At 37.2% G+C, this 144,179-nt stretch overlaps 2 protein-coding genes across 2 annotated transcripts; both read left to right on the top strand.

Annotated features, from left to right (window-relative positions):
* Positions 1-126,897: 126,897 nt before the first annotated feature.
* On the top strand, positions 126,898-130,399 carry LOC108458690 (uncharacterized). Its single transcript, XM_017758095.1, has 7 exons — positions 126,898-127,271; positions 127,442-127,596; positions 127,708-127,996; positions 128,126-128,318; positions 128,839-128,952; positions 129,040-129,141; positions 130,286-130,399. Exons 1-7 carry the CDS (start codon positions 126,898-126,900, stop codon positions 130,397-130,399), a joined length of 1,341 nt encoding a protein of 446 aa, XP_017613584.1.
* A 27-nt stretch (positions 130,400-130,426) lies between these two features.
* On the top strand, positions 130,427-131,217 carry LOC108458691 (uncharacterized). Its single transcript, XM_017758096.1, has 3 exons — positions 130,427-130,540; positions 130,663-130,994; positions 131,145-131,217. Exons 1-3 carry the CDS (start codon positions 130,427-130,429, stop codon positions 131,215-131,217), a joined length of 519 nt encoding a protein of 172 aa, XP_017613585.1.
* Positions 131,218-144,179: the final 12,962 nt, after the last annotated feature.

The following is a 144,179-nucleotide window of genomic DNA, read 5'->3' as shown; positions in this document are numbered from 1 at the left end:
CAAACCGAGTTTCGAAAAAAGTATATCAGTCAGAGATTCATTGATCAAAAACAGAAGGAATTTCTTGAACTTAAACAAGGTTCCATGTCGGTTACTGATTATGAACAAAAGCTTGTAAGGCTTAGCCGGTACGCGCGAGAATGCATTTCTTCAGAAGCTGTGATGCGTAAACGTTTCGAGGATGGACTGAACGATGATATAAAGCTGTATGTTAGCATTTTAGAAATCTGAGAATTTGTGGTACTTGTCGAACGAGCTTGCAAAGTCAAGAGCTCGATGAAGGAGAAAAGAAAAGTCGATATGGGAGCAAACGAGTTTCGTAAGAGATCTTCGGGAAAGCCCTTTCAACAGTCATCGAAGAAATTTAGAGATGACTTAGGTCGGTCTAGAGACACTTCGGGTTTTTCTAGATGAGATCACGATCGACCCCCTGTAAGTACAAGAGTCACGTCGGTCGCCAGTGTTGAAAATGATCGTCGAGACAGAACAGAGTGCCAGTATTATGGTAAATGGCATTCGGGAAGTTGTAGATTCCATGACCGCTCCTGTTATAAGTGTGGATCAGCTGACTACTTTATCAAGGATTGCTCGAGACTATCTGAACAGAATGTAAATCAGAGTGGGAAACCGGGTGCTACTACAGCTCGAGGTAGACCATCTAAGAATGCGGGAAATCCTAGTGGCGGTCAGAGAGGATCTAGAGATGCTACAACTAGATCTGAGGCTTGTGCTCTTGCCAGAGCTTATGCTATATGCGCACGCAAGGATGCTTCTTCGCCAGATGTTATTACCGGTACTTTTACTCTCTTTGATACTAATGTGATTGCTTTGATTGACCCTGGTTCTACTCATTCTTATATATGTGAAACCTTAGCATCCAGTAAGACTTTACTTGTTGAGTCTACTGAGTTCGTAATTCGAGTGTCGAATCCCTTGGGTCGTTATGTACTTGTTGACAATGTGTGTAAGAAATGTCCCCTAATAATTCGAGGTTCCTATTTTCCGGCCGATTTGATGCTTTTACCGTTTGATGAATTTGATGTTATCCTCGGTATGGATTGGTTGACCGTACATGATGCAATTGTAAATTGCAAAAGAAAAACCATTGATTTGAGGTGTGTAAACAACTAGATAATCCGAGTTGAGTCTACTGACTTGAATGGGTTGCCAGCTGTAATATCATCGATGTTGGCTCAGAAATATATAAGAAAGGGGTGTGAAGCATACCTTGTGTATGTACTTGATGACAAAGAGTTAGAAAAGAGGCCTGAATCTGTGCCGGTGGTTTGTGAATATCTGGATGTTTTTCCTGAAGAATTACCGGGTTTACTACCTATTCGGGAGGTAGAGTTTGGTATTGAGCTTGTACCTGGGACTACACCGATTTCGATAGCTCCGTATCGTATGGCACCAACGGAATTGAAGGAATTGAAAGCTCAGTTGCAAGAGTTGATGGATAGAGGTTTCGCCGACCAAGTTTCTCACCTTGGGGTGCACCAAGATTGTTTGTGAAAAGAAGGACGGAACCATGAGGTTGTGGATCGACTATCGTCAGCTGAATAAGGTGACAATAAAGAATAAATATCCGATACCGCGTATTGACGATTTGTTTGATCAACTAAAGGGAGCCTCAGTGTTTTCAAAGATAGATTTGAGATCGGGTTATTATCGATTCATGAATTCGGGATTCGGATATACCCAAAACTGCTTTCAGAACGAGATACGGTCACTACGAGTTCTTAGTGATGCCGTTTGGGCTCACTAATGCCGCTGCGGTATTTATGGATTTGATGAATCGGATCTTCAGTCCGTATTTGGATCGGTTTGTAGTTGTGTTTATCGATGATATTTTGGTCTATTCGAGAAATGAAACCGATCATGCTGAACACCTGGGATTAGTGTTGCAAATTTTACGGGATAAGCAGTTATATGCTAAGTTCAGTAAGTGTGAGTTCTGGTTAAGAGAGGTGAGCTTCTTGGGTCATGTGGTATCTCATCGGTATTCGAGTTGATCCGAGTAAAATTTCAGCCATACTTAACCGGAAGCCTCAGAAATATTATTGAGGTTCGAGCTTTTGGGACTAGCCGGCTACTACAGACGGTTTGTAAAGTGTTTCTCGATGATAGCCACACCAATGACGGCTACTTCAAAAGATGTTAAGTTCGAATGGACGAAAAATGTCGAAAAGTTTCGATCAACTGAAAACTTATTTGACCGAAGCTCCAATTCTAATGCAGCCCGAGTCAGGCAAAGAGTTTGTCATTTATAGTGATGCATCCCTACTTGGGTTGGGTTGCGTATTGATGCAAGAAGGTCGAGTTGTGGCCTATGCGTCGAGACAATTGAAGCCACATGAGAAAAATTATCCGACCCACGATCTCGAGCTAGCTGCCATCGTATTAGCTTTGAAAATATGGCGACATTACTTATTTGGTGAGAAGTGCCATGTATATTCGGATCACAAAAGTCTCAAATATTTGATGACTCAAAGAGACTTGAATCTGCGACAACGGCGTTGGCTTGAGTTGTTGAAAGATTATGAGCTTGTCATTGACTATCACCCGGGAAAGGCTAATGTGGTTGCAGATGCTTTAAGTCGTAAATCACTATTTGCTTTACGAGCTATGAATGTACACTTGTCTGTTCTATCCGACAATGTGTTAGTAGCAGAATTAAAGGCCAAACCATTGTTGATTCATCAAATTCGTGAAGCTCAGAAAGTCGATGATGAATTAGTTGCAAAACGGACTGAATGTGTTTCGAATATGGAATCAGAGTTTCAAATTGATGATGACGATTGTTTGAGGTTCAGAAGTCGTTTGTGTGTTCCAAGAAATTCAGAACTTATTTCGATGATTCTGAACGAAGCTCATTATAGCCGAATGTCAATTCACCCGGGGAGTACGAAAATGTACAACGATCTGAGATGTCAGTTTTGGTGGCATGGTATGAAACGAGACATTTCGATTTTTTTCAAGTGTTTAATATGTCGCAAGTGAAGGCGTAACATCAAGTGCCTACGGGTTTACTTGACCGATCACGATACCGAATGGAAATGGGATCGAGTCACGATGGATTTTGTATCCGGGTTGCCGATGTCGGCAAGTAAGAAAGATGCGATTTGGGTTGTTGTTGATAGACTGACTAAGTTGGCTCACTTTATCCCCGTACGTACGGATTTTTCATTGGATAAACTAGCTGAATTGTATGTTTCTCAGATTGTGAGATTACACGGGGTACCTATTTCTATTGTGTCGGACAGAGATCCGAGATTCACCTCGCGATTTTGGAAGAAATTGCAAGAAGCTTTGGGTACCAAGCTGCATTTTAGCACTGCTTTTCATCCCCAAACCGATGGTCAATCCGAGCGGATAATTCAGATACTCGAGGATATGTTGAGATGTTGCATCCTTGAGTTTAGTGGTTCATGGGAACGGTATTTACCTTTGATTGAATTTGCTTACAACAATAGTTTTCAATCAAGTATTAAGATGGCACCTTACGATGCTTTGTACGGTCGTAAATGCCGTACACCATTGTTTTGGACCGAGCTCTGTGAAAGTAAAATTTTCGGAGTTGATTTGATTAAAGATGCTGAACAGAAAGTAAAAGTAATCCGTGAAAGTCTGAAGGCAGCCACAGATCGTCAGAAGTCGTACACGGATTTGAAACGAAAAGACATTGAGTATCAGGTGGGAGACAAAGTGTTTCTCAAAGTTTCACCTTGGAAAAAGATACTCAGATTTGGGCGTAAGGGCAAATTGAGTCTGAGGTTCATCGGGCCATATGAAATATCCGAACGAGTTGGTACAGTTGCGTATAGATTGATTTTTACCCCCTGAACTTGAAAAGATTCACGACGTCTTTCATGTTTCGATGCTTCGACATTATAGATTTGATCCATCGCACATAATTAATCCATCAGAGGTTGAAATTCAATCCGATATGAGTTATGAAGAAGAACCAATTCATATCCTAGCTCGTGAAGTGAAAGAGTTACGAAACAAAAAGGTTTCGTTAGTAAAGGTATTATGGCTCAAATACGGGATCGAAGAAGCTACTTGGGAAACCGAGAACTCTATGAAAGAACGTTACCCAAACCTATTTACCGGCAAGATTTTCGGGGACGAAAATTTCATAAAGTGGGGGAGAGTTGTGACAGCCCTAATGTGACCCTAGTCGGGAAGTGGTTTCGGGACCACAAAACCGAGTCATAAAAATAATTAACCATCATATTTGATGCTTATTATATGTATATATGCATGTGAGAAAATTTAGAAATGTGCTAGGCAAATGTAAAGTGGCCTATTAATGCATGTTATAAAAATGATGGGTTTGCATGTCAAATTACCCAAAATTTGAGCTAGTGGCCGGCCATGCTATGGGTCATAACATATATTATAAACATGTTGTGTTAATGTTTTATGTTAGAAATAATAAAATAAAAGGGTTAGTAATAAAATAAGGAGATGAAGGGTGATGAAAACAAAGAAAAGAAAAAAAAGTGTTCATCCTTTAACATCTTTGGCCGAAAATTCCAAGGAGAAAGGAAGAAGAAAGAAGTTCTCTTGCTTCATGTTCGGCTTGGATGAGGATTAGGAAGAGGTAAGTATCTTGAAATTCTTGGAAAATTTTGTATAAAGAAGGTGGTTAGTTCAAGTTCTATTCATTCCATGGATTAAATTTTGATTGATTGGAGGTTTGATATTCGGCCAAGTAGTTTGAAGCTCTTAGTACATATATTTTTCTTCCTTCTTGAAGGTTGAAATTGGGTTGTTCCTAAGGGGTGCCGAATGTGGTCATTGAAGGGCCTTGAGGAACAATATGTGTGGCTTGAGTTATAACATTCGGCCATGGTAGTAAATAGAAGTGATAAATGGTAGTTAGGTGAAGTAGAGTCTAGCAAATGAGCACATATGTGCATTAGTTACTAAATGGAGAAAAATCGGCTAACAAGTGTGTCCTAAGGCCGAATATGATTTTGGATATTATTGGGCAATGTATGTGTTTTAAATTAATGGAATGGAGAGGATGCTTTAATTGTGTTATGAACAATTATATGTTAAATTAAGGTTTGCTAAGCTAGCTATTAAGGTGAAGTGCAAATGTTAGTATTTGATTGCTAGTGTATACATGTGTACTAGCCGAGTTTTGAATTTGAATAATGGTTTGAGCACCATGTGTTGTATTGAGATTGTTTGAGTGAATTCATAGATATTTATATGATGAATTCGGTTGTAGATATACATGCTTAAATAAGATGCACACATGAATGAATAGATAGATTGGTGTTGCATGTATTCGGTTATAGGCAAGCATAATGATGATTCTATCTTGACTTAGATAATCGGCTCAAGGAGAATATTAGCCAATATGTTGAATTTGGTTCATGATTTCATAAATATGACTCTAATGTCTAATATATATATATATGGACTAAGTACCTTGAATTTCTCTTGATGTTCAAGATGATTAAATCAATTTATTTGTTAAATTAAGCTCAAGAGCAAAGGGGAACTAAATCCGATAAAGGGAAGGAAAAAGTAATTGAATAGCCGTTGAAGACGTTCGACAACATCCGAGGTAAGTTTTCGAGTAATGGAACTTAGATTATGATTCGATTAGATCATGTTATAAGCAAATCAAAATCATGCTCTTTGTATGTAGCTATTGAGCCGAAAATGATAATGCTTGATAAGTGACTTGTGTTTGAATTCTAGTTATGAAAATGAAATATAGATGTGTCATGATTTATTGATATGTGCATGAATATTCGGATGATAACCGGCTAAGTCCCAAGGCATTTTTATGAAGTTACTATATCCTGCTAAGTCCCTAAGGCATTTGTGCGAAGTTACTATAACCGGCTAAGTCCCAAGGCATTTGAGCGAGTAGCTATATCCGCTAAATCCAAGGTACTTGGTTTGGGAATGAGCAATCTTGCTATAATAATTTCAATTAATACGCCAGAAACCCCAACGATGAGGTATGTTTTGTATATGCATTGGAATAATTGATTCCTTTTAAATAGTATTTGCTCAATCGATTAACAAGCTTCCGGCCTTTAGTCAAGTTGATTCCTTACGTATGAATATAAGGGTTGGAAATGTGAAGTAGGTATGATTGTGAGAATATGTGTATATGAAATTATTCGTTTAGTCATATGAATGCTATACTTCAGTTGTGTATGATTTCATTACTCAAAACTTACTAAGCATTAAATGCTTATTCCGTATCTTTGATTCTTTGTTTTATAGATTTTGGTTCGTCAGCTATCGGATTCGAGAGTGTAAAAGTCGAAGTCATCCACACTATCAAAGCCCTTTTGGTACTCTTTTAGTTGAACTCTGAAAATGGCATGTATAGGACTACCCTTTTGTTGTTGATCATGTACCTTTCGGTAATGTATATATTTGGATAGCCATGCGAAAATGGCTTATATATATATTTTGAGCATAGAGTTATAATCATTTTGTATGTTGTTCATGGAGTGTTATGGAAACGTTGGTAACGATTAGCCATTGGAATGGTTAATCACGATCATTTTGGTGCTATGTATGACAAAATTTTAGTTGATCCATGGAAAACCATGAAATAGGTAAAGTTTACCTTAAAAATAGATGCTGACAGCAGCAGTGATTTGGATTTGAAAAATCGCTAAAAATAGTAGGAATGGAATTAAATAGTAAATAAATTATGTAATCGAACCTTTATGAATCAATTTTCATATGAAAGTAACGAAATGATCACATGAGCCTTATTTTATGAGATGTTTAAGTTTTCGTGAAATAGGGCCAGAGCGATTTTTGGATCCCCTGTTCCGACTTTGGAAATACACTATAAATTAACTAGAGATAATTAGAAGTCATGCCCTATATGTACAGATTCCTTTTCGAGTCTAGTTTCTTTAGAAACAAACGGCATAAGTATTGAAGCCCTGTATAGGGAGATATCTAAGTCGTAATGCATGAAGGTCAGAGTAGTCAAACCCTGAAACAGGGGAGACTTTAACTAATAAACTGTACTAATTGGCTTGACCAAAAATTCTAGAAACAAATTTGTTGATGGACATATGAGTCTAGTTTCAGAAAAAATTTACGGAACTGGTTTTCAAGTTTTGGAACGTTAGATATGATTTTGAAGGTGACAGTGACGCAGTTAGCCAGCTTGTCTGGAAATTTTTAAAATGGACTGTGCAAATAAATGAATTAAGTCTGTTAGCACCTCGTGTTCGACTTCGGCAACGGTCTCGGGTACGGGGTGTTACACCAGGGGACACACGGCTATGCAACTTAGCTGTGTGTCACACACGACTGAGATGCATGCCCGTGTCCCTGCTTATGTGGACAAAAATAAGCCATTTGAATAGCCAACTTTCCACCCCCAAATGGGTCAAACCTATAAGTACCAAACCAAGCATATTTACACAACAATTTCAGTCAATTTCTATACCAAACCTTACAACATTCATGACATAACATTATCAACCATATACATGCTTATAAACTCAACTCAATTGTGCCAAAACATAAGACCAAATCATATCAAAACTTATGGTCTCATAATCTCTAAGCTCGTGACCAAATCTCATACCAAAACTTACCAAACTTACCATTTCTCTTAGCCATTCATGAACACATCAAATAGATCGTTTTACATCACATTTCATATACCAAAGTCAAAACATAAACACAACCATATCAAACCATATCACATGGCTAAATATAAACATTACAAAACCTATCCAAAGTACTTCTAGCCTATACATCCCATTCTTTACTAGATCCATTTTCAAAAGGTACCAAAATGAGATTCCATAGTGTGATGACGATCCTCGATGATCCCCGAGCTCACAGTAGCTTCGATATCTATAAGAACAATGCAAACATACATAGAGTAAGCTTTCAAAAGATTAGTAAGCTCGTACCAAAAATCATCAACAGTTTATAAAATGTAAAACATCAACACCGAGGTACTTATTAATTCTCAATTCATCTATCAATTCTATACCAACACCATTCATATATTTATACCAATTCAATGAACTTCATATACATAACATCATCTATCACATAGGTATCATACATACCTGAACCTTCCCGTATTTATTCATTTTCATTCTCATCTCTCGTTCAGATATTTTAAGACTTTCCAGAGATTATTCATGCTTTAACATCCGCACACTTAGTGCTTTAAGGGTTAGCCGAAGCTAGAACGATTCCGCACACTTAGTGTCATTTCAATTAACCGAAGCTATCTCGATATCGCACACTTAGTGCCTCAAATAACCGAAGCTATTTTGAATCATACACTTAGTACCAAATACCATTGATTTATCATCGTATTCAACCATAATCAATTATATATATAATCTATGTACAATCCAAGCATTAGAAATATATTTGTAGCATCATGTTTTACGTACAAACTTACCTCGTACTCAGAATTGTCGACTCGGATTGATTACTCACTAAATTAATCCTTTTATTCACTAAATAATTTAGACCAATCCTTATTCACACAATTAGGGTATTTTGTAAACTAACCATCACATTTTTACATTTTGACACTTTAGTCCCTAAATCACAAAATCACAAAATACACATAATTTGCTTGTACACAAGCTTACCCGAATTCTCCTAGTACTCATACTAGTCCACACATTTCATTTATTTTACATTTTAGTCCCTCAATTTCTCATTTTCACAATTTAGTTCATTTTACTCAAAATCATCAAAAATCCAAAGACAAAACGTGTAAACTCAACATCAAACTTTCATTTATCAACAACTAACTTTATAAAGCTCATAATTTCATCAATGGCACATTTCAAAATCATCATCAAAATTAGAAATTGAGGCATGGATTTGATAGTATGCAAAGAAACGATTACAAAAACGTAGAAATTATCAAAAACCGATCAAAACACATACCTTAATCAATGAAAATCAAGGCTGAACCCTAGCTTGTATTTATTTCTTTTTCTTTTGATGATTTCGACAATATAAGCATGAAATGAGCTTATTTTAAGCTTTTGTTTTATTTTAATTAACATATAATCTAAATGACAATTTTTCCCTTTTAGTAAACCATTATAAATTCACATATATTAAGGCTATAATTGTCCATTATACATGTAAATGGCATAATAACCACATAAGGACCTCTCAATTATAAAGCCAAGTCAAATAGGCACTTTTAACATCTAGCACACAGCTTTTACATTTTATGCGATTAGGTCATTTTTATTAAATTAAGCACACAAACATTCAAATATTCATATTAGGCTTTCACACATGCTAATTCACACATCATAAACACAGGAAATTTTAAACATTTCTCTGATGTGGATTTGTGGTCCCAAAACCACTATTCTGATTGGGGTTTAAACTGGACTGTTACATATTTCGGCCAAGTTGAAGTTGATACATGAATGTATATTTTGTATATGGATTTGCAAGTTTGAGACTAAATGTGATTATGATAGCATGAATGGGTTTGGTTAAATTGATTTGATTATGTCATTGAGTTGTTTATTTGTTTATGACTTACTAAGATGTGATAGCTTACTCTGTGTGTATGTTTGCTTCTGTTTTATAGATTTTGGAGACTAGTTACGGGCTTGGGGATTGTCAGCGAAGTCTATCACACTATAGTCTGTTTATCAGTATTTTTAAATGCTAAATTTTGAACCTATGGCATGTATAGGCTATACTACTTTTCGGATATGTTTGAAGTGTTGTTGTAACATCCCGAAATAGGGCCTAAACGGAACAGTGGTTGCGAAACCAAAAATATGAGGTACAAAAAATTATTTTATTATCATTTTAAGGTCTATGGCATGATTTCATGATTGTGTGAAAATTTCGTTTAGAAATTTTATCGATAGAGGGTCCAATTTGATATTTAGGACTAAATTGTAAAAGTTGTAAAATGTGTGTTCTAGTTCACAAAGGTACTAAGTACTTGTGAGTAATGGGTTTTTAAAGTGTAGGTCCTTGGATAGTAATTAGACCATTATACTAGTTTGGACAAAAATACCTAAAGGAAGATAAAACACCATAGTTTTTAATTAAGGGCATTTTGGTCATTTAGTTATTAAAATGAATTAAAAACAAAATTTAAAGCCAATTTTTGTCCATCTTCAACCCCTTGGCCGAATTTCACGTGAGGTAGACATGGCTAGGGTTTTTCAAGCTTCCAAGCTCTATTGTAAGTCCATTTTAGCCCTGTTTTTAATGTTCTTTACGTTTTTAGAGTCCCGGTAACTTGATTAAGCTTATTCTAGCAATAATTTAACCTAGGGTTTATATTTGGAAAAATACCCATAGGTGAAATGTGTTTAATTTGATGTTTATGGTAGAATATGAAGCTTGAAATTGTGTTAAACAACTTTTGCTAAGCGATTTTACGTGAAAACGAGTAAAACAACATAATCGGTAAAAATACCTAATGTTCATAAGTACATGTTAGAGTGAGAATTTGATGTTGCCATAGAAGGTAAAAATGATCAGCATGTCATAAAACATAAGAAAATAGGATGAAGTTTAGTTTCCGAGCCTTGGGGAAAAAGTGCAAATATGTAAAAGGTTAGGGGCAAAATGTAATTTTGCCAAAGTTTGAGTCAAAGGCTGTTTTAATAAATGTGAGTATTAAATAAGCTAAATTTTTTTATTATAGATCAAGAAGAGTTAGACAGGGGAAAGAAAAAGATAGTTTACTAAATCGATATAGTTGATCGTATTTGTTTCGCGGTAAGTTTGCGGTAAATAAATGCAATATTCTATTATTTTATGTTAATGTTATTAATTTTCATCATGTGTATATTTATTTTATGAAATTATCCAAAGAAGACTCAAGCATGAATTGATAGAGAAGTAATTTCAGAAAGTCCCGGTTGAAACTTAGGAATGTGTAGGATACAAATGTCATGACATTAGGGTTTAAGGATACCATGTAAGACCATGCCAAGGCATGGCAATTGGTAAGGTTTCTAAGGCAATGAAATCATGTAAGACCATGTCAAGACATGGCATTGATAAGTTACTATAAGGCAAAGGTCCCAGGTAAGACCATGCCAAGGCATGGCATTGGTGAGTTCATAAGGCAAGGATACCATGTAAGACCATGTCAAGACATGGCAATGGTAAGTTTCAAAAGGATACCACGTAAGACCATGACAAGTCATGGAAATGGTAAGGTATCTGTGTATCCTTAGTATTCCAAGTGGTTCAAAGGGAAAATTTAAAGAGAATGTCAAGGTAAGGTAAGATAAGACGAGTTATGCTAAAAAGGTAAGACAAGTTCATGCTAGAAGAGCAAAGGTAAGTACATAATGTTCATGTATGCTTGATAAGGAAAAAGGTAAGTAAAATGTATTAATAAATTTGATTAAGTAAGTGAGTAAGTGAAGAAGTTTAAAATATGTCTATGACAATTAATGAAGTTGCATTAAGTAGTATCATGCCAAGTAGTAAGATAATTCTTATGAATGTTGTTATTTATTTGCATGCAAACTTACTAAGCTTAATGCTTACCCCCTTTATTTTCCTTCTTCTTATAGTTTTTTCAAGCCAACTCAAGAATCATAAAGTATGTCGGAGGTCCGGGCACACTATCACAAGGATTATTTTGGTATAGCTAGACGTTTCATTTTGAGTATGGCATGTATAGCATCGTAGCCATTTTGTGTGTATGATCTTCTGACATGGCTGATGAATGGTATGTAAGTGCTTGATAATGATTAGCTGTTGGAATGGCTAATCAAGGACATGTTTGGTGTTATGTATGCCTAAATGCTAGTTATTCCATGGAAATCATGAAAAAGGTGAAATTAGCTTTAAAACAAGATTCGGCAAAGAAGAATGATGTGAATTTGGAAAATAACTAAAAATTGTAGAAATGGGTTTAGATAGTGAATAAGATATTTAATTAAATCTTATTGAGTCTATTTTCATATGAAAGAAACAGAGCAAATAAAGGAGTTTTATTTTACAAAATATTTAAATTTTGGTGAGACAGGGTCAGAGTGATTTTTGAATTCCCTATTCTGACTTTAAAAATTCACTAAAAATTTTAAAAAAATAATTAGGAGTTATAATTTATATTTATAGATTACTTATTGAGTATAATTTTAAATAAAATAAACGGCATGGTTATTTGAATTCTTTACAGGGATAAAATTAATTCGTAGTGAATAGAGGTCAGAGCATCCAAACACTAAAACAGGGGAAACTTTAACTAACAAAATGTAATAATTGGCTAGACCAAAAATTCTAAAAAAAATTTAGAAAGAAGATACATGAGTCTAGTTTCAGATAAAGTTTACGGATTTTGATTTTGAGTTTCGTAACTCGAGTTATGATTTATTTAGTAACTATGATGCAGATGGATAGTTTATTTATGAAAGATTAAATAAATTGTTTTGATTTGTTTAAGTGATCGAAAAATTTTTATTGATTCCGGTTTGTTCTAGAACCATTTCAATTTCATGTATTAGGGTCTCGAGGACCCTTTTTAAGGACATATTGAATTAATGAAACTAAATTAATTTTAAAAGTAAACTTTTATGCCCGAATTAGTAAGCTAAGTCAGGTAACGCCTCGTGCTCGACTCTAGCGATGGTCTCGGGTAAGGGGTGTTACAGTTGTGTTGTATATAATATGCCATGCAAAAATGGCTAATTTGATATATAAGTATTTTTTATCTTGATCATGGTTTCTTGTGTGTGCTAAGTTTGGTTTATATGCTATGCTCAAATGATGATTTTATTTTGTTTGGTTGAATCGGCTATGGTATATATATAAGTATGAATTTCACTTGATATGTTTCCTATTGTTTTAATGATTTGGCTAGGTATTGTATTTGATAGTAATGATTTAATTTGGTTGATGAATGTATTCGGTTAAATGTTGAATTTAGGTAATAGATTTATATTTGATTGATGGTTCAGCCATGCTTTGTATTTATACGTGAAACATGTTTTATTTAGATTTGCTATGTATTATGGTAACTAGGTAATTCGGTTATGGCTTGTGATAAATGTGAGTTCAATATGCTTGCGTTAAGTGAAGAAATTGTTATGAATCATGTTAGTAAGTTAATCATGATTTGGCATTTTTATATATATAAGTATATGATGTATTGGTTTGATATTTTTATATATATAAGATGAGATATATTTGTAATATGTTTAACTTGATGTGCAATTTATGGTTGATATATATGTATATTGATTTATTTCTATGAAAGGTTATATGCATATAAAGTGATAGATTAAAAATGATGAAAATTTAAACATTGAGCAAAGAATATGTATTAAGCATGATTACATTCGGCTAACGCACTGAAAAATGACCAAATGAATAGTGATTTGTGCATTGGTAAAACAAGAAGATTATATGAGTCTTATGTGATGCATATATGTCCAACTTGGATAAAATTTGATGTTTGAGTAGTGTTTAGGTTAGTCATTAAATGATAAGCATACGTTGATTGATTTATAAGTTTATTATTCGATCAAATAAGAATAACATTGAAGTTGTTTATATGTGAAATTCGATTTTCCTTATGGAAATGATTTGTGAACTTTTGTATGTATTTTGATGGATAGACTATTTGGTGTTCTTTTAAAATATATCTAAATTGATACAGGACCTATTAGTCTTGCGTAAAACTAAAAACATGAATTTATAAGTAGATTTGTTCATGTTTTAGTCATTTTAAATCATATGTAGTAATGTACATAAGCCATGAATGATTTGGTTAAATTTGATATATTCTTATTGTGCCGAATGGAGTTTTGCTAAAATGATATATACTTTAATATGTTTGCTTTATATGATTTATGTATGATAATAATAGATTGAATTATCTCGATTATCATTGATATGTTCATATGCTATGTGGTAAATGATATATTCGACACTATTTGCTTATGAATTATGTAACTCGTTATGTGTTTGAAAAAAATAATAAATAAAAATGTTATGATATGATTCATAAAGAATTTAAATTAGTTATATATGTTAATATTTGATTGGTTTAAGAGTTTGAGCAAGTGTATGCATACGATTGTCCAGAATTTGTGTCTCATTCGGTAATACCTTATAACCCCATTCCGGCAACGGATATGGGTTAGAGGTGTTACATTATCATTGTGAACCACTGTTATGCTACTTTTTTTAGGGCGCATTGCACTGGATTCACCCACTTGCAATAAAAAATTGGGTAAATAATTCTTGCATCAGTCCATTTTATGATTTCTTTCTTAACCACTTCCTTCATCTTCTCATTTAACCTTCTTTTCGGTTCAATTGACTATTGGCCTTCATTTTCTAACTTGATTTTGTGCATGAAAAAAGGACTAATACCTTGAATATCTGCAATACTCCAGGAAATAGCTCGTTTGTACTACTTGAGAATGTGAGTCAATTTCTTTTCTTGTGTTTCATCTAGTGCTGCGAAGACAATAACTGGAAGAGTTTTGTGATCACCCAAGAAGATGTATTTAAGATAAGGAGGTAGTGATTTCAATTCCAAAATGGGAGTTTCTTCAATTGATGGTTTGAAAATTGGAATGGGTTTATTGGTTAGGTCTAAGGATTCAATTTTCCATCTAGGCTTGACTTCAACAGTACTAGCTTCAATCGTGCTATCACAATTGTAAAGATCGCACTACAATCTTCTGTGAGTGCAATAGTGTCAACATCAGTGAGTTTTTTCTTCTTGGACAAGAGGTCTTTCATAAATTTGCCATAACTCAGAATTTGTACCAGAGCGTCTACTAAAGGAATGTTGATCTACAGTTATTTCAGTCTATCCAGAAACTGCTGATACAATTTACCATTTTCATTCCTCTTAAATCTTTGTGAAAAAGCTACAGGTGGAAGTACATCCGGTTGCGGCGATACTTTTGGTTGCGTCCACAATTTTGAGGATCGAATATAAGGCATGTGAGCGAAAGTTGGCAATACTTCTTTGTCTGGTACATCAACAAGTTCTTCAAAATCAACCTTCCCATCAGGGCTTATGCACCAATACTTGGGGATGCTATAATAGAACCGATAACCGACTCATTAGTTTGTTTACCACTCCTAAGAGTGATAGCTTTACAGTGCTATTTCCCCCTCGGGCTGGGGTTTTCAGTGTCACTAGGTAAGGAGCCTTGTGGTCGAGTATTCAAATTTGAAGTAAGTTGTCCTAATTGTGCCTCCAATGCTCGAACGGAAGATGAATTTCCTTGAAGAATAGCTTCTATACGAGTAATATGCTCCCGCATTAACACATCAAGAGCAGTTAATGAGTCAGAAGTAGGAGCTTGTGTATACTGCTGTTGTCACTGTCCTTGATCATTTGGATTCATCTGGCTGTATTTGCATTTGATGTGACTGTATCTAACCTTGTTGTGGATACAACCGAGGATACTGATTGTAGTGTTGTTATTGATTGTAATTCCCTTGTCGCAGATTATAATTTCCCTAAGTAGAAGCATTCCCATATCTGAATATCGCAGCATTTTGTCCAACATTCTGAGTTCCCTAAAACTATTGGTTGCGTGCAGAGTTATTCTAAGAGTTGCCATAAGAATTTTTGTGAATATTACTGACGTAACAGACATTTTCTGCATGTTGCGGACAATCTTTATAACTATGGTTGTCACCACAAATTTCATAGAAAAAGGTAGGAGTATCCAATTTTTGAGCAACCTGTATTGGTACAACGTTGCTCGTCCCTTGCATATTTTTAATTATGTTTGTGAGTGAAGAGACTTGGGCACTTAGCGTGAATATTGCATCCAATTCAATAACTCCTACAGTAGTGTTTACTTTTACAGCTTTGGAGATGGGATATTAATAATCATTTTAAGCAATTCTCTCAAGAATTCTCACAACATTATTGAAAGTGCAATCCAGTAGCGGTGCATTGGCTGATGCGTCGACAAGATTCCTTTTATGTGAATTCAGACCATTATAAAAAATCTCAATTTGTGTTTCTGGTTGAATGTCGTGTATGGGACGATGTCGAAGGAAAGATTTATAACATTCTCATGTGGTGTGAAGATATTCATCATCCACTTGATGGTAAGCAGTAATATCATTTTGAAGACGAGCATTCATTGTTGGTGGGTTAAATCACAAAACAAACTGCGTGGCGAGAGCATTCCAAGAAGTAATTGATCCAATAGGTAGCCCAAGAGACCAAGTGAGAGCTCTTCCTTGTTAGGAATAGGGAAATAATTGCATCCTTAAGGCATCATCAGGAACGCCTTATTGACTAAAGGAAGTAGAGGTTAATAAAAAGGATTTAAGATCGCATCTTCATGTGGCAGACCAGCATTTTGACCATTGGAGTTCAGCATTCGAAACATCACTGGCTTGAGTTCAAAGTTCCAAGCTTGAATTGCTAGTCTAACAACTCCTAGTTGTAAATCATCTAGAGCAGGGACTACACAATTTTGTATGGTTCTATTGTGGATGTAAGTATTTTGTGGCAATAGTGGGTTATGAATGTTTTGCTATTGTATAGGGGGTATGGCTGCATTGTCCCCTGGTAAATCTATATTTCTTTGCACTCAAAGTCTTCTCGGAACAGTTCTTTCAATTTCTGGATCAAAGTCGGTAAGAAAATCCAAATTACTTCAGGACATAAAACACTTCAAATTAAATTGAAAAATAACAACAAAGATATAAAAAAAAAGTTAGTGGATACTAAATATTATATAAGGAAAAGAAAGTACAAAGACACATAAGAATAAAAATAAACATCAAACAAACACCATCCTTGGCAATGGCGCCAAAAACTTGATCGACTGTAAACGTCACAACAAAAATGTGCAAGCATACACTATCGATGTAGGTATAATAGACAGATGTGAGTCGCTCACCCAATGGAGGCTTAAGCTTCCATGGTCGCAAGCTTCAAACTAGGGTAAGAGAATGGTGGTCCAGCGAAAAATCTTCTCTTCATTCTACTCATGTTATCCCTTTATGTCTTCCTCAACAATACAGGTGTCCTTTCTTTAGGATTCTTTTTTCCTTGGTCTTACAGGATAGTTACACCAGACTGTACAGCTCACGCATGGTTGGCTCTTATCAGACAACTGTCAATTGTGGTGACAATTTTGGACGCAATTTGGAATTAAATCTTATAGCAACATTGCGAACATTTGTCGACTGGGACGACAATTCCAGAAGCAATCTAGAATTAACTCATGCAGCGACATTAATTCAATAAGATAGAAAAATTAATGATAAAATAGGCTAGGATTCACTGAGTTATAAAATACAATTTACTGAACTGAACATGCTAAAATATATTCTAAAGGTAACTAAATTGGAACAATTAAACCAGTAAGTAGGGGGAAAAGCCTATGTTTGTTTTAGTGCTATCAGGTCTCCAACCGATACTCGGCCACTGTAGGGGTTGTTCCAGCAATACCCTTGAATAACTCTGCCCCGTTTAAATGAAGCCTCTCAGTAATTGAACTAGACTACCTTTACCATATTGGGCCTCAACTACTCTTTGTAGTACTCTTAACATGTCTTGGGTTATTGTGTTATCCCCAAAATTCTCAGTATTATGATTCCACTCTCCGCAGTGTGCACAAGAATAGTATCATTTATTTCTAAATCAAGCGTATGCTTCAGAGTAGCAGATGAATCAACTTGAGCCACCCGTCGTCACCCTCCGTGACCTCTCATACCACGAGCCAGCATGCAGTATACCATAATGTGTCCCTATTTTTTCAGTACTATTTATATGGCAATCGACATCGAAGTTTCAGACTTGTTTTTCTTTGTAAAAATATAATTTTTTTTTCAAAAATTCTTGTGGCCTATTTTTTTCTAAAGTACCACTTGTTGTAAATGAATGCATGTAGACCCATTTAAAAATCTCAGGCCGAGTTCATGAACCTGCCTCTGATACCACAAAATATAACCTTCCTAACACAGCCTAGACGTTATAACTGGATTGAAAAGGCTAAATTAGGCACTAGAATGGCTAAGAAGAGCAACTAATCTCTTTTTCTTTTCTTTTTTTAGAAAAAAATAACCCGTCTGATTTTAAAAAAACCGTGGTTGTTACTTTGTGTCAAGTTAAAACCTTCATTTATTAGGTCGCTATACTTTAGGATTCACTTTTTTGTTTATAGTGATGTTTTACTAAAACCATTCTGTACTCGATTTGTTTTGTAAAACCCAGGGTAATATATTGTAGTAGAAAATCAACAATTATGTTAGATTTTAATTAAACTGAATAACATGCAATTATCAATTATTAAATTCAAACTATTCAAATCAATAATGGATGCATAATTCCCAAACCAAAAACTACTAAGCCATAGTCCAAAAATAAAAATTACAATCCCAACCAGTGAAATACTTTAATGGAAATTACTTTAAAAATAAAGCAGTCTGAAGTCCGAAAGGTCGTATGCATGCAAGGTCCATTCCTTGTCTCGATCATTACCTAAGAAGTTTAAGACTAGAGGGGTGAGCTTAAGGAATCTTAGTATGAGTAAAAATTTAGAGAACATCATATAATCATTCATATCAAATATAACAGTTAACATTACCAATCAATATTGTTTCTTTGCAATAGTCAATCAGTTTATGAGCATGTTATGTTGCACAATGCAATACAAAAGGTTCCTACCCAACCATCCACTACACACCACGAGTTCCCCAAAACCTGTCTATTGAACTCCAAATTGTGTGAGCCGAAACTCGATGTGGATAAACCACCAGTAACACTAATGCAACTAGTAAAAATGCAGTCAAGCTGCCAGCAATGTGGACTAGCCACCAGAATTGCAAACAAGCTGCTAGTAATGCGATTAAATCGCCCAATCTCCTCGGTACTCTAGTCAACGCACTAACAAAAATATTGCAAACTTTAAATGTCGTCGGTACTCTATGAAACTCCTCCGTGAACCTCAAATACCCACCCCATGAAGATGCAATATGTTACACAATCAATAACAGTTTCGGTACAATGACACGATTAACATGCATATCTATAAACAATATCGGTGTATGCCTTACTTACCTTTATTTAACGATACAAAGGCATGTGTACGTGTCTTCCATACAATCCATACCACATATGGTATGTAATCTAAATACATACAAGGTCAATGTCAATCATAGCATATTACATGCATATCAATCACTGTTTTAAAAATTCAACATGCTATACACGCATTCAACATAAACTTTTCACTATAGATTTAGCAATCTGAGATATAACATACCAAACATGTGGTCAACCAAATTATAGCATAAAATCATACATTACATACAACTCATACACAATTCAATCAGTCCCAACAGGGCCTTTTACAAATGGGCTTCCTATTTAAATACGTACCTTGCTCAGCACTCCATTTATTAGCACTTAGGGCATTCAGACATGACCAGACAAGCAAGCACAACTATCATTTTAAAAAATAGTTTAAGATTTTTAGACTAATTTAGTAAAGGGAATGACCTACACCTAAATTTGCAATCCGCAGTACTAACCCAAAAAATCTGCAACTCCAAAACTTAGATCTAGACTACCCTAGATCGTATACTACACTTAATTATCATTAAACTTGGATAAAAACAACCATTGGGCATCCCTAAAGGATTTTACCAAAAAGGAATTAACAAATGACACAACAGATCCACTATTGGTAAGCAATACTTACATTGTTTGCTATAATTCAAGGGTGCAAACAATATCTAAAGTCATCGCTGATCCAAGGTGTTTAGATAAGTTCCTATGAAAAAAAAAGGTATAAAAAAACCAACAAGAAAATAATCAGCCATGGCCTTAGAGCAATCGACCAAAGCAACAAAAATTAACGAAATAAAATGATGTTAGATCTTGCACAAAAGTAACACTTACGCACTTCGTTTACGTGATCCAAGATGTAATCATAACCAAGCTTGAATTCCCACTAACCAAATGAGTTAGAGGTTGTTTTTAACAATAGAAAACTAAAAGAAAGAGGTTCATAAAAAGGCGGCAAGGAAAGAAAAATCAGCAACCCAACAATGATGTTTAAAGGGGCAGTAATGAGGAACAAAAAATGTAAATAATGAGGGTTGAAAATAGCAACAAAGGCCTAAAAACTTACAACAAAGTTCAACTATAGAAGCCTAAAATTGGAAGCAAATAAAAGGAGAAAAACATCAGGAGCAATGGAGCTAAGGGGTGGCACAACAATGGTAAAAAACCACTAGGTTTGGGATGACACAAGGACGAAGAAGGAAGAAAATTTTTGAGAAAAAAAGGAGTGGGAGAAGGCTTTGACGACCGTAGCAAAAATAAATGAGAAAAGTCTGATCAACATGTGAAAAATTCGTATTTAAACCTAGGTTAAGCTAGGTTGGACAACATTAGTAAGGAGTGGGAGAAAAAATAACAAAAACCTATTAATTTATAAAGGAAGAGATTTGAATTCGAGTCACAAGGTTTATTTCACTAACTCCTTGCTATCTCTTAACCTTAAAGCCAGTAACTCATCCTTGAAATAATTTTATAAACTTTAAACTAAAAATTTGGAATGTTACACTCAGTTTCGTGACTTTCTCAACAATTGGCTCCAGGTTATTTCTTATTGAAATTTTGTACCCTCGGTGTTATTTCTCGTTGAAATTTTGTACCCTAGGCACAAAGGGACTCAGTGTCGTGACTTCCATAGCATCAATGTTGCGACACTCACATTGAATGTTGTTTCCCTCAAGGTCAGGCCAATTTCATCTCCCTACACCAACTCAAACACCTTGTTAGGTCCCTCATGGTACAATTTTGCCATTTTGGGTCTTAAAAGGAACAAAAATAATTTTTTTATTAATATAGAAAATACACCTAAATTTCTTGAGAATAAGCTCATTGAGTGTTTCGGAGAAGCTAATTTGACATATCAAATTAAGACAGATCAAACTCTGCCACATATATGTTTTTGCTTGTCCTCAAGCAAACAGTTAAAAGACATGCAAAATAGATGACTCTTGATGTGACACCCCAAACTCGACTGGGATAGACCAGCTTGAATCTGAAGTGACACAATAGCTACCAGAGTGACTCTCCAGCTCAAGACCACCCAAAACACACCACAACCTTATAACACATCAATTCTAATTAATTAACTATCTAACTTTAATGTGGAAGCATTTTTGTGAACCATTTTAAAACTATTTCTAATTATTTACCCCTAAGGGTATTTTGGTCATTTTACCATATAAAGTTAAACAGTCCTGTTTTTTGTTCTAAATGATTACCAACCTTCTTTTAGTCAATTTATGCAAGCTCTAAAAATTTCAATTTCAATCTAGTTTATTTACAAAGTCTAATTCTTATTTTATTAATAAGAACTAAAACGTAAATTTTATAAACTTTTAATACATTACCCAAAATATTATTTAAGAATATTTATACTAAATTTTAACACTCACGAGTCTAATTCTAAAATATTATCGAGTTTCCCTATCGTTAAATGCTTCAACTAATCTAATCAAGTTTTAGGACTAAATTGTAATCATACTTAGCAACCATCAATTATATCACACAAGGTACATACTTTAGCCACAAGCATTCCACTCCTTAGCAAGCTACAATTAAAATATGTTAGTATAAAATACATGCTTCAAACACCATGTTCTGAATCACCATATGAACTCTCATCAACAAACCATAAACCACATAATAATTAAGCATAAAAAATCAAGCATTAAAGTAATTATAACATCAAAATAAATGTCCAAAAAAATGTCAAATGTCCATTACAATTGAATTAAATCTAGTCCCAATAAGTGCCAAAATGCCCCTTATTGTTTCTAAAGAAGAATCCTTAAGCTATTACCAAGCCTTGATCTTAGATTTGCCTTACGCTTGCTCTTCAACTCCTTAAGTTGGAAAAGTCTCTGCACAAAAGTGTAAGGGCGTAAGCTTAAAAAGCTTAGTGAATGATCATAAAAACAATAAGTAAATTGCACCCAATTCATGCATGAATCTAGGAAAATTAAGCATTAAAATTTTAGTCAGAATAACACATATTATAATCACAATAACATATGCTATTCCATGAATAAAATTTCAATTTAATATGGCATATGAAATCATAATTTAACTTATAAACATACACTTATATTGGCCAAATACATCCATGATAATATTTAAACATGTGATCATACATTGGATAAATGGATCTTCAAACTCCTACATATCAAAAACAACCCCGAGTTGAGTCGGCTGAAGCCACACGCTCCTTTATATCGCCTCACAGCCCCGTTGAGTGGAGACACAAGCTCAACACTCCCTTATTTACTCCAAAAATTAGAACTTCCTGATCCATATGCTCACAAATAACACATATAATGGTGAGTACTCACAAATCCTATAGCACCCCAACTATATCCAATGGATCCACCATGCAATGTTTCCAATATAATCATACATACAAGGCATAAAATCTGATGTCTAAGCACTTAATTTAAGATGTAAAAATAGTATTAAAAGCATGTAGCTTAACAATTTCAACATCAAAATAATTAAGAATAACAAATGCCTGTGTCCATGTAACACCCCTAACCTGTATCCGTCACCAGAAAGGAGTTACGAGGCATTACCAAACAAAGCACAATGTCTGAACAATTATGTATATACACATGTTCAAGTCTCTTAAACCAATCAAAATTTAAAACATATAGCTGAAAAAATCACTTACAAATCATTTCATATCATATAACTAATATATAAGTAGTCACTTAATTCAGAAAGACAAAGATAAGATATATCATTATATCACATAAGCATGTGCACTTAACCAAGCTAATAAAACTATTTCATTCCATTATTCTGTACATGAATCATATAAATCAAATAAATAAAAAACACATATCTCATTTTATCATATAATCATGTGCGCATATCAAGCATGTTCAACATATAGTCAAGTTGATTTATGGACCTAAATGAATAACCAATCTATCATAAAGAATGTGCTTATATTACCTTTTGTAAAAACATCTATTCAACTAACAAAATTAAATCAAGAAATTTAAATCCAATTCAAATAATGACAACCCAAATTTACCTATTTGGCATATAACCATTATGTTTCTTATTGCTTGAATTACTATTCATATGGTCAAATGCAAAGGCATAAGCGAAATTATATATACTAAGTTCATAAACTTTATACAGTGTCTACTTTCATTTTATTCAATCACATCATTATACACATCATTAATAAGAAATATTTTTAGTCAAATAACCAAATGCATGTAACATTTGCCATTTCCAAAACGTTTCACCTATATTTCATTTCAAACGATTACTAAATACTAATAATCAAAGCTCAACTCAATTCATGTTACAACATATATATATAATAAGACATTAATTATTCATAACTTAAATACTTCCTTCAATGACATAAATCAAACTCATCAAATGAATATTCATAAGTTTAACATAACAATATTTCAAGCATAAATATTTTCCAACACATCTCACGCATATAACATCCATTTCACTCAACAATTATATATAAAACCATAGTTTGCATTTCATATCAAGCACATCACCTATTTATATTCATATTTCTTAACCCAAAACAACTAAGCTTAAAACATCAGTTTTAGCAATTTCATTATACACATATCAAACACTCAACATACATATACTATACATATTACTTATCTATCACATGATATAACCAAATTCAACTAACATCCAAAATTACCTTATTTCAAAACACATCAAAAATCCTTATCAAACCATATAAAGCACCATTCACCCATATTTATATGCCATGACCAATTCATCAAAACCACATAAATCCATCATTGACCAAAAGTAATAAAACCAAATTTTACATAATTAAACAAGCCATTTTCGCATGGCTTATATATACATATCCGAAAATCAAATATATTAACTAGCTTGTATGTAACGCAAACTCAGCATGGACGTTATTGCCGAATCTAGCGATGTCACATTGGGTGTTTTTTGTAAAGTGTTATATCGATGAAAACTCTTACTATATATTTAACCTCTTTGTGTGTTTCTGAGTTATGTCATTCATTTCAAAACTTGCATCACTAACCAAAAAGTATTTACTTTAAAATTGTTATTCATTTCCAAGAATATCATTTTATAGCGGAAGCTTTTTAAAACAGTTGTGTACTTGCGTTTACTTTGTAAAAACATTGTTTCTTTTGAAAACTTGAGTTTTCCTATCTTTAGCAATTTTAAGCCAAAGCAAATAAAACCCCAAATTTAAGTTAAAATACATAGAGGCCTTATTACATAAAAAGATGCCCAAATTAAATTACTTGTAACTTAAAATTTAATAAGGAGGTCCAAGCAGTTGTGTGGCCACCTTTGAGTCCCTCGCAACACCGACCCGCCTAAAAATGGGGATTACCTGCGAAGATAAACAGAAGGGTGAGTTTACGAAAACTCAGTGTGTAATCCCATATAAGCAAACAGTCAGAAAATAAGCATAGTCTGGGCCTAAGCCTTTTTCAGTAATAGTAAAAATATCAGTTTGGGCTTTAGCCCATCTCAACACAAAAACAATCATGTGTTTGGGCCTTAGCCCATTACAGTAACAGTAAACAATGCAGTAACAGTAATCAGTGCAGTAACAGTTTAAACAGTGTACAAATCCTACCCATCCAACCTCTACACTCCATCTCCGTCCAACCCTACACTCCATGTGGGGATATATGCAACCCACCCATCCCTACACTCCAGAATTAGTACCGGTTGCGGCACTATACAGTAATATATAGCTGGGCTGCCAGTAATTTAGGCTCGAAGCCTTTCAATACACTTTCTCCGATCAGTATAAATACATCCCCATGTAATGCATCATACATGCATGTCATGTCATATCATAGGATCATACATGTATCCACTATAGTTTAAATAACATGCTAAATTACGGTCATACATGCATATATATATACATCACATAGGGGCAAAATAGTCACCTTACATATAAGGGAAAAATAGTCATTTTATCATATATAGGGGGTCTAAGTAAACTTACCGACCTAACAGTAGGTCCAAAGTAATCTCGGGCGACCTGTACAACCTTAGCAGTCAAACAAAGAAAATGGGCCCAGTACCAATATTATGGGCCCATATGGGCCCACAGGCCCGTGTGGCCCACATAGCCCAGAAATGACCCTGGCCTTGTAGATTTCATAGCCTGGCTCGATATACTCCACTCACCCTGTAGTTTACCCATGTAGGGCCCACATGTTCGTGGGACCTATGTGGGGCCCACAGTTTTTCCCAAAATGGCCCAAAATAGCCTTGGCCCATGAAATTGCTCATGATGGCTTTGTTGACCATCCACCCATGTTTAGTTACACGGGCCACTACATGGGTAGCCGCACCCCCGTGTGGTGTCGACTAATCATACTTTTCGACTTTTTGTTGATTTATGATTTCAAGGTTGTGCTTACACACCTTGTTGCGAAAAGGCGCAAAAAGCCCACGAGCAACAACCTATATTCAATCAAGACATTCTATCAGTAGTTTAATCAATAGGGTTAAACAACCCATTTTTAACACTTAACCAATAATAATTGTTACTTGCCTTGATTGAATGAATGTGGCTTAGCCCACTTAAACTGCTACCAAAGATTGATTACAAGTCCCTTGACGAATATATGCATTACAAGAGAATTCCATTAACCCTGATTGCTTATACACATGGCTTGAATCAAACATATACTAACTTACAGAAAATACAAAACCCAAAAGTAGGGCAATGAAGCATTCGACCTACACCCAAGAATGCAAGCCAAAACACCCAAGATGAATATGATAACTAAGGACAGAGTTACCTTCGATCGAGTGACGAAAGAAAGGTTTTGATTGCTTCAACATCAAAGAAAAATCCTTCACTCCTTGCGAAGTTCCAGAAACTGAAAGGAACACAATAAAAAAAGAAAGGGGGGAAGAGAGTCAGCATTGAAGGAGAGGAAGAACACGAATTTGGTAAAAGAGAGAAAAGGTAAACAGAGCGGTAATCGGCAAGAAGAGAAAAAGTAATGAGATAGTGCTCAGTAAAGTGAAAAGCCGAAAGGGGGAAAGGAGTTAGGCAGAGCTTACCTACCAATATTCAACCAACGAAAAATCAATTGGGATTGAGGGATGAAGTAATTAGCCAAGGTAACAAGGTGAAGAGAGGAAAGAATCAAGAGGGAAAGAAAAAGGAGTAGAGAAGGGAATCAGCCAAAACAAAAGATGAAAAAGAGGGGAGTTGCTAGACCTAAAAGAAATGAGAGAGGAGAAAGGAGGGCATTCGGCCAAGGAGAAAAGGGGAAGAGTGCAAAATGCAAACTTGAAACATGATACAGCCAAAATTTCCCCAGCACAATTCGGCCTCCAAAGAAAAGAAAAGAACCCAAAATGCTCACAGTAGCCGAAATAGAGAGTAACAAATGCCTAGTCGAATTCTTGAGAAGCAGGAGTTCACAATCGGCTAACTCTCCCACTCCTATCCAAATCCCAAATTTTTCCTCCCCAAATCACTCACACTATCCACTAATCCCTTGATCCGCTCCTCAAATCTCTCCTCCAGTCTCTCAACCATCCAATTTGAACCCCCTCCCTTCAAACTCTTCAGTAGTTCAAGTTGACTAGAACTCCCACATGGCCTTAGCAGCAAAATAAAATTCTCCCACTGCTCAAAGCATGACTCGAACCTCAGACCTCATGGCACAACAACACACCACCTATCCTCTAGACGAGCAGGCCCTATCTGTCATAAAATACCTGCATTAATTTAAAAGCCTACTGACTAGAGACAGAGGTTTATCCAAATTAAAACAAAATTTTGCACAAGCCAAGGCTTGAACCAAGACTTCTTAGACACTCCCCAGAACACTTAACCACTGAAGCAAACACTCTTTTTTCACTTCCTTGCACAACTAAACATTTATGTGCAGCCTCCTAACTGTTCCCCTGCTCAATACCTAATACTTCTAGGCCCAAAATTTAGGGTGTTACACTGTACATGCCATAGGTTTAAATTCAAACTTATAAAAGTACCAAAAACAGTCGATAGTGTGATAGACTTTGCTGACGATCCCCGAAACTGTAACTAGCTTCCAAAATCTATAATACAGAGAACAAACATACACATACAATAAGCTATCATAGCTTAGTAAGTCATAAGCAAATAAAAGAACCAATGACATTATTAACTCAATTTAACCAAACCAATTCATGCTATCATAATCACATTTAATCTTAAACTTGCAAATTCATATACAACATATACATTCATGTATCAACTTTAACTTGGCAGAAATACATATATATCCATTATCAAAGTTATCATTTACTTCCAAGGTTATCATATCATCATATAGACGAATATATATACACATTCATATATGTATACACATGTTTCACACTTTAATATCACATACTTATATCATTTTGCCAAATATAGATTTGCATTCAATATACATATAACCAACTTTATAACATGATTCATATTATGACTTCAAATACCAAAACTTACCTTAATTTTAATACATTAGCTAACACATACCTGAACCTTTTCATTTGATTTTGCATTCGGTCTTTACTTAACATTACCCGTTGAATCTTTCGGAGTTAGATAGGATACTCGGATAGTCTCACATATCGTACAATGGCAACGTCCCAGACGTGGTCTTACATGTAATTACATATCGATGCCACCATCCCAGACAGGGTCTTACTCGTAAACACATATCGGAATCACATATTGATGCCAACGTATTAAACGTGGTCTTACTCGCACACACATATCGGAATCACATGTCGATGCCAACGTATTAAACGTGGTCTTACTCACACACACATATCGGAATCATATATCGGTGCTAACGTATTAAACGTGGTCTTACTCGCACACACATATCGAAATCACATATCGATGCCAATGTATTAAATGTATTCTTACTCGCACACACATATCGGAATCACATATTGATGCCAACTCAAGAATGTACCATTAGAAAACCGAATTATAAGATCATATAACTCACCAATCATACCACAATCACATTTTTCATTACTCAATGTTGATTCATAACTTACTAATAATCATTACAATTATTTATAGATCACATATATTGAAATTTAACAACATCTATTTGCTTATAAACTTACCTCGGACAATGATAATCTGAACAGAATGATTATTCGACAACTTTGGTTTTCCCTCGATCCAAATCCGATTTCTTTGGTTCTTGATCTAAACATATTCAAATTAAACCCATTCAAGCACAATTTCATTCAATTTAGTCCAAAAACACATAAATGGGTAAATTACCATTTTGCCCTAACATTTCACACTTTTTACAAATCAGTCCCTATTGCACAAAACATAAAATATGCAAAATTTGAATATATCATGCTTAGGCCGAATGTTCCTTATGTTCATACAAGTCCATACATTTCATTTATTTCAGATTTTAGTCCCTCAAATTACTATTTTTATAATTTAGCCTTAATTACTCAAATTCATCAAAAATTTCAATACAAATCATATTAATCCAAGACATATCTTTCATAATTCATCAACTAACATCACAAAACTCAATTATTAATCAATGGCATAACTCAAAATATTCATCAAAATAAAAAAATTAAAGCATGGGCTTTGTACATTTCACTGCAACGATCTCAAAAACGTAAAAATTTTCAAAAACCGAACAAAAACTAACCTTGAATCAAATTTAGAAGTGGCTGAATGTAACTAGCTTTATTTTCTTTCTTTTTCCTTTAAAGAATCGGCAAAGATGAAAAAAATGCATGGCTTTTTACAGTATGTTTTATTATATTAACATTGTTTAATATATTACAAAATTAACCTTTGTTATAAAATATGAAACCATTATATATTATGACTAAAACCGTCCATCACTAATTCTTATGGTCTAATTACATCATAAAGACCCCATATTAAAAGAAAAAAGCAATTTGGTACTTTAATAATTAGTTAGAAACTTTTATAACTTACGTGATTAAGCCCTTTTATTAAATTGGGCATCCAAACAGTAAATTTTTCAAATGAGATTTTCACACACATAATAAACACAGAAAATAATATTTAAATATTTTTCTGACTAGGATTCGTGGTCTTAAAACCACTGCTCCGAATAGGATCTAAATCGGGCTATTATAGTCCATGAGTCTTAAATCAATCATAACACCAACATCAAGAGCTCAAAAATTCAGTAACTCATGCCCCAATTAACAATCCAAATTAATCATGCCAAAAGATTAACACACAATTTTGCAGAAGCCAATTGCAATAATGCTCTTGTAAAATAAAATTAATTTTTGCAAATCCAACCAAATAATATGCGATTAAATAATTAAAAGCACTATTTAAAACTTCAATTTAACACAAAACTAGGCAAATTTACCAATAACCTTTAAAATCACTCACCTCCACACTTTGTTTTTTCAAACAAAAGTGTGTTCAAGTAGGTAAGTTTGAGCCTCAAACCTAATTAGCATCATCCTCATCTTAGTGAGAAGCTTTAACAGAGACAAAATATGCACTAAAAACTAACATTAACATCAAGAAAGTCAAAATTTCATAAGCTATACAGATCTAAATCGTTACTCTAATCTACCTTACTGAAATTGCACAATTAAGCCGAAACATAAAATTCATCAACTAAACGACCTTCTCAGCACCACAAACCACTTCTAAACTTCATTCATAGTCCATTAACATAAACCCTAAGTGTTAATTTCATATATTAAATCATTTTAAAATTTTCTGAAAAATCAACTCATCTTCTTAATTTAAAACCAAATTTATTAAAGTTGATCAACCAAATGAGTTTGATCTCTTGTTTTATGATTAAAAACCTCTTTATAAACATATTTTGAGCTTAGACATCCATTAAAACTTGGATTCTAACTCAAAATCATGGATTCATCATTGTTGAGTTCCATGTTCAAGAAAGAAGAAATCAGAACTTGAAAATCCATTTTAATCAATTTAAATAAAAAATAATGATTGAAAACAACATAAAAATGAATTTAGAGTTGAGAATTACCTTCAATTGATCTCAATGATCAATTTAGAAGATTGAATCAAGATCCTTGAAGAAATTTTGGATGACTTTTGCTCAACTTTGAAAAACTTTTATGGAGATTTTGGAGAGAATTTTGAGAGAGTAAAAGTTTAGATCTATTCTCTAATATGTAGTCTATGAAAATGAGCCAAAAAAAAGAGAGAAAAATTTCTTAATTCGGGTGAAAATTTTGTGCAAAATGAGGTAGTTGCAACGTTTTTAAAATTTAAAACCCCCATCTAATTTTCAAAAGTTGGGAAAATTGCCATAGGCCATTCCCACATTTTTCTTGTTTTACAAAATATTCATTTCCCTCCAAAATTCCAAAAACAAGGATAATTTGCTATACAATCACTCTTACATTTCCCTTGTTTTGCAAAATGATCCTATTTAGTTAATCTTTTAAATTCTCTCAATGAAACCCTCTATTTTAATTTATTTTTCAATTATAATTAGACCCAAAATATTTATTTTACCCAAAAATTATTTAAAACCATAAATTTAATTTTTCTAAAAAATATTTTATTTTTTAGAATATTATTTACCGATTTTAAATGAAATTAAGCTAACTAAATTAAAAACAATACTAATAAACCCAATAACTCCTAATTTTCATTCGAACCTGATAAACTTACCCGAAACTACTAGACCTATTTTCAAGGCCTTACACTTGAACAATTGAGAGGTTTGAAAATCAATTTATGGGTATGTATAGTGTAACCAATTCTTCTACTATACAATTTAAGAATGATGCATTATAAATTCAGAACTTTGGGAGTAAATGAATTTAGTTCACGAAGTTACAAACATAGAGGTAATCCCAAAAGAACAATATTCTTCACATTCTTCCATCAAGATAAGTCATACAAATATGATGTATAACATGAAGGAATTTAAATTATTCATTTCTTACTAAGTTCCACAAGTTTTTTTTTAATAAACAAATATGTTAAGGTCTCATAGGGCTTTTTGGCTAATAATGTTCTAAGGCTTAGGTTGATATGAATTCAAAGACAAGCGTGACTCAAAACAATTCAAAACACTGAGAATAGTATAGGACATGGCATTCTTCTCATATTCCCTTAAGTGTGATCGTAAAGCTCACCGCTTTATTTCTCCTTCTCCCACCTTTTTTTCTCTCCAACAATGTGGAAGATATGGTTCAATATTAGCGAATACAAATAACTTAGCAAGAACTTATCCTTTATGACAATAAAAACTTCATTTTAGGCTTTTGAATTGATTTTTTTAATTTTGAGCACATTTCAAACTTTTTTGCTTTTTTCACTTACAATGTTTTTATTTCAATCTTTTCTTTTATTCACTCGGTTTGTTTTTAACCCTCACAATGCTTTTGTTCACTTGTATTTTTCATTCTAGGCACATTTTATAAGAGCCTATACACACTGTATCGAATTGTCTCTTCACTATTCACTCAAATTCATTTTTAAAAGATCTCCAAATTGTTTCTACCTGACCCTCAATGTCTGTGACCTTACATCAATTTGATAGTATATTTTAAGAACAAGGATTCAGAAGAATTGAGTTTTTAACTCAATTTAGGCTTAAGGTTTCAAAAATGTGGGTTTATTAAGAAAGGGTCAATCAAGGTTCAAATTCAGGATAATAAGGATACATATAGCCTATAGGTTAGTCATTTAGGCTCATAGCTAAACAAATAGTGCATTACGTCATCCCTTAACATTTTGATTAATAGAAAACCCAAAACATGCTTCTATTTGTTTATATAAATAATTTTAAATTTTAATGCATCCATTTACACATCTATCTACATAGTTATTCATCATTTGGTCAAAAATTGGAAACAAAAATCATTAAATTTTACTATCTCTATTCTATTGTGCAATGTAGCTAATTGAACTAGACAAAGAATAGAATTCATCAAGTATCATTCCAAATTTATACAAATCAAAGAATCTATTTCACAATATCATACCATATTAACCAAATGTCAATCATACCATGTTCAAGCACCATGTAACAATTGAAACAAAAAGATAAAAACAAGCACACAACTACGAAAATAACTAAGCATGCAAAAATTTTCTATGAATGCCCCTACACACTTAAATTACGTATTGTCCCTATTGTGTACTCCAAAAAAGGATAAAAGGATAAACAAACATCCTTGGATATCGTGACCGCTCATCATGGTAAGCTATGGTTGTCTACCTTCTCGCTAAAGTTCAAATGTGCTGTGTAATCATCGAGTGAGTGGCCTACATAGAAAAAGACACAAAAACACACAAACATATCATGCAAATAATAACAAAATAAAAAGGAAAAATAGTCTAAACCAAATCAAATTCAAAATAGTTCAGTAGCTTTTAGTTACATTCGACAAGAAAAATAAAAATTTGCTAAGAAATGTAATTATTCATCATCACTGGACTCCGAGTCTGGATCCATTACCATCTTACCCTAGTCCTTCCTCTTTGCTTCCCTCTTGTAAACTCATTGATTCGGTCAGTTACATGACACATCAGTTTCAGGGCTACGAAAGATAAGTCCTTTTGTTGAAGGACGCTTGAACACGAACACCATGTTAAGGTTGTCGAAGTAAGGAACTAAGGCTTCATCTTCCATCGTGTCTCCTTCCTCCTATTCATATTTGATTTCTTTTTCTCCTCCTAGGTGGAATGCCATAAATTGATTCACCGTCCATGGTAAGACATCCAACCCGTGTTGCTCGACATAGTGGTTAACGTACAACTAAAACGTTGTTATCTATTGAGTGGTGAACTGCATACCTTTAACCACCTCATCTTTCGAAGCCTTTTTTGTTTTGATTGGCTTCTTCAAAAGAGTGGATGGCATCTCCTTTTTGTGTTAACGATGTTGGTTCCACTTTTGGATTTGTTTCCTTTGTAGCTTTCTAAATTTATAGACCTTGGAATCACCGATGATTCTTCGAGTGGGTCGGTGAAACTGCTTGGTTGGCTCCATAACTACCCTAGCTTGACAACATAAATTTGTAACTAGGTATGGGTAATATATACCAACCTTGTCGCTCATCACACACTTCTTCATATATTTGTTGATCTATTCCCCCTAAGTAGGCATGTTTCGTTGCAAAATAGAATATAACAACATAGCTCGAAAGATGTTAACCTTGTTAATGTTAAGCGCAGGGCTAACATGTGTACAAATTAGTTGCATCCATATTTTGACAATAGGAAACATGATAGCCTGATTGAATGAGACAATAAAAGTAGTGTCTGCCTCTCATTTCCACTCTTCTCTATTTTTGGTTAAGTAGTCGACATTATAAAAAAAATTTAAATCAATTGTAGCAATTTCATCTTATTCATAAAATAGAGTGCCATAATGATCAAAAATGGCCTTGGGAGAGATTTCTACTCTTTGGTGTTGAACATTCAGTTGGTTTTCATCAAAAAAATTTAGATTGGAGTAAAACACAGGTATAAGCGCGGGTGTTTTTGGCAAGAAGCAAAAGTCATGCGACCTATGGAGCCAGAGTAGATCTTATATTTCCTCGCATAAAGAGGAGGTTGGTACAAAATCAGGTTGAAGGATGAAGTTCGTCCTTGAAGTGTCAGGAAAAGCTTTTTGGCCTAATTATTTTTAAATTTTTCCAAAATGTACTCCATTAACAGAGGTGGTTCTGATTAGAACATGTCTATTTGGTTTTTCAATAAGGCATGGTTTATATTTTTCCTCAATATTCAATAATTTTTTTTAAAAAAAATCTAACCACCTAGTCAAAACAATCAACAATTTCAAAATTTTCACTAAGTTCTTCAAATATTTAACACATGCAAGTAGAAAAATCTAACATGCAATGAGTGATTTTGCAACTATAATAAGATTTTTGAAGAACAAAGGGTTTGGAACTCTTAAAATTGACGATTTGTTGTTGTTAAAAGCATGATTGATTAAACCCTTTGTTGTTTTGTTGTTCTCTAACTCAAGAGAAAACCTGAAAGAAAAATAGAGAAACCAACAAATGTAGAAAAATTGAAAGAGGTGAAGAGATTAGAGGATTGTGTTTAGAGAAAAAGAAAAGGGAAAGAGTGATTTAAGGTTTTAATGTTGAGAACTAAGTGAAATAGGTGTTATGGGGGTTATTTTTGTTGTTAAATAGGCCAAAATAGGGGTAGTTTGTGACTTCAAATGGGTACTTTGTGAAATCGGGTTGTGGTGTCGTGACACTTGGGTTGTGGTGTCGAGGCATTGGGAGAAAATTGATCCCAATGTTGTGACTTCTACGCTTTTATGTCGCAACATTATTGTACATTTTGGGAAAAGAACCACATCTATTTTGTATGTTGCGACACCAAGAGTTTGATGTCACAACACTAACAATGGTTCAAGACTTCCCCCAAAACTACCCACAATGTCGCGACACTAACCATAAGGTGTCACAAAATCATATATATGCACAAAATTTCTTAGTTTTTCAATCCCAAACACCTATCTACACAAAAATGTGCATACTAAGGCGTAATTTTAAGCATGAAATAAATGAAAATACTAAACAAAAGTAATGAGAGTTTTGGCTCCAATATTTTAATTATTTATAAAAATGCTCAAATTCCATCGAGAAGTTTAGAAAGTTGTCCTCAGGCGATCCGTGATGCCCCCCAAGTGGAACTTCCATGAAGTCATAGATACTTTAACCTGACCTTTATTCATAATCGAATGATTTGGGACCTTCCACAGCGAATGAACATATTAGTGCCTTCTTATCTTAGGCCCTTTCGACATACACCTCTTGAACCATTTCTCTCTGAAACCTAGCCTATTCCATAACACTTTTTAAGGAATCTTCAATTCAGGAATTACAAACTCAATTTTTTATCTTTCACCTTTGTCTAAGCATCACTTTGTTGGAATGTATTTTTGGCTGGTTATTATTATGATATTTCTTCTAATGTATTTGGAAAATGCGATGACTCCTCCATATTATCACTTAAAGGTTTTTCAAGCTCAACAACTTCTCCTTCTAAAACTACTTCTACTCCTACCTCTACACCTTTATAAATAGAGTTGGAGAGTTCATCATTAATGTCACACCCAGTTTTCAATAGAAGCCTGAAATTTAGGAAAAAGTTGGGAGTTAATTTAAAGAAATCATAGGTTTGATAGCCTCTACTGTAAAATCTAAAAATTTTAATGGTTGAATGGAAAATAGTTTGGTTTTAATTCTAATTCAATTACATTGGAACTGACTGATTCTTGAGTGGGAAACATAATGATGTCGACTACTGGTTTGGATGGGGGTTTTAGGTGACTGTGCGTGTAAGATTATTTATAATTGAGAAATGTTATTCCGGGGGGAAATTCTTCTCAATTTTTTTTGTTTTCTTCTCTTCTTCATCTTTTTATTTAGCTATTTCGAGGAAGAGAAAACTTAAGGAAAGCTCTAATGGAGTGAAGAACATGAGGATTGAGTCTAAAAAGATAAAAATCTGATGAGTTGGTAAGCTTTCTAATCTTTTTGTACTCATGGATTTGAGAAAAAGAGAATTTGGGGGTTTTTGTAAAAGTTAAAAGGTTTTTGCAAGTTTCTAGATTCTGGATTTTAAAGCATGAATGCCTTTTAGTTAACTGGTATATTTGGTTGTCATGCTTAGCTAATCAGGATGGAGCAAACTCTGGTATTTGGAAAAGCTAAGGTAGTAAGGAGGAAGGACAACATGTGAGTTTCTTTACTCCATTATTTGGATGTTATTTTGGTTGATGTTTTGCTTGTATGTTCTGCACTATGTTCAGTTTGAGTTCTATGGCTATATATGATTGTGTTTGACTGGGAAAGTTAAGCATCCATAAAGTTGTACAATTACATGAATGTTTATAAGTATGTTTTTATTTTTATGATAGGGTAATGTATCGATGAATTCGTATGTGGCGTACTCCATGATATATAATGAATAAATAGTATTGGCTGTAATGATGTGTGTGATATGCACGATTATAATGTGTGGCGTATAGAGGGAATTATTTGGTAGGTTAGTTGAAGATAGAAAAATTGATGTAATGGAGGAATGAATGGATTGAATGGGAATTGGATTCACTGTAATATGATCATGGCCCGACCTTGCGAGTGAACATGTAGGTGTTCGAATTAACAAGAAGGATTTGAGTTGGTAGTTGGATAAATGGTCTACTGGCTCTACGGAGTGGCATCATGGAAATTATCTACTAGCTCTACAGAGCAACACCATGAAAATGGTCTACTGACTCATCAGAGTCAAAATTCCATGGCTGGCCATGGCATGATCTAATGGAGGACAGGTTCGCCCTTTTGGCAAAATGATGTACGCCAGGACAATAAACATGGAAGCCCGTCAGGGCATATATGTGAAAACCATTATATGATTCGTGTGGTGAAAAATCGGTCATAACGGTTATGGCACGTATAGGAGCACTGGAAACTTGTGGATAAGGGCATTTCTAAGATACAAAGGTAAGAGGAATATGTGAAAGCATCTTTTACATAGATATGTGTGGGAAAAGGGGTTTTCTTTCAGAGTATTTGCAAATATGTATCTGCCATTAAGAGTCCATAGAGGTAACAGACAAGCCAACATTGGCTATGAGAAAGCGAGCAACTGCCTCCAGAAGTACTAATGCCTAGAGTAATTTCTTGCAACCAAATATGAATATTAGGCAGTTTTCGTAAGTATACAGATTAGGTTTTAATTTAGTTTTTTACAACGAAGAAAGTGAGTACTCCGAGAATTGTACCCAAGGAAGGCCAGTACTAAATTAATAATAACCTAAACTTTAATAGATCTAATTAGTATTTTAATTAAATTTTAGTACGATAAAACATAAATAGAAAAGAAATTGTTTTTAGAAGAAAAGAAATAAAACTGCATAAAAAAATGGAGAACTAATATGTTAACTTAATCAAATCTAAGCATGGGAGACTAACTTGCTTTGGTAGTCAAACTAATTCTTATTTCGGGTTCTACTTAATCAACTAGTTGCTAACCTAGCAGGATCTCTTGATCTTCCACTAAACTAAGGAGTCGGTAAGAACTACTTATCTCCCGACCTCACAGTCCAAACCAAATTGAGGTAAGGGGTCCATGGATAAGTAATGCCAATTTTGGGTTAATTCCCACCTAGATGACTTCCTAGGGTTGTCAAGCCTAGGATTTAAGTTCTTTCTAGTCCAACCATTGATCCACTAAGAATCCCTACATAAAAAGTAATTACCCCCACATTCACTCGCTAATCCTCTATAAGAGGATTAGTTCCTCATGGATCCTATAAACAATATAAACTCGATGAAGGAAATAAACATGAAAAATAGATCAAGAGTAAAAGTTTAGAGAAACCTTTAATTATATTGAATAATTAAAGTTCAAAAATCCACAAAGAGTTTGTTGAATCGACAAGTCAGATTCGATGAAAAACACTAATGAAAATAAAATTAAAAAGAAATCCCAAGTATAAAAGAAACTAAAAACTGAAAACTAAACTAAAAGAAAAATTCTAAGTTACAGAAAAGATGCCTCTACAGTGTTTAATAAAGCCTATTTATAATATAAGGTTTGGCTGTCGTCTCTTGCCCTAGTTCGACTGATGTTTTTGCATTAAATTTTATTATGCAATCTAAAATGCCTTTAGCTTGTTAATTCTTACATACAGGGTCGATGTCACGACATCCTCTACCCTATGTCACGACACTAATGACAGTTTGCTTGGCTGAAGCTTAGATTTAGAGCTATTTTGGGACATCTTTTGGCTATGTCCCGACACCAAAGGAAATCTTGCTATTTTAGTATTCTGCTTACTATGTTGGGTCATTGAACCACCGTGTTGCATCATGGTGACTAGCCTTGTGTTCTCATGCCTCCGAATGGTATCTTGCACTCTCATCAAACACGTTGTCCTTCCCTTGAGCCTACTTTAGCCCCTCAGGTCATATAAAGGCTCAAATCATACATTTTATTAATTGAAAATGAAAATTGAAAAACTAAATAAAACATACTAAAATTTATTATATTCAAGCTCCTTAAGTATGGAAACTAGTTTTATCTGCTACAACGAATTGCTGCAGATCAAACTCCCTCACACTTAAGTCATTGCTTGTCCTCAAGCAAGAAAACAAAAAAACTAAAATGAAAGATGAATTTTGAGCAAATATGTACAAGGATAAGTTTTGGAACACATAACTAGGAAAAATTATACATACATGTAATTCTGGCATGATATATAAACGATTTACCATTTTCAGTTTCAAACACCTAAGTTTAGTATATTACAAAGTATACAAACAATAAGGTCCTCAAATATATGGATCCATCGATAAATCATATAGGTAATTTGACTATCCAAACTATATACAAACAGTCATAATTGCAATTACTCAATATAATGTTGATTCATGAATAGATTTACCAAGTTCACATAAGACTTTTTAGCTTGTAACTGTAACAGCCCGGTTTAGACCCTAGTCAGAACAGTGGTTTCGGGACCACAAATCTGAGTTAAAAAATATTTTAATATTAATTTTTTGTGTTTAAAACATGATATGTGATATGTGTGAAAATTTCATGTGAAAATTTTATTGTTTGTGTGCTCAATTTTATAAAAGGACTTAATTGCGTAAAATGTCAAAGCGGCTAGATATTTGTTAAAAGTGCTTAAATTCTATGCTTTGTGAAATTTAAGGTCCTTATTATGGAATTGGACCATGGATAGTGGGATTGGTCATAAATGACCTTAAAATGGATGAATTATACGTTATTAAGCCAAGGGTAAAATAGTAATTGATGTGTTAATGTTTATTAAAGAAAAAACAAATTAAATTCATCATTTTTCTTCATCGATTAACCAAAATCAAAGGAAAAGGAATAAGGTTTAGAGATTTGAAGCATTCGGCACCTAATTAGCTTGATTAAGGTATGTATTGAGCTTGATTTTTGATGATTTTTTCATTTTTGTGATCGTTGCTTCATGTTCTAGCTAGCCCATGTCTTAATTTTAGAAAGTGCTGATAATTTTGAGATATACCATGGATGAATCCATGAGTTTTATGTTGTTAATTGATGAAAAATGAAGGATATGAGTTGGGTTAATATGTTTTGTATTGGGATTTTTGATGAATTTGATTATTATGGGCTAATTTGTGAAAATGAGAAATTGAAGGGTTAAAATGTAAAATAAGTGAAATTTATGGGCTACTAAAGACTACATGAAAATTCGGCTAAGCATGAGAAATGTGAAATTATGTGTATTTTGCGATTTTATGAGATAAGGACTAAAATGTTAAAATGTGAAGTTTTAGGGGATAAAGTGTAAAATGCCCTAATTATGTGTTTTTCCGTTGAAATGAATAAATGTGTGATTAAATTAGTGAAATCTGAATTTATATAGATCAAGAATGAAAGAAATCGGAATTAGATCAGGGAAAGTTGAAGGTTGTAGAATAACCGACTCGTTTAGTCGTTCTCATTTACGAGGTAAGTTCATATGAAAATAAACTTATTTCAATTAATTAATATATGTTTGATTGTTTTGGAAATGTATTGAATTTCTATGAGAGCTGAATAATTGAATTTGAGAAAGTATTGACAAAGTTACAACATCCGAAGGCCCCGTACGAACCATAGGAATAGTATAGGATACATATGTCATGACATAGGATTTTGAGGTGTGATATTGTGTAAGACCACATCTGGGACGTTGGTATCGACTTGAGATTTACGTGTAAGACCATGTCTGGGACATCGGCATTGTATATGATTTCATGTAAGACCCTGTCTGGGATAGTGGCATGGATATTTGATTACATGTAAGACCACGTCTGGGACGTTGGCATTGTACAAGCTTTCTGACCTATCCAAGTATCCTTATCCATTTTGAATGGTTCAACAGGCAATATAAAGAAAAGAATGAAAATGTGAATAAGTATCCGATTCAGGTACGTATGAAATGTACATGTTATTCAAGAATGAAAGGTGAGTATGTTATAAATGATGAGATATTAATTATAAGAGACTAAAATGTGATTATATGCAAGTGAACTATGAACAAGTGAACTAGATGTAATTTATGAAATGAAATTGTGGTTTGTATGATCTTGCTAGGATTGTATTGGTTTAAGTTTATCTTATGTGTTAAGTTTACTTGTATATGGCTTACTAAGCTTTAGAAAGCTTACTTTGTATGTGTTTTTCATTATTTTATAGATTATCGAAGCTACCGTGAGCTCGGGGATCATCAAGAATTGTCGCCACAATGTCAAACAATATTTTGGTATTTTTGAAGTTGTAAATATTAATGTATGGCATGTATAGGCCAGTGATGTTATGATATATGTTATGTTTTGTTTAGTGAATCCTGCCATGTGATATGGCTTGAGATGAAGAACTTATTTTGGTTATGATATGAGATAAAATTTGATGTCCATAATGTGTTCATATATGGCTTAGTGAGAAATGGTCAAATTGTTATGTTTTAATGTGAAATTGAGTAGCCTTAATGGTTGATGATAGATGATATGTTATGAATGTGAATTACAATTTATCGAAACATCTTCTCTTATATACGCTATTTGGCTTGTTAGGACAGCAAGTATATTTTGGTTGACTAAAGTGTATGGAAATGGCCCCAAATTGGTTGTTTTTGTGTGCTTGATTTTAGGGTGGCAAATTGGCTTTGCAAATGGCCTATTTTTGTCCACACGGGCAAAAACACGGGCGTGTGTCTCAGTCGTGTGCGACACACAGTTATGTTACACGGCCGTGTATACCCTACAGTTTTGACACGGCCTAGACACAAGGGCATGTCTATTGGTCGTGTGTGGCACAAGGGTTGGCACATAGGCGTGTGGTTGGCTGTGTGACCCAAACTAGTAACCCCCTTAGATTTCACATGGCCTAGCACACGGGCGTGTCCTCGGTAGTGTGGTGCATGTAACAGCCCGATTTTGGGCCTAGTCGTGTAACATCCTGATTTTCGGGTTTATTCGCGATTTTCAATATTTTGTAAAGATTTTTAAAATTTTGTATTTGGATGTGGAATTAGTATTTTGAGTAGGTAAATGGGCTTATAGAAGGCCCATGAGTTGGCCAAAACCCAGTTGAATTTTTGGAATTTTAGACTTAGGAGTTAAGGGTTCTGGCTAAGTGGCCTTAAGTGGAGTGATGGGTAAATTGCATCACAAATGAGCCTTTGGTAAAGTGGCTAAGTACGCCACTAGGGAGCTATGAAGGTGGCGTGTAAGTGTTGGGGAAGACACAGGTTCGATTCCTTTGTTGGCAAATAGATGCATTTATTTTTTAGTGCGGGAGGGTAAGTGTTGGAGTTCGGTGGATTCTGCTAGAGGAGAGTTGGATCGGTTTAACGCTTGGATTAAGGAGTGATAAGGGAGAGATTTAAGGGATTGGGATGAGGCTAGGAGTTAGCCGAATGGGGAATTGAAGAGGAAAATCGGCGGGGATTATGAGGGTAGTATTTGGCACTTAGGGTATTGTTGGTGCCGTTTTCTTCGCTTTTACACCTTAGGATTGTTCTTTTCTCTCTTTTCCTCTCTAGCAAAACTACCACCTCCCTATTCTTCTTCTTTTATTTTTCTTCTTCAAACTATTCATCATACCTACTATTCATCAACACTTTTGTCGAATCCATAAAAGCGAAATCACGGGATCATTGCTTGTGCCGATTTCTTCAAAGCCGGTTATCCTATGTTCTTTTGCTTTTATTAATTTACAAATTATCTTTTCTTAATCTTGGATTCCTGACCGCAATTCTACTTCAAGGTTGTGGCCCCGCATTATCATCTCCTTCATCACACAAAAGCGAAAAACCATAGAATTGGGGGCTTATAGCGAAACTTGAACTCCGGAGTCGAGTTTTTACCATCGTTTGAAAGATAAATCGCACTGATTGCGTGGAGATCAAAAAGGAGTAAGGGTAAGTGTTCATCATCTCGGATCTGGTTATATTTTACAAAGTTAGGAAAAGCCAAGTCCCTAAAATATAGAGAGGTCATCGAATTGGGCATGTGGCTCTAAAGGTTTTTAAGCGGCGTTTTTGTCAATGATTAGTGTCTTCTTAAGTGTTGGATTGAAAGCGTGAATCATTGGAGCAATCGGATTCGAGCTAGCTATCGATTTTGGCAAAAGGTAAGATTTCAAAGGCTTGTAGGGACATGGTTCGATCATGGGTGAGTTAAGTTTTGGAGTTTAGTGATTATGGTTTGTAAATAAGCACATGCTAATCAATTGTAGGATATCGGAAGAGATCTCAAGAGCGATCGTCGCAAATCGGTGTGTACCGAACACCCTTCTTTAGTTCAATTAAAAAAAGTGAAATGCCAAATTCCGCCTTTCATGGTCATGTGGGTATCGAATGCTCTCAAGTCATAGAATAATTGTTAGATCTGGCACCGCAAGGTGATAAGCACGTTCAGCGTGACGTTTTAGCGTATTTCAAAAAAGGGCTCGATGGGCCAAAATCGGGCCCAATGGGCTTACGCACCAATATGGGTAAGAGATGGGCAAATTAGCTCATTAGGTAGATGGTGGAATAAAATTGCATAAAACCGATAAAAATTACTGAATTAGCTTGTGCGATGGCGTAGATCACGAAATTACCCTAAAGAGCAAAATTACCGATATACCCCTAGGGTTTTAAATTGGTGAATCGCTTGATTGATTACTACTTGTATTTTGCATGATATACATTTATTAATATCTGTTGCATGGGATTGGGGTATTAATCGAGGAAGTCTTGAAAGTGGTTCATCCACGTCTTGGAGGCTTTGCCTCAATGGATGAAATTTGAGTGCGTTCTTTTAGCTGTGGTGTGTAAATTTGGGTGGGTTGAGATATTCCCCACATGGTGTGTAGGGTTGGTGCAGGCGGTGTAGCGGTTGGTGGGTTGAGTAGTCTCCCGGATGGGCTTGCATTCATTATTCTGTTGTTACTCATGCTCTTGAACTGGGCCTATGGGCCACACTGTTATGTAAAAAGGGGCTAAGGCCTTGCTACTCAGTATTCTAAAAGGGCTTGACCTCTGTATCTTGTTATCTGAATAGGGCTCAGGCCCAATGGGCTCGAGCTGAATTGGGCTTTGGATAGGTTTCTGTATACACTGAGTTTTCCCAAACTCACCCCCTTCCTCTTCCATCCTTGCAGGTAAGCCCTAGAATTGGTGGACTTGGAGCTGGGCGGGATTCAGAGTGGCCATGAAGATTGATTGACGATTTTAAATAAGTTTAGCCTTTAATTTGGATTATTTTATTTTTATCATGCTTAAAGTTGTAATAAGGCCGCTCTTTTTAATTACTTTTATTTTGGGGATTATTAAACTGGCTAGCACTAGGGTTCGTTTTATAAAAATTACTTGTTTTTAAAAAAGTTCACGAAGACGCGTAAAGTTTCCGCAAAGTAAATGTTTTCCCAAGAAAAATAAATATCTTTAAGCAAATGTTTTGCAACCTTAATCATTTTCTTAAGATGGTCATAATCAAACGGTTTTTTCAAAATTATACGAGATGTTAGAGTGTGGCAATGGCGGTGTGCATGTCTAGGATTGGATCCAAGAGAGCTTGGTACTTAAGCGATCGACAGACTCACCTCCTCTTCTTTCCGGTTTCCTACCGTGCGCAGACTTCCATTCACTTTAACTTACTTTTAAAAGTGTCTTTTACAACACCACTCACTTTTCCAAACTAAGTGTTTTGAACGCATCAATGTGGCGCATCGATCCGGTCATAACATCCGTGCCGGGTTTGGGGTGTTACATTTAGTGGTATCGAGCCTAGGTTGCAACAACTCGGTACGTGGATCGGGTCCAAAATCTTTTCAAAAACTTGGGCCTAAGAAGGGTATTTTTGGAAATGGTAAGTTTCTCGAAGATGTTCAAGTTTTTCTATTTGTTAAGCGGGGTTAAATCAATAGTTTTAAAATAAAAGTGTTTTCAAATGAAATCTTTTATTTTCGGTAAACAAAAACATGGTTTTAATTTTTACATGGATGATAAGGAAGTAGCACATGAATCCCGGCACCAAGTCTGTAAGTGATCTTTTCTACTTTAAGTATTTATATGGGCTATCTTGTAAATAATCTGCAGATAATCTTGAGCCTTAGAGATAGAGCTATTGATGATGTAGTATTAGGACTACAAGATGAAACCGTAGCTAAATTATGATTGCGCGAAATAACTCAAACTCTATCTGCTCATAAGATATTTTGTAATAAACAGTGAAACCAATAAACTAATGTCATAAAATTCGTGTCGATAAATCGTTATGAGTACAAGGGCTACTCGAGGAAGAGGCCGTGGTCGAGGCCGAGGTAGCACTCAAGCTGGATTCGTCATCTGAACACATGCCACCGGCGGGTATATCCACCACCGATTAATGAAAATGGGCGTATGGCCGGGCTGCGGGGATGACGCTTTGTCTCGAGCCATGTTGAGGGTTTTGGAAAGGGTGGTTGGAGCTAACGTCGGGCCCATGAATAGGGGTCCATTTCGAACGACTTCGACCAACGGAGTGAGATTTTTAGGGCGTATCTGGAGTGGCCCCAAATGTGGTAAATCTTGGTTGGAAGCCACAGGCGGATCATGGACGACTGGACCGCTCGGGAGAGCGAAGTTGAAAGGGGCGATGTCGTTCTTTGCGGGATGAAGCGTGTCGGTGGTGGATTCTTGTGAGAGAAGGTACCCCGGTGAGAGGGTAACATGGGAGCTGTTCAAACAGACCTTTAAGGCAAAATATGTTGGAGCTAGCTATGTAGATGCACGCAGAAGGAGTTCTGAATCGACTCGGGGAAATAAGACCATTCTTGAATATGAGGCGAGTTTCTACGATTGAGTCGGTATGCTAATGGCATCGTTTCCATCGAATCTGGCGTAGCGTCGTTTTGAGGATGGCCTTAGAGATGAGTTAAGGGTGCTCATAGCTCCGCAGAGAGCGAGATTTCAACAGACTGGTAGAGAAGGCTAAGATAGCCGAGGAAGTGAAGCAAAGCGAACGGAGGAATCGTGATAAGGATCGGAATCGGTTCGGGAGGGATCTTGAACCGGTGGTCTTTAAAAGCGAAATGTTAAGAGAGCTAGGATGGAGGAACCGGTTCGGCGATTCCGGTGAACACGGTGAGACCGCAAGCTTGTGGAGATTGCGGTAGAATGCATCAAGGAGAGTCTTTGAAGCGTTAAGGGCTTGTTTTCGTTGTGGGTCTAAGGAGCATAGGATTAAGGATTGTCCTAGGAGGGCCACTCGGGCTCGTGTGGCGAACAAGGGGCCGAGCGACCGGCTCAACTCGTGAGGGAGAGACCGCCGCTGCCAAGAGGTTGTGGACAAGGTCGCGGTGGTAATGGCCGTGGGCGTGGGGCACCCGGCGGGGTATTGGTAACGCGGATGCTCGTCAGCCAGCTTTGGTGTATGCTGCTCGTCGCCGCGAGGAGGGTGACGCACCTGATGTCATAACTGGTACGTTTTTTATCTATGGTGTATCTTATACTGCTCTAATTGATGTGGGATCAACCCATTCGTATGTGGCATATAACATTTACGGGCATTTGGGCGTGCACTTGAGGAGACTGTATGTGGGGTGTCTGTGATAAGTCCTTTAGGTCATTCGGTTAAGGTAGAGAAACTCTTCAAGGAGGTGCCTCTGGAGATTCAAGGCAGGGTTTTCTATGGGGATTTGATGGAGTTACCGTTTGAGGAATTCGATTTGATACTAGGGATGGATTGGTTGACCAAGCATAAGGCAACTTTGGATTGTGCAGCTAAGAGGATGGTGTTAAGAACTGTCAATGATGAAATGGTTATGATTATTGGAGAACGAAGGGATTACTTATCCAATGTAGTATCGGCGTTGAGTGCTGAGAAACTGATGCGCAAGGGATACGAGGCATATCTGGCTTTGGTAAGTCAAGCTAAAACTGAGGATCTGACTGTGGAGACCATCAGAATTGTTAGGGAATTCCGGGATGTTTTTCCTAAGAGCTTCTGGATTACCTCCCAATCGGGAAGTTGAGTTTGGAATCGATTTGTTACAAGGAACAGACTCCGGTATCTATTGCACCCTATAGGATGGCTCAAAGGAGTTGGTGGAACGAAGGCTCAAATTCAAGAGCTATTAGATAGATGCTTCATTAGGCCTAGTGTGTCTCCTTGGGGAGCACCGGTCCTGTTTGTGAAGAAGAAGGACGGAACGATGCGCATGTGCATCGATTATCGCCAGTTGAACAAACTAATGATTAAGAATAAGTATCCACTACCAAGGATTGATGACTGTTCGATCAATTTAGGGAGCTTCGGTATTCTCCAAAATCGATCTTCGCTTACGGATACCATCGCCTAAGGGTAAAGAAGGGATATTCATAAGACAAAGATTTTGAACTCGATATGGACATTATGAGTTTGTGGTCATGCCGTTTGGGCTAACGAACGCACTGCAGCTTTTATGGATCTGATGAATCGAGTATTCCAACCTTACTTGGATCAATTTGTAGTCATCTTTATCGACGATATCTTGGTATACTCAAACGGAGGCGAAGCATGATGAGCATCTCCGTATTGTCTTTCAAGTGTTAAGGAAAAGGAGCTCTATGCGAAATTCACAAAGTGTGAATTACGGTTGAGGAGGTAACCTTCCTAGGGCATGTGGTCTCTGCCGGGGATTAAGGTGGATCCTCGTAAAATTGAAGCGATTCGGAATGGAAGCCACCTAGGTCGATGTCGGAAATTTGGAGTTTCCTAGGGTTGGCGAGTTACTCTGAAGGTTTGTGGAGGGTTTCTCGGTAATGGCGGCGCCTTGACAAAACTCATAAGGAAAGGAGTACCATTTATGCGGACCAGAAACAGCAAAAAGCTTTTGATCGGTTGAAAAAGGTATTGATGAAGCGCCGGTGTTAATTCAACCTGTGCAGGAAGGACTTCACAGTATATAGTGATGCGTCGCATATGGGGTTAGGTTGCGTCTTGATGCAAGAGGGCAAGGTGGTCGCTTATGCATCACGACGACTTAAGGCTCATGAGGTGAATTACCCTACGCATGATTTGGAGCTAGCGGTGGTGATTTTGCATTAAAATTTGGAGACATTATTTATATGGGAGAAGTGCATCATATACACCGATCATAAGAGCTTAAAGTATTTGTTGACTCAGAAGGAGTTGAACCTTAGGCAACAAAGGTGGGTGGAGTTGCTTAAAGACTACGACTATTCGATAGAGTACCACCCAGGAAAGGCTAATGTGGTGGCGGATGCATTGAGTTGAAGGGTTGTTACGGATTTGAGAGCCTTGTTCGCATGATTAAGTCTATACGATGATGGAAGCTTGTTGGCAGAACTGCAAATAAGGCCTACTTGGACTGAGCAGAATAAGGAAAAACAGTTGAAGGACGATTCATTAGCTCTTCGGTTCTAGCAAATTAAGAGTGGTGAGAACAAGGATTTTGGGTTGAACAGTGAAGGAGTTCTGTGTTTTCGTGGAAGGGTTTGTATTCCAAAGGACCCTGAATTGAGACAGTTAATTCTAAAAGAGGCTCATGGTGGACTCTGTGCCATGCATCCTGGAGGGAATAAGTTATACCGAGACTTGCGAGAGGTGTCTTGGTGGCTTTGGATTAAAGCGAGAGGTGATGAATTTGTGGGAAATGTCGGCGTGCCGGCGAGGTTAAGGTGAGCACCAAGCTGCCGTCGGGATTATTACAACCAAGTGAAAATTCCACTATGGAAGTGGGAAAGAGTAACAATGGACTTTGTGAGTGGGTTACCTTTGACACCCACCAAGAAAGATTCGGTGTGGGTAGTTGTGGATAGGTTAACAAAATCGCTCATTTCATACCGTTCGTACCGACTACTCACTTTGCAAAAGTTGGCCAAGTTATACGTGGCGGAGGTAGTCTTGTTGCATGGTGTGCCGTGTCAATAATTTCGATCGAGACCCTAGGTTTACGTCTCGGTTTTGGCGGAAGTTGCAAGAAGCGTTGGGAACACGATTGGATTTTAGCATCGCTTTTCACCCACGACATGATGGACGATCGAAAGGGTTATTCGTGTTCGGAGGATATGTTGAGAGGTTGTATCATCGATTTTCGTGGAAGTTGGGAGGACTACTTACCATTGGCGGAGTTTGTGTACAATAACAACTATCAAGCAAGCATTCGGATGGCACCATATGACGCGCTTTACGGCGAAGATGTCGTACATCGACGTGTTGGACGAGTTGGGTGAACGACGAGTGCTTGGACCGGAATTGGTGGCGGAACCGAAAGCAAGGTTAAGGCGATAAGGGTCGGTTAAAGGAGGCATCCGATGATGCGAAGTCGTATCTGATTTGAAGCGCAAAGAGATTGAGTTCACTTGTGGGGATATGGTTTTCTTGAAGGTTTCCCTTGGAAGAAAATTTTGAGATTTGGTAAGAAGGGTAAGTTGAGCCCACGGTTTATTGGGCCTTACCGGATTGTTAAGCGGGTTGGACCGTGGCTTATCAACTAGAGTTACCACGAATCGCATCGTATCCACGACGTTTTCCATGTATCCATCTTTGGCGGTATCGATCGACCCAACTCATATCATACCGATTCTTTGAAATCGAGGTACGATCGATTTAACTTTCGAGGAGGAACTCGTGCAAATACTTGATCGTGACGTCAAGATGTTGAGAAGGAAATCAGTTCCACTAGTGAAAGTACTTTGGAGAAACCATGGCAAGGAAGAAGCTACTTGGGAGACTGAGGAGGCGATGCGTCAACAGTACCCTCAACAGTTCTGATGAGGTAAAATTTCGAGGTCGAAATTTCTTTAAGGAGGGTAGAGTTGTAACATCCTGATTTTTGGGTTTATTCGCGATTTGCAATATTTTGTAAAGATTTTTAAAATTTTGTATTTGGATGTGGAATTAGTATTTTGAGTAGGTAAATGGGCTTATAGAAGGCCCATGAGTTGGCTAAAACCCAGTTGAATTTTTGGAATTTTAGACTTAGGAGTTAAGGGTTCTGGCTAAGTGGCCTTAAGTGGAGTGATGGGTAAATTGCATCACAAATGAGCCTTTGGTAAAGTGGCTAAGTGACGCCACTAGGGAGCTATGAAGGTGGCGTGTAAGTGTTGGGGGAAGACCTGGGTTCGATTCCCTTTGTTGGCAAATAGATGCATTTATTTTTTAGTGCGGGAGGGGTAAGTGTTGGAGTTCAGGTGGATTACGCTAGAGGAGAGTTGGATCGGTTTAACTGCTTGGATTAAGGAGTGATAAGGGGAGAGATTTAAGAGATTGGGATGAGGCTAGGAGTTAGCAGAATGGGGGAATTGAAGAGGGAAAATCGGCGGGGATTATGAGGGTAGTATTTGGCACTTAGGGTATTGTTGGTGCCGTTTTCTTCTTTTACACCTTAGGATTGTTCTTTTCTCTCTTTTCCTCTTTAGCAAAACTACCACCTCCCTATTCTTCTTCTTCTATTTTTCTTCTTCAAACTATTCATCATACCTACTATTCATCAACACTTTTGTCGAATCCATAAAAGCGAAATCACGGGATCACTGCTTGTCTGATTTCTTCAAAGCCGTGTTCTCCTATGTTCTTTTGCTTTTATTAATTTACAAATTATCTTTTCTTAATCTGGATTCTGACCGCAATTCTACTTCAAGGTTGTAGCCCGCATTATCATCTCCTTCATCACACAAAAGCGAAAAACCATAGAATTGGGGCTTATAGCGAAACTTCAAACTCAGGAGTCGAGTTTTACCATCGTTTGAAAGATAAATCGCACTGTTGCGTGGAGATCAAAAAGGAGTAAGGGTAAGTGTTCATCATCTCGGATCTGGTTATATTTTACAAAGTTAGGAAAAGCGAAGTCCCTAAAATATAGAGAGGTGTCGAATTGGGCATGTGGCTCTAAAGGTTTTAATCGACGTTTTTATCAATGATTAGTGTCTTCTTAAGTGTTGGATTGAAAGCGTGAATCATTGGAGCAATCGGATTCGAGCTAGCTATCGATTTTGGCAAAAGGTAAGATTTCAAAGGCTTGTAGGGACATGGTTCGATCATGGGTGAGTTAAGTTTTGGAGTTTAGTGATTATGGTTTGTAAATAAGCATTGTGCTAATCAATTGTAGGATATCGGAAGAGATCTCGATGGCGATCGTCGCAAATCGGTGTGTCTATTAACACCCTTCTTTAGTTCAATTCAAAAAGCGAAATGTCAAAATTAGGCCTTTCATGGTCATGTGGGTATCTGAATGCTCTCAAGTCATAGAATAATTGTTAGATCTGGCACCGCAAGGTGGTAAGCACGTTCAGCGTGACGTTTTAGCGTATTTCGGAAAAATGGGCTCGATGGGCCAAAATCGGGCCCAATGGGCTTCTGAGACCAATATGGGTAAGAGATGGGCAAATTAGCACATTAGGTAGATGGTGCAATCAAATTGCATAAAACTGATAAAATTACTGAATTAGCTTGTGCGATGGCGTAGATCACGAAATTACCCTAAAGAGCAAAATTACCAAATTACCCTAAAGAGCAAAATTACCGATATACCCTAGGGTTTTAAATTGGTGAACGCTTGATTGATTACTACTGTATTTTGCATGATATACATTTATTAATATCATTGCATGGGATTGGGGTATTAATGGAGGAAGTACTGAAAGTGGTTCATCCACGTCTTGGAGGCTTTGCCTCAATGACTAAAATTTGAGCAACAGAAATTTGGGTGGGTTGAGATATTCCCACATGGTGTGTAGGGTTGGTGCAGGCGATGTAGCGGTTGGTGGGTTGAGTAGTCTCCCGGATGGGCTTGCATTCATTATTCTTGTTGTTACTCATGCTCTTGAAACTGGGCCTTTGGGCCACATTGTTATGTAAAAAGGGCTAAGGCCTTGCTCTCAGTGATTCGAAAAGGGCTTGACCTCTCGTGTCTGTTATCTGAATAGGGCTTAGGCCCAATGGGCTCGAGCTGAATTGGGCTTTGGATGGGTTTCAGTATACACCGAGTTTTCCCAAACTCACCCCTTCCTCTTCCATCCTTGCTTTGGTAAGCCCTAGAATTGGTGGACTTGGAGTCAAGGGATTCAGTGGCCATGAAGATTGATTGACGATTTTAAATAAGTTTAGCCTTTAATTTGGATTATTTTATTTTATCATGCTTAAAGTTGTAATAAGGCCGCTCTTTTAATTACTTTTATTTTGGGGATTATTAAACTGGCTAGCACTAGGGTTCGTTTATAAAAACTACTTGTTTTTAAAAAGTTCACGATGACGCATAAAGTTTCCATAAAGTAAATGTTTTCTCAAGAAAAATAAATATCTTTAAGCAAACGTTTTGCAACCTTAATCATTTTCTTAAGATGGTCATAATCAAGCGGTTTTTTCAAAATTATACGAGATGTTAGAGTGTGGCAATGGCGGTGTGCATGTCTAGGATTGGATCCAAGAGAGCTTGGTACTTAAGCGATCGGACGGACTCACCTCCTCTTCTTTACGGTTTCCTACCGTGCGCACTTCCATTCACTTTAACTTACTTTTAAAAGTGTCTTTTACAACACCATTTCGACTTTTCCAAACTAAGTGTTTTGAACGCATCAATGTGGCACATCGATCCGGTCATAACATCCAGTAGGGTTTGGGTGTTACAAGTCGAAACAAATGGTTTTGGGACCACTATTTCGAGGCCGAGAAAATTATTTTAGTATTATTTTATGTGTTATAATATAATTTTATAAGTGCATGTAAATTTTGGTAAGTTAATTTTAGCAATTTCTAGTCCAATTTTGAAAAAGGACTAAATCGCGTAAAAGGTAAAAGTTGTATTTTAATACCTAAAGGTGTTAAATTGCCTTGTATCTTAAATTGGGGGTATTTAAAGTGAAATTAAGCAATTGAAAGTGTAATGGCCGGCCATGGGAGACAAAATTGTTGAAAAGTCAAAATTAGGTGAAATTTGGTCACTAATTTTAACTAGTTTTATTATTAACAAATCACAAAGAAAAAGCTATCATTTTTCTCTTCTCCTTCACCGAAATATGCAGCAAAGAAAGGGTTTTCAAGCTGGAAAATTTCAGCAACATATTTCCCTTGCTTGTAAGTGATTTTAATGTCTTTGCTTGATGATTTTTACATTTTTGGAACCCTTAAAGCATGAGCTTTCATAAGAGGGGACTATTTTGCAAAATGATGAAGAGTCTAGGGTTTTGCCATGAGAGTAAATGTGTTGTTTTCTGTGTTTTTATGGAAGATTATGAGTCCTAGTTGTCTAATAAACAACTTTTGTGAAAGAAATTGCATGAAAACACCTTAAAAAAGGGCTAGATTGCTAAGTTGTAAAATGAGTTGTAATGTGTAAAATAGTTGAAATTATGAGTTGCTATAGTTATGAAAATGGTTCATCTAGACTCAAGGAGTAAAGCAATGTGATAAAAATTATTTTTACGAGCATTGGGGCAAAAGTGCAAATATACAAAAGTTTAGGGGTCAAAATGAAAATTTTTAAAAATATGATTTTTAGACCCATATGAATATTGTGACTGGTTGGTAGGCTAAATATGATATTATAGATCAAGGAAATCGAGATTTGGACCTAGAACGGAAAGAAATCGATTAAGGGATGATTATGTCCTTTTCACCTTTGTGGTATCGAGGTAAGTTTGTATGTAAACAATACCATGCTATACATGTATTTAAATGTTATCATTACATGAATTGTACAGATATTAAGTGTATGTGATTAATAGAAATATGATAAGACAAAGCCCTAATAGACGAGGAAAAATCTCGTTTGAACCTTAGGAATAGAATAGGATATGAGTGACATGTCACTAGGAATTATGAGTCTAGATGACTAGCTCGAGAGTGAGCATTGAAATGTCATGAGATATGAGGTAGCTTTAGCTACAATTGAGGCACTTATGTGCAAAGGCTTTTTCGAGTATCCAATTAGTATTCCAAGTGTTCAATGGGTAATCCGAGGAAAGAGTTGATGATGGTCCCAATGAGGTAAGTCATTGGAGTATGCACTTGAGTTATGTTACGAGTTGTGCAAGTATGTATACTAAGCCTATGAGAATTCCTTGATATGTGATGATCTATGATGCATAATATGTGTTCTTACCATGATGGATGAAATGATGTTGTATTAATTTTATGAACAATGATCATGAATGAGTAACTTAGCCTTGACAGATTTGAGTTACTGCAGTAGTGTAATTTTGAAAATACACTAAAAATAGTAGAAAATAAGTTAGAGGCATAATAAAATATGGGATTAAAGCTTAATGAGTCTATTTTCACATGAAAGAAACATGGGAAGAAAAAGAAACCTATATTGTGTGATATTTGAATTCTTGTAAAATAGGGTCTGAATGAATTCGAGATCCCCTATTCTAAATTTATAAATTCACCATAAATTGTAAAAAAAATTATTAATAGTAACAAATTACATGCATGGATTCCTTATTGAGTCTATTTTTAAGGGAAATAAACAGCATGGTCATTGGAATTCTGTACAGGGAGAAATTCGGTTCGTAGTACAAAAGGGTCAGAGTAGTCATACCCTAAAATAGGGGAGACTTTAAGTAATAAAATGTACTAAATTACTTGAACAAAAATTCTGGAAATTTTATGAAAGAAAGATAAATGAGTCTAGTTTCATATAAAATTTACGGAACTTAATTCTAAGTTTTGTAGCTCTAGAGATAAATAATTTAGTGACTATTGCACAAGAAGACAGCTTGTCATGAACTTGAGAATATGTTGTAAACATTGATAAAACAAGTTAATGAGTTGCTTATTGTTTTCATATGAACTTACTAGGTGAAAGCTTACCCCCCTTCTTTCCCATGTTCTCTACGGTTTCTAGGTTTGTTCAGGTTGGAGTTCGTCGGACATATTATCACACTGTCAAGCTAACGCTATTGGTGTAGTGATTTCAAGTACTTTGAGTCTATGGCATGTATAGGAGTTTAAATATTAGAGTATGTGATATAGCTTTGACCATATGTGTTGGCCTAGTTTGATTATGGGATTGTAAATTCATTTTAATTATACATGCATGTGCTATGGTATTACGTGATGAGTTTATAATGATTATAGCATGAATGTGGTAAAGATGTGAGAAAAATCTATGATATCTATTGCATGTGAAATTACCATGGTCATGTCATGTTAGGAATGTTTAAGTGCCTAATTTTGCCATGTTGTATTCTATTGTATAAGTATGTGTGCATGTGTTGTGAGGGTGACAAAATGGCTTGGAAAATAGCCTTGAATTTGTCCAGGTTTTTGGACATGGGTTCGGGACACGGGCGTGTCCCTAGCACACGTGCGTGTGCTCTATACCCACACGGGCGTATGAAGCCTTGATGTAAGAGATTTTTTAAGTTTTTCATGAGTTCTCAGTTGGGTCCCGAACCACTCCGGATGTATGTTTTGGGCCTCGTAAGCCTGTATATGGGACAGATTGTATGTGAAAAGAAAAGTTTTTAATTATTTGAGATTTCATGGCCCTGTTTAGTATAGAAGTGTTAGAAAAAGTCAGGTAGCACCTCGAACCCCATCCCGGCATCGGTTACAGGCGACGGGTGTTACATTTAGTGGTATTAGAGCATGGTTTAGTCGGTTCTTGGACTAACCTAGCATAAGAGAGTCTAGCTATACATGCCATAGTATTACTCGTGATAATGTGATATCTTTCGGCCCTAACAGAACTATTGGTTAAGACAGGAATGAGTTCCAACCGAGCAAATCTTGATAGAGATAAGAGTAAACTTAAGATTATTGAATCATGCTTGTGATATGCTGAAAATGAGAAAGGTATGAAAAGAAATTCATGATTTTTACATGTCCTAGTATTCATTATGTGATACTCTTGAGTTAAAGAATGTGAAATAGTGAAATAAAACAAAGTTAAGTTGTGAAAAACTCTTTGATGCATGTTAGTATTCATACAATGTTAAATGTCCAACTTGATTTGGCCAAGTGTTTATGAAAGGAAAGAAATTTGCTTGAAGTGACAGAATGTATGTATGAATACCTTTATTGCATGATTAGTAATCAGTATATACATGAGGTTGACATTTATGTCTAGATTAATGAAGTCAAGATGCTGAAATGTTATGCCTTATAATCTTAATTTTAGAATCATAAATGTCACAATAGCATGAAAGTTGTAATGAAAGATCAAATTGGGTGGAACGCAGGGAATGAGTACGATCGTTCACTAATGAATTGATGGAAAAGACTATGGTTGGACCATGGCAATACATGAGATTTGTGTGCTAGTGTAAGACCATGTCCGGGACATGGCATCGGTATTGAGACGAGGGCTAGTGTAAGACATGTCTAGGACATGTATCAGCCACAGTATGAGAGCCAGTGTAAGACATGTCTGGGACATGCATCGACCTCGAGATGTCATCCAGTGTCAAACATGTCTAGGACATGCGTCGGCTACGAGATGTGCTAGTGTAAGACATGTTTGGGACATGCATCTACACGGTTACATGTGTCAGTGTAAGACCTGTCTGGGACACGGCATCGACACAGATAGAAGAAAGCTAGTACAAGACCATAGTTGGACTATGGCATCAAGTAAACGATGTACTCAAAACCGTAAGACGTTCTCCAATTTGATAAATATTGGAAAGTGATTAAGACTAAATGTGAAAACTTGATAAGACATTAAGGGTAATTTAAGAAAAAAAGAAATGAAAGTTTGATTTATGATAAATTCACTTATGTTTAGCTAATATTCACATGAAATAAAGTTGCATGTATTATTGAGATATGTGAAAATGTGTTCATAACAAGTTGGAAATTTGAAAGGTTTGAATCGATGTGTGTAATGCTATGTTGTTGTTGAATATGTATTTGCTTGAGAGTCAAAAGTTTGGAGGCTTTACAATCTTCGCCTCCTTACCAGAATAGAGTTATACGATGAGATTTTTGAGAGATATGTTACATAAGCTTGAAAAAGTGAAACTGAAGAGTACAATAATGGAATAGCATGAGATTAGCAAAGACAGAATTAGTTAGAGGAATAGTGTCGGACTTGCACAGATGTCTAAGTATGACAGATTCAATTAAACAAAAGTGATGACTATCTTTCTCTTCTGTGGATTCTATGTTTTCTTCAATTCTGGGGAATACATATGGTTATCCCTTTCGAATGGAAATTCTATCATACGAGGATGCTAGTGATTGTGATATTAGATGAAAAGCTCTATTAGTCCAGTTAGTTATGATTGGCATTTTCCCCATCTCTTCAGATTTCTATTTTGATATATTGAAATGAAGTTGATAGTAAAAATCTATGTGAGATTATTCTGATGTTCTATTGATTATGGTTTATATATATACGGGAATTATATTATCTCTGTTATGAAGAATTCTAGAGTGTCCAGACAGTAGTTTCCTTCTGGTTTTCTCTGAGGGATTTTCCGGATCATCTTTATTATTTTCTTCTGGATTATATTCTCGAATTTCTGGTATAGTCTTTATACCTTGGAATTTCTTATATTGCTTTTCTCTCGTTCTTGTTTCGAGAATTATCAAGCTTGGCTTATCTTTACGAGTAATCTTTGACTTGCGATATTAGAATCTGTTATGATTAAGCTTCTGGCTCGACCATAAAAGTGTGGGGATTTCAGTGTTGAGATTTCTTTAAAATTCTTGGGGTAAAGAATGGTTATTCTACAAAAGTAAATCTGAGTTATGTGCATTTAAGTTTATTCTCTGGTTTGAGAATCTTTATTACGTGTTCTTTGGTAAGTAGTCGATGCAATCGAAAATGATGGGGTTTTATTCTTGAAAGTATGTTATGGAAACATATTAGTTGGATTTCTCTTGTTCGAGAGATGTTATAAGTATAGTTATCCTGATTAATAAAGAGACCACATCTATGAAGTTGGAATCATTTGATTCATGTTAGTAAAGTTTCTAAACAATTGATGATCAGAGTATAGAAATGTGGCTATAAGTGGTAAATTAAACAAGTACAGCATGATTCGACTTTTAATTTGGAATTACAAGGAAGATTTGATTTCTGGTTTCTATTACTATTATTTCAGAGTAAGATTAGGGTACTGAGAAACTCTAGGCTATGCAGAGAATTGTGTACAGAATTCACAGCATTCTTTTGTTTATTCTTCCAAAGGATGTTAAATTGACTACCGGGTAAAGCCGATTATCAGATATATTCAAGATTATAATTGCCAATGCTGACATTGAAAGAGAAAATTGAGAAATGATTAGTATGAATTTTGTATCGGGATGTCTCTCTTCTCCGAGAAATAAGAGATACCATAATGGATTGTGATAGATTGATGATAGTAGTCCGCATGACTATTTTGGTATATACAGAGGTATTGTTAGACGGATTGGGACGAGTTGTGTTTCTAAGCTTATAGTTCTTAGAATGTCAGTTTTCAGTATTTTGAATTGAGCCGAGAATTTTATGATAATTGTGGAAAGGTTACAGAAATCCTGAGTATGAGCTTCAGCTGAGTTGTTTTGAAAGTTTTGAGAAAAAGATATAAGTGAATCGTGAAAGTAGAGAGCAACTTTTTCTGGTAAGATTTTCGGGGACGAAAATCCCTAAAGGGGGGAAGAAATGTAACAGTCCAATTTTGGGCCTAGTCGGAACAGTGGTTTCGGGACCACTATTTCGAGGCTAGAGAAAATTATTTTAGTATTATTTTATGTGTTATAATATAATTTTATAAGTGCATATAAATTTTGGTAAGTTAATTTTAGCAATTTCTAGTCCAATTTCGAAAAAGGACTAAATCGCGTAAAAGGTAAAAGTTGTGTTTTAATACCTAAAGGTGTTAAATCACCTTGTATCTTAAATTTGGGGTATTTAAAGTGAAATTAGGCCATTTAAAGTGTGATGGCCGGCCATGGGAGACAAAATTGTTGAAAAGTCAAAATTAGGTGAAATTTGGTCACCAATTTTGACTAGTTTTATTATTAACAAATCAAAAAGAAAAAGCTATCATTTTTCTCTTCTCCTTCACCGAAATATGCAGCAAAGAAAGGGTTTTCAAGCTGGAAAATTTCAGCAACATATTTCCCTTGCTTGTAAGTGATTTTAATGTCTTTGCTTGATGATTTTTACATTTTTGGAACCCCTAAAGCATGAGCTTTCATAAGAGGGGACTATTTTGCAAAATGATGAAGAGTCTAGGGTTTTTCCATGAGAGTAAATGTGTTGTTTTCTGTGTTTTTATGGAAGATTATGAGTCCTAGTTGTCTAATAAACAACTTTTGTGAAAGAAATTGCATGAAAACACCTTAAAAAAGGGCTAGATTGCTAAGTTGTAAAATGAGTTGTAATGTGTAAAATAGTTGAAATTATGAGTTTCTATAGTTATGAAAATTGTTCATCTAGACTCAAGGAGTAAAAAAATGTGATAAAAATTATTTTTACGAGCATTGGGGCAAAAGTGCAAATATGCAAAAGTTTAGGGGTCAAAATGAAAATTTTAAAAATATGTTTTTTAGACCCATATGAATATTGTGACTGATTGGTAGGCTAAATGTGATATTATAGATCAAGGAAATCGAGATTTGGACCTAGAATGGAAAGAAATCGATTAAAGGATGATTATGTCTTTTTCACCTTTGTGGTATCGAGGTAAGTTTGTATGTAAACAATACCATGCTATACATGTATTTAAATGTTATCATTACACGAATTGTATAGATATTACGTGTATGTGATTAATAGAAATATGATAAGACAAATCCTTAATAGACGAGGAAAAATCCCGTTTGAACCTTAGGAATAGAATAGGATACGAGTGACATGTCACTAGGAATTATGATTCTAGATGACTAGCTCGAAAGTGAGCATTGAAATGTCATGAGATATGAGGTAGCTTTAGCTACAATTGAGGCACTTATGTGCAAAGGCTTTTTCGAGTATCCAATTAGTATTCCAAGTGTTCAACGGGTAATCCGAGGAAAGAGTTGATGATGGTCCCAATGAGGTAAGTCATTGGTGAGTATGCACTTGAGTTATGTTACGAGTTGTGCAAGTATGTTTACTAAGCCTATGAGAATGCCTTGATATGTGATGATCTATTATGCATAATATGTGTTCTTACCATGATGGATGAAATGATGTTTTATTAATTTTGTGAACAATGATCATGAATGAGTAACTTAGCCTTGACAGATTTGAGTTACTGCAGTAGTGTAACTTTGAAAATACACTAAAAATAGTATAAAATAAGTTAGAGGCAGAATAAAATATGGAATTAAAGATTAATGAGTCTATTTTCACATGAAAGAAACATGGGAAGAAAAAGAAATATATGTTGTGTGATATTTGAATTCTTGTAAAATAGGGTCTGAATGAATTCGAGATCCCCTATTCTGACTTTAGAAATTCACCATAAATTTTACACAAATTATTAAGAGTCATAACTTACATTCATGGATTCCTTATTGAGTATATTTTTAAAGGAAATAAATGGGATGGTTATTGGAATTCTGTACAGGGAGAAATCTGGTTCGTAGTGCACAAGGGTCAGAGTAGTCATACCCTGAAATAGGGGAGAATTTAACTAATAAAATGTACAAAATGGAATGACCAAAAATTCTGGAAATTTTATGGAAGAAAGATAAATGAGTCTTGTTTCAGAGAAAATTTACGGAACTTAATTCTGGGTTTCGTAACTCTAGAGATAAATAATTTAGTGACTATTGCACAAGAAGATAGCTTGTAATGAACTTGATAATATGTTGTAAACATTGATAAAACAAGTTAATGAGTGGCTTATTGTTTTCATATGAACTTACTAAGCGAAAGCTTACCCCCCCTTCTTTCCCATGTTCTCTACGTTTCTAGGTTTGCTCGGGTTGGAGTTCGTCGGAGATATTATCACACTGTCAAGCTAACGCTATTGGTGTAGTGATTTCAAGTACTTTGAGTCTATGGCATGTATAGGAGTTTAAATATTAGAGTATGTGATATGGCTTTGACCATATGTGTTGGCCTATTTTGATTATGGGATTGTAAATTCATTTTAATTATACATGCATGTGCTATGGTATTACGTGATGAGTTTATAATGATTATAGCATGAATGTGGTAAAGATGTGAGAAAAATCTATGATATCTATTGCATGTGAAATTACCATGGTCATGTCATGTTAGGAATGTTTAAGTGTCTAATTTTGCCATGTTGTATGCTATTGTATAAGTATGTGTGCATGTGTTGTGAGGGTGACAAAATGGCTTGGAAAATAGCCTTGTATTTGTCCAGGTTTTTGGACATGGGTTCGGGACATGGGCATGTCCCTAGCACACGGGCGTGTGCTATATACCCACACGGGCATATGAAGCCTTGATGTAAGAGATTTTCTAAGTTTTTCATGAGTTCTCGGTTGGGTCCCGAACCACTCCGGATGTATGTTTTGGGCCTCGTAAGCCCGTATATGGGACAGATTGTATGTGAAAAGAAAAGTTTTTAATTATTTGAGATTTCATGGCCCTGTTTAGTATAGAAGTGTTAGTAAAAGTCAGGTAGCACCTCGAACCCCGTCCCAGCGTCGGATGCGGGTGCGGGATGTTATATTGTAAGTTAGTATGTATGCCCTGTTTTCATACAGCCTATGACATGGGCGTGTCTGGTAGCCATGTGAGGCACACGGCCTGTTCACACGGGTGTGTGACCCTTATGTCTTTGAAAATTTCTATGTAACATCCTGATTTTCGGGTTTTTCGCGATTCTTAATATTTTAAGTAAGTTTCTAAATTTTGGTATGTGATTATGGAATTCATAATTTGAGTATGTAAATGGGCTTATGGAAGGCCCATGTGTTGGCCAAAACCCGATAGAATTTTCAAAATTTGGACTTAAGAGTTAGGGGTTCTAGCTAGGTGACCTTATGTAAAGTTGTGGAAGAAATGTATCACAAAAAGAGCTGTAGTAAAGTGGCAAGGGTGACGCCACTAAGCTTCTAAAAAGGTAGCGTGTGGAGCTTAAGGGAGGACATGGGATCGATTCCCTGTGTTGGCAAATAAGGGTAATTTATTTTTATGTGCAGGATGGGTAAGTGATGGAACCCAGGTGGATTCTGTTAGAGGAGTTTGAATTAGTCAAGTGCATGGATTAAGGAAGGATAAGGGGAGAGATTTTAGGGATTTGATATGAAGATAGAGTTGGCCGAATAAGGGAGATTGGAGAGGGGATTTTCGGCAGAGGCGTTTAGTTAGGGATTTTTGGCACTTAGGTACTTGTGTGCCGTTTTCTCCCTTTAGGTTAGTCTTTTCTCTCTTTTTCTTTTTGCAGCCGAATCTATTATCTCTCCATTAACCTTTTCTTCCTTCTCCTTCTTTCAAACCAGCCCACTATTTCCCTCTATTCATCCATTGTTTCTTTTCTTTATCTCTACTTCTGCCGAAATATCGCAAAAGCCGAAATCAGTGAAGCTAAGGGGGGTGCCGAATCTTTGTTGACCAGCAACTCTCTATTTCCTTTTCAATTGTTGGTGTTCAATTCCCTTATCTTTTAGGCATAACGAATTCAAGAGGAGAAAGACTGAGGTAAGTGCTCGAACTCTAAACGATTCCTAGAGTAACTATTGGCCAAAAGCCGAAACCCCTCTAGTTTAGGGAGGTGGTCGAATATGGGTATAGGCTTTATGGGGTTCTTCTTTTAATATTTTTATGGTTTATATAGTGAAGGAGTAGCAAGGCGTAGTGTCGACTTGGATTAGCTTGACTCATTGAAGTGACTAGATCTAGTCATCAACTTCGGCAAAGGTATGGATTCTAAGGCCATTATGGAGGGTGGTCGAATGTATAAGTATTGTTATAGATGGTTCTCGATTTGGTTCTTTTATTGTGAGCTGATCTATTAATGGTTGATTATAGGAGAAATCATATAGTAGATCTCATCGAGGAATATCGCAACACAGGTGTGTAACGAACCCTTTTCATAGCTTAAAGCGATAAATACCGAAAAGCCGAAATGCCGAAATTCTGGCATTTCGAGGACTTGTGAGCAAGCGAACGCTCATTAGTTAGTCAGATTCGTTGAGATGATGATTGGGAACATTGGAAACGGTAAGAGCGCGCTTTTTGGCGTTTACGGTAAGTTGGGCCTCGAGGGGCTGAAGTGGAGCCTAATGGGCTTTCGGGCCCATTTATAGAAAAATTGGTAGAAAAGGAGAACCTATTAAATTGCGCATCGGGACTGATAGAACCGTTACGAAATATAGGCTAAATGGGCCTAGATGACGAAATTGGCTAAGTAGGGCCCATTAGGGGTTTTTAGGCCCAATAACACGATTTCGCTAAAAATGGGCCAGAATCACTGTTTGCACCCATGAATTGTTAGTAACCGTTAATGAACATGGAAACTCTAAATTTTAGTAAAATTACAGGATTACCCTTATAATATGAAAATGACCGTTTTGCCCCTAGGTCAAGAATGACCATTATACCCCTAGGGTTTATATATGAATTTAATACATGGGATTTTGATAAACATGGTATGTATGATATGCACATGACATATATGATATGCACATGAAATGTATGATATGCACATGATGTACTCATAAAAGCATTGGGTTGGGTTTTTATATGGATGGAGGAAGTGCAAAAGGGCTTATGCCCCAGTTATTAAAAGGGCTTATGCCCCAGTTATTAAAAGGGATTTTGCCCCAGTTATTGAAAGAGGCTAGGCCTCCAGTTATATGATAAAGTAGCTATGCTGCCAGTGGAGAGTTATGGTTGGGTGGGTTGAGTTATTCCCCACATGGTGTGTTGGTTGGTACGAGTGGAGAGTAACGGATGGTGGGTCGAGTAGTCTCCCCAAATGGGCTTGCATTCATTTGCTTTTATTGGCGATACATGTGATATTGTAATGGGCCTATGGGCCATACCGTTACAGTAAAAGGCTTCGGCCCAATTATACGATTTATGAAAAGGCTACAGCCCAGTATATGCATATTGAGATTGGACTTGGGCTAAGGCCCAGCAGGCTGATATTATTTTGGGCTCTAAAAGGGCCTTGTTGCACACTAAGTTTCCAAACTCACCCCCTTTCCTTAACCTTGCAGGTGAGCCTTGATGTGGGGACTTGGAGCCGGAGGGGATTCAGAATGGCCACGGTGATCGCCTTTGGGCTTTTAAATAAGCATTGGTTTTCTTTAAATTTCCTTTAATTATTATTTATTTCTTGGGTTGTAATAAGGCCATTTTACATTTCTTATTTCTTTTTGGAATTATTTTATTTTTAATAACTTTAAAACTGGTTGATAATTATACAAATGGGCTAGACTTGGGATGTGTTTTCAAAATGATACTTGATTTCAAAATATCACAACACCACGATTATTCGATTTATCAGAGACGTCCACTTAAACAAATTTAAACTCGATATAACAAAGTGTGGCAATGGTCGTGGGCATGTCTAGGATTGGATCCAATCGAAGAGCTTGGTACTTAAGCAGCCTTCATGGCTCACCTCCTCTGTCTCGGATACCTACCTGGTGCCCAGCTTCCATTCACTTTGTTAACTCGACAAAATATATGGTTTTTAAAACACTAAAACGGAACATGGGTTTTCAATGTGGCACGTCAGATTCGGCCATAACGTCTGGGCCGGGTTTGGGGTGTTACATTCTATGTTTTCAAAATTTTTTGAGTGTTATCAGTTTAGTCCTGAACCACTTCTAAGCATGTTTTAAGGTCTCGTAGAGCCTTATAAGGGACATTGTAAATGTTTTGAATGAATTTTGATTATGAATACTTAAGTGTATGTGAATAAGGTGTGTTATTCAGTAATACCTCGTAACTCTATTCCGGTTACGAATACGGTTAGGGGTATTACATTTGATTGGTATTAGAGCTATGGTTTAGTCGGTTCTAGGACTAATGTAGCGCGTGTGAGTCTAGTTATACATGCTGATACGTGATATTCATGATAGGTTTTAAAAATTTATAATTAATCATTCTTGAAACTAACTATTATCACGATGAAGGTAAGTGTACCTATCAAATAGTAGTATAGCTTTAGCAAGACCGGATTTTCGAACCCAAAGGAAGCAAGAGTACTAGTAATTACTTTCTTTTTATTATCTAGCTTAAAAATTAAGGGATTTGTTTATCTAAACTAATTAACTAAACTAAGGGTGGATAGAGAGAAAATGGGGAAAAGTTTTTGGGAGAACTCGATTGATTAAGACAATACTCAAGGAAAAATCTACCTAGACTTCACTTGTTATTTGACCCTGAATCAGACGATTTATTCATTTGACTTGATCCTTAGAAGTCCCTAAGTTATATTATTATCTCTCTCGAGACTAATAACGTCTAACCCTAGGTTGATTAATTGAAATCTCTTTCTAATTAATGCCCTAGTGTTGTATTAACTCGATTTATGGATCCCCTTATTAGGTTTCACCCTAATCCGGAAAAATCTTATCACCCTATTTCTAGGCGTGCAATCAACTCCGCTTAATTACGACACATTTACTGTTAGACAGGGTCTATTCCTCCTTTGAATAGGAGCATTAACTTGAATCAATATCCTGGAATATTAAAACAAGAATTAAGAACACATAATTAAGAACAAGTCAAATATTTATCATACAATTCATATACTAATAACAATATCTGTCTTAGGTTTCATTCCCCTTAGGTATTTAGGGGGTTTAGTTCATAACTAAGAAAGAAAACATCTCAAAAGAACAAAGATAACAAAACATAAAGAAAACCTAAAACCCCTAAATGGAAATTGAAGGGAGATCTTCAGTCTTGACAATGAATCCGGCTTCTAAGATGGATCAATCAGCTTCTCCTTGAGTAATTCCTTGCCTCCTACTCCACGTGTTTGTTCTAAATGCCTCTTCCGATGTTTAAATAGGCTTTAGAATGCCTAAGAGCCCTTAAAAGTGGCCTTTTCCGAATAGGGCTATACATGGGCTCGGTAGGGACACGCCCATATGCGATTACTCTAGCCCGTGGTCAAGGCTGTTGAATAGGCACGGGTATGTAGTCTACCCGTGTAAGTCATGCTTCGATCCTGCCAAATAGACACGGCCATGTGACACGCTTGTGTGAGGAAGTCCAGACCGTGTTGATTTCCCATGTAGGTTCATTTTCTCCATTTTCGGCCCGTTTCTCGCTCTTTTTACTCTCCTATGCTCATCTAAGTATAAAACATGAAATTAAGGATTAGGAGCATCTAATTCACCAAATCTAAAGAGAAACCATCCATAAATGTGCTAGGCATGGGATAAAAATATGTATAAATTACAGTTTATCACATGCCATAATTATAAACTGTGATAGTGTGATGATTCCTGATAATTAAAATGTGTCTTCGTATAGTAAATGGATCCCAATCGAGCCGTAGCAGATGATGTGGAAAGTAATGTGCCCGCTCCTGCTCAAGGGGTAGCATCGGCTAATTCTAGGTTGATTACGAGTAGCCACGAAAGAGAGGCTAAGCAAGCGCTTTTCCAGATGATGAATGAGTGGTTCACTCAATATATTAGAACTAATCTGACTGTTCCAAAACCTTCACCCCTGTCTAATCCTCCACAAGTCCTTGTTATGCCACAAGTTGTGAATTCGATTCAATTGAGTAAGCCTCCGGTTGATAAAAGTAGAAAATATGCAGCTAAAGAGTTTCGTGCCACGACTGATGATGATGCTGAGAGAGCTGAGTTCTGGCTTGGAAATACAATACGAGTGTTTGATGAAATGTCATGTACTCCTAATGAATGTCTTAAGTGTGCTGTTTCACTTTTGAGAGATACAGCGTACCATTGGTGGAAAACATTGATATCAGTGGTTCTGAAAGAATGAGTCACTTGGGAGTTCTTTCAAACTAAGTTTAGAAAGAAATACATCAGTCAGAGATTCATAGATCAGAAACACAAAGAGTTTCTTGAACTAAAGCAAGGCCGTATGTCTATTATAGAATACAAAAGAGAATTTGTAATATTGAGTCAATATGCGAGAATGTGTTTCGACTGAAGCAATTATGTAAAAGAGATTTGAAGATGGTTTGAATAAAGACTTCCACTTGTTAGTCAGGATTCTGGAAACAAAAGAGTTCTTTGTGCTTGTTGAACGAGCGTGTGAAGCTGAGGAACTTGGGAAAGAGAAAAGAAAAGCCGACTTGGAAGGGAGAGAGGTATGAAAAAGATCATCAAATAAGTTATTTCATTCAGCATCAAAGAAGTCTCGAGATGATTTTAGTCGTTCAAAGGATACTGAGAGCTATTCTAGACGGGATCAAAACAGACCACCTATGATTTCAAAAGCCACTTCTATAGCTAGTTTTGGTAATGTAACACCCCTTACCCGAGACCGTCACCGGAGTCGACCACGAGGCGTTACTGGACTTAGGTTACTAATTCGGGGCATAAAAATTTGCATTTAAAATTAATTTAGTTTCATTCATTCAATATGTCCCTAAAAAGGGTTCTCGAGATCCTAAAACATGAAATTGAAATGGTTCAGGAACAAACCGGAATCAATAAAAATTTTCCGATCATTTAAACAAATCAAAACAATTTATTTCATCTTTCATAAATAAACCGTCCATCTGCGTCATAGTCACTAAATAAATCATAATTCGAGTTACGAAACTCAAAACTCAAATACATAAATTTTCTCTGAAACTAGACTCATATATATTCTTACTAAATTTGTTTTAGAATTTTTTGGTCTATCCAATTAGTACAGTATATTAGCTAAACTTTCCCCTATTTTAGTGTTTGTCTGCTCTGACCTCTATTCACTATGAATTAATTTTCTCCTTGTACAGAGCTTAAATAACCATGTTGTTTATTTCTCATAAAACTAGACTCAATAAGGAATCTATACATAAAAAGTATAAATCCTAATCATTTTTTTACAAGTTTTAGTGAATTTCTAAATTCAAAATAGGGGATTCAGAAATCACTCTGACTGTCTCACAAAAATTCAAATATCTCATAAAATACAACTCCTTTATTTACTCTGTTTCTTTCATATGAAAACAGACTCAATAAGATTTAATTCTATATCTCATTCACTATCTAAATCCATTTATACTATTTTTAGTTATTTTTCAAATTTACATCATTAGTACTGTTTGATATTGTTTTAAAGCTAATTTCACCTTTTTCATGATTTCCATAGAATAACTAGCATTTAGGCATACATAACACCAAACATGTCCTTGATTAACCATTCCAATACCTAATCATTATCAAGCATTTACATACCATTCATTAGCCATATCATAAGATCATACACACAAAATGGCTATGATGTTATACATGCCATACTCAAAATGAAGCGTCTAGCTATACCAAAATAATCCTTGTGACAGTGTGCCCGAACCTCCGACATACTTTACGATCCCCGAGTTAGCTTAACAAAACTATAAAAAGAAGGAAAATAAATGGGGTAAGCATTAAGCTTAGTAATTTTTCATGCAAATAAATAACAATATTCATAAGAATTATCTTACTACTTGGCATTATACTACTTAATGCAACCTCATTAATTGTCATAGACATATTTTAAACTTCTTCACTTACTCACTTACTTAAATACTTTCTTACTTAATCAAATTTATTAATACATTTTACTTACCCTTTTCCTTATCAAGTATACATGAACATTATATACTTACCTTTGCTCTTTTAGCATGAACTTGTCTTACCTTTTTAGTATAACTCGTCTTACCTTACCTTACCTTGATATTCTCTTTAAATTTTCTCATTGAACCACTTGGAATACTAAGGATACACGGGTACCTTACCATTTCCATGACTTGTCATGGTCTTATGTGGTATCCTTTTGAAACTTACCATTGCCATGTCTCGACATGGTCATACATGGTATTCTTGCCTTATGAACTCACCAATACCAAGCCTTGGCATGGTCTTACATGGGACCTTTGCCTTATAGTAACTTATAAATGCCATGTCTTGAAATGGTCTTACATGGTATCCTTCCCTTAGAAACCTTACCAATTGCCATGCCTTGGCATGGTCTTACATGGTATCCTTAAACCCTAATGTCATGACATTTGTATCCTACACATTCTAAGGTTCAACCGGGACTATCTAAAATTACTTCTTCGTCAATTCATGCTTGAGTCTTCTTTAAATAATTTCATAAAATAAATATACACAAGTTAGAAATTAACAACATTAACATAAAATAATAGAATATTACATTTATTTACCGCAAACTTACCTCGAAACAAAATACGATCAACTATATCGATTTAGTCCACTATCTTTTTCTTTCCCCGGTCTAACTCTGGATTTCATTCTTCTTGATCTATAATAACAAATTTAGCTTATTTAATACTCACATCTATTAAAACAGTCCTTCACTCAAACTTTGGAAAAATTACACTTTTGCCCTTAAACTTTTACATATTTACACTTTTTCTCTAAGGCTCAGAAATTAAACTTCATCTTATTTTCTTATGTTTTATGACATGTTGGTCATTTTTCCCTTCTATGGCAACATCAAATTCTCACTCTAACATGTACTTATGAACATTAGGTATTTTTACTGATTATGTCGTTTTACTCGTTTTCACGTAAAATCGCTTAGTAAAAGTTGTTTAACACAATTTCAAGCTTCATATTCTACCATAAAACATCAAAATAAATGCATTTCACCTATGGTTATTTTTCCAAATATAAACCCTAGGTTAAATTATTGCTAGAATAAGCTTAATCAAGTTACCGAGACTCCAAAAACGTAAATAACATTAAAAACGTGGCTTGGAATCACTTACTATGGAGCTTGGAAGGTTGAAACAAGCCCTAGCTATGGAGAACCCTTGAAATTCGTCCTAAGGAAGAAGATAAGCACATTTTTTCCATCTTTTTCCCTTTTTAATTCTTTTATTTGACACTTTACTAAAATGCCCTTCTTTAAAATTTTTAGTTATTCAACCTATGTATATCCATTTTTGTCCATGAAAATATAATGGTCTAATTCCATTTAAGGACCTCTACTTCAATAATGCACTTTAATTTAATCCCTTAGCATTTAGAACTCATATTTATCAACTTTTGCAATTAAGCCCTAATATACAAATCGGACATGCAATCACTGAAATTTCTTATCGGTATTCTAACACATGCATCTAATCACTCGATAAATCATTAAATTAATCAAAATAAACTTTTCTATCTCAGATTCATGTTTTTGCAACCATTGTTTTGTTTAGGCCCTATTTTGGGATGTTACATTTCTCCTCATTTAGGGATTTTCGTCCCCAAAAATCATACCTGTGAAGAAATTTGGGTATTGTTTTCGCATAGCCTCTTCGGGCTCCCATGTAGCCTCATCTACCCCATGTCTATTCCATAATACTTTCACAAGTGCAATACTTTTGTTCCTTAATTGCTTTACCTCTCGAGCTAGAATCTTTACCGGTTCTTCACCTAAGTCATGTATGGCTGAATCTTAACCTCTGTCTGAGAAATCACATGTGACGGATCTGAACGATAACGATGTAGCATAGACGCATGAAATACATCATGAATCTTTTCTAACTCAATCGGCAAAGCTAACCATATGCTAATGGCCTGACTCTCTCAATCACTTCAAATGGTCCAATAAAACGTGGACTTAGTTTGCCTTTCTTGCCAAATCTAGGAACTTTCTTCCACGAGGATACTTTTGAAAACACTTTGTCACCAGCTTGGTACTTTATCTCTTTTCTCTTCAAATCTGCATACGACTTCTGTCTATCTGAAGCTGCTTTCAAGCAATCTCTAATGAATTTACTTTCTCTTCTGTTTCTTTAACTAGATCAACCCCGTAAATTTGATTTTCCTTAAGTTCTGTCCAATACAAAGGTCTGTGACATTTATGTCCATATAAAGCTTTATAAGGTGCCATCGTCAAACTCGACTAATAACTATTATTGTAGGCAAACTCTACTAATGGTAAGTATTTTTCCCAACTGCCTTGAAACTCCAGTACACAACATCTAAGCATATCTTCAAGTACCTGGATAACTCTCTCTGACTCATCGTCGGTCTAAGGATAGAAAGTTGTACTAAAACTCAACTTTGTGCCCAAAGCTTCCTATAACTTCTTCCAAAACCGTAAAGTAAATCTCAAATCTCTGTCTGAAATGATTGATAATGGTATCCTCCGTAGTCTGACTATATCTGAAATATACAACTCAGCCAACTTGTCAAGTGAATAATCCATACGTACTGGGATAAAATGAGCCGACTTCGTTAACTTATCAATCACAACCCATAATGCATCTTTCTTTCTCGGTCTCAACGGTAATCCTATCATAAAATCCATAGTAATTCGGTCCTATTTCCACTTAGGGACTAGCATAGGCTGCAATAAACCTGAAGGTACCTGATGTTTGGCCTTTACCTGCTGACAGATCAAGTATCCGGAAACAAACTCTGAAATGTCCCTTTTCATTCCTACCCACCAATACCTTTTCTTCAAATCATTATACATCTTTGTACTACATGGATGAATAGATAAAGAACTACTATGTGTTTCTTGTAAGATCTTTCGAATAAGCTCATCATTCTTCGGTACACATACCCTGTCTCTGAACATCAAACAACCGTCAGAACTTATCTGAAAATCTGACTTTATATCCAACTCACACTGAACTCTTTTGGCTAGCAACTCACTATCATTTTTCTGAGCTTCACAAATCTCTTCAAGAAACATCAGTTTAGCTCTCAACTCAACTAAGATAAAACCATTATCTGATAAGGCTAGACTAGTGTTCAAAGCTCTTAATGTAAACAAAGATTTCCAACTCAAAGCATCAACAACAACGTTTGGCTTACCTGGGTGATAATCGATCACTAGCTCTAATCTTTAATCAACTCTAGCCATCTTCTTTGCCTCAAGTTCAAATCTTTTTGAGCCATCAAATATTTCAAACTTTTGTGATTAGTGAATATTCGGCACTTCTCACCGTACAAATGATGTCTCCAGATCTTCAGTGTAAAAATAATGGCAACTAGCTCTAAATCATGTGTTGGATAGTTCTTCTCATGTGGCTTTAGCTGTCTAGAGGCATAAGCAATTACCTTTCCTTCCTACATAAGTACACAACCAAGTCCATTCAAGGACGCATCACTGTAAATCACAAACTCTTTACCTGGTTCTGGTTGTTCTAAAACATGAGCTTCAGTAAACAATGCCTTTAACTTGTCAAAACTCTGTTGACACTTCTCAGTCCATTCAAACTTGACATCCTTTCGTAGCAATCTTGCCAGCAGGGTAGCTATCATGGAAAATTCCTCTACAAATCGTCTATAATATCCGGCAACACCAAGAAAACTTCTGACTTCTGATACATTTCTAGGAGGCTTCCAATCAACAATGGCTGAAATCTTGCTCGGATCAACCCTGATACCTTCACCTGAGACAATATGTACAAGAAAATCAACTTCTCGTAACTAGAACTCACTTTTTTTGAACTTGGCATACAACTAATTATCTCTCAGAATCTGTAAAACTATTCTCAAATGCTCTGCATGCTCAATCATATCATGAGAATAAATCAAGATATCGTCAATGAACACAACAACAAAATTATCCAAGTACAGCCTGAAAATTCGGTTCGTTAAGTCCATGAAAATGGCAGGAGTATTAGTTAAGCCAAATGGCATCACAAAGAACTCATAATGACCATACCTAGTCCAGAAAGCAATCTTCGAGACATCTGACTCTTTAACTCGGAACTAATAATATCTGGATCTCAAATCTATCTTGAAGAACATAGTGGCTCCCTTCAATTGATCAAAAAAATCATCAATTCTAGGTGGTGGATACTTTTTCTTTACTGTTACCTTCTTAAGCTACCGATAGTATATGTACAATATCTTAGATCCGTCTTTCTTTTTCAAAAATAGCATTAGTGCATCCCATGGTGAACTACTGGGTCTTGCAAAGCATTTATCTGTTAATTCCTACAACTGAGCTTTCAATTCATTCAATTCCAACAGTAAGGAGCAATAGAAATGGGTGTGGTACCTGGAATCAACTCAATACCAAACTCAACTTCTCTAACAGTGTAACAGCCTGTTTTAGGGTTAATCGAAACAATGGTTTTGGGACCCCAATCTGGCATCAAAAAATTTATTTTATTATTATTTTAATATTTTCAGCATGATATTAGAGTTTTTTGAAATTTTCGTAAATAAATTTTATCGTTTAAGTGGTTAATTCGGCAAAAAGGACTAAATCGCGTAAAATACAAAAGTTACATTCTATTAGTTAAAGGTGTCAAATTGCTTTCACTTTTTAATATGATGGCCTTGAATGGTAATTAAACCATTAAAGAGATAGTGGATTGTCATGGTTTGGCATTTGTGTAAATATGAATTTATTTTAATGGAAAAATGGAAAAATGTTAAATAATGTTTAAATTAAAAAAAAAAGCTATTTTATGCTATCATATTTCTCCATAACCGGTTGTAGAAATAAAAATAGATTTTGTAAGCTTGGAATGGTTCGGCCATTGATGTTCATGCATGTAAGTTCTTTTGAGCTCAGTTTTTAATAATTTTTACGTTTTTGAGATGGTTGCTTTGTGTTCTAGCTAGTCCGTATTCCGATTTCAAAACTCTTAAAGTACTTAAATGTTGCCATTATTGAATACAAGAGTATTTTGTAAGTTGATGATGGAAAATAAATCATTGCTCTTAAATGTACAAGTTTTGTAAAGTGAATTTTGGTAAAAATGTCGATTTTGGATTAAATTGCGAAATGTGGAAATTTAGTGGTTATTATGTGAAATAAATTGAAAATATAGCCTGATAGTAATATATGGAAAATTTAGATAGCTTGGGTTTGTGTTTAATTTCATGAAATTGTGATTTTATGTGATAAGGACTAAATTGTAAAAGTGTGAAGCTTTAGGGGTAAAATAGTAATTTTACCAAAATATGAAATTGATTTAATTAGAATAGAATATGAATTGAAATAGCTGAATTTGATTGATTAGATCAAGTTAAGCCTCTTATGAGTCTATATCGAGGGAAAAACAAAGTTTTGGACTAGTCGATCCATTTCGACGTTTTGACGATCGAGGTAAGTTCGTATGCTAATATACGTACTTAAATTGTGTTATAAATACTTTTTTATTATCATTGAATTGTCATGAATATCGAATGATTTAATATGAGCAAGAATTAAGAAAGTTGTGACATCCGAAAGCCCGTACGAACCTTAGGAATAGTATAGGATACAAATGTCATTATATTAGGTTACCGAGATGTGATTACATGTAAGACCCTGTGTGGGATAGTGGCATTGTATTGCGATTACATGTAAGACCATGTGTGGGACATCGGCATCGTTAATCGACTTTGTGTAAGACTCTATATGGGACAGTGACATCGAAATGTGATAACATGTAAGACCATATCTAGGATATGGCATTGTACGAGCTATATGTGATTACCATGTATCCTTAACAATTCTGAATGGTTCAATGGGAAAAGTCAAGTCGAGAAAGAAAGTGTAAGTTTTTATGCAATTAAATATCATCTATCTTGAATATAACTTAGTTTAATATGCTATTTTGAAAATTCTAGACTGATAAAAGAGCTAGCTGAATGTGTTTAAAAATAGAAATATTGTATTTGTGTTTAATTTGACTAAGTTTTATCATTGAAAGTTTGAATGGTCGATATGGAACATCTGAAGTTTTTGTTATATGAATTGTGTACGAAATAGCTTTATAATAGTGATATTCGAACTTTAAGCCTAGTAAGCATTGTGTTGGTGAATGTAATCAAGCTTTATACCTAGCAGGCTTATTACTAGTGAATATAAAATCAGACTTTAAGTCTAGCAGGCCTTGAGTCAGTGTGTAATACAGGCTTATGCCTAGCAGGCTTTATGCCAGTGAATTATTAAAAGTTTATGCTTAGAAGAATTCATGCTCTAAATCGCCAGGTATGAATAAACTTATTATCTATTTGATATAAGGTAAGTAAGTAACATGATGCTTTATTACAAATAATGTGTGATGCAAATGAAGTATATATCTTATTATGGAATGTGTACTCGATTTTATGATCAAATGATATGAATATTATAGAATTTGGTGTTTGAATATGTGTATACAAGACCATGTATGTTCGGCCATATGGATATTTCATGTACGTGATGTTATAATACGATTTTTAAACTTGTGTAGATGAGTGTCGAGTTATATAAAGTTGAGAACTTATGAATGAGGACATGAATAATTTGAAATTAGTTCATGAATTGATGCTTTAATTGTTAAAGATTTATCTAATTCAAAACTGTTATATGAATGTTATGATCATTTTAGGCTCATATACGAACTTACTAAGCTGTGAAGCTTACTTTGTGTTATTTTCTATGTTTTGTAGTGTTTTGGATGTTTGTTCAGGTTGAAAGTCAACGGAGATCGTATCACACTATCCAGTTATTGATTTACGGTATTTTTACACTTTGAGGCTTGGTTTATGGCTTGTATAGGCTAGTGTTAAGATGGTATATTTTGTTGTGATTTTAGCCAAGTGATTTGGCTTATAAATGTTGGTGTGTATTGGCCATTTAAGTTGGCCTAAAGTATGTGTTTGATAAATGACATATGTGATGTTTATAATGCTTTTGTGTTGGCATATTTTAGTATGAAGTATAGGTAATGAATTGATATGTTTGAGAAACATGATTTAGGTGATGAAAGATTGAGTTTTGAATAGGGATTTGGTTTGTGATATAATGTCTTGATTTGTATATGAATTTTGCATGTTGTAATTGCCTATGTGTGTATTGAAATAGCATGAAGTGTGATATTTAGGTATGCTTGTGGGGGTGAGAAATGTGGCTTTAACCAAGCCTATTTTCACCCAACATGGTGAGCACATGGGTGTGTGGCTTAACCGTGTGTGACACATAGCCTTAGTAAATGGCCATGTGTCCCCTAGGTAGCTTCTCGAATTAAGTCAGTATACCCTACAAACTTGACACGGCCTAAACACACAGGCATGTCTTGTGGCCGTGTAAGGCACACGGACTGGCACATGTGTAACACCCCAAACCCGAGACCATCGCCGGTGTCGGACCCGAGGGTTAACAAACCAAGTTCACATGTTTTTGCCCCCCAATTTGACATTTCCAGTCAGGCTGGAAAACTGCGTCACTGTCGCCTTAAAAATCTTATCTCGAGTTTCAAAACTCGGAAACTGGTTTCGTAAATTTTCCCTGAATTTAGACTCATATATACATCCATGGATTTATTTCTAGGATTTTTGGTCGGGCCAATTGGTACAGTTTATTAGTTAAAGTTACCCAAGTTACAGGGATCGACTGCTCTGACCTTCGCGCGGTATAACTTGAATATCTCTCTGCACAGGGCTTTAATGCTGGTGTCGTTTGTTTCTAATGAAACTAGACTCAAAATGGAATCTGTACATATAAGGTATATCTCCTAATTCTTTTTGGATAATTTATAGTGAATTTTTAAAGTTGCGACAGGGAACCCAGAAACCATTCTGGCCCTGTCTCACAATAGCTTTAATATCTCTTAACCTGTAACTCCTATGACCGTTTCGTTTCTTCCATATGAAAATAGACTCATCAAGGTTCATTTACATAGCTTATTCACTATTTGATTCCATTCCTATGAATTATGGTGATTTTTCACATTCACGCCACTGCAGCTGGCAGCATCTGTTTTAAGGTAGGACTTACCTATTTGGTAGTCTCCATGATTCAACTAATCTTGCCATACATAGGTTCATATATGATCATTTTAACCATGCCAATGGCTGATCATATGACCAACATTCCCATTTCCAAACCATAGCCACATCATGACCCCAAATATATATACATACAACCCACAATAAGTCTAAGTTCATGCTCCCTTTTGAGCCATTTTAGCATGGCCATACAAACTTACATTACAACGTATTTAACAAACAAGAGGTAGTCCTATACATGCCATCTCAAGTTCAACCAAAATTTATACCAAAATGGAGGCTTGATAGTGTGGATGACTTGACTTCAACGATCCCAAATCCGATTGCCTCGGCGAAATCTAGAAAACTAAGAGCCAAAGCAACGGGGTAAGCATTTTTATGCTTAGTAAGTCTCAAGGAATATAATGAACTATAATTTACAGCAATACATTCACATAGCCAAATGCATCATTTCATTAATACACATTCTTACTTCATACTTCATCATTGTATAAGTTCGCAAAGCATCAATCAATTCAATAACTGAAATTCATTAGTCGATTGAGCGAATGTTGCTCAAACACGTCGACTTTCCAATGCACATATAACGTACCTTATCCTTTGGGCTGTCCGAGTGTACTAATTAAATTCATTTCAGCAACCAACACTCACCTCCAGCCCAAGATTCTTGAATATAACCGGATATAATCACGTGCACAAATGCCTTGGTCTTAGCCGGATAGAATAACTTCATACGAATGCCTTGGGCCTTAGCCCGGATATAACCACTAGCACAATTGCCTTGGTCTTAACCGGATATAATTTCAACATAATTGTCTTGGGCTTAGCCCGATATCATTCAATTTCTCATGCACACATACATCAATAATCATTGGACATACATATTTCATTTTCGTTACTAAGGCTCAAACACAATTAATATCATTAGCATATTAGCCTTGGGACTTAGCCCGGGTGGAATTCAAATACTCATACACACATAATCAATAATCATACACATCCATATTTCATCTCACATAATTCAAGTAAGGTCACTTCTTGAGGACTTACCTCGGATGTTGTCGAGCGGCTTTTTCGGCTATTCGATCACCTTTTCCTTCCCTTGTCCAATTGTGGCCCTCTTAGCTCTTGAGCTAATTCAAACAAATTCAATTTATTAAAACCTCATTGTGCTTGCTTATGGCGAATATGACAAGGATTTTAAATGGTCATATGGCCACTCTTTAGCTTGAATACACAATGGTCATGCACATTTTATACTACATCAAGCAATTCAATACAATTTATTTGAGCATCAAGGAAATGCTAAGGCCTTCAATAGGCTACCCAAGGCGAATATTCATGTACATGTTGAGGTCAATTTTGCATAATACCTCACAAAACAGCATGCAATCTACTAATTTATGCTTTGCACATTGTGGCCCAAAACTTATAATATAGCATCAAGCACTTATATGTGTGCTAGGCGAATTGTGCTTGCAATTTCACAAGCATTCTTCCACATTTTCTTCTTTAAATCAATATATTCATCACTTAGTTCATAACCAAACATAATGTGCAATCATATATATGCATATATGAGCATGGCGAATTTTCAAGGTGTCCATAGCCATCCAAAACACAAACTTTTAACTAACATGCAAGAAGCATGAATCATGCTCAAGAATGCATCATGGCCAAGTATGACAATCATGCTCCTTTTCAACTTTAATCATGATAAAACAAAGAAAACTCAAAATCTTACTCATGAGTAGAAAATCCATCATTGCATGCATCATCATCAAGCTTCACACTTAGCATGCAATGGCTTTATCACTATAACAACTTTGGCCAAATACCATTTCCATGGCATACCAAAGATTTGAGCCATGGCTAACATGCACATCAAGTTAGCAACCAAAACATGCATGAAACTCCCAACACAACCTCATACATACCTTAATCTTGATGCAAACTTAGCCAAATCTCCTTCTAGATCTCTTCCAAACCAAGCATGAAGCAAAAATCCTCCTTCTTCCTTAGTTTTGGCTCAAAGAAAGGATGAACAAAATTTTTTTCTTTCCTTCTCTACAACTCACGGCAATGGGGTATGCCACTCTCTCACACACATTTTTTTTCATTCTTTTCTTACCCATGCTTATTTGTTTACTATTTCTCCCTAATGCCCAACAAAACATGTTTCATGACATGTTTGACCCATATTCTTTGTCATGGCGGCCATTACTTGTAGAAAGGGGAATTTGACATGCAAGTCCATTATTTTGCATGCATGCTTTAATTAGTCATCACCTATTTCCTATCGTACTTTCAAAGTTCACTACTAAGTCCTTTCTTATAATTTAGCACCTAATTAATAAAAATCGAGACACGAAATATTTACGCATACCAATTCCACATACAATAAGTACGGAATATAACACTTAATTATTCTTGTGACTCGGTTTCGTGGTCCCAAACCACTCTCCGACTAGGGTCACATTCGGGTGTCACAACTCTCCCCACTCAAGAGATTTTCGTCCCAAAAGCTTACCGGTAAATAGGTTCGGATATCGCTCTCTCATTGAGTTCTCGGTCTCCCAAGTAGCTTCTTCTATCCCGTGCTTGAGCCATAACACTTTCACTAGCGGAACCCGCTTGTTTCGCAACTCTTTCACTTCTCGTGATAGGATACTGAATTGGTTCTTCCTCATAACTCATATTAGCTTGAATTTCAATTTCGATGGACTAATCACGTGCGATGGATCGGATCTATAACGTCGAAGCATCGAAGCGTGGAAGACATCGTGAACCTTTTGAGTTCGGGGGCAAAATCAAGCGATATGCCACTGGACCGACTCGCTCGATATCTCATATGGCCCAATGAACCTCGGGCTCAACTTGCCCTTACGGTAGAACACGAGTATTTTTTCCAAGGCGATACCTTGAGGAACACTTTATCACCCACGATACTCGATATCCTTACGCTTCATATCCGCGTCGACTTCCGACGATCGAAGGCTATCTTCAAACTTTCACGGATTACTTTCACTTTACATTCGGCATCCCTAATCAAATCCACCGAAAATCTTGCTTTCACCAAGCTCGGTCAAAACAATGGTGTACGGCATTTACGCCCGTACAAAGCCTCGTAGGGTGCCATCTTAATACTCGATTGAAAGCTTTGTTGTTGTAAGCGAATTCAATCAACGGCAAATACCGTTCCCATGAACCACTAAACTCGAGGACGCAACATCTTAACATATCCTCAAGTATCTGAATTACCCGCTTCGGATTGACCATCGGTTTGGGGTGGAAGGCGGTCTTTGAAATGCAACTTGGTACCCAAAGCTTCTTGCAACTTTTTCCAAAACCGCGAGGTAAATCTCGGATCTCTATCCGACCACGATAGAAATAGGCACCCGTGTAATTTCACAATCGAAAGCGTACAATTCCGCTAATTTGTCCATTGAAAAATCCGTACGTACGGGGACAAAGTGGGCCGACTTAGTCAATCGATCTACCACGACCCAAACCGCATCCTTCTTACTTGCTGACAATGGCAGTCCGGATACAAAGTCCATTGTGACTCGATCCCATTTCCACTCGGGTATCGTGATTGGCTGAAGTAATCCTGAAGGCACCTGATGTTCCGCTTTCACTTGTTGACATATTAAACATCTTGAAACAAAGTCGGAGATGTCCCGCTTCATACCATGCCACCAAAATCGACGTTTCAAATCATTGTACATCTTCGTACTCCCCGGGTGGATTGCCATTCGGCTACAATGGGCTTCATTGAATTATCGAAATGAGTTCAAATTCTTTGGGACACAGAGACGACTTTTGAACCTCAAACAATCGTCATCATCGATTTGAAACTCCGAGTCCTTGTTGAACACACGCAGCCGTTTGCAACCAACTCGTCATCGACTTTCGAGCTTCTCGAATTTGGTGTGTCAATAATGGTTTGGCTTTCATTTCAGCCACTAACACCTTTGTCGGATCGGATAGACAAGTGCACATTCATCGCTCGTAAAGTGAATAACGACTTACGACTCAAGGCATCCGCAACTACATTCGCCTTTCCCGGTGATAGTCAATGATCAGCTCATAATCCTTTAACAGCTCGAGCCAACGTCTTTGTCGCAGATTTAAGTCTCGTTGGGTCATCAAATACTGAGACTTTTGTGATCCGAGTATACATGGCACCTTTCACCAAATAAGTAATGTCGCCAAATCTTTAAAGCGAATACGATGGCGGCCAATTCGAGATCATGAGTCGGATAATTTTTCTCATGTGGCTTTAATTGCCTCGGCGCGCAGGCCACAACTCGACCTTCTTGCATTAATACGCAACCTAACCCAAGTAGAGAGGCGTCGCTATAGATGACAAACTCCTTGCGGACTCGGGTTGCACTAGAATTGGGGCTTCGATCAAATAAGTTTTCAGTTGATCGAAGCTTTTTGGCATTTCTCCGTCCATTCGAACTTAACATCCTTTTGGAGTAACCGTCATCGGCGTGGCTATCGTTGAGAAGCCTTTTACAAATCGTCGGTAATGTAAGCAAGCCCCAAAAGCTTGAACCTCGGTAATATTTCTCGAGGCTTCCAATTTAGTATGGCTGAAATTTTATTGAATTCGACTCGAATACCCGATCTGAATACCACATGACCCAAGAAGCTTACCTCTCTTAACGAACTCACACTTGCTGAACTTAGCATATAATTGCTTGTCCGTAAAATTTGCAGCACTAACCGCGGTGTTCAAAGATGTTCGGTCTCATTTCTTGAATAGACCAAGATATCATCAATGAACACGACTACGAATCGATCCAAATATGGTCTAAAGATTGATTCATTAAATCCATAAATACCGCGAGGGCATTAGTGAGCCCAAGCGGCATCACCGGGAACTCATAGTGACCATATCTCGCTTAAGAAGCGGTCTTGGGCACGTCTGAATCTCGGATTCGCAATTGATAGTAGCCGATCTCAAATCTATTTTCGAGAACACCGAGGCTCCCTTGATTGATCGAACAAGTCATCAATACGTGGCAGCGGATATTTGTTCTTTATCGTCGCTTTGTTAAGGCGGCGATAGTCGATGCATAGTCGCATGGTTCCATCCTTCTTCTTCACGAACAACACCGCGCACCCAAGGCGAAAAACTTCGGGCGAGCAAAACCTCTATCCACCAATTCTTGCAAGCGAGTTTTCAACTCCTTCAATTCCGTTGGTGCCATACGATCGGAGCTATCGAAATTGGGGTGGTACGGTACCAATTCGATGCCAAATTCTATTTCTCGAGCAGGTGGTAAACCGGCAATTCTTGGGGAAAACATCCGGGTATTCACAAACCACGGGCGCAGATTCGGGTTTCTTCTCGATTCCTTGTCATCGAGTGCGTCGCAAGGTACGCCGCACCCTTTTCTTACATATTTACGGGCCAACATCGGCGATATTACGGTGGCAACCCCTTTAAGTCCGTGGACTCAACCCGAATTATTTCATTATTCGCGCACCTCAAATCGATAGTCTTGCTCTTGCAATTTACAACCGCATCGTGCATGGTCAACCAATCCAAACCAAGAATAACATCGAACTCATCGAATGGCAAAAGCATTAAGTCCGCGGAAAACAAGAACCTCGGAACACTAGGGGACTTTTCTTGCACACTTTGTTAACAAGCACGTAATGACCCAAGGGTTTGACACCGAATTACAAACTCGATGAGACTCAATGGGCAAAGTCTTCTTTGGATGCTAAGGTTTCACATATATAAGAATGAGTAGAACCGGGGTCAATCAAAGCAATTACATTTGTATTGAAAAGAGTGAAAGTACCGGTAATAACATCCGGAGAGGCGGCATCCTCGGCGTGCGCGTATGGCATAAGTCCTAGCGAGAACACGAGCCTCGGATCGATGGTAGCATCTCTAGATCCTCTCGACCGCCAACGACATTGCCCATATTTCTAGGTGGCCTACCTCGGCGATGGTAGCACCGGGTTTGCACTCGACTTGCATTACATTCATGCATCCTCGGGCAATCCTTCATAAAATGGTCGGCCGATCCACACTTATAGCGAGGCGATCACGAAACCAACAGCTCCCGAATGCCATTTGCCACAATGTGGACACTCCGTCCTCTCTCGGCGATCATTTCCGCCACCGGCAATCGAGGTGACTTCGTGTGGTCACGGGGTCGATCGCGTCCTCGTCTAGAAAATCCGAAACGCCTCTAGACCGGCTCGCATCATCTCGAAATCTCTTGATGCTTGTTGAAGAGACTTTCCGAGGACCTCTTCGAATTCTCCAATCCCCACATCAGCTTTTTGTTTCTCCTTTCTAAGCTCTTGACTTTACAAGCTCGCTCAACAAGTACTACGAACTCTCGTATCTCGAGAATGCCAACAAACATCCTTATATCATCATTCAGCCCATCCTCGAAGCGTTTGCACATAATAGCTTCGGACGAAATGCATTCTCGCGTCTGGCTAAGCCTCACAAACTTTCGTTCGTGAGTCGATATGGACATAGAACCTTGCTTAAGATCAAGGAACTCCCTCCGCTTTTGGTCGATGAATCTCGGTGATATACTTTTTTGAACTCGGTTAGAAAGAATTCCCAAGTCACTTGCTCTCTAGGCACCACAAGTCGAGTACTCCACCAATAGTAGGCGGACTCGCGTAGCAAGGAGATGGTACACTTTAAGCACTCATCGGGTGTACAGAGGATAGCTCATCAAGCACCGGATAGTGTTATCTAACCATAATTCAGCTCGCTCGGCATCATCATCATCCGTAGCCTTAAATTCAGTGGCCCCATGTTTTGAATCCTATCGATGGGGCTTACGACCTTATTGGGTCGATCCGGGAGGTATTGTAGGTCTTGAGGTTGCATTAAATCGGGAATGGAGGTGGTGGAACAGTAGTGTTGGTTGAATGTATTGATTAAACCATTCGTTCATCACACTATAAAAGGCTTGCTTAGCCTCGTCATTAGGATTGCTGGCCATAGGTTGAGAGTCCGCCGCGCTGTCCCTTCTTGCGCGGAGCAGGCGCCACACTCTCCACATCATCACTATCGCTCGGTTGGGATCGGGATCCATTGCTATAAACAAACATGAAGTCAAATTGTCGAATTCATCCCACTATCGATTCATCATTTAATGGCATGTATAGCTAGACCCCAAACACATCACGGTAGTCCTAGAATCGACTAAACCGTGGCTCTGATACCAATAAAATTGTAACACCCCAAACCCGAGACCATCGCGGTTATGGGACAGGGGTTAACAAACCAAGTTCACATGTTTTTGCCCCCAATTTGACATTTCCAGTCAGGCTGGAAAACTGCGTCACTGTCGCCTTAAAAATCTTATCTCGAGTTTCAAAACTCGGAAACTGGTTTCGTAAATTTTCCCTGAATTTAGACTCATATATACATCCATGGATTTATTTCTAGGATTTTTGGTCGGGCCAATTGGTACAGTTTATTAGTTAAAGTTACCCAAGTTACAGGGATCGACTGCTCTGACCTTCGCGCGGTATAACTTGAATATCTCTCTGCACAGGGCTTTAATGCTGGTGTCGTTTGTTTCTAATGAAACTAGACTCAAAATGGAATCTGTACATATAAGGTATATCTCCTAATTCTTTTGGATAATTTATAGTGAATTTTTAAAGTTGCGACAGGGAACCCAGAAACCATTCTGGCCCTGTCTCACAATAGCTTTAATATCTCTTAACCTGTAACTCCTATGACCGTTTCGTTTCTTCCATATGAAAATAGACTCATCAAGGTTCATTTACATAGCTTATTCACTATTTGATTCCATTCCTATGAATTATGGTGATTTTTCACATTCACGCCACTGCAGCTGGCAGCATCTGTTTTAAGGTAGGACTTACCTATTTGGTAGTCTCCATGATTCAACTAATCTTGCCATACATAGGTTCATATATGATCATTTTAACCATGCCAATGGCTGATCATATGACCAACATTCCCATTTCAAACCATAGCCACATCATGACCCCAAATATATATACATACAACCCACAATAAGTCTAAGTTCATGCTCCCTTTTGAGCCATTTTCGCATGGCCATACAAACTTACATTACAACGTATTTAACAAACAAGAGGTAGTCCTATACATGCCATCTCAAGTTCAACCAAAATTTATACCAAAATGGAGGCTTGATAGTGTGGATGACTTGACTTCAACGATCCCAAATCCGATTGCCTCGGCGAAATCTAGAAAACTAAGAGCCAAAACAGCGGGGTAAGCATTTTTATGCTTAGTAAGTCTCAAGGAATATAATGAACTATAATTTACAGCAATACATTCACATAGCCAAATGCATCATTTCATTAATACACATTCTTACTTCATACTTCATCATTGTATAAGTTACAAAGCATCAATCAATTCAATAACTGAAATTCATTAGTCGATTGAGCGAATGTTGCTCAAACACGTCGACTTTCCAATGCACATATAACGTACCTTATCCTTTGGGCTGTCCGAGTGTACTAATTAAATTCATTTCAGCAACCAACACTCACCTCCAGCCCAAGATTCTTGAATATAACCGGATATAATCACGTGCACAAATGCCTTGGTCTTAGCCGGATAGAATAACTTCGCACGAATGCCTTGGGCCTTAGCCGGATATAACCACTAGCACAATTGCCTTGGTCTTAACCGGATATAATTTCAACATAATTGTCTTGGGCTTAGCCGGATATCATTCAATTTCTCATGCACACATACATCAATAATCATTGGACATACATATTTCATTTTCGTTACTAAGGCTCAAACACAATTAATATCATTAGCATATTAGCCTTGGGACTTAGCCGGGTGGAATTCAAATACTCATACACACATAATCAATAATCATACACATCCATATTTCATCTCACATAATTCAAGTAAGGTCACTTCTTGAGGACTTACCTCGGATGTTGTCGAGCGGCTTTTTCGGCTATTCGATCACCTTTTCCTTCCCTTGTCCAATTGTGGCCCTCTTAGCTCTTGAGCTAATTCAAACAAATTCAATTTATTAAAACCTCATTGTGCTTGCTTATGGCGAATATGACAAGGATTTTAAATGGTCATATGGCCACTCTTTAGCTTGAATACACAATGGTCATGCACATTTTATACTACATCAAGCAATTCAATACAATTTATTTGAGCATCAAGGAAATGCTAAGGCCTTCAATAGGCTACCCAAGGCGAATATTCATGTACATGTTGAGGTCAATTTTGCATAATACCTCACAAAAACAGCATGCAATCTACTAATTTATGCTTTGCACATTGTGGCCCAAAACTTATAATATAGCATCAAGCACTTATATGTGTGCTAGGCGAATTGTGCTTGCAATTTCACAAGCATTCTTCCACATTTTCTTCTTTAAATCAATATATTCATCACTTAGTTCATAACCAAACATAATGTGCAATCATATATATGCATATATGAGCATGGCGAATTTTCAAGGTGTCCATAGCCATCCAAAACACAAACTTTTAACTAACATGCAAGAAGCATGAATCATGCTCAAGAATGCATCATGGCCAAGTATGACAATCATGCTCCTTTTCAACTTTAATCATGATAAAACAAAGAAAACTCAAAATCTTACTCATGAGTAGAAAATCCATCATTGCATGCATCATCATCAAGCTTCACACTTAGCATGCAATGGCTTTATCACTATAACAACTTTGGCCAAATACCATTTCCATGGCATACCAAAGATTTGAGCCATGGCTAACATGCACATCAAGTTAGCAACCAAAACATGCATGAAACTCCCAACACAACCTCATACATACCTTAATCTTGATGCAAACTTAGCCAAATCTCCTTCTAGATCTCTTCCAAACCAAGCATGAAGCAAAATCCTCCTTCTTCCTTAGTTTTGGCTCAAAGAAAGGATGAACAAAATTTTTTTCTTTCCTTCTCTACAACTCACGGCAATGGGGTATGCCACTCTCTCACACATTTTTTTTTCATTCTTTTCTTACCCATGCTTATTTGTTTACTATTTCTCCCTAATGCCCAACAAAACATGTTTCATGACATGTTTGACCCATATTCTTTGTCATGGCGGCCATTACTTGTAGAAAGGGGAATTTGACATGCAAGTCCATTATTTTGCATGCATGCTTTAATTAGTCATCACCTATTTCCTATCGTACTTTCAAAGTTCACTACTAAGTCCTTTCTTATAATTTAGCACCTAATTAATAAAAATCGAGACCACGAAATATTTACGCATACCAATTCCACATACAATAAGTACGGAATATAACACTTAATTATTCTTGTGACTCGGTTTCGTGGTCCCAAAACCACTCTCCGACTAGGGTCACATTCGGTGTCACAACTCTCCCCCACTCAAGAGATTTTCGTCCCAGAAAAGCTTACCGGTAAATAGGTTCGGATATCGCTCTCTCATTGAGTTCTCGGTCTCCCAAGTAGCTTCTTCTATCCGTGCTTGAGCCATAACACTTTCACTAGCGGAACCCGCTTGTTTCGCAACTCTTTCACTTCTCGTGATAGGATCTGAATTGGTTCTTCCTCATAACTCATATTAGCTTGAATTTCAATTTCGATGGACTAATCACGTGCGATGGATCGGATCTATAGCGTCGAAGCATCGAAGCGTGGAAGACATCGTGAACCTTTTGAGTTCGGGGCAAAATCAAGCGATATGCCACTGGACCGACTTCGCTTCTCGATATCTCATATGGCCCAATGAACCTCGGGCTCAACTTGCCCTTACGGTAGAACACGAGTATTTTTTCCAAGGCGATACCTTGAGGAACACTTTATCACCCACGATACTCGATATCCTTACGCTTCATATCCGCGTCGACTTACGACGATCGAAGGCTATCTTCAAACTTTCACGGATTACTTTCACTTTACATTCGGCATCCCTAATCAAATCCACCGAAAATCTTGCTTTCACCAAGCTCGGTCCAAAACAATGGTGTACGGCATTTACGCCGTACAAAGCCTCGTAAGGTGCCATCTTAATACTCGATTGAAAGCTTGTTGTTGTAGCGAATTCAATCAGCGGCAAATACCGTTCCCATGAACCACTAAACTCGAGGACGCAACATCTTAACATATCCTCAAGTATCTGAATTACCGCTCGGATTGACCATCGGTTTGGGGGTGGAAGGCGGTCTTTGAAATGCAACTTGGTACCCAAAGCTTCTTGCAACTTTTTCCAAAACCGCGAGGTAAATCTCGGATCTCTATCCGACCACGATAGAAATAGGCACCCGTGTAATTTCACAATCGAAAGCGTACAATTCCGCTAATTTGTCCATTGAAAAATCCGTGCGTCACGGGGACAAAGTGGGCCGACTTAGTCAATCGATCTACCACGACCCAAACCGCATCCTTCTTACTTGCGACAATGGCGGTCCGGATACAAAGTCCATTGTGACTCGATCCCATTTCCACTCGGGTATCGTGATTGGCTGAAGTAATCCTGAAGGCACCTGATGTTCCGCTTTCACTTGTTGACATATTAAACATCTTGAAACAAAGTCGGAGATGTCTCGCTTCATACCATGCCACCAAAATCGGCGTTTCAAATCATTGTACATCTTCGTACTCCCCGGGTGGATTGCCATTCGGCTACAATGGGCTTCATTCAGAATTATCGAAATGAGTTCCGAATTCTTTGGGACACACAGACGACTTTTGAACCTCAAACAATCGTCATCATCGATTTGAAACTCCGAGTCCTTGTTGAACACACGCAGCCGTTTTGCAACCAACTCGTCATCGACTTTCGAGCTTCTCGAATTTGGTGTGTCAATAATGGTTTGGCTTTCATTTCAGCCACTAACACACTTTGTCGGATCGGATAGACAAGTGCACATTCATCGCTCGTAAAGTGAATAACGACTTACGACTCAAGGCATCCGCAACTACATTCGCCTTTCGGGTGATAGTCAATGATCACTCATAATCCTTTAACAGCTCGAGCCAACGTCTTTGTCGCAGATTTAAGTCTCGTTGGGTCATCAAATACTGAGACTTTTGTGATCCGAGTATACATGGCACCTTTCACCAAATAAGTAATGTCGCCAAATCTTTAAAGGCGAATCGATGGCGGCCAATTCGAGATCATGAGTCGGATAATTTTTCTCATGTGGCTTTAATTGCCTCGGCGCGCAGGCCACAACTCGACCTTCTTGCATTAATCGCAACCTAACCCAAGTAGAGAGCGTCGCTATAGATGACAAACTCCTTGCGGGACTCGGGTTGCACTAGAATTGGGGCTTCGATCAAATAAGTTTTCAGTTGATCGAAGCTTTTTGGCATTTCTCCGTCCATTCGAACTTAACATCCTTTTGGAGTAACCGTCATCGGCGTGGCTATCGTTGAGAAGCCTTTACAAATCGTCGGTAATGTAAGCAAGCCCCAAAAAGCTTGAACCTCGGTAATATTTCTCGGAGGCTTCCAATTTAGTATGGCTGAAATTTTATTGGTCGACTCGAATACCCGATCGCGAATACCACATGACCCAAGAAGCTTACCTCTCTTAACGAACTCACACTTGTTGAACTTAGCATATAATTGCTTGTCCGTAAAATTTGCGGCACTAACCGCGGTGTTCAGCATGTTCGGTCTCATTTCTTGAATAGACCAAGATATCATCAATGAACACGACTACGAATCGATCCAAATATGGTCTAAAGATTCGATTCATTAAATCCATAAATACCGCAGGGGCATTAGTGAGCCCAAACGGCATCACCAGGAACTCATAGTGACCATATCTCGTTCTGAAGGCAGTCTTGGGCACGTCTGAATCTCGGATTCGCAATTGATAGTAGCCCGATCTCAAATCTATTTTCGAGAACACCGAGGCTCCCTTCAGTTGATCGAACAAGTCATCAATACGTGGCAGCGGATATTTGTTCTTTATCGTCGCTTTGTTAAGGCGGCGATAGTCGATGCATAATCGCATGGTTCCATCCTTCTTCTTCACGAACAACACAGCGCACCCCAAGGCGAAAAACTTCGGGCGAGCAAAACCTCTATCCACCAATTCTTGCAACTGAGTTTTCAACTCCTTCAATTCCGTTGGTGCCATACGATACGGAGCTATCGAAATTGGGGTGGTACCAGGTACCAATTCGATGCCAAATTCTATTTCTCGAACAGGTGGTAAACCCGGCAATTCTTCGGGGAAAACATCCGGGTATTCACAAACCACGACGCAGTTCGGGTTTCTTCTCGATTCCTTGTCATCGAAGTGCGTGCGCAAGGTACGCTTCGCACCTTTTCTTACATATTTACGGGCCAACATCGGCGATATTACAGCTGGCAACCCCTTTAAGTCCGTGGACTCAACCCGAATTATTTCATTATTCGCGCACCTCAAATCGATAGTCTTGCTCTTGCAATTTACAACCGCATCGTGCATGGTCAACCAATCCAAACCAAGAATAACATCGAACTCATCGAATGGCAAAAGCATTAAGTCCGCGGGAAAACAAGAACCTCGGAACACTAGGGGACTTTTCTTGCACACTTTGTTAACAAGCACGTAATGACCCAAGGGTTTGACACCGAATTACAAACTCGATGAGACTCAATGGGCAAAGTCTTCTTTGGATGCTAAGGTTTCACATATATAAGAATGAGTAGAACCGGGGTCAATCAAAGCAATTACATTTGTATTGAAAAGAGTGAAAGTACCGGTAATAACATCCGGAGAGCGGCATCCTCGGCGTGCGCGTATGGCATAAGTCCTAGCAGAGCACGAGCCTCGGATCGATGGTAGCATCTCTAGATCCTCTCGACCGCCATGACATTGCCCATATTTCTGGGTGGCCTACCTCGGCGATGGTAGCACCGGGTTTGCACTCGACTTGCATTACTGTTCATGCATCCTCGGGCAATCCTTCATAAAATGGTCGGCCGATCCACACTTATAGCGAGGCGATCACGAAACCAACAGCTCCCGAATGCCATTTGCCACAATGTGGACACTCCGTCCTCTCTCGGCGATCATTTCCGCCACCGGCAATCGAGGTGACTCGTGTGGTCACGAAGTCGATCGCGTCCTCGTCTAGAAAATCCCGAAGCGCCTCTAGACCGGCTCGCATCATCTCGAAATCTCTTGATGCTTGTTGAAGAGACTTTCCGAGGACCTCTTCGAATTCTCAATCCCCACATCAGCTTTTTGTTTCTCCTTTCTAAGCTCTTGACTTTACAAGCTCGCTCAACAAGTACTACGAACTCTCGTATCTCGAGAATGCCAACAAACATCCTTATATCATCATTCAGCCCATCCTCGAGCGTTTGCACATAATAGCTTGGACGAAATGCATTCTCGCGTCTGGCTAAGCCTCACAAACTTTCGTTCGTGATCGATAGCGGACATAGAACCTTGCTTAAGATCAAGGAACTCCCTCCGCTTTTGGTCGATGAATCTCGGTGATATACTTTTTTGAACTTCGGTTAGAAAGAATTCCCAAGTCACTTGCTCTCTAGGCACCACAAGTCGAGTACTCCACCAATAGTAGGCGGACTTCGCGTAGCAAGGAGATGGTACACTTTAAGCACTCATCGGTTGTCTGGGATAGCTCATCAAGCACCGGATAGTGTTATCTAACCATAATTCAGCTCGCTCGGCATCATCATCATCCGTAGCCTTAAATTCAGTGGCCCCATGTTTTGAATCCTATCGATTGAGGGCTTACGACCTATTGGGTCGATCAAGGAGGTATTGTAGGTCTTGAGGGGTTGCATTAAATCGGGAATGGAGGTGGTGGAACAGTAGTGTTGGTTGAATGTATTGATTAAACCATTCGTTCATCACACTATAAAAGGCTTGCTTAGCCTCGTCATTAGGATTGCTGGCCATAGGTTGAGAGTCCGCCGGCGCTGTCCCTTCTTGCGCGGAGCAAGCGCCACACTCTCCACATCATCAGCTATCGCTTCGGTTGGGATCGGGATCCATTGCTATAAACAAACATGAAGTCAAATTGTCGAATTCATCCCACTATCGATTCATCATTTAATGGCATGTATAGCTAGACCCCAAACACATCACGGTAGTCCTAGAATCGACTAAACCGTGGCTCTGATACCAATAAAATTGTAACACCCCAAACCGAGACCATCGCGGTGTCGGACCCGAGGGTTAACAAACCAAGTTCACATGTTTTTGCCCCCAATTTGACATTTCCAGTCAGGCTGGAAAACTGCGTCACTAATCGCCTTAAAATCTTATCTCGAGTTTCAAAACTCGGAAACTGGTTTCGTAAATTTTCCTGAATTTAGACTCATATATACATCCATGGATTTATTTCTAGGATTTTGGTCGGGCCAATTGGTACAGTTTATTAGTTAAAGTTACCCAAGTTACAGGGATCGACTGCTCTGACCTTCGCGCGGTATAACTTGAATATCTCTCTGCACAGGGCTTTAATGCTGGTGTCGTTTGTTTCTAATGAAACTAGACTCAAAATGGAATCTGTACATATAAGGTATATCTCCTAATTCTTTTGGATAATTTATAGTGAATTTTAAAAGTTGCGACAGGGAACCCAGAAACCATTCTGGCCCTGTCTCACAATAGCTTTAATATCTCTTAACCTGTAACTCCTATGACCGTTTCGTTTCTTCCATATGAAAATAGACTCATCAAGGTTCATTTACATAGCTTATTCACTATTTGATTCCATTCCTATGAATTATGGTGATTTTTCACATTCACGCCACTGCAGCTGGCAGCATCTGTTTTAAGGTAGGACTTACCTATTTGGTAGTCTCCATGATTCAACTAATCTTGCCATACATAGGTTCATATATGATCATTTTAACCATGCCAATGGCTGATCATATGACCAACATTCCCATTTCCAAACCATAGCCACATCATGACCCCAAATATATATACATACAACCCACAATAAGTCTAAGTTCATGCTCCCTTTTGAGCCATTTTAGCATGGCCATACAAACTTACATTACAACGTATTTAACAAACAAGAGGTAGTCCTATACATGCCATCTCAAGTTCAACCAAAATTTATACCAAAATGGAGGCTTGATAGTGTGGATGACTTGACTTCAACGATCCCAAATCCGATTGCCTCGGCGAAATCTAGAAAACTAAGAGCCAAAGCAGCGGGTAAGCATTTTTATGCTTAGTAAGTCTCAAGGAATATAATGAACTATAATTTACAGCAATACATTCACATAGCCAAATGCATCATTTCATTAATACACATTCTTACTTCATACTTCATCATTGTATAAGTTACAAAGCATCAATCAATTCAATAACTGAAATTCATTAGTCGATTGAGCGAATGTTGCTCAAACACGTCGACTTTCCAATGCACATATAACGTACCTTATCCTTTGGGCTGTCCGAGTGTACTAATTAAATTCATTTCAGCAACCAACACTCACCTCCAGCCCAAGATTCTTGAATATAACCGGATATAATCACGTGCACAAATGCCTTGGTCTTAGCCGGATAGAATAACTTCATACGAATGCCTTGGGCCTTAGCCCGGATATAACCACTAGCACAATTGCCTTGGTCTTAACCGGATATAATTTCAACATAATTGTCTTGGGCTTAGCCGGATATCATTCAATTTCTCATGCACACATACATCAATAATCATTGGACATACATATTTCATTTTCGTTACTAAGGCTCAAACACAATTAATATCATTAGCATATTAGCCTTGGGACTTAGCCGGGTGGAATTCAAATACTCATACACACATAATCAATAATCATACACATCCATATTTCATCTCACATAATTCAAGTAAGGTCACTTCTTGAGGACTTACCTCGGATGTTGTCGAGCGGCTTTTTCGGCTATTCGATCACCTTTTCCTTCCCTTGTCCAATTGTGGCCCTCTTAGCTCTTGAGCTAATTCAAACAAATTCAATTTATTAAAACCTCATTGTGCTTGCTTATGGCGAATATGACAAGGATTTTTAATGGTCATATGGCCACTCTTTAGCTTGAATACACAATGGTCATGCACATTTTATACTACATCAAGCAATTCAATACAATTTATTTGAGCATCAAGAAAATGCTAAGGCCTTCAATAGGCTACCCAAGGCGAATATTCATGTACATGTTGAGGTCAATTTTGCACTTAATACCTCACAAAAACAGCATGCAATCTACTAATTTATGCTTTGCACATTGTGGCCCAAAACTTATAATATAGCATCAAGCACTTATATGTGTGCTAGGCGAATTGTGCTTGCAATTTCACAAGCATTCTTCCACATTTTCTTCTTTAAATCAATATATTCATCACTTAGTTCATAACCAAACATAATGTGCAATCATATATATGCATATATGAGCATGGCGAATTTTCAAGGTGTCCATAGCCATCCAAAACACAAACTTTTAACTAACATGCAAGAAGCATGAATCATGCTCAAGAATGCATCATGGCCAAGTATGACAATCATGCTCCTTTTCAACTTTAATCATGATAAAACAAAGAGAAACTCAAAATCTTACTCATGAGTAGAAAATCCATCATTGCATGCATCATCATCAAGCTTCACACTTAGCATGCAATGGCTTTATCACTATAACAACTTTGGCCAAATACCATTTCCATGGCATACCAAAGATTTGAGCCATGGCTAACATGCACATCAAGTTAGCAACCAAAACATGCATGAAACTCCCAACACAACCTCATACATACCTTAATCTTGATGCAAACTTAGCCAAATCTCCTTCTAGATCTCTTCCAAACCAAGCATGAAGCAAAAATCCTCCTTCTTCCTTAGTTTTGGCTCAAAGAAAGGATGAACAAAATTTTTTCTTTCCTTCTCTACAACTCACGGCAATGGGGTATGCCACTCTCTCACACATTTTTTTTTCATTCTTTTCTTACCCATGCTTATTTGTTTACTATTTCTCCTAATGCCCAACAAAACATGTTTCATGACATGTTTGACCCATATTCTTTGTCATGGCGGCCATTACTTGTAGAAAGGGGAATTTGACATGCAAGTCCATTATTTTGCATGCATGCTTTAATTAGTCATCACCTATTTCCCTATCGTACTTTCAAAGTTCACTACTAAGTCCTTTCTTATAATTTAGCACCTAATTAATAAAAATCGAGACACGAAATATTTACGCATACCAATTCCACATACAATAAGTACGGAATATAACACTTAATTATTCTTGTGACTCGGTTTCGTGGTCCCGAAACCACTCTCCGACTAGGGTCACATTCGGGGTGTCACAACATGGGCGTGTGGCCTGTCGTGTGACCTAAGTCAGTATGCATGCCTTGTTTCCAAACGGCCTGGGACACGGGCATGTCACTTGGTCGTGTGAGTGACACGGCCGAGGTACACAGGCGTGTGACCCCCACAGAGATGAAAATTTTCTAAGTTTCCAAAAGGTTTCAAATGTCATCGGTTTAGTCTCGAACCTCTTTCGAGTATGTTTTAAGGTTGTGATGAGCCTAGTAAGGGACAATATGATTGTGAATCATAAAGGTTTTAAATTGTATGCAAAATCTATTATTCGAATGTGTTTAAATGTTATGACGTAAGTCTGATAATGCCTCAAACCCTATTTCGACTTCGGATATGGGTAAGGGGTGTTACATTTAATGGTATCAGAGCTATGGTTTAGTCGATTCTCGGACTAACCTAGCGTATGTGAGTCTAGCTATACATACCATATTACTACTCGTGATAGTGTGACCTCTCCCAGCTCTAACGAAATTGTTTTAATTAGATAGATGTGCTTTTCAATCGAGCTAATTCTGGTAGTGCAGAAAGAGGTACTCAAATGTTTGAGTGAAAATGTATTAGTGATGAGTTGAAACTCCTAAAGGTATGAATCAAAATGCATGATATTTTGTTATTGATAAATGTTATAATTACATGAGTATATGAGTTGTGATGTTTGGTTTATGAATGCTATGTGAATATTTTGATTATGAATTAATGATTTGATTTAACGTATGAATTATGTGTTAAGTACGAAAGTGATCATAAGTAAGATGGTTAGGTGTTTTAAGAATGTGGAGTTAGTAATGAACTGGCCATTCATAATAGTACGTGTGATTTGCATGTATATGTGAGAGATAATTTGAGGCTTTTTGACCCTCACCCCTTTATCAGTAAAGTATTGTAATGAAATCCGTATTATATGGAATAAATAAGCATGTTAACTTGTTTGGAGTGAACTATGTGATTGTGATGACATTATTTTGATGATAAATGTTGAGTTATATGTGTGTATATGAGAGTTAAGTTAGAGGCCTTTCGACCTCGCCCCCTTATTAGTGTTGCTTTTGTGTGACAAAATTCTACAAGAATTATGTTAAATAAAATCATAAGTGTGAAACTAATGAGTGCAGTGGTGAACTGATTAGTAAGACAAACAGAGTTGAATACAGTGTGACAAGTGAAAATAATTGGAAAGAAATATCAAAATGTGTTGAGAATTATACAGATTATGTAATGTCAAGAATTAAGAAGAAAATTGGTCTCAACTATTCTACTCGATAAGGTGTAAAATCTAAGGGTATGTTTACTGTGATTTCTTCCGAGTTAGCTTTCGTTATTAAATGGAACGATGTAGAGTTCATGATAATAGAATTTGGTCAAAGAAATGGGAATTGAATTGTAAAGATGTCTGTATGTAACATTTATAGTTGAATAAATTATGAAGATCTCTTCTGAGTGTTATATATGTGTTTATCCAATCATCCTTTAGGGTTCATGCGAATATTCGTTTTCTGATGGAAACCTTATTGTAAGAGTGTACTGGCTGATTCTTATGTTAGATGAAAATACTAAAAAATTGTTTGAATTATAATTGACATTTCGTATTTCTCTAGGATTCTAATATAGTATGATTGAAATAAAAGTTGATAATGAAAATTTGTGTAAGGCTATTCATCTATGTCTGTTGAACGATGTTTTGACTTATTTGTAAATTGGAAAAATATAATGTCCCGGTTAAGATGGAATTCCAGAGCCAATAAAACAGTGTTTCTCTTCTGGTTTTCCCGAAAAAAATTATTCAAATCTTCATTATTATTCTCTTATGAGTTATGTTCTCGGGTTTCTATTATGATATCATATCTGGGATTTTCTTATTGCCCTCATTGCGTGGATTATCTGACATGGCTTATCTTTAAAGCGTATTCTTTGATCTCTGATGATTATGTTTATCATGATGGTATTTCTAGATTCGGTAATAGGAATGTGGAAAATTCTAATATCTAGATTTCTCTGATTTTCAGTGTAAAGAATTGTCATCTGCAAAGGCATAAATGATGGAAACTCAAGCTTAAAATGCAAAATGGTTTTCTTTTCTCGAGTAAGCTTGACTAAGGTTAGTGAGTTTAATTGGAATATCTTTGTGTCTTTTAGCTAATAATGGTTGTGAGATCTTCTATTTGCACGATAAGAGAATTATGAACAAGTGCATGTACTTGGGTTGTAGTAGTAGAATGAGGAAAAGAGTACCTTGATATGTTATTATTTGATAGTGGAAATCAACTTAGTTGTTTATATCAGCGTAAACTGATTTGTCGAGATGTGAATTGAGTTATATGTATTTAAAGGATCCTTAGGTATGATAACGAATTTTGTGCATTTAAGAGTATATAGACGGATAATCTGAATGAAGAAATTATATTTTAGAAATTTTGATACAGAGATGTACCTATTGGACTATTCCAACCAAATGAAGTTATTACGAGTTAAAGCGTTCTGGTTGGTAAAGTTATCACATTTGTGAAAGTTTGAATGGTTTATTGCATATAAATAAAATTAGAAATAGTGGAAAGAATTACTAACCGAAGCTCTAGTTCTGAGTTCAGTTTGAATTGAGTAAAGAATTTATGAATTTATGTAACACCCCAAACCCAACTCAAATGTTACGGCCGAATCTGGCGTTTTACATTGAAGTGTTTTAGCGAAAACCCTGTTTTCATTGAAAACCCTTCTTAAAAAAACACTAATTAACTAAAAAAACCTTTCGATTCTGAAAGCCTTGTTTAAATCATTTGATATTTAAAAAAAAAACTTAGTTGCGGAAACGTAGAAAACATACTATAATTTAAAAAATCCATGTTCAATTTCTCGTAATTACAATGAAAATAATAATAATAATTCAAGTAGTAATTGAAAACCTTATTACAATCTGGTCTGAACACACTTAAAAATAAATAAAAACTTAAATGCTTAAAAAAACCAAGTCCGAGTTATCTTGCTAGCCGACCACCCAGAGTCCTTCCAAACATCAAACCTTCTACTGAGCATCACCTGAAAATAAAATAAAAGAGGGGGTGAGTTTTCGCAAACTCAGTGTGTACAACCCTCAGCAAAAACAAGCATTAAAAAAAAATCATTCATCAATCATGCAATGCAATCCCATCCAAATTATCCATCTGCTACACACCAGCTCCGTCCCTCGTCACACCATGTGGGGATATGAATATCGACCCACCCAGCTCACACACCATGGCAGCCCAGTTGCTGAACTACCTTCATTTACATATTGGGCTTTAAAACCCGTCGGTGAATCCATGATTGTCAAGCAACCATACGATCCTCATATACTTCCTTCGTTCCATAATTCCCACCCATATGCAACCTAAGAAGAATATCATATGTATGCATGTCACATCCATAAAACTTACATTCTACATCTAGGGGTATTTTGGTCATTTTCGCCCTTAGGGGCATTTCGATAATTTTCCATAATTACGGTTTTCACTTACCTTGGCCTGTTAACGAGTCCCGTGATCTAAGATGAATGAACACTATGCACCAGGTAGGGTTCCAGAGAAGAGGAGGTAAGTCATTAAGATCGCTTAAGTACCAAGCTCTCCCTAGATCCAATCCTAGACATGCATATACCCGTTGCCACACCTTAACCCTTTGACATGTCCACAGTCGCAATATATTAATGAAGTCTTATGTAGATATCATACACTAGGCCCAAAACCCCTTACAAAGGCCAAACAATTTCACATACCTGTATCTGGCCCATTAAGCCCAATCATATTCATATGGCCCATTAGGCTCGAATCACCTGTATATGGCCCATTAGGCCCAAATCACATTTATATGGCCCGTTAGGCCCAGTCACATTCATAATCATGCTCACATACAAGTTCTTGTCACATAGCATCAACATTCAGTTTTTTCCAATTATGGGCCCAATAGCCCATCAGGCCCATTTAGCCCATTATGGCCCATATGGCCAAATCACAACCCAAGTCCACGGAATCGCCCATAGGCCTCAAGCAACCTATTGGTCTCCCCCTTACGAGTGTTCGCGCACTCGCAAGACTACCGTAGCCAAACTTTCGGCTTTTTGGTATTTCGGCTTTTGCCGATACATAATGTGTGTGCAATGTATGTACACACCTGGTAAGCAAGCGTGCTGTGATTCCCTTAGTCCAAACTTACAAATGATATCACCCTTCTATTAATCCATGCTTAATACATATCCATACTAAAACTGAAACCTCACATTAACCTTACATTGCGCGATCAGCCCTTTCTCAAATCACTAACCACGATCAACTCCTAGATCAAAACCGTAAACACCTAAAGAGAAATTTGGCAAAGAGCTAAGATTTGAGATCTGATACTAATTCCACTAGATTTGGATAAAGAGTATTCAGCCCTTGGGAGATTCGACTTTTTGGCTTTTCAAACTTAGTATGGTGAATAAGGTTTATTTGGTACAGACTAAAGAGGAAGAGTAGAAGAAGAAATCGACTAAGTGAAACAAAGAAAATTGTGTAGAGAAGAATAGAAATCGGTAGGAAGAAATGAAAGAAAAGTAAAAGGGTTTTTAGCTTTTTGGATCTTGAAAAGAAAAGGGTTTTCGACTTTTTGAGAAAGGGGTTTTTGGCAACAAGGTGAAGAAGAATTTCAGCAGTAGCCTGGCAACCCTGTATTCAGCCCCTATTTATAGCCCTTATAGTAGAATTTTCCATGCCCAATTCCCAATTCGGCTCCATCACTTCTCCCTTCTTATCTCCTTGTTTTTCTCCCTGATAACCCCTTAATCCTTTCCTTAATTTTCTCCCTGAACACTCCCCTTAGAGTCCATCTTCACGCCACTTCCATCCTTCTAGAAGGCCAAAATTAAACTTCTAAAACACAAAACTAGGATTCAAACCTTGGACCTCCTTGCTAGCTACTAACACCACCTCCCTACACTCTAAGTGGGCCACTGAGCCACTCTTCCATAAGGTTTTTTGGTGCTATTTTCCCCCTATTTTAATTTAAAAGCCCACGTACTCACCAACCCTAATTCTTTTAATAATTAAACTATAATTTCATTTATTCCTAGGTTCGAACTCAAACCTTAATTAAGACCTACAAAAACTATCACAGGGCTAGGAACATAAAACACAATTTTTATCAAAATCGAAAATAAAGAAAGTTTGGGATTTCAGGATTTTTGGGTTTTGGGATTTTTGTGGCGTTACAACTCTACCCCCTAAAAGAAACTTCATCCTCAAAATTTCCAACTACTAACACACTACCACACCATACTTCCGCTACGCACTCTAATTCCAGCTTAGGTAAATGGCACACTATGGATAAGTACGTACCATTATTCGCCTCTGGAGATTCTCCATCCTCTTAACGACATGCTACATAGACCAAAGCTAGCTGCCTCGCCTCAGCATGACCAGCACCTCTGCCTGGTGCTCCACGACCCAAATCGTTTCCACCCCTGGCCTAATAACGGCCTCTCAATGGTAGCTGACTACCCCTCGGTGGCTGTACACCACCTCGATCCATGACTGGCACTTGAGCTGACATTCTAGGGAAATTCCTGATCCTATGCTCCATAGATCCACAAGCTAGACAAGCTTCCGTCCTCTTCCAACCCTCGCCTACATGACCTTTCCCACAATCAGCACAAAGTGGCACCCCTGGATTAATAGTAGGGGGCCCTGCTTTATCTGGCCCATTAACTCTAGCCCTAGCCCTAGGCATCTGTCCAACACCAGGAGTCTCAGCCTCCTTTTTACTCTTACCCCTTTTTTTTTCTCGATTTAAGCACTCAGTATGTTTTACCTCCTCCGCTATCTTTGCCTTCTCCACCAACTCCGAGAAAACTCTCTCCCTTTGTGGAGCTATCAGTACCTTGAGGCTATCTCTAAGTCAATCCTCAAACCTAACGCAATGCTCATATGCCGTTGCCACCATTACTCTTGCATACCCACTAAGGCGTAGAAACTCCGCCTCATACTCCGCCACCGATTTGTTTCCTTGGGTCAGGTTCAGGAACTCCTTCCTTCTAGCATCCATATAGCTTGCACCCACATACTTCCCTTGGAAAGCTGCTTTGAAGAACTCCCAAGTGACCCGCTCCAATTGGGTGCCCTCTTTCACTGTCAGCCACCATTGGTAGGCTTCTTTACTTAATAGTGACACAGCTCCTTTCAGCTTTTGTTCCGGTGAGTAGTCTAAATCCTCCATTATTCTTTCAGTGGCCTCCAACCAATATTAACCATGTTATGAGCCACGCCTTTAAAGATCTCAGCCCCATTCGATCTAAGTCGCTCCGGAATAGACCCCCGATTTTCGCTACCATTATTGGGCCCAGCGACCCTTTCCAAAATTCTCAGCATTGCCTGCGACAATGCATCTTCTCCCGTGGCCTAATCATACTGTCCATTGCCAGCCATAGGTAAGGCTGGAGCCTCTTCTACTCTAACATCGGGCATATGGCCCGATGCCGATGATTCAGCCCTAACACTTCTGTAGCCTTGGCCACGACCCCTTGCACCTCTTCTAGCACACATCGTTGATTCGTGTATTATCTGGATTAAAAATTTTATGAAGTTTTAGTTAGTTTAATAATTAACCCGATGTTTTATGGTAGTAATTTATGAGAAGATTGTTTTCAAAAATCCTCTATAGTTTCAGGATCCTACGGGCTTTAGTTACATTCTAACATAATCATCTAAAGTAGCCATCTAACTATCTACTGTATAACAATTTAAACAGGCTTAAGAACAAGAATACTTACTTGATTTGACGTCGGAGACTCGATGTGCCACTTAGCAAGACTTCCCTTTTTTCCAAAACATTGTGATTCAAAATATAATTTTTAAGACATAAAAAAACCAACTAATAAGGCCCAATTCACAGCCTGAGTTTTGCAATCTGGACTCTGATACCACTAAATGCAGCACCCCAAACCTGGCCCAGACGTTATGGTCGAATCCGGCGTATTACATTGAAGTGTTTTAGTGAAAATTGTATTTTCATTGAAAACCCTTCTTTAAAAAAACCCTAATTAACTAACAAAAAAAACCTTTCAGTTACGGAAGCGTTGTTTAAATCATTTGATATTTTTTTTAAAAAAAAAAACTTAGTTGCGGAAACGTAGAAAACATACTATAATTTAAGAATTCCATATTCAACTTCTCATAATTTCAATGATAATAATAATAATAATTCAAGTAGTAATTGAAAACCTTATTACAATCTGGTCTGAACACACTTAAAAAGAAGTAAAAACTTAAATGCTTAAAAAAACCAAGTCCGAATTATCTTGCTAGTCAGGCACCCAGAGTCCCTCCAAACATCGAACCTTCTACTGGGCATCACTTGAAAATAAAATAAAAGAGAGGGTGAGTTTTTACAAACTCAGTGTGTACAACCCTCGGCAAAAACAAGCATTCAAAAAATATATATATCATTCATCAATCATGCAATGCAATCCCATCCAAATTATCCATCCGCTACACACCAGCTTCGTCTGCTGTCACACCATATGGGGATATGAATATCGACCCACCCAACCCACACACCATGGTAGCCCGGTTGCGGAACTACCTTCTTTTACATATTGGGCTTTAAAAGCCATCGGTGAATTCACGATTGTCAAGCAACCACGCGATCCTCATATACTTCCTCCATTCCATAATTCCCACCCATATGCAACCTAAGCAGAATATCATATTTATGCATGTCACATCCATAAAACTTACACTCTACACCTAGGGGTATTTTGGTCATTTCGCCCTTAAGGGCATTTCGGTAATTTTTCCATAATTACGGTTTTCACTTAGCTTGGCCCGTTAACAAGTCCCGTGAGCTAAGATGAACAAACACTATGCACCAGGTAGGATTGCAGAGAAGAGGAGGTGAGTCATTAAGACTACTTAAGTACCAAGCTCTCCCTAGATCCAATCTTAGACATGCATATACCCGTTGCCACACCTTAACCCTTTGACTTGTCCACGGTCGCAATATATTAATTAAGTTTTATGTGGATATCATACACTAGACCGAAAACCCCTTACAAAGCCTAAACAATTTCACATACCTGTATCCAGCCCATATGGCCAAATCACAAACCAAGTCCACGGAATCGCACATGGGCCTCAGGCAACTTATCGGTCTCCCCCTTACGAGTGTTCACGCACTCGCAAGACTACTGTAGCCAAACTTTCAGCTTTTAGGTATTTCGGCATTTCGGCTTTTGTCGATACATAATGTGTGTACAGTGTATGTACACACCTGGTAAACAAGCGTGCTGTGATTCCCTTAGTCTAAACCTACAAATGATATCACCCTTCCATTAATCGCATGCTAAATACATATCCTTAGTAAGATCGAAACCTCACATTAACCTTGCCTTGCGCGATCAACCCTTTCTTAAATCACTAACCATGACCAACTCTTAGATCAAAACCGTAAACACCTAAAGAGCAATTCGGAAGAGAGCTAAGATCTAAGATACGATACTAATTCCACTAGATTCGGTTAAAGAGTATTCAGCCCTTGGGAGATTCGACTTTTCAGCTTTTCAAACTTAGTATGGTGAATAAGGTTTATTTGGTATAGACTAAAGAAGAAGAGTAGAAGAAGAAATCGGCTAAGTGAAGCAAAGAAAATTGTGTAGAGAATAATAGAAATCGTTAGGAAGAAAAGAAAGAAAAAGAATAAGGTTTTCGGCTATTTGGATCTTGAAAAGAAAAGGGTTTTCGGCTTTTTGAGAAAGGGGTTTCTGGCAACAAGGTGAAGAAGAATTTCGGCAGTAGCCTGGCAACCCTCTATTCGGCCCCTATTTATAGCCCTTATAGCTAAATTTTCTATGCCCAATTCCCAATTCGACTCCATCACTTCTCCCTTTTCATTTCCTCGTTTTTCTCCTTGATAACCCCTTGATCCTTTCCTTAATTCTCTTCTGAACACTCCCCTTAGAGTCCATCTTCACGCCACTTCCATCCTTCTAGAACGCCAAAATTAAACTTCTAAAACATAAAACTAGGATTCGAACCTTGGACCTCCTTGCTAGCTACTAGCGCCACCTCCCTGCACTCTAAGTGGCGACACTTAGCCACTTTTCCACAAGGCTTTTTGATGCTATTTTTCCCCTATTTTTTATTTCAAAGCCCACATACTTGCCAACCCTGATTCTTTTAGTAATTAAACTATAATTTCATTTATTCCTAGGTTCGAACTCAAACCTTAATTAAGACCTATTATAACTATCACATGGCTAGAAACATAAAACACATTTTTTATCAAAATCGAAAACAAAGAAAGTTCGAGATTTCAGGATTTTTGGGTTTCGGGATTTTTAAGATGTTACAACTCTACCACCTAAAAGAAATTTCATCCTCAAATTTTCCAACTACTAACATAGACTACCACACCACACTTTCGCTACGCACTCTAATTCCAACTTAGGTAAATGGCATACTATGGGTAAGTACGTACCATTATTCACCTCTGGAGCGTCTCCATCCTCTTAACGACGTGCTGCATAGACCAAAGTTGGCTGCCTCGCCTCAGCATGACCAGCACCTCTGCCTGGTGCTCTACAACCCAAACCGTTTCCACCTTTGGTCTAATCATGGCCTCTCGGCGGAAGCTGACTACCCCTCGGTAGCTGTACACCACCTCGATCCACGACTGGCAGCTGATCTGACATTCTAGGGCAATTCCTGATCTTATGCTACAAAGATCCACAAGCTAGACAAGCTCCCGTCCTCTTCCAACACTCACCTACATGACCTTTCCCATAATCAGCACAAAGTGGCACCCCTAGATTAACAGTAGGGGGCCCTGCTCTATCTGGCCCATTAACTCTGGCCCTAGCCCTAGGCATCTGTCCAACACCAGGAGTTTTAACCTCGCTTTTACTCTTACCCCTTTCTTTTTCTCAATTTAAGCGCTTAGTATGCTTTACCTCCTCCGCTATCTTTGCTTTCTCCTCCAACTCCGAGAAAACTCACTCTCTTTATGGAGCTATCAGTACCCTGAGGCTATCTCTAAGTCCATCCTCAAACCTAACGCAACACTCATATGCCGTTACCACCATTACTCTTGCATACCTACTAAGGCATAGAAACTCCGCCTTACACTCCGCCACCGATTTGTTTCATTGGGTCAGGTTCAGGAACTCCTTCCTTCTAGAATCCACATAGCTTGAACCCACATACTTCCCTTGGAAAGTAGCTTCGAAGAACTCCCATCTGACCCGCTCTGGTTGGGTGCCCTCTTTCACTGTCAACCACTACTGGTAGGTTTCTTCACTTAATAGTGACACAGCTCCTTTCAGCTTTTGTTCCAGTGAGTAGTCCAAATCCTCCATTATTCTTTCAGTGGCCTCCAACAAATATTCAGTGACGTTAGGAGCTACACCAGCCACGCCTTTAAAGATCTCAGCCCTGTTCGATCGAAGTCGCTCCGGAATGGACCCCCGATTTTTGCTGCCATTATTGTGCCCAGCGACCCTTTCTAAAATTCTCAGCATTGCCTACGGCAATGCATCTTCTCCCGCAGCCCGGTCATACTATCCATTCCTAGCCACAGGTGAGGCTGGAGCCTCTTCTACTTCAATATCGGGCATATGGCCTGATGCCGACGATTCTGCCCTAACACTTCCGCGGCCTCCGCCACGGCCCCTTGCACCTATTCTAGCACTCATCGTCGATTCTTGTTTTATCTGGAGTAAAAATTTTATGAAGTTTTAGTTAGTTTAATAATTAACCCGATGTTTTATGGAAGTAATTTAAGAGAAGATTGTTTTCGAAAATCCTCTACAATTTCAGGATTCTATGAGCTTCAGTTCCATTCTAACATAATCATCTAAAGTAGCCCTTTAACTATCTACTGTATAACAATTTAAACAGGCTTAAGAACAAGAATACTTACTTGGCTCGACGTCGGAGACTCAGTGTACTGCTTAGCAAGACTTCCCTTTTTCCAAAATATTATGATTCAAAATATATTTTTTAATACAAAAAAAAAAACCAAGTAATAAGGCCTAATTCACAGCCTGAGTTTTGTAACCTGGCCTCTGATACCACTAAATGTAACACCCCAAACCTGGCCTAGACGTTATGGCCGAATCTGGCGTGTTACATTGAAGTGTTTTAGCAAAAACTGTGTTTTCATTGAAAACCCTTCTTAAAAAAAACCTTAATTAACTAAAAAAAAACCTTTCAGTTACGAAAGCCTTGTTTAAATCATTTGATATTTTTAAAAAAAAACTTAGTTGTGGAAACGTAGAAAACATACTATAATTTAAGAAATCCATGCTCAACTTCTCGTAATTACAATGAAAATAATAATAATAATTCAAGTAGTAATTGAAAACCTTATTACAATCTAGTCTGAACACACTTAAAAAGAAATAAAAGCTTAAATGTTTAAAAAAACCAAGTCTGAATTATCTTGCTAGTCGGCCACCCAGAGTCCCTCCAAACATTGAACCTTTTGCCGAGCGTCACCTGAAAATAAAATAAAAGAGGGGGGTGAGTTTTCACAAACTTAGTGTGTACAACCCTCAGCAAAAACAAGCATTCAAAAAAAAGTATCATTCATCAATCATGCAATGCAATCCCATCCAAATTATTCATCCGTTGCACACCAGCTCTGTCCCCTGTCACACCATGTGGGGATATGAATATCAACCCACCCAGCTCACACACCATGGCAGCCCAGTTGCGGAACTACCTTCATTTACATATTGGGCTTTAAAACCCGTCGGTGAATCCACGATTGTCAAGCAACCATGAGATCCTCATATATTTCCTCCCTTCCATAATTCCCACCCATATGCAACCTAAGCAGAATATCACATGTATGCATGTCACATCCATAAAACTTACATTCTACACGAAGAGGTATTTTGGTCATTTTTGCCCTTAGGGGCATTTCGGTAATTTTTCTATAATTACGGTTTTCACTTACCTTGGCCTGTTAACGAGTCCCGTGAGCTAAGATGAACGAACACTATGCACTAGGTAGGATTCCAAAGAAAAGGAGGTGAGTCATTAAGACCGCTTAAGTACCAAGCTCTCCCTAGATCCAATCCTAGACATGCATATACCCGTTGCTACACCTTAACCCTTTGACTTGTCCACAGTCGCAATATATTAATTAAGTCTTATGTGGATATCATATACTAGGCCCAAAACCCCTTACAAAGCCTAAACAATTTCACATACATGTATCTAGCCCATTAAGCCCAATCATATTCATATGGCCCATTAGGCCCAAATCACCTTTATATGGCCTATTAGGCCCAAATCACCTTTATATGGCCTATTAGGCCCAAATCAGATTTATATGGCCCGTTAGGCCCAGTCACATTCATAATCATGCTCACATACAAGTTCTTATCGCATAGCATCAACATTCAGTTTTTGCCTATTATGGGCCCAACAGCCCATCGGGCCCATTTAGCCCATTTCGACCTATCTAGCCAAATCACAACCCAAGTCCATGGAATTGCCCATGGGCCTCAGGCAACCTATCGGTCTCCCTCTTACGAGTGTTCGCACACTCGCAACACTACCATAGCCAAACTTTCGGCATTTCGGCTTTTCGACATTTTGGCTTTTGCCGATACATAATGTGTGTGCAGTATATGTACACACCTGGTAAGCAAGCATGCTATGATACCCTTAGACCAAACCTACGAACGATATCACCCTTCCATTAATCGCATGCTTAATACATATCCTTACTAAAACCGAAACCTCACATTAACCTTATCTTGCACGATCAGCCCTTTCTTAAATCACTAACCACGACCAACTCCTAGATCAAAACCGTAAACACATAAATAGAAATTCAGGAAAGAGCTAATATTTGAGATCAAATACTAATTCCACTAGATTCGATCAAAGAGTATTCAGCCCTTGGAAGATTTGGCTTTTCAGCTTTTCAAACTTAGTATGGTGAATAAGGTTTATTTGGTACAGATTAAAGAAGAAGAGTAGAAGAAGAAATTGGCTAAGTGAAACAAAGAAAATTGTGTAGAGAAGAATAGAACCGGCAGGAAGAAAAGAAAGAAAAACAAAAGGGTTTTTGGCTTTTTGAGAAAGAGATTTCTGGCAACAAGGTGAAGAAGAATTTCGGTAGTAGCGTAGCAACCCTGTATTCGGCCCCTATTTATAGCCCTTATAGTTGAATTTTCCATGCTCAATTCCCAATTCGGCTCCAACGCTTCTCCCTTCTCATCTCCTCTTTTTTCTCCCGGATAACCCCTTGATCTTTTTCTTAATTTTCTCTTCTGAACACTCCCTTATAGTCCATCTTCACGCCACTTCCATCCTTCTAGAAGGCCAAAATTAAACTTCTAAAACACAAAACTAGGATTCGAACCTTGGACCTCCTTGCTAGCTACTAATGCCACCTCCCTGTACTTTAAGTGGCGTCACTTAGCCACTCTTCCACAAGGCTTTTTGATGCTATTTTTCCCCTATTTTTTATTTAAAAGCCCACCTACTTGCCAACCCTAATTCTTTTAATAATTAAACTATATTTTCATTTATTCCTAGGTTCGAACTCAAACCTTAATTAAGACCTACTATAACAATCACATGGCTAGGAACATAAAACACAATTTTTATCAAAACCGAAAACAAAAAAGTTTAGGATTTTAGGATTTTTGGGTTTCGAGATTTTTGGGGCGTTACAATTTCAGTGATGTATTATTGAACAGATTGGAATAAGATTTAATACGAGAATGTAAAGAATCAGTTTGTACTTTCAGACGGTTAAAGTTACAATAAAAGAGAATTGTTCGATTAGCGATTTAAAGACGATCACTTTTATGTCTGTGGTGTGAATTTGATGATATAATGTGATCGGAAGATAATGTCATTTGCTTTCTGAATCCTAATGGGTTAAAGTATCTAAGTTACCGACAAAGATCTGATATTAAGACAGTGTCAATGATTTGAGATATTGAAAAATTCCAAGTGGTTATCGATTAATCTTTGAGAAAGCAAATATAGTTACAGATACTGAATGGAAAGATTTTTTTACTTATTTTGTGTGAGTGGTTACTCGAGTGATCTTATTTGATGATGGTCTAATGTTAGTGAATTGGAGGGTACAGTGTGAAATGACTTCCGATTCCGAATTTCAGAAGTTTTTGTATGAAGCTCAGTAGTAGATTGTCTGTTATCTAAGAGTAATAGAATGTACAGTTATATGCAGTAAATATTTTGGTGTACGAGTTTGAAACCCAATATTTCTAATTATGTGTTTAGATGGTGATTTGTCAACAGGTTAAAGCCGAGAATCAAGTGTCTCCAGGTTTAATACAGTCAGTGATGGTACGGGAGTGATAACGAGATAGAGTCACTACATATTTTGGATCAAGATTGCCATTATCTCCGAAAAGGGAGATGTTATTTTTATTGTAGTTGATTGATTGGCAAAAAAAAAACCTGCATGATTGTTTTAGTACGTGCAGAGTTCTTATTTGACAAATCAACTGAGCTATGTGTTCTTGAGTGAGTAATTAGAATTTTTACATTATGCTCCAACACTATTTGTTAAAGTTTAAAGGCTATGGGAAAAAGATATGCGAGGCTGAAATTGATTTGTGACAATGAGAAGTTAGTGCAAGTGATTCATAAGATTTGGAAGTAACTTCTTCTGGTAAGATTTTCGGGGACGAAAATCCCTAAAGGAGGAAAGAGTTGTAACAGCCCCTTTTTAGGGTTAATCGGAACAGTGGTTTCGGGACCACAATTCGGCATCAATTTTTTATTATTATTTTAATATTTTCAACATGATATTAGAGTTGTGTGAAATTTTCCTAAAGAAATTTAATCGTTTAAGTGGTTAATTCGGTAAAAGGGACTAAATCGCGTAAAATACAAAAGTTACATTCTATTAGTTAAAGGTGTTAAATTGCTTTGTCTTTTGAATACGATGGCCTTGAATGGTAATTAAACCATTAAAGAGATAGTGGATTGTCATGGTTTGGCATTTGTGTAAATATGAATTTATTTTAATGGCAAAATGGTAAAATGTTAAATAATGTTTAAATTAAATAAAACAAAAGCTATTTTATGCTATCATATTTCTCCATAACCGATTGTAAGAAAGAAATAGAGAGTTTGTAAGCTTGGAATGGTTCGGCCATTGATTTTCATGCATGTAAGTTCTTTTAAGCTCGGTTTTTAATAATTTTTACGTTTTTGGGATCGTTGCTTTGTGTTCTAGCTAGTCCGTATCTCCGATTTCAAAACTGTTAAAGTACTTGAATGTTGCCATTGTTGAATGCCTGAGTAATTTTTTAGTTGATGCTGGAAAATAAATCATTGTTCTTAAATGTACAAGTAAAGTGAATTTTGGTAAAAATATCAATTTTGGATTAAATTGTGAAATGTGGAAATTTAGTGGTTATTATGTGAAATAAAGTGAAAATATGGGCTGATAGTAATATATGGAAAATTCGGCTAGCTTGGGTTTGTATTTAATTTCATGAAATTGTGATTTTATGTGATGACTAAATTGTAAAAGTGTAAAACTTCAGGGGTGAAATAGTAATTTTACCAAAATATGAAATTGAGTTAAAATGAATAGAATATGAATTGAAATAGTTGAATTTGATGAATTAGATCAAGTTAAGCCTCTTACGAGTCTATATCGAGGGAAAAACAAAGTTTCAGACTAGTCGATCCATTTCACCGTTTTAACGATCGAGCTAAGTTCATATGCTAATACACGTACTTAAATTGTGTTATAAATACTTTTTTATTATCATTTAATTGTCATGAATATCGAATGATTTAATACGAGCAAGAATTGAGAAAGTTGTGACATCCGAAAGCCCGTACGAACCTTAAGAATAGTATAGGATACAAATGTCATGATATTAGGTTACCGAGATGTGATTACATGTAAGACCCTGAGTAGGATAGTGGCATTGTATTGCGATTACTGTAAGACCTTGTGTGGGACATCGGCATCGTTAATTGACTTCGTGTAAGACCCTGTGTGGGACAGTGACATCGAAATGTGATAACATGTAAGACCATATCTAGGATATGGCATTGTACGAACTATATGTGATTACCGTGTATCCTTAACGATTCCAAATGGTTCAACAGCCAAAGTCAAGTTGAGAAAGAAAGTGTAGGTTTTTAAGCAATTAAATATCATTTATATTGAATATAACTTAGTTTAATATGCTGTTTTGAAAATTCTAGACTGATAAAAGAGATAGCTGAATGTGTTTAAATATAGAAATATTGTATTTGAGTTTAATTTGACTAAGTTATATCATTGAAAGTTCGAATGGTCGATATGGAATATCTAAAGTTTTTGTTATATGAATTGTGTACGAAACAACTTTATAATAGTGATATTTGGGCTTTAAGCCTAGCAAGCATTGTGCTGGTGAATGTAATCAAGCTTTATGCCTAGCAGGCTTATTGCCGGTGAATATAATATCAGACTTTAAGTCTAGCAGGCTTTGAGCCGGTGTGTAATACAGGCTTATGCCTAGCAGGCTTTATGCCGGTGAATTATTAAAAGTTTATGCTTAGAAGAATTCATGTTGATATGGTATTTGAATTAATTAAACGAGCTAAATGGCTAGGTATGAATAAACTTATTATCTATTTGATATAAGGTAAGTAAGTAACATGATGATTTATTATAAATAATGTGTGATGCAAATGAAGTATATATGTGATTATGGAATGTGTACTCAGTTTTATGATCAAACGGTATGAATATTATAGAATTTGGTTTGTGAATATGTGTATACAAGACAATGTATATCCAGCCATATGGATATTTCATGTACGTGATGTTATAATACTATTTTTGAACTTCTGTATATGAGTGTCGAGTTATATGAAGTTGAGAACTTCTAAATGAGGACATGAATAATTTGAAATTAGTTCATGAATTGATGCTTTAATTGTTAAAGATTTATCTAATTTGAAACTGTTATATGAATGTTATGATCATTTTAAGCTCATATACGAACTTACTAAGCTGTGAAACTTACTTTGTGTTATTTTCTATGTTTTGTAGTGTTTCGAATGTTTGCTCGGGTTGAAAGTCAACGGATATCGTATCACACTATCCGGTTATTTATTTACGATATTTTTACACTTTAAGGCTTGGTTTATGGCATGTATAGTCTAGTGTTAAGATGGTATATTTTGTTGTGATTTTAGCCAAGTGATTTGGCTTATAAATGTTAGTGTGTATTGGCCATTTAAGTTGGCCTAAAGTATTTGTTTGATAAATGACATATGTGATGTTCATAATGCTTTTATGTTGGCATATTTTAGTATGAAGTATAGATAATGAATTGATATGTTTGAGAAGCATGATTTAGGTGATGAAAGATTGAGTTTTGAATAGTGATTTGGTTTGTGATATAATGTCTTGATTTGTATATGAATTTGGCATGTTGTAATTGCCTATGTGTGTATTGAAATGGCATGAAGTGTGGTATTTAGGTATGCTTGTGGGGGGTGAGAAATGTGGCTTAAACCAAGCCTATTTTCACTTAACACGGCTGAGCACACAGGCGTGTAGCTTGACCGTGTTTGACACATAGCCTTAGTACACGGCCGTGTGTCCCCTAGATAGCTTCTTGAATTAAGTCAGTATACCTTACAGACTTGACACGTCCTAGACACACGGGCGTGTCTTGTGGCCGTGTAAGGCATACAGACTGGCATATGGGCGTGTGGCTGGTCGTGTGACCCAAGTCAGTATGCATGCCCTGTTTCCACACGGCCTGGGACACGGGCGTGTCACTTGGCTGTGTGATTGACACGGCCAGGGTACACGGGCGTGTGACCCCTGCAGAGATAAAAATTTTCTAAGTTTCTAAAAGGTTTCAAATGTCAACGGTTTAGTCCCGAACCTCTTTCGAGTATGTTTTAAGGCTGTGATGAGCTTAGTAAGGGACAATATGATTGTGAATGATAAAGGTTTTAAATTGTATGCAAAATGTATGATTCGAATGTGTTTAAATGTTATAACGTAAGTCCGGTAATGCCTCAAACCATGTTCCGGCTTCAGATAAGGGTAAGGGGTGTTACAAACAAGAGGCAAACCTGGTAGTTCTTCCGAAAACACATGAGAAACTCACATACCACAGGCACTGATTCAATTTTGAATTCTGGATCTTTAGTGTTCAACACAAAAGCAAGATAAGCTTCATACTCTTTTCTCAAACATTTCTGAGCAGACATAATAGAAATCATGGCAAATGAACTATCTGACTCTTTTGAATTAACCCGAAGAATTTCACCATTTTCATATTTCAACTCAATGAATTTCTTCCCACAATTCACTATCACACCATGTGTAGTCAACCAATCCATACCAAGAGTCACATCAAATTCATCAAACGGCAATAGCATGAGATTGGTAGGGAAACAGTGACCTCAAATCATCAAAGGGCAATTTCTACATACTTTATCTACTAATACATGCTTGCCTAGTGGATTCGATACTTTAATCACAAATTTTGTAGATTCTATAGGCATACTCATAATAGGCATCAATTTCATGCAAACAAATGAATGGGTCAAACCCGATCAATCAAAGCAATAACTCTAGTATCATGGAGAAAAAATGTACCCGTAATCACATCAGAGGAGGATGCCTCTTTGTGAGCACGGGTAGCATAGGTCTTCGCAGGTGCTCTAACATCTGGCCTCACTGCTAAATCTCTAGATGTGCCTCTATTACTTACTCCAGCTCCCGGATTTCTCAGTGGTCTGCCTCTGACAGGAGCGTTGCCTTATCTTACACTCGGTATTGCTTCTCTTTTAATCATCTTGGGACACTCCCGAATAAAATGGTCTGGTGCACCACATCGAAAACAACCTATCTCAGTTGCTCGACATTGACCTGGGTGACTTCCACCATATCGGGGACACTTTAGTCTATCAAGCTGAACACTACCAACACTTGCAATCGAAGTGGTCTGAGCTCTCGGACTCATAAATCTTCTGCCTCTGTTTCGGCTAGAATATCCAACTAAAAAATTAGATCTAGTGGAGAACTTTCTAGGCCTCTTGGATGTAGACTGAAATGACTTGCTCATTGGTCTGTTCTTCATGTCTTGCATCTCAATTTCAACTTTGCCCTTTCTTTTTAACAGCTCCTCTGCCTTACAGGCTCTCTCAACTAGGATAACAAACTCTTTTATTTCTAGGACATCAACCGACAATCGGATATCATCATTAAGCCCATCCTTAAACCTTTTGCACATAATAGCCTCCGTAGACACACACTCTCGAGCATAATTGCTGAGTCTAACAAACTCGTGCTCATATTCAGTCACTGTCATATTGCCCTGTTTCAACTCTAGAAACTCTTTTCTTTTCTGGTCAACAAACTTCTGACTGATGTACTTTTTACAAAATTCCTCCTGAAAGAAATCCCAAGTGACTCTCTCTTTCGGTACAACTGATAAAGTGTCTTCCACCAGTGGTAGATCAAATCTCTAAGAAGTGATACAATACATTTCATACATTCCTCAGGTGTGCAGGATAACGCATCAAAGACTTTGATAGTATTATCGAGCCAAAATTCTGCCTTTTCTGCATCATCATCTTTTGTAGCTCGAAACTCTTCAACTCCTTGTTTTCTGATTTTATCAACTGGTGACTTTTCTCTTATAACTGTACCAGTGACTAGGGGAGCTACATGGGTAGTCTGAGGATCATGAGGGAGTGGAGGTCTAACAGCTGGATTCGTACGAACGAACTCGGTAAACCATTCATTCATAGCTTGGAAGAAGGCTTCTCGAGCCCCTCCTTCCTGACTAACTGTAATGGGCCTTTCACTCCTATCTGGTGGCACCGTCCCTACTGCGGGAGTGGGCGTGTTACTCTCTACATCATCTGCACCAGCTTGTTCGGGATCCATAACTATAAAATAAAACATTTTAAAATCGTCAGGAGTCGTCACACTATCAACATATAAGTATGGCATGTATAGCTAGGATCTTACTCATACTAAATATTCCGAGAATTGACTAAAACTTTGCTCTGATACTAATAAATGTAACACCCCTTACCCAAGGCTGTAGCCGGAGTTGAGCACGAGACGTTACGGGACTTAGTTTACTAATTCGGGGCATAAAAATTTTCTTTTAAAATTAATTTAGTTTCATTCATTCAATATGTCCCTAAAACGGGTCCTCGAGACCCTAAAACATGAAATTGAAACTGTTCGAGAACAAATCGAAATCAATAAAAAAATTTCGATCACTTAAACAAATCAAAACAATTTATTTTATCTTTCATAAATAAACTGTCCATCTACGTCACAGTCACTAAATAAATCATAACTAGAGTTACGAAACTCAAGATTCAAATCCATAAATTTTATCTAAAACTACACTCATATTTTTTCTTACTAAATTTGTTTCAAAATTTTTTTGTCTAGCCAATTAATACAGTTTATTAGTTAAAGTTTCCTCTGTTTTAGTGTTCAACTGCTCTGACCTCTGTTCTTTACAAATTAATTTATCCCCCTATAGAATTCAAATAACCATGCCGTTTATTCCTCTTAAAAGTATACTCCATAAGGAATCTATTAATATAAAGTATAACTGCTAATTATTTTTGTACAATGTTTAGTGAATTTCTAAATTCAGAACAGGGGATTCAGAAATCACTCTGACCCTGTCTCACCAAAATTTAAATATCTCATAAAATACAACTCATTTATTTACTCTGTTTCTTTCATATGAAAATATACTCAATAAGCTTTAATTCTATACTCATTCACTATCTAAATCCATTTTTAATATTTTTAGTGATTTTTCAAATTCACATCATTACTGCTGTTTGATACTGTTTTAAAGCTAATTTCACCTTTTTCATGATTTTCATGGAATAACTAGCATTTAGGCATACATAACACCAAACATGTCCTTGATTAGCCATTCCAATAGCTAATCATTATCAAGCATTTACATACCATTCATTAGCCATATCATAAGATCATACACACAAAATGGCTACAGTGCTATACATGCCATACTCAAAATGAAACGTCTAACTATCCCAAAATAATCCTTGTGATAGTGTGCCCGGACCTCCGACGTACTTTACAATCCTCGAGTTAGCTTAACAAAACTATAAAAAGAAGGAAAATAAAGGGGGTAAGCATTAAGCTTAATAAGTTTGCATGCAAATAAATAACAACATTCATAAGAATTATCTTACTACTTGGCATGATACTACTTAATGCAACTTCATTAATTGTCACAGACATATTTTAAACTTCTTCACTTACTCACTTACTTAATCAAATTTATTAATACATTTTACTTACCTTTTTCCTTATCAAGCATACATGAACATTATATACTTACCTTTGCTCTTCTAGCATGAACTTGTTTTACATTTTTAGTATAACTCGTCTTACCTTACCTTACCTTACCTTTCATATTCTCTTTAAATTTTCCCGTTGAACCACTTGGAATACTAAGGATACACGGACCTTACCGTTGCCATGACTTGTCATGGTCTTACGTGGTATCCTTTTGAAACTTACCATTGCCATGTCTCGACATGGTCTTACATGGTATCCTTGCCTTATGAACTCACCAATGCCATGCCTTGGCATGGTCTTACATGGGACCTTTGCTTTATAGTAACTTATCAATGCCATGTCTTGACATGGTCCTACATGGTATCCTTGCCTTAGAAATCATACCGATTGCCATGCCTTGGCATGGTCTTACATGGTATCCTTAAACCCTAATGTCATGACATTTGTATCCTACACATTCCTAAGGTTCAACCGGGACTTTCTGAAATTACTTCTCCGTCAATTCATGCTTGAGTCTTCTTTGAATAATTTCATAAAATAAATATACACATGCTGGAAATTAACAACATTAATATAAAATAATAGAATATTGCATTTATTTACTACAAACTTACCTCGAAACAAAATACGATCAACTATATCGATTTAGTCCACTATCTTTTTCTTTCCCCGGTCTAACTCTGGATTTCATTCTTCCTGATCTATAATAACAAATTTAGCTTATTTAATACTCAGATTTATTAAAACAGTCCTTGACTCAAACTTTGGCAAAATTACACTTTTGCCCCTAAACTTTTACATATTTACACTTTTCCCCAAGGCTCGGAAATTAAACTTCATCTTATTTTCTTATGCTTTATGACATGCTGATCATTTTTTCCTTGTATGGAAACATCAAATTCTCACTCTAACATGTACTTATGTACATTAGGTATTTTTACCGATTATGTCGTTTTACTCGTTTTCACGTAAAATTGCTTAGCAAAAGTTGTTTAACACAATTTTAAGCTTCATATTCTACCATAAAACATCAAAATAAACACATTTCACCTATGGGTATTTTTCCAAATATAAACCCTAGGTTAAACTATTGCTAGAATAAGCTTAATTAAGTTATTGGGACTCCAAAAACGTAAAGAACATTAAAAACGGGGCTCGGAATCACTTACTATGGAGCTTGGAAGCTTGAAACAAACCCTAGCTATGGAGAACCCTTGGCATTCGGCCTAAGGAAGAAGATGAGCACATTTTTTCCATCTTTTTCCCTTTTTAATTATTTTGTTTGACACTTTACTAAAATGCCCTTCATTAAAATTTTTAGTTATTTCTACCTATGTATATCCATTTTTGTCCATGAAAATATAATGGTCTAATTACCATTTAAGGACCTCAACTTCAATTTAATCCCTTAGCATTTAGAACTCATATTTATCAACTTTTGCAATTAAGCCCTAATATGCAAATCGAACATGCAATCACTGAAATTTCTTATCGGTATTCTAACAAATGCATCTAATCACTCGGTAAATCATAAAATTAATTGTAATAAAATTTTCTAACTCAGATTTGTGGTTTCACAACCACTATTTTGTTTAGGCCCTATTTCGGGATGTTACAGGTAATGTTAGACCAAATTAACCTGAGTACAAGCATTGCGGTAAACGACATCCTGACAATTGTAGATTTAATGATCGAGCCTATTTCAAATGTGGGAACATTAGATCATTTTATCTGTGAATATCCTGAGTTGGCCGAACAAGATACAGTGTAGAATATGAGGCCGAGTAAAACTGTAGCTAGAGGTAGACCACCCAGAAACACGGGTAATGTGAGTGGCAGCCAAAGAAGAACTAAAGAAACAACTATTAGATCTCAGGCTCACGCACCTGCCAGAGCTTATGCCATTCGAGCTCGTGAGAAAGCTTCGTCTCCAGATGTTATTACTGGTATATTTACTCTTTATGATACTTCTCTGATTGCATTGTTAGATCCAGGATCGACACATTCGTATATATGCACGAACTTAGTATCCACTAAGACTTTGCCTGTAGAATCTACTAAATTTGTGATTAGAGTATCGAACCCCTTAGGCAGATGTGTCTTGGTTGATAAAGTATGCAAGAATTGTCTACTGATGATTAGAGATTCCTGCTTTCGGGCCGATTTGATGTTGTTGCCATTTGACAAAATTGATATACTTTTGGGTATGGATTGGTTAACATTACATGATGTAGTTGTGAATTGTATACAAAAGACTATTGATTTGCGATGCCAAAATGATGAGATTATTCAGATTGAGTCTAATGATCTGAATGGTTTACCGGCAGTGATATCTTCAATATTAGCTCAAAAATGTGTGAAAAAGGGTTGTGAAGCTTACTTTGCTTATGTGCTCGATACTAAAGTGTCCAAAAAGAAGATTAAATTAGTACAAGTGGTGTGTGAGTATTCGGATGTCTTTTCTGAAGAATTATTGAGTTTGCTGCCGATCCTAGACGTAGAGTTTGGTATTGAGTTAGTGTCGGGGACGACTCCGATATCGATAACTCTGTACACAATGGCACTGACTGAATTAAAAAAATTGAAAGCTCAGTTGGAAGAATTGACAAATAGAAGTTTCACACGACCGAGTTTATCTCCCTGGGGTGCACCAGTTTTGTTTGTGAAAAAGAAAGACGGAACTATGAGAATGTACATTGATTATCGACAGCTCAATAAAATGACCATAAAGAATAAATATCCTCTGCCACGTATTGATGATTAGTTTGATTAGTTGAAAGGGGCTACAGCGTTTTCAAAGATTGATTTGAGATCGCGTTACTATCAGCTGCGAGTAAAAGATTCTGATGTGCTGAAAAACTGCTTTCTGAACGAGGTATGAACATTATGAGTTTTTGGTTATGCCTTTCTAGCTAACTAATACACTTGCTACTTTTTATGGATCAATGAATCGGATCTTCAGACCATATTTGGATCGATTTGTAGTTGTGTTTATAAATGACATTTTCATCTATTCCCGTGATGAATCCAAACATGCTGAACATCTAAGAGTAGTGCTACGGACTCTGCGTGATAAGTAGTTATTTGCTAAGTTCAGTAAATGTAAATTCTGGTTACGTGAAGTTTGTTTACTCGGGCATATTGTGTTAGCATCTGGTATACGTGTTGATCTGAGCAAAATTTTATCTATCTTAGATTGAAAGCCTCCGAGAAATGTGTCTGAATTCTATAGTTTTCTAGGACTTGAAGGTTATTACAGACGATTTGTAAAAGACTTTCAATGATTGCTACCCTGTTGACAAGATTTTTACAGAAAGATGTCAAGTTTGAATGGCCTGAAAAGTGTCAGAAAAGCTTTGATCAGTTAAAAGCCCTATTGACTGAAGCTCTAGTATTAGTACAACCAGAATCGGGTAAAGAATTTGTGATTTATAGTAATGCTTCGTTGAATGGCCTGGGTTGTGTTTTGATGCAAGAAGGCAAAGTTATAGCCTATGCTTTAAGACAGTTAAAGCCACATGAAAAGAATTATCCGACACACGATCTTGAGTTAGCCACGATTGTATTCACTTTGAAGATTTGGCGCCACTATCTGTTCGGTAAGAAATGTCACATTTATTCCGATCATAAAATCTTAAAATATTTGATGACTCAGAAAGATCTGAATCTACAACAGCGAAGATGGTTAGAGTTGTTAAAGGATTACGAGCTAGTGATTAACTACCATTCGGGAAAAGCCAATGTTGTTGTTGATGCTTTGAGTCATAAATCTTTGTTTGCTTTACGTGTGATGAATACTCAATTAGTTCTATCTAATGACAGTTTTGTTGTAGCAGATTTGAAAGCGAGACCGTTATTTATATAGTAGATTTATGAAGCTCAGAAAGTTGATAATGAATTGTTAGCAAAACGGGCTCAATGTGATTTGAATACTGATTCAGTATTTTGGATTGATGCTGATGATTGTTTAAGATTCCGAGGTCGAATATGTGTTCCGAGAAACACAGAGTTGCTTTGGATGATTTTGAATGAAGCACATAACAGTCGGTTATCTATTCATCCGGGAAGTATGAAAATGTATAACGATCTGAAACAACTTTATTGGTCACTTGGTATAAAGTATGACATCTCTGAATTTGCTTCAAAATGTTTAATTTGTCAGCAAGTCAAAGCTGAGCATCAAGTACTATCTGGGTTGCTTTAGCCGATTATGATTCCCAAGTGGAAATCGGGCAGAATCACGATGGATTTTATTTCGAGTTTGCCTCTGTCACCAAGTAAGAAAGATTTGATACGGGTGGTTGTTGATAGACTGACTAAATCGGCTCATTTTATTTCGGTTTGCACAGATTATTCAGTTGATAAGCTTGCTGAGTTGTACATTTCATTGATTGTGAGATTGCACGGAGTACCTATTTCTATTATTTCAAATAGAGATTCGAGGTTCACATCGCGGTTTTGGAAGAAATTGTAAGATGTATTAGGTACGAAACTACACTTTAGCACTCTTTCCACCCATAGACAGATGGTCAATCTGAGTGGATTATTTAGATACTCGAGGATATGTTGAGATGTTGTATTCTTGAGTTTGAAGATACGTAGGAACGATACTTGCCACTGATTGAATTCATGTATAATAATAGTTTTCAATCGAGTATCAAAATGGCTTCTTATGAGGCTTTGTACAGTTACAAATGTCGAACACCTTTATATTGGACTTAGCTCAGTGAGAATAAGATACACGGGGTCGATTTGATCAAAGAGACCAAACAGAAAGTGAAAGTGATTCGTGATAGTCTAAAAGCAGCGTCAAATCGTCAGAAATAATATGCAGACTTGAAACGAAAAATGTTGAGTTTCAGATTAGGGACAAAGTGTTCTTGAAAGTCTCACTCTGGAAGAAAATACTTTGATTCGGTCATAAAGGCAAATTGAGTCTGAGATTTATTGGTCCGTATGAGATTTTTGAGCGTATCGGGCCGGTTACTTACAGACTCTTGTTACCACCTGAGTTAGAAAAGATCAATAATGTATTCCATGTTTCGATGCTTCGACGATATCGATCCGACCCATCGCATGTAATTTCCCCTTCTCAGATTGAGCTTCGATCCGATATGACATACGAAGAAGAATCGATCTGGATTTTAGATCACCAGGTTAAAAAATTGAGAAATAAGAAAATTTCTTTAGTGAAAATCTTATGGCATCGACATGGGGTTAAAAAAGCTACATGGGAACATGAAGATACTATAAGAAAGCAATATCCAAATCTATTCACCGGTAAGATTTTCAAGGATGAAAATCCCTAAAGGGGAGAGTTGTAGTAGCCTAGTTTAGACCCTAGTCTGAACAGTTGTTTCGGGACTAAAAATTCGAGTTAGAAAAATAGTTTAATATTACTTTCTATGTTTACAACATGATATGTAATGTGTGAAAATTTTATTGTTTCTGTGCTCGATTTTATAAAAGGACTTAATTGCGTAAAATGTAAAAGTGGTTAGGTATTTGTTAAAAGTGCTTAAATGCTATGCTTCGTGAAATGTGAGGTCCTTATTATGTAATTGGACCATGGATAGTGGGATTGCTCATAAAGGATCTTAAAATGGATGAATTATAAGTTATTAAGCCAAGGGTAAAATAGTAATTGATGTGTTAATGTTTATTAAATAAAATAAAAAAATTAAATTCATCATTTTTCTTCATCCATCAACCGAAATAAGAGGAAAAAGAATAAGGTTTAGAGAGTTGAAGCATTCGGCACCTAATTGGCTTGATTAAGGTATGTATTGAGCTCGATTTTTGATGATTTTACATTTTTGTGATCATTACTTCGTGTTCTAGCTAGCCCATGTCTTAATTTTAAAAAGTGTTAATAATTTTGAGATATTCCATGGATGAATCCATGAGTTTTTTGTTGTTAATTGATGAAAAATGAAAGATATGAGTTGGGTTAATATGTTTTGTATTGGGATTTTTGATGAATTTGATTATTATGGGCTAATTTGTGAAAATGAGAAATTGAAGGGTTAAAATATGAGATAAGTGAAAGTTATGGGCTGCTAGAGACCATATGAAAATTTGGCTAAGCATGAGAAATGTGAAATTATGTGTATTTTGTGATTTTATGAAATAGGGACTAAAATGTCAAAATGTGAAATTTTAGGGGCTAAAGTGTAAAATTCCCTAATTATGTGTTTGTATATTTAAATGAATAAATGTGTGATTAAATTAGTGAAATCTAAATTTATATATGTCAAGAACAAAAGAAATCAGAATTAGATCGGGGAATGTTGAAGGTTGTAGAATAACCGACTCATTTAGCTGTTCACATTTCCGAGGTAAGTTCATTTGTAAATAAACGTATTTCAATTAAATATATATATTTGACTGTTGTGGAAATGTATTGAACTGCTATGAAAGTTGAATAATTGAATTCGAGAAAGTATCGAGAAAGTTACAACATCCTAAGGCCCCGTACCAACCATAAGAATAATATATGATACATATGTCATGACATAGGATTTGAGGTGTGATATTGTGTAAGACCACGTTTGGGACGTTGGCATCGACTTGAGATTTACGTGTAAGACCATGTCTGGGACATCGGTATCATATATGATTTCATGTAAGACCATGTCTGAGACAGCGGCATCGATATTTGATTACATGTAAGACTATCAATGTCTGGGACGTTGGCATTGTACGAGCTTTCCGAGCTATCCCAGTATCCTTATCAATTCCAAATGGTTCAACGGGCGATATCGAGAATGGAATAAAAATGTGAATGAGTATCTGATTCAGGTACATATGAAATGTACATGTTATTCAATAATGAAAGGTGAGTATGTTATAAATGATGACATATGAATTATAAGAGAATGAAATGTGATTATATGCAAGTGAACTATGAACAAGTGAGCTAGATGTAATTTATGAAATGAAATTGTGATTTGTATGATCTTACTAGGATTGAATTGGTTTAAGTTTGTCTTATGTGTTAAGTTTAATTGCATATGGCTTACTAAGCTTTAGAAAGCTTACTTTGTGTGTATTTTTCATTTTTTATAGACTAACGAATCTACTATGAGCTCGAAGATCATCAAGGATCGTAGTCACACTATCGAACGATATTTTGGTATTTTAAAGTTGTAAATATTAATGTATGGCATGAATAGGCTAGTGATGTTATGATATATGTTATGTTTTGTTTAGTGAATCCTGCCATGTGATATGGCTTGAGATGAATAACTTATTTTGGTTATGATTGAGATGAAATTGGATGTCCATAATGTGTTCATATATGGCTTAGTGAGAAATGGTCAAATCGATAGGTTTTGAATGTGAAATTGAGTAGTCTTAATGGTTGATGATAAATGATATGTTATGAATGTGAATTAGTATATTTTGGTTGAATAAAGTGTAAGGAAATGTTCCCAAGTTGGTTGTTTCGTGTGCTTGATTTTAGGGTGGCAAATTGGCTTTGCAAATGGCCTATTTTTGTCCACACGGGCAGAGACACGAGCATGTGTGTCAGCAGTGTACGGTACACGGTTATGTTACATAACTGTGTGTCCTCTGGGGTAACCAACGATTTAAAGTCAGTATACCCTACAGTTTTGACATGGCCTAGACACACAGGCGTGTCTATTGGTCGTGTGTGACGTACGGGCTGGCACACGGGCGTGTGGTTGGCCGTGTGACCCAAGTCAATAATCCCCTTAGATTTCACACTGCCTAGCACACAGGCGTGTCCTCGGCCATGTGGTGCAAGTCAGTATGTATGCCCTGTTTTCACACGGCTTGTGGTACGAGTGTGTTTGGTAGTCCTGTGAGGCACACGGCCTGTTCACACGGACGTGTGACCCTTATGTTTTTGAAAATTTTCTATGTTTCCCAAAGTTTTTTAATGCTATTAGTTTAGTCTCGAACCACTTCTAACCATGTTTTATGGTCTTGTAGATCTTTATAAGGGACATTGTGAAGGTTTTGAATGAATTTTGATTATGAATACTTATGTAACGCCCCAAATCCCAAAAACCCCTATTAAATTGTTTTTGTATGTTACGGCGTGAATGTGTGTTTGCCTTAGTGTTTTAGTGCTTTGGGAGTATCTGGGAAGTCATGGGTTCAAGCCTTAGCTTGAGCACAATTTTGGCTTTTTAAGGTTAAAACCCTTACCCTTGGTCAGCATGGTTATATGCAGAACTTGTTAAAAACATGACAAAGTGAGCATGCTAGCCTAATGGTAAGTGGCATGTGGTGTGTGCAAGGAGCCTAGGGTTCGAATCCCAGATTGTTCAAGAGGAGATTATTTTTATTGCTTGCCTTGGGAGGTAGTAGTGTTTGACTGAAACTCTGATGAGGGGAGAGAAGTTTGAATCGGTCTTGGAGAGATTGTAGGAGAGAGTTAATGAGAGAATCAGGGGATTTTGAAGTTAGGGGAGTTGGTGCCGAATGGGGACTCTAGGCATTCAAGAATTCGGCCTAGGGGTCATACTTCTCATTTTGGTCAGTTTTGTACTCTCTTTTTCCCTTTTTTCATTTTGGATTCTTTTTCACAAATACTTAGTAGCCGTTTTCTATTAGGGGTGCTTCTCTTTTTCACCATTTGGGCACTTGCCTATTTCGTTTTGGCTCTTCACGACAGTGCTTATTGATCAACTATCTCATCTTCCTCTCCTTCTCAGATTTGGGATTTTGTTCTTGATTCCTTGGCCGATTATTTCCTCCTCTTCCCTTCGACTTTCTTTCCTCTTCTACTATTTTGGCTGAACCTAAGGTCCTTTGTTCTTCAAAGCCGAACACCTTGTTTCCACCTTCATTCTTTCTTCTCTTGGCCGAATAGTTTTCGATCGAACACCCCTTTTCAATTTAGGAGACTTCTAGGCTTGAGTCTTGGCTAAATATTGGTAAGTCATCTTCTCAGGAAATGTCGATTTTCTTTTTGTGGGCCGAATGTACCCTTCTTACTCATTCTCTTCTCTTCCTTACTAGTTAACTTATAAAACTGTGATTTTTCCGTTGGTTGCTAGGGGCTCGTTTTTATAAGTAAAGTGTAGGGTCAATTACACTTTCCCCTACAAGTGATCCTTTCATTCGCGGTGAGTACTTTAACTTCTACATACTTATGTTGGGTTATAGATTCTTATGGATTGGTTAACTGTTTCATGTCAAGGTTATAGCTTTGGAGAGAATACGTTGGTTGGATAAAAAAGGGGTCTTGCGTTTAGTTGGTTCGTAAGTAGCGATGAGTAGGGTAAAGTATTCTCAACACCCTGGTTTTGGATTAACCACGTATGTGACTCATGGTAGGGTTGTTGTGAATCGTAAGTGCTTCGACCTCGAAAGTGTTGCGTCTACAGTTCCATAACAGTTATGTGAACACTACTATTAGATGTGTAACAGCAAAAGTCGAAAAGTTGAAAAGTGGGATGACGGTACCACACGGGCGTGTGGCCGCCCGTGTGGCAAGCCGTGTAATACAACATGGCCGCGTGGGTGATGAGATGGCCACGAGCATTCTCATGGACCTAAATGATACTGGGCCACGTTAGGCCGAATTGGGCTGTGTGGGCCCAATGGGCTTGTGGGCCCCACACAAAACAATCACACTAAATATGACAAATTATGGGCCAGGTTGTGTGAAGTACACGACTGAGGCCATTTTTTTGGGCTATATGGGCCATACGATAGTGTGGGCCTGTATGGGCTCGTAATATAGCTATAGGCCGATTAGCACTGATCGACTGTTAAGGTTGCACGGCTCGATCGAGATGACTGTGGACTTACTGTTGGGTCAGTAAGTACACTTAGACCCCATACTGATGAAATGGCCATTATTCCCCTTGAGGTAAGTTGACTAAAATACCCCTGTATTATGTATGATTGTTTTTGAGCATGACATTTCTGCATACATGTATGATATTATGTTACATTACATAGGGTGGGATACATGATTTTGAAGGAAGTGTACTGAAAGGCTATAAGCCTATTACTGGCAGCTCTGCTGCAAATACTGTTTAGTACCGATTGGGTAGGATTCTTTGTTTGCATACTGTACTGATATGGGCTAAGGCCCAAATTGCCTCTGTTACTGAAATGGGCTCAGGCCCGGACTGATATTATTATTGAAAAAGGGGCTAAGGCCCTAACTGGAACTAACGGGCCTAGGCATAGATTGCATTTACTCTAATTGTTCGTTATTTTGGGTTTTGACGCACTGAGTTTTTGTAAACACACCCATCTATTATTTGTGCAGGAAATCTCCAAGCTTAGACAGATCGAGGCAACAGAGGACTCAGTGGTGGCCACTCGACCTAGTTATTTCTTTTTTTTTATAATTAAGATTTTATATTGGGTTTTTATTATGCAATAAGGCCGCTTTAATTTTTACTTAATTTGGGAGATTTATTTATCTAATTATTTTATTTTACCTGTTAGTAATAGGATGCTGATTTTCATGAAAATATAAACAAATGTTTTTCTAAAATCATCACGCTCACACAACACATTTTAAAAGCTTCCGTAACGAACACAGTTTTAAAGTTAGTAATAAACTGGTTTAAGTAATATTTTACCTAAACAACTTTAATTTTCACAATAAACTAGGTCTCATAACCTTTTGTTATGAATCTAAAGAAGTGTTTATAAAAAATGGATTTTTCATTAATTAAAATTTTGGAAAACACTCTAATGTGACACCACAGATTCGACCATAATGTCTAGGCCGGGTTTGGGGAGTTGCATTTAGTGGTATCAAAGCCAGGTTGCAAAACTACGCTGTGGATTTGGGTTTTTTCAAAAACGTGAAAAATTCAACAATTTTGTTTTAAAATGGTTTAAAGAGATTATTTGGGTTTATGTTTTACTGAACAAGTGGTACACCGAATCTCCGCGCCGATCTTATACGCCTTCTAATTATTGCTTCTGAAAGAGTAATATTGAAATGTTATTACTGAAACTATATTAGGTAGTAAAATTATGCTGAAACTCTTTAGTTAGAGTAAACTATGAACCGTAGGAAGACTGCGAACTACGAAAAACAAACTTTGAGATAATATTGTTCATAAGATATCTTTAATAAACAACTGGAACAATAAACTAACTGGCATAAAACTTTTAATAGAGACAAAAGCACGATTGGATAATGAACACTAGAGGTACTCATGGTAGAGGCCACGGCAGAATCCGTGGAGGTGCTAGGACATGGTATTCGTCTTCTAGACACTAGCCTAATGAGGAAGTTAGAGAGGCACCATCTTTACCTATGGCTGAGACAGGGTCTCAAAATCGAGTGGCTGGAGACGACGCACTGTTCCAAGTAATGTTGAGGATTCTGGACGGGGTCACTGGGCCTAGTATTGGTACTGTAGGCCGTGGGTCGGTTACAGAATGACTCAGGACTAATGGGGTGGAGATATTCAGGGGTATCGCTGAGTTGCCAGTAATATGGCTGAATACTGGATAGAGGCCACCGAAAAGATCATGGATGACCTTGACTGCACCCCTGTTCAACAGCTAAAAGGTCCAGTATCTTTGTTGAGAGATGAAGCTTACCAATGGTGGCTTACTGTCAAAGAGGGCACTCAAACTAATCGATTGACCTGGGAATTTCTGAACTTAACTCAAGGAGATAGAATAGTGGCTGAATATGAGGCTGAATTCTTGCGGCTGAGCCACTATGCTCGTGGAATGGTGGCAACAGAATACGAGTGGTGTGTTTGGTTTGAAGATGGCCTGAGAGATAGTATAAGGGTTCTGATAGCGCTTCAGAGGGAGCAAGATTTTGCAGCACTGGTTGACAAGGAAAAATCACCGAGGATGTGACAGGCGCTGAGTGCCAGAACAGAGACAAATGCAAAGGTAAGAGGGATGCTGAGCCCTCAAATTCTTTTCAAAGGTTTAAGAAAAGGCCCAGACCTTATGGGCCAGTCAGAGTTAGGACCCCTGCTGTTGCTGCTACTTCTGAACCATAGTTTTGTGCTGATTGTAGGAAACGCCATCAGGGCCAATGTTGGAAAAGGATGGGTGCATGTCTGAGATGTGGATCAGTGGAGCACTGTGTCAAGGATTGTCCACGAAGGCCCGAGCAGGTGCAAGCTACTTGTTTTGGTAATGTTCAACGAGGTGGTCAGCAACCACCGAGAGGTTGAGGTCAGGCCAGGGGTGGAAATAGTGTGGGTCGTGGTCGTGGAGCACCGGATAGAGGTGCTAGTCATACTGAGGTGAGGCAGCCGACATTAGTTTATGCTTATGCAGACGCTCCAGATGTTATTACTGGTACGTTCTCTGTCCATAATATACCTTATACTGCATTGATTGATGTTGGGTCTACACATTTGTATATAGCATGCTCTGTGTCTAGGATGTTGAGTATTATGGCTGAGAACACTATGAGTGATATTACTATTTTAAGTCCGTTGGGGCAGTCCGTTCGGATAGATAGGGTATTTAAAGATGTTCCTTCGGAGATACAAGGAGTTATCTTTCTGGCCGATCTTATGGAGCTGCCTTTCAGAGAATTCGACCTAATATTGGGCATGGATTGGTTAGTTAAAAATCAGGTAAGCTTGGATTGTGCCACTAAGCGAGTTATGCTGAGGACTAAAGCTGATGAGGAGATAGTGGCAATTGGGGAACTATGAAACTATTTAAGTAATGTAATTTGTGCACTTAGGGCCGAGAAGTTGGTTCGCAAGGGTTGTGAGGCGTTCTTGGCCTACGTTAGTGTTTTAGATGTTGGGGACTCTTCGGTAAAGGATATCAGGACTGTTAAGGAATTTTCAGACGTCTTTCCGAAAGAGTTACCGGGGTTACCTCCAGAACCTGACGTGGAGTTCGGGATTGAGCTCCTTCCTGGTACAGCTCCGGTGTCCATCGCCGTTTATAGAATGGCACTGAAAGAGCTTGTAGAGCTTAAGGCTCAAATTTAAAAGCTACTAGACCGTGGGTTTATCTGACCGAGAGCACCAGTCTTATTTGTGAAAAAGAAGGATTGATCCATGTGTATGTGCATCGACTACAGACAACTGAACAAGCTAACCAATTAAGAACAAATACCCTCTACCGAGGATTGATGATCTGTTCGACCAACTGCATGGGGCATCAACTTTTTCTAAGATAGATCTTCGGTTGGGGTATCACCAATTGAAAGTTAAAGAGGCCGATGTGCACAAGATGATGTTTAGGACTCGTTATGGCCGTTATGAATTCTTGGTTATGCCATTCGGACTAACAAATGCACCGGCAGCCTTTATGGATCTGATGAACAAAGTGTTTCAACCCTATCGAGGTCGGTTTGTGGTAGTATTTATCGATGATATACTGGTGTGTTCGAGGACTGAGAATAAACATGATGAACATCTGCGACTGGTTCTGCAAACTTTGAAGGAGAAACAATTGTATCCCAATTTCAGCAAGTGTGAATTCTGGTTACGTGAGATAACGTTTCTTGGTCATGTGGTATCTGCTGAGGGGATTAGGGTTGACCCTCAGAAAATTGAGGTTGTTTTAGCTTGGAAGCAGCTTAATATTGTGTCAAAAATTCATAGTTTTCTAGGTCTGGCTAGGTACTATCGGAGATTTGTATAGGGGTTCTCACTAATTACCGTGCCTTTAGCTAAGCTGCTTCATAAAGGCATACCTTTTAACTGGACTGATGAGCAACAAGAGAGCTTTGCGAAGCTCAAGAAAGTTCTGACCGAGGCCCCTATCTTGATTCAGCCGGAGTCTAGAAAAAAAATTACTGTTTATAGCGATGCATCACATGTTAGTTTGGGATGTGTGTTGATGCAGGAGGGTAAGGTTGTAGCTTATGCGTCTTTCTAGCTTAAGACTCATGAGGTGAATTACCCAACACATGACTTTGGCCGCAGTGGTATTCGCATTGAAAATTTGGAGGCATTACTTGTACAGTGAGAAGTGTATCATTTACATGGATTACAAGAGCCTCAAGTATCTCCTCACTCAGAAGGAGTTAAATCTTAGGCAGTGTAGATGGATTGAGCTTCTTAAGGATTATGACTGTTCGATTGAATACCACCCTGGTAAGGCCAATGTGGTGGCTGACTCACAGAGCCGTAAGGCTATGACTGATCTGAGAGCAATGTTTGCTCGTCTTAGCTTATTTGATGATGGTAGCTTGTTGGCTGAGCTCCAAGTTAAACCAATGTGGATTTAACAGATCAAGAGTAAGTAGTTGGAAGATAAGTCATTGGGTTTTCGGTTCCATCAGATTGAAAGTGGTTATACGATAGATTTGGAACTGAACAGTGAAGGGCTACTTTGTTTCCGAGGCAGAATTTGTGTACCTAAGGATACTGATTTGAGGCAGACTTTACTGCGAGAGGCACATAGTAGCCCCTATACTATGCATCTAGGTGAAAATAAGATGTAGAAAGATCTTCGTGAGATATATTTGTGACCAGGTTTTAAGCGTGAGATTACCAACTTTGTAGGGAAGTGTCTGACTTGTCAACAGGTTAAAGCGGAGCATCAGTTACCTTCTGAGTTACTTCAGCCAGTTAAAATTCCGCTGTGGAAGTAGGAAAGAGTAACTATGGACTTTGTGAGTAGGCTACCCCTAACGCATTCTAAGAAAGATTCAGTGTGGGTTACCATGAATCGATTGACCAAAACTGCTCATTTCATACCAGTTCGCATAGATTATTCATTGCAGAAATTGGCTAAGCTATATGTATCTGAGATAGTGAGACTGCATGGGGTACCAGTTTCCATAATATCTGACAGAGATCCTCGCTTCACATCTCGATTCTGGAGGAAGTTACATGAAGCTCTAGGGATACAGTTGGACTTCAGTACTACGTTCCATCCTCAGATAGATGATCAGTCGGAGGGGGTGATTCAGATACTAGAGGACATGTTAAGGAGTTGTGTAATTGAATTCCGGGGTAGTGGGGAGGATTACTTGCCGTTAGCAGAGTTTGCTTAGAACAATAGCTGCCGGTCTAGCATACAAATGGCACCTTACAAAACACTTAATGGTCGTAGGTGTCGCACTCCGTCATGTTGGACTGAGTTGGGTAAAGGGCATGCTCTAGGTCCAGACTTAGTATCTGATACCGAGGATAAGGTCAGACTAATTCGGGATTGACTGAAGGCAGCATCTGATAAACAGAAGTCATATGCATATCTAAATCATAAGGAAATTGAGTATTCTATGGGAGATTTTGTTCTCTGAAGGTCTCGCCGTAGAAGAAAGTATTGAGATTTGGGCGTAAGGGCAAGTTGAACCCAAGCTTTATTGGACCTTATCGCATTTTGAGACGAGTGGGACCAGTTGCCTACCAGTTAGAGTTACCTTTTGAATTAGAGTGGATTCATGATGTGTTCCACGTCTCTATGCTGAAACGATACCGCTCTGATACTACACATGTTGTGCTGGTGGAGGAGATTGAAGTTAGACCTGATCTGATTTTCGAGGAGGAACTAGTCCAGGTTTTGGATCGTGAGATAAAAGTCTTGAGGAAGAAATCAATCCCATTAGTGAAATTCCTATGGCAGAACCACAGTTCTAAGGAGGCTACGTAGGAACCCGAGGAGGCGATGCGACAATAGTACCCTCACCTATTCTGACCAGGTAAATTTCGAGGCCAAAATTTTCTTTAAGGAAGATAGAATTGTAATGCCCCAAATCCCAAAAACGCCTGTTAAATTGTTTTTGTATGTTGCGGCAGGAATGTGTGTTTGCCTGAGTGGTTTAGTGCTTTGGGAGTATCTGGGAAGTCTTGGGTTCCAGCCTTGGCTTGAGCAAAATTTTGGCTTATTAAGGTTAAAACCCCTACCTTTGGTCAGCATGGTTATATGCAGAACTTGTTAAAAACATAACAAGCTGAGCCTGCTAGCCCAGTGGTAAGTGGCGTGTGGTGTGTGTAAGGAGCCTGGGATTCGAATCCTAGATTGTGCAAAGGGAGATTACTTTATTTCTTGCCTTGGGGGGCAGTAGTGTTTGACCGAAACTCTGATGAGGGGAGGGGAGTTTGAATCGGTCTTGGAGAGATTGTAGGAGGGAGTTAAGGATAGATCAGGTGATTTTGAAGTTGGGGGGGGGGAGTTAGTGCCGAATGGGGACTCTAGGCACTCAAGAATTCGGCCTAGGGTCATACTTCTCATTTTGGTCAGTTTTGTACTCTCGTTTTCCCTTTTTACGTTTTAGAGAATTTTTCACAAATACCGAGTAGCCTTTTCTGCTAGGGGTCTTGGGGGTACTTCTCATTTTAACCATTCGGGCACTTGCCTATTCCGTTTTGGCTCTTCACGACAGTGCTTATTGATCAATTGTCTCCTCTTCCTTTCGTTCTCAACTTTTGGGTTTTTGTTCTTGATTTATTGGCCGATTATTTCCTCCTTTTCCCTTCGACTTTCTTTACTCTTCTACTATGTTGGCTGAACCTAAGGTCCTTTGTTCTTCAAAGCCGAACACCTTGTTCCCACTTTCATTCTTCCTTCTTTTAGCCGAATAGTTTTTGGTCGAACACCCCTTTTCAATTTGGGCTACTTCTAGGCTTGAGTCTTGGCTAAATATTGGTAAGTCATCTTGTAATATCCTGAATTAGGGCTTAATCGGAATAGTGGTTTCGTGACCACAAATCCGAGATAGAAATAATTATTTTATTATTATTTTGATGATTATGATATGATTGCATGATTGTGTGAAAATTTCGTGATGAAATTCTATGCCTAAAGTGCTTAAATTGAAAGTAGGGACTAAATCGAATAAGTTGCAAAACTTGCATTCTAGAAGTTTTTAGTATGAAATTGTTTTGGAATATTAATGAGGAGGTCTTAAATAGCAATTTGACAAATTTTAAGTTCATGGACAAAATTAGGACATGGAAGGAATTTTTGGAAAGTTTAGTAGTAAGGGAATTTTGGTCATTCAGTTATTAAAATAAATTAAAAACAAAATTAAAAGCCAATTTTTGTCCATCTTCTTCATTAGGCCGAAATTTCAAGGGTTCTCCATAGCTAGGGTTTGTTTCAAGCTTCCAAGCTCCATAGTAAGTGATTCCAAGCCCCGTTTTTAATGTTCTTTACGTTTTTGGAATCCCGGTAGCTCGATTAAGCTTATGTTAGCAATAATTCAACCTAGGGTTTATATTTGGAAAAATACCCATAGGTGAAATTTGTGTATTTTGATGTTTTATGATAGAATATGAGGTTTTAAATTATGTTAGACAACTTGTGCTACTCGGTTTTGAGTGAAAACGAGTAAAAGGGCTTAATCGGCAAAAATACCTAATAGTCACAAGTATATGTTAGAGAGAATTTGATGTTGCCATAGAAGGGAAAAGTGATCAGCATGTTATAAAACATAAGAATAAGGAATAAAGTTTAATTCTCGAGCCTAGGGGCAAAAGTGTAATTATGCAAAAGTTTAGGGGCAAAAGTGTAATTTTTCCAAAGTTCGTATTAAATTCTGTTTTGATGAATGTATGTATTAAATAAGATTAATTTGGCATTATAGATCAAGAGAAACGAGATTCAAGTCGCGATCGAGGAAAAAAAGATTGTGGACTAAATTGCAAAATCTTTATATTTTGGTACCAAGGTAAGTTCATGTGTAAATAATGTAGCATAATTGTTATTTTAAGTTATTGATGTTAATTATATGATATGCTAATTTTATTATGAAATATATGCTTTGTGGTTATTTTGAATAAAATGCAAATTATGTGTATTAATTGTTAAATATAAAGTACTACCGAGTATTGGTTTTGGTATTTTACTAAGATGGCAAGGATATGTGTTCGAGGAAAATCCCGTTTGAACCTTAGGAATAGATTAGGATACAAGTGACATGTCACTAGGATGGTTGAGCATCCGAACTCGTTGAGTTGAGTCCGAGTTCACCTATAGATGCGAATGTCCGAACTCGTTGAGTTAAGTCCGAGTTCGTGAGATGTAACTAGGCATCCGAACTCGTTGAGTTGAGTCCGAGTTCACTTATGGATGTGAACGCCCGAGCTCGTTGAGTTGAGTCCAAGTTCACTTAGGGGCGGGTTACATGATTTCTTGATTACATATGAGGCACTTATGTGCAAATTATCCGTGTATCCGAGTTGTATTCCGATGTGTTCAACGGGTGAAATTTCTAGTGAAATGGAAGAACACTTAAGATGCAAGTGACGTTTTGGTAAGTGTTGTGAAATGGACACTTTGGACAGGTATGTTCTTAACCCTCGGGTTGAAAATAGATACAACAACGATAAGGTGGTAAGATAATGAATGATGTTTAGAAATGTGATATATGTTTTGGTGATACCATGCTAAAGTTGTTTGGTATATTTGTATTGTTATGTTACTTGTTATTTACATATGAACTTACTAAGCATTTATGCTTACTCCCTCCTCTTTATTTACTATAGTTTTGAACAAGCCAGCTCAGGAATCGGGACGGGTCGAAGGTTCGATCACACTATCCAAACGACTTTCATCTGGGTAAATGGCTTGTAAAACTTAAGTATGGCATGTATAGCAATATACTTATTTTGTGTAAATAATTTTATGATATGGCCATATTTGGTTGAGAAAATGTTTGATATTGATAAGTCATGGTGATGGCTAATTTAGATCATGTTTGATATTATGGAAGTTTAATAGGTTATCTAGTTCATAAAAATTCATGGAAAGATGAAACTTGCCTTAAAATGAATATTGTCTGCAGCAATGACATGAATTTGAAAAATCACTAACAATAGTATAAATGGAACTAAATAATGAGTAAGTTATGAAATTCAAGCTTAATGAGTCTATTTTCATGTGGATTGAACAAAACAGGCATATAAATTATATTTTATGAGATATTTAAACTTTTGTGAAACAGGGCGAGTGATTTCTGGATCCCTGTTCTGACTTTAAAAATTCATAATAAATTTTAAAAAATAATTAGAAGTTTATATTTATATTTACAGATTCCTTATTGAGTCTAGTTTTAATAAAACAAACCTTGTAGTCATTGAAATTCTGTATAGAGAGATATCTGATTCGTAATACACAGATGTCGAGCGGTCGAACCTGAAACAGGGAGATCAGAACTAATAAATTGTACTAATTGGCCCAACAAAAATTCTAGAAAACAATTAATAAATATATATATGAGTCTAGATTTAGGAAAATTTACGGATCTTTATTTCAAGTTTCAGTAACTCGAGATATGATTTTCTTGTAATCGTGACGGGTAGTTAGAAAGTCGTGAATGTAGAAACAAATGATTTGAAGTTCTTAATTTGATAAATTATGTTCGGTAACCCCTCAAGCTCGACTCCGGCGACGGTTTCGGGCGTGGGGGCATTACACATCTTCTCAGGAAATGTCAATTTCTCTTTTTGTGGGCCGAATGTACCCTTCTCACTTATTCTGTTCTCCTTCTTAATGGTTGACTTGTAACACTGTGATTTTTTCGTTGGTTGCTAGGGGCTCGTTTTTATAAGCAAGGTGTAGGGTCGATTACTCTTTCCCCTACAGGTGATCCTTTCATTCGCGGTGAGTACTTTAAGTTCTACATACTTATGTTGGGTTACAGATTCTTATGGATTGGTTAACTGTTTCATGTAAAGGTTATAGCTTTGGAGAGAATACGTTGGTTGGATCAAAAGGGGGTCTTAGATTTGGTTGGTTGGCAAGTAGCGATGAGTAGGGTAAAGTATTCTCAATACCTTGGTTTTGGATTAACCACGTATGTGACTAATGGTAGGGTTGTTGTGAATCGTAGGTGCTTCGACCCTGGAAGTGTTGCGTCTACAGTTCCATAACAGGTGTGTGAACACTACCATTAGATGTGTAACTGCAAAAGCCGAAAAGCCGAAAAGTGGGCTGACAGTACCACACGGGTGTATGGCAGGCTGTGTAGCAAGCTGTGTAATCAAACATGGTCGTGTGTGCGATGAGATGGCCACAAGCATTCTCATGGACCAAAATGATACTGGCCACGTTGGGTCGAACTGGGCCGTGTGGGCCCAATGGGCTTGTGAGCCCTACATGGAAAAATCACGCTAAATATGGAAAATAGTAGGCCAGGTTGTGTGAACTACACAGCTGAGGCCATTTTTTTGGGCTATGTGAGCCAACGAGAGTGTGGACCCATATGGGCCCGTGATATGGGATAGAGGCCCATTAGCACTAATCAACTTTTAAGGTTGCACGGGTCGCTCGAGACGACTGTGGACCTACTATTGGGTCAGTAAGTACACTTAGACCATATACTGATGAAATAACCATTATACCCCTTGAGGTAAATTGACTGAAATATCCCTGTATTATGTATGATTGTTTTTGAACATGACATTTCTGCATACACGTATGATATTATGTTGCATTACATGGGGTGGGATACATGATTTTGGAGAAAGTGTACTGAAAGGCTATAAGCCTATTTTTGGGAGCTCTACTACGAATACTGTTTTAGTACCGAAATTGGTACTATTTGGTGTGTAGGGTTGGGTAGGTCGATTTTATCCCCACATGGAGTGTAGGGCTGGTACGAAGATGGTGTATAGCTGGTGGATTGGGTAGGATTCTTTTTTTGCATACTGTATTGATATGGGCTAAGGCCCAGACTGCCTCTGTTACTGAAATGGGCTCAGGCCCAGATTGATACTGTTATTGTAAAAGGGGCTAAGGCCCTAACTGGAACTAACGGGCCTAGGCTCAGATTGCGTTTACTCTGATTGTTCGTTATTTTGGGATTACAGATTCTGAGTTTTCATAAACTCACCCATCTGTTATCTGTGCAGGAAATCCCCAAGCTTAGACGGATCGAGGTGACGGAGGACTCAGTGGTGGTCATTCGACCTAGTTATTTCTTTTTTTATATATAATTAAGATTTTATATTGGGTTTTTATTATGTAATAAGGCCGCTTTAATTTTTACTTAATTTAGGAGATTTATTTATCTAATTATTTTATTTTACCTATCTGTAATAGGACGCTGATTTTCATCAAAATGTAAACAAATGTTTTTCTGAAAACATCACGCGATATATGAAGATCAAACCTAGACTAACTATTATCACGACGAAAAGGAAAGCGCACCTATCGAACAATAGTATAGTAATGGCAAGACTGGGATATAGTACCCAAGGGAACCAAAAGCACCAGTAATAACTATCTTTTTATTATCTAGCCTAGGAATAAAGGGATTTGTTTATTAAACTAATTATCTAAACTAATTAACTAATTTAATTAAAGCGAAGAGAAAATTTGGAAAAAGACTTGAAGAGAAGCAATTGATAAAGACGACCCCCAAGGAGGAATCCACCTAGATTTCACTTGTTATCTGACTCTGAACCGGACGATTTATTCACTTGACTTGATCTGTGAGACTCCCTAACCTATGTTATTATCCCTTTCGAGACTAATAACGTCTAACCCTCAGTTGAATTAATCGAAATTTGTTTCTTAATTAAAACCCCTAGGGAAGCAGTAAATCACTCTATAGACTCTCATATTAGGTTTCACCCTAATCCGGCAAAATCTCATAACCCTGTTTTTAGGCGTTCGATCAACTCCGCTTAATTATGCCAAATCTACTCTTAGGCAGGGTCTATTCCTCCTCTGCATAAGCACATCAAATCATGAATTAATACCCGGAATATTAACTCAAGCATTAAGAACACATAATTAAGAACAAATCAAGTATTTATCATACGATTCGAGATAATAATAACAAGATCCATCATAGGTTTTATCCCCTTAGGTATCTAAGGGTTTAGTTCATAATAAAATAAGAGTACATCTCAAAAGTATAAAAATAACAAAACATGAAGAAAACTTTAAAACCCCTGAACGAATTCTGAGAGAGATCTTCAGTCTTGGAGTAGCTTTGGCTTTTGGGATGGATCGTCTGGCTTCCTTCAAGTAATTCCTGGCATGTGGTTCTGTATTCCAGAAAAGTTCTGGAAGAGGCCCTCTCTCTGGGTCATACTTAGGGTGTTTATATAGGCTTTGGATTGGCTTTCTTCCTCCCTAAGTACCCTTTTCCGTGTAAAATACAACTCTTTGAAAAAGGGACATGCCCGTGTGCCACGGTCATGTGACGTGATTGCCAGGCCGTGTTCGATCCATTAAATTGCCACGGCTGTGTAGGCTCAATGGCCAGGCCGTGTGAATCGTGTAAACGTTGGTCAACACCCCCAAAGGCCACGGGCGTGTGAGATGCTCGTGTGGCAAGGCTTAGGCCGTGTGATCTTCTCGATTTGGTCCGTTTTGTCTCGTTTTAGGTCGTTTTTGGCTCGTTTTGACTCTTGGTGCTCTCCTAAGTATAAAACATGAAATAACCGGATTAAGAGCACCAAAATCCACAAATCTAATAGTAAACATCCATAAATATGCTAAGTATTTGAGGTAAAACTATGTATAATATGGCGTTTATCAAATACCCCCATACTTAAGCATTTTATTGTCCTCAAGAAAAACTCTCATTTACTGCTAGAATTCATTCTTTTCAATCACATGATCAGTATTGATAATGTTACAAACTATTCCACAGAAAATTATACAGTGAGAATTTAACTATAAGGGCATTAAAAGCCTCAAACAATCTAAATCAGATATTTTGATAATAAAAATCATTGGTAATCTCCTTCCTCTAAGTAATCAACTTTAGTCCTAAATATACAAGAGATGACATCCTCACTAAAGATTCAGTCAAATCACTCAAAGTGTTTAAGGTTCAAGATTAAGCACTCGATTGCCTAACATGAAAAGTTATTACCATAGGCTTGTATGAAAATCAAATCTCCACCACTTGTAAATGATATGATACACTAATCAAAAGGTCTTTGCATGGTTGTAATGGGGTTTAGGTTACAGGTATGGATACAAGCTGAAGAATAGGGGCTAGAATTGAGATAATTTCAATATGTTACCCCACTATCAAAAACTTAATTACTGAACTACAAACAAATATCTAGAACTATTTTACATGAGTTCATGACAACTTTAGCTTACTGAGAATTACTTTTTTTTTTAAGAACAAATCAAGTCAATACAATACAGAAATCATACTTCATGATTTAGTAACAAAAAATGGGAACATAGTGAGGTAATAATATTAAATTTAATCTCGATAAAAAGGTAAATTAAGTAAGAGGATTTTAACAATAATGGGTTAATGGGTTAATGATAAGGGTTAATCAATAAAAAAAAAGTTAGTAGGCTCAAAGGGGGTTCGCTAAGGGTTTAATTATGTAGGAAGGCTTTTTATGGATTAAATGGGTTGAATCCTAAGTGCCTTTATCATCTCAGTATATCAAATCATACATGTGATCTCAACATGTATAATCGAAGCAAGTTCTAGAATAACAGTTCAATGTTGACACACTCAAACCACAAAAGAAGTGAGCAAGAAAGAAAGCTATATGCTCAAAAGGCTCAAAGATCTTACCAAAAATTTGGGTTTTTGATGTCATTTCTGTATACTTAGGATTTCAAGATAATACCTCAATTTAGGTGAAATAGTCTAAAAATTTTATTTCTCAAAATATCAACTTATTATGCTCGATTCTTTAAGGTCCTATAATCAAATAATCATGCATAATTCCCTTGGTCTAATTCACGACATATCAACAATACTTATCTATCAATCAGAATTCATTCTATAAATATTATGAGAAAACACTTAAGCACAGACCAAATTCAGGGATTTGAGAATAATGCAAAAAGTTAGGTTTCATGTTCACCCCCCCACACTTAAGATGTACATTACCCTCAATGTACAAAGATAGATTATTCAAAATAAAGAAAATCATAAGAGGAAAGGAGGTGAAACTCGCTGTTATATGGATGCGGAGCTTGATTTTGAGGATAGAGTGTTCGGGGAAAGTGGTAGCTGCCATTGTTTTTGGCTAGATGAAGAAATTGGGTCGTTGAACATGGCACTCGTGAGGTATTGTTTCCCTTGTTTTTCCTCATTCCGTAAAATTTTCCTAGCAGCTTTGCTTGGAAGTCTGTAGAATCATGAAGAGCTTATTAAGAGTTGGTGTGGAAGAGAGCGTAGTGGAATTACTTGTTAGAAATACCAGAAAATGGAAAAAAAATAAAATTTACTAATATAAATATGTCTTTCAAAATAAAATAATAAAATTGAAATGAAAATAAAAATTAAAAGAAAAATAAAAATAAATAAAATAAAATAAAAATAAGAATAAATAAAAAAATAGGAGGATTCAATGATCCTCATCGGTGGGGCCCTCAGGTGGTGATGCTAGAGTGGCGATATGAAACTCCTGGCACAGCTGCTGCATCATGGCCTGCATATCGTCCATCTATTGGTCCCATCGCTGATCTCGCTCGTGAATCATTTTGATCTGCGTAGTGCAATACAGCTCGAAGTAGGCGAGTCGATCGGAAAGATGTGCTAATAGAGCAGCTACATGAACTGGTCGTTCCCTAGGTGGCACGGTGGAAGGCTCCTCATGTTGTGGGGGAATATCATCAGGGGTGTCCTTAAGATCTTCCTCGTCAATGGCATGAGAGTGACGGTATTAAGGAGGATCAGTCCCATGTCGGTGATCGATCATCCTCAAATGTAACATAGTCATAATGCCTTGTGGGGACATCTGACCTATCAAGGTAAGCTCTGATGACTGGGCCACAGTGTTGAGGAGGCCGAAGTGTCTAGCAAGGCTCGTCACGTAGGGGCCGATGGAGATCACTCCCTTCCTATGCCGCTCGGTCTGGTGGCGAATGGCGAAAGCAATGAAGTAGGCCAAGTCAGTCACGTGTGCATTCGCCATGCACCATAAATAGTAGGCATCGTGGGTGTTGACGATGCCAGTGCTCTCTCTCTTTCTGGTCAAGGTGTGTACCAATATAGCATAGAGATATCGTAGGGAAGATGAAAGAGTTGAGGCCTTCGAGTGGCTAGGGTCGTAGGTGGAAGAGAGTGGTGCCAAAGCCTTCCAGCATAAGGAGGAGGAGATGTGGATATTGCGTGGTAGTGCATTCATGTCCTTCTCCTCCATAAACTCATCGGTGTAAAGTCCCAAAGCAACTCCAAACTTTGGGACACTCATCGCACAAACTAGACCGCCTAATCAGAAGTGAATGGTGCCTAGGTCATCATTGTTCTTCATCACCACCTGTAAATGAAAAGTAGAGCATAATTCTAAAGTTAGCTCTAAATAAGTGGGCTCGGTAATAGCGAAGAACCGTTCCCATGGGTCTATGGACAGGAGGACGCAGATGGCATCATGAAATGGACTTGCTCTACTGGCAACAAGTTGATTGATGCAACACAATTGGTGATAGGTCGTCTGGCGTAGTATCTGAAATAGCTCCTCCTGCGAAGCTTACAGAAATTCAAGGAATGGGTGCCAAACTTCAGCTGTAGCACATACCGAGGAAGAACCCTATCCCCTACGTCTCTTTGAGGAAGGGACTACGGCCTTCTTGCCTCTTTCTTGATGACGACATAATGTACCTGGAAATACATGAGCATTGATAGAATCCAAGATACATCAGTAGTTAAGAAATAGGCCTAAAATTAGTATATGCTATTTAGTAGCTTAAACAAGTCAAATATAGAAAATTCTAAAGCAAATTCCTAACTTGTCTAAAACATATTTGTAATAGTAACAATATCTATGCAAAGCATGTAGAATACTAATGTAGCAACACAAATTGGAAAAATAAGGTTGAAAAAGTGAACCAAAGGCTGTTGTAAGGCGGTGCACGGGCGTGTGACGTTGAGAGGAAGCCTTGTGGTGGGAAAATAGAGGGTATAAGGAGGAGAAATGGGGATTAATGCAAGGAGAGTGGATTTGAGGGTGGTTTGGGGGTTGGGGAAGTGAGAATCTGGGGAATGGTGGCCGAAATAGGGATTAGGGGTTGGGGGAGGGTAGATTTCGGCTAGGGTTTTGAAAGGAGGAAGAATATGAACAGTGGTTTGTTTATATAGGGGAGGGTCACATGGTCTAGGGCCACGCCCGTGTACTTTGAGGGTGAGCCCGTGTTTTTCAAATTTTGCGAGTTAGGTCGTGCCCGGCTACTGTCACACGCCCGTGTCTCTTGGGCGTGTGTCAAACACGGCTATGTTGCACGGTAGTGCGTAGCTTTGTTCGCTTCTCCCACGCCCATGTTTTATGGTAGCACGCCCGTGTATTATTGTACACGGCTGAATGGTATGGGCATGTCTAACGCCCATGTCCAAGAAACAGAATCGAGCCTTGTCCCTGGCACGCTCGTGGTTTTTCATTCCCACGCCCGTGGTCTCCTATCAAGTTCACCCACGGCCATGTCGCATGGCTGTGGGGGATTTATCACACCCTGTCTTTTGGGAAAAGCATGTCTTGTTTCAACACGGCCGTATCGTACGGCGTGTCTCTTCCCCTGTTTGGCCACGGCTTTAGGCACGCCCGTGTGCCTGGCCGCATGTGCTGAAAAACTTTGCAATTCAAAGACTAAGTTAATTGATTCGAAGTGTGAGAAGTTAAAAATAAAGAAATCAAAATATGTTAGTGCTCCGGTTGCCTCCCGAGAAGCGCTTATTTATAGTCTAAGCTCGACTTACCTCTCTATTGATTTATCATGGTGGTTTGAGGAGTTCATACTCCTCGTTCCTACTGTCAATCTTAAAATAAGGTTTTAATCAGGTGTTGTTTACCTTAAAAGTGTCGAACTTGGGATGACTCGCCTCAATCGTACCGAATGGGAAAATACTGAGTACCGTAAGAGGGATTTCCTCATTTGGTGTGGTAGTGACAATGTGGGGATCTGCAGCATCCAGTAAGACTTTATCGCGAACTTGAAGTTGATTAGGAGAGGTATCGGGCTTGTTTTGGCGTAGTTTCGGTTTATCACATGTTCTCAGTTTGTGTGCTCGCCATTCATCTAGCTCCTCTATTTGAAGCCTTCGTTCCTCATGGGTGTCTTTGTTCTCTACATGATAATAGTGCACTGTCTCCGTTGTCTTGGTTTGAGGGGGTTCCTGCAAGGATGATTGAGTATTAGTTTTATCATCAACAGGTTTTATAACGTTATTTTGAGTTTTAGAGGTTTTTACTGAGTCACGTGTTTGAAGTGTTACTGCGTCGTCACCTGCATGAAGTCTTAGCTCTCCTGTGCCTACATTTATAATGGTTCTGGCAGTTTCTAAAATGGGTCATCCTAAAATTAAAAGTACCTCGTTATCCTCATCCATATCTAAGACGACAAAGTCTACTGGGTAAATAAACTTATCAATTTTAACGAGAACATCTTCAATAATACCTTTAGGAAATCTAACTGTTTTGTCAGCCAATTGTATGCTCATCCTAGTCTATTTGGGTTTACTGAGATCGAGTTGTTTAAACATTTTATAGGGCATAACATTTATACTTGCCCCTAGATCAGCTAAAGCATTATTCACAGATAAACTACCAATTAAGCAAGGAATTGTAAAACTCCCTGGATCTTTCAATTTGCTAGGTAGCTTATTCTTTAGAATAGCTGAGCAGACTGCATTGAGTTCCACATGCGATGTAGCGTCTAATTTCCTTTTATTGCTTAGAAGTTCCTTTAAGAATTTTGCTGAGTTGGGCATCTGTGAAAGAACTTCAATAAAGGGTAAGTTAATATGTAATTTCTTTAAGAGTTTGACAAACTTACAAAATTGTTCTTCTATTCTGTCGTTCGTCATCGCTTTAGGATATGGCACACGAGGTTCATGATTCGTACTTACCTGTTTGGGATCATTATTGTTTACCTTTTCTTGTCCTTTGTTCATCGCGTTGTTTTGCTGTATTTCTGGCTCGGGTGAAATGAGTCCGTCCTTATTTGGAGTGCTAATTGCATTGAGGTGCTCCCTCGGATTAGGTTCAGTATTACTTGGTAAGCTACCTTGTGGTCATTCGAAGATTAGTTTGGACAGCTGGCCTGTCTGAGTTTCGAGTCCTTGGATTGATGCTTGTTGATTCTTAAGTGCTGTCTCGATATTTTGGAAACGGGTTTCTGACATCGAGATGAATTTAGAAAGCATCTCTTCAAGGTTTGGTTTCTTCTCTTTCTGATAAGGTGGCTGTTGAAAACTTGAGGATTTTGTGTCTTTTGATTCCCTTGACCACCCTAGGAGAAATTTGGGTGGTTCCTCCAACCTGCATTATAGGTATTACTGTATAGGTTATTTTGAAATCTAAAGTTATTTTTACCCATATAGTTGACTTGTTCTTCTTCAGTTGTAGGATTGAAGGATTGGTATTCTGTATGCACACCTCCTCCACTTGAGTCACACCTCATTACTGGATGTACCTGTGTAAAACCAAGAAAACTATCAATCTTTTTATTGAGAAGTTCTACCTGATTAAAGAGCATGGTGACTGAATCGATGTTCTAAAAGCCGGCTGTTTTTGTTGGCTTTGTCCTCATAACTTGCCACTGATATTTGTTCAGTGACATCTCCTCTATGAATTCATAGGCATCTTCCGGTGTTTTATTGTTGATGGTTCTGCCAGCAACTGCGTCAATCATTTGTCTTATCGAGGGATTCACACCATTGTAGAACGTTTGAACTTGCAGCCAAAGCGGTAACCCATGGTATCTCTCCCATGCATCGTAAAGTATTTCTAAATCCATCTACACAAAAGAAGAGATATCATTATGTAATTTAGCCGTTTTAGCTGGCGGAAAATATTTTAGTAAAAATTTCTCAGTCATTTGTTCCCAAATAGTGATAGACCCTTGTGGTAACGAGTTCAACCACTGCTTGGCATTGTTTCTCAGTGAAAAGGGAAATA

Source organism: Gossypium arboreum, chromosome 4, assembly GCF_025698485.1.
Source record: "Gossypium arboreum isolate Shixiya-1 chromosome 4, ASM2569848v2, whole genome shotgun sequence".
Lineage (NCBI taxonomy): Eukaryota > Viridiplantae > Streptophyta > Magnoliopsida > Malvales > Malvaceae > Gossypium > Gossypium arboreum.
This window is presented reverse-complemented; position numbering and strand designations above follow the sequence as displayed.

What these genes read in the sequence shown, in the direction of transcription:
- LOC108458691 (XM_017758096.1), top strand. Translation starts at nt 130,427, where the DNA reads ATGGCACCTTACAAAACACTTAATGGTCGTAGGTGTCGCACTCCGTCA. An exon ending in TATCTGATACCGAGGATAAG is followed by an intron (nt 130,541 to 130,662) that starts GTCAGACTAATT and finishes GTCTCGCCGTAG; the next exon opens with AAGAAAGTATTGAGATTTGG. An exon ending in CACAGTTCTAAGGAGGCTAC is followed by an intron (nt 130,995 to 131,144) that starts GTAGGAACCCGA and finishes ATGTTGCGGCAG; the next exon opens with GAATGTGTGTTTGCCTGAGT.
- LOC108458690 (XM_017758095.1), top strand. Translation starts at nt 126,898, where the DNA reads ATGGCTGAATACTGGATAGAGGCCACCGAAAAGATCATGGATGACCTT. An exon ending in TGGTCAGCAACCACCGAGAG is followed by an intron (nt 127,597 to 127,707) that starts GTTGAGGTCAGG and finishes ATGCTTATGCAG; the next exon opens with ACGCTCCAGATGTTATTACT. An exon ending in CTAATATTGGGCATGGATTG is followed by an intron (nt 127,997 to 128,125) that starts GTTAGTTAAAAA and finishes TTGTGCACTTAG; the next exon opens with GGCCGAGAAGTTGGTTCGCA.